Source organism: Cygnus olor, chromosome 25, assembly GCF_009769625.2.
Source record: "Cygnus olor isolate bCygOlo1 chromosome 25, bCygOlo1.pri.v2, whole genome shotgun sequence".
Taxonomy (NCBI): domain Eukaryota; kingdom Metazoa; phylum Chordata; class Aves; order Anseriformes; family Anatidae; genus Cygnus; species Cygnus olor.
In genome coordinates this window covers 4,904,558-5,010,490 of record NC_049193.1, presented here as the reverse complement: position 1 = coordinate 5,010,490, position 105,933 = coordinate 4,904,558, and the positions used below count along the sequence as shown (strand labels likewise).

General features: G+C 51.7%; 18 protein-coding genes and 1 long non-coding RNA gene across 24 annotated transcripts; 9 read left to right on the top strand and 10 right to left on the bottom strand.

Moving 5' to 3' along the window:
• Positions 1 to 339: 339 nt before the first annotated feature.
• On the bottom strand, positions 340 to 9,724 carry LOC121059856 (gametocyte-specific factor 1-like). Of its 2 annotated transcripts, none has more exons than XM_040537024.1 (7): positions 9,631 to 9,724; positions 7,210 to 7,307; positions 4,692 to 4,818; positions 3,660 to 3,746; positions 3,132 to 3,192; positions 2,062 to 2,150; positions 340 to 970 (listed from the first exon to the last, which is right to left on the bottom strand). In XM_040537024.1, coding segments are annotated over exons 1-7 (486 nt in total). In that variant the 5' UTR covers positions 9,653 to 9,724; the 3' UTR covers positions 340 to 968. The 2 variants fall into 2 exon arrangements, with proteins under 2 accessions (XP_040392958.1, XP_040392959.1); XM_040537025.1 differs by having other exon boundaries at positions 2,062 to 2,144.
• Positions 9,725 to 13,735: 4,011 nt separating this feature from the next.
• LOC121059840 (feather keratin 1-like) lies at positions 13,736 to 14,678 on the bottom strand. Its single transcript, XM_040537008.1, has 2 exons — positions 14,565 to 14,678; positions 13,736 to 14,257 (listed from the first exon to the last, which is right to left on the bottom strand). The coding sequence occupies exons 1-2, from the start codon at positions 14,661 to 14,663 to the stop codon at positions 13,922 to 13,924; spliced, it is 435 nt and encodes a 144-aa protein (XP_040392942.1). The 5' UTR covers positions 14,664 to 14,678; the 3' UTR covers positions 13,736 to 13,921.
• Positions 14,679 to 16,935: 2,257 nt separating this feature from the next.
• LOC121059844 (feather keratin 1-like) lies at positions 16,936 to 18,111 on the top strand. The gene is made up of 2 exons (XM_040537012.1): positions 16,936 to 16,993; positions 17,347 to 18,111. The coding sequence occupies exon 2, from the start codon at positions 17,368 to 17,370 to the stop codon at positions 17,680 to 17,682; it is 315 nt and encodes a 104-aa protein (XP_040392946.1). The 5' UTR covers positions 16,936 to 16,993; positions 17,347 to 17,367; the 3' UTR covers positions 17,683 to 18,111.
• A 2,947-nt stretch (positions 18,112 to 21,058) lies between these two features.
• On the bottom strand, positions 21,059 to 21,687 carry LOC121059845 (feather keratin 1-like). The gene has a single exon (XM_040537014.1). The coding sequence runs from the start codon at positions 21,664 to 21,666 to the stop codon at positions 21,352 to 21,354; it is 315 nt and encodes a 104-aa protein (XP_040392948.1). The 5' UTR covers positions 21,667 to 21,687; the 3' UTR covers positions 21,059 to 21,351.
• A 5,505-nt stretch (positions 21,688 to 27,192) lies between these two features.
• LOC121059842 (feather keratin 1-like) lies at positions 27,193 to 28,351 on the top strand. The gene is made up of 2 exons (XM_040537010.1): positions 27,193 to 27,236; positions 27,590 to 28,351. Exon 2 carries the CDS (start codon positions 27,611 to 27,613, stop codon positions 27,923 to 27,925), a length of 315 nt encoding a protein of 104 aa, XP_040392944.1. The 5' UTR covers positions 27,193 to 27,236; positions 27,590 to 27,610; the 3' UTR covers positions 27,926 to 28,351.
• Positions 28,090 to 35,726, bottom strand: LOC121059846. The gene is made up of 2 exons (XR_005814663.1): positions 35,273 to 35,726; positions 28,090 to 28,307 (listed from the first exon to the last, which is right to left on the bottom strand). It is a non-coding gene; the product is annotated as an uncharacterized LOC121059846 (long non-coding RNA).
• LOC121059843 (feather keratin 1-like) lies at positions 31,344 to 31,908 on the bottom strand. The gene has a single exon (XM_040537011.1). It carries the CDS (start codon positions 31,906 to 31,908, stop codon positions 31,594 to 31,596), a length of 315 nt encoding a protein of 104 aa, XP_040392945.1. The 3' UTR covers positions 31,344 to 31,593.
• Positions 34,355 to 35,319, top strand: LOC121059841 (feather keratin 1-like). Its single transcript, XM_040537009.1, has 2 exons — positions 34,355 to 34,410; positions 34,772 to 35,319. Exon 2 carries the CDS (start codon positions 34,793 to 34,795, stop codon positions 35,105 to 35,107), a length of 315 nt encoding a protein of 104 aa, XP_040392943.1. The 5' UTR covers positions 34,355 to 34,410; positions 34,772 to 34,792; the 3' UTR covers positions 35,108 to 35,319.
• Positions 35,727 to 41,626: 5,900 nt separating the features above from the next.
• LOC121059475 lies at positions 41,627 to 64,268 on the top strand. The gene is made up of 2 exons (XM_040536346.1): positions 41,627 to 42,144; positions 63,539 to 64,268. The coding sequence occupies exons 1-2, from the start codon at positions 41,822 to 41,824 to the stop codon at positions 64,266 to 64,268; spliced, it is 1,053 nt and encodes a 350-aa protein (XP_040392280.1). The 5' UTR covers positions 41,627 to 41,821.
• On the bottom strand, positions 41,877 to 43,062 carry LOC121059825 (feather keratin 1-like). 2 transcript variants are annotated; one of them, XM_040536985.1, is made up of 2 exons: positions 43,011 to 43,062; positions 41,877 to 42,647 (listed from the first exon to the last, which is right to left on the bottom strand). In XM_040536985.1, the coding sequence occupies exon 2, from the start codon at positions 42,624 to 42,626 to the stop codon at positions 42,312 to 42,314; it is 315 nt and encodes a 104-aa protein (XP_040392919.1). In that variant the 5' UTR covers positions 42,627 to 42,647; positions 43,011 to 43,062; the 3' UTR covers positions 41,877 to 42,311. The 2 variants fall into 2 exon arrangements, with proteins under 2 accessions (XP_040392919.1, XP_040392918.1); XM_040536984.1 differs by having other exon boundaries at positions 41,877 to 42,664; positions 43,011 to 43,039.
• On the top strand, positions 45,465 to 46,213 carry LOC121059826 (feather keratin 1-like). Its single transcript, XM_040536986.1, has one exon. The coding sequence runs from the start codon at positions 45,480 to 45,482 to the stop codon at positions 45,792 to 45,794; it is 315 nt and encodes a 104-aa protein (XP_040392920.1). The 5' UTR covers positions 45,465 to 45,479; the 3' UTR covers positions 45,795 to 46,213.
• LOC121059824 (feather keratin 1-like) lies at positions 51,574 to 52,716 on the bottom strand. The gene is made up of 2 exons (XM_040536983.1): positions 52,682 to 52,716; positions 51,574 to 52,349 (listed from the first exon to the last, which is right to left on the bottom strand). Exon 2 carries the CDS (start codon positions 52,326 to 52,328, stop codon positions 52,014 to 52,016), a length of 315 nt encoding a protein of 104 aa, XP_040392917.1. The 5' UTR covers positions 52,329 to 52,349; positions 52,682 to 52,716; the 3' UTR covers positions 51,574 to 52,013.
• Positions 59,135 to 60,278, top strand: LOC121059827 (feather keratin 1-like). The gene is made up of 2 exons (XM_040536987.1): positions 59,135 to 59,150; positions 59,514 to 60,278. The coding sequence occupies exon 2, from the start codon at positions 59,535 to 59,537 to the stop codon at positions 59,847 to 59,849; it is 315 nt and encodes a 104-aa protein (XP_040392921.1). The 5' UTR covers positions 59,135 to 59,150; positions 59,514 to 59,534; the 3' UTR covers positions 59,850 to 60,278.
• Positions 64,269 to 66,714: 2,446 nt separating the features above from the next.
• Positions 66,715 to 67,889, top strand: LOC121059823 (feather keratin 1-like). Its single transcript, XM_040536982.1, has 2 exons — positions 66,715 to 66,761; positions 67,125 to 67,889. The coding sequence occupies exon 2, from the start codon at positions 67,146 to 67,148 to the stop codon at positions 67,458 to 67,460; it is 315 nt and encodes a 104-aa protein (XP_040392916.1). The 5' UTR covers positions 66,715 to 66,761; positions 67,125 to 67,145; the 3' UTR covers positions 67,461 to 67,889.
• A 3,418-nt stretch (positions 67,890 to 71,307) lies between these two features.
• On the bottom strand, positions 71,308 to 71,622 carry LOC121059474 (feather keratin 1-like). The gene has a single exon (XM_040536345.1). It carries the CDS (start codon positions 71,620 to 71,622, stop codon positions 71,308 to 71,310), a length of 315 nt encoding a protein of 104 aa, XP_040392279.1.
• Positions 71,623 to 74,757: 3,135 nt separating this feature from the next.
• LOC121059472 (feather keratin 1-like) lies at positions 74,758 to 75,072 on the top strand. Its single transcript, XM_040536342.1, has one exon. It carries the CDS (start codon positions 74,758 to 74,760, stop codon positions 75,070 to 75,072), a length of 315 nt encoding a protein of 104 aa, XP_040392276.1.
• A 3,417-nt stretch (positions 75,073 to 78,489) lies between these two features.
• LOC121059829 (feather keratin 1-like) lies at positions 78,490 to 79,633 on the bottom strand. Its single transcript, XM_040536988.1, has 2 exons — positions 79,618 to 79,633; positions 78,490 to 79,254 (listed from the first exon to the last, which is right to left on the bottom strand). Exon 2 carries the CDS (start codon positions 79,231 to 79,233, stop codon positions 78,919 to 78,921), a length of 315 nt encoding a protein of 104 aa, XP_040392922.1. The 5' UTR covers positions 79,234 to 79,254; positions 79,618 to 79,633; the 3' UTR covers positions 78,490 to 78,918.
• A 4,369-nt stretch (positions 79,634 to 84,002) lies between these two features.
• LOC121059820 (feather keratin 1-like) lies at positions 84,003 to 91,384 on the top strand. Of its 2 annotated transcripts, XM_040536977.1 has the most exons (3): positions 84,003 to 84,080; positions 84,443 to 84,762; positions 90,914 to 91,384. In XM_040536977.1, the coding sequence occupies exons 1-3, from the start codon at positions 84,018 to 84,020 to the stop codon at positions 90,927 to 90,929; spliced, it is 399 nt and encodes a 132-aa protein (XP_040392911.1). In that variant the 5' UTR covers positions 84,003 to 84,017; the 3' UTR covers positions 90,930 to 91,384. The 2 variants fall into 2 exon arrangements, with proteins under 2 accessions (XP_040392911.1, XP_040392912.1); XM_040536978.1 differs by lacking the exon at positions 90,914 to 91,384 and having other exon boundaries at positions 84,443 to 84,793.
• On the bottom strand, positions 87,257 to 103,076 carry LOC121059821 (feather keratin 1-like). 3 transcript variants are annotated; one of them, XM_040536981.1, is made up of 2 exons: positions 103,064 to 103,076; positions 87,257 to 88,025 (listed from the first exon to the last, which is right to left on the bottom strand). In XM_040536981.1, the coding sequence occupies exon 2, from the start codon at positions 88,002 to 88,004 to the stop codon at positions 87,690 to 87,692; it is 315 nt and encodes a 104-aa protein (XP_040392915.1). In that variant the 5' UTR covers positions 88,005 to 88,025; positions 103,064 to 103,076; the 3' UTR covers positions 87,257 to 87,689. The 3 variants fall into 3 exon arrangements, with proteins under 3 accessions (XP_040392915.1, XP_040392914.1, XP_040392913.1); XM_040536980.1 differs by lacking the exon at positions 103,064 to 103,076 and adding an exon at positions 99,213 to 99,235; XM_040536979.1 differs by lacking the exon at positions 103,064 to 103,076 and adding an exon at positions 88,388 to 88,422.
• Between the last annotated feature and the right edge of the window lie 2,857 nt (positions 103,077 to 105,933).

The following is a 105,933-nucleotide window of genomic DNA, read 5'->3' as shown; positions in this document are numbered from 1 at the left end:
GCCCCAGAGCTGGTAGCTGAGACAAGGCAGAAATGGCCCAGCAAGGAGGGTGTACACGTGAGAGTCCTCACGGAGTGAGTTTAACAGCATCTGTGCCACCAAGAAACTCAGGTTGGAGGAGAGTCACCCACGCATATGCTCAGAAACCCTTCCTAGCGGGCCAAAATGTGCTATTTCTCTACATCCCATCATCTTCTCCTGTGCAAAGAACACATCCAGCCTCTAGGGAAGGGGGAGAAAGCCCCAGCACTGCACAGCCCACCCATCATAAGAGAGACCAAGGACTTAAAGGATTAAGTAGCTGCAACCACAGTGATAGTCACAAGAAAGTCCAATGGGTCCAAGGCTATTCACAATCTTTTTATTGTAAATTGCCATTTTGAACAAGAGCCTTGACAGAATCAAACTTTAAAATAACCTTAATTTTGCACATGCTAGTCAACATGCCTTATTTTACGTCGGTAGTAATACAAATTGTAAGATTCCAGGGTTTTGAGGAACACTTTTCAGAATGCCAATGACATTAATTTCTTCCTAGAGAAATACCCCATGCTGCTTCTTAATTGTGTCTGTGTATTTAGACATCATTTTGTACTTTGCATCCATTTTAAGATGCAAATCTGCTTAATCCAAACATTTACACAGCCCTAGATGTATATGATAGTGATCTAAACTATTTCCCAGCCCCCAGGAAAAAACAATTACATTAGTGCTCTCCAACAGGTTTTAAGTGTTAGTAAACTTTTCTTTAAATGAGAACTACAAAACCCTAATGGAAACTAAGAAAGTAACTAAGCTTACTGTTTAAATTTAACCTGTGTACATGCATATAGTATGGATTACATATTGTAAGGAATTCACAGAGGATTCCCCATTATTATATGAATCAAACAAATTGAAGCACCATGCACCAGCATGACAAAGTGAAGGCTTAAGGCTTGAAACGGCAAAGGCACGATCACGATGCTTTCTAGAAAGAAGACAGAAGTACCTATAAATTAGAATGTACTAGCAAACCAAAGCTATCTACTTCACATATCTGAAGCAGACAAACTCAGATGCTGAAAAGATAAACAGCAAAAACTGCATGCATGGAAAAATACTTCTAGGTTTGGCTGGTCCAGATGATTTTTATTAATCCTTATGCAGGGATGCAGTAGGAAGTCTCAGCCTCCTTAAAGGCTGGAGAAACTCCCACAATATATTTTATGCTCTGCAGGCTGTAATAGGCCCTTAAATATGACTTCACTAACTACAGATGACCACAGGTTGACTACTAACTACCTAACCACAGGTTGCTATAGAGTAAGTTTTTTGTACCTCTCCAGCACATAACCAAGTATTTTCCCAGGTATCCAGTAAACTTCCACAGAGATCATTTCAGACACCTATGCTTTGCAGGTACATGGCATATGCTTATGATACATGGTAGAAATTCCTGGAAATTACTCTGTGGTTCCTGACTTCCACTGAAATGGGACTACAAAAGTTTCTGCTACATCAGGGCCTGCATTCACACAAAGCTGTAATTTACGAAGGGCATTTCTGTCCCCCCCAGCATAACTTCATCCCTTCATTTATAGCTAGCACCAAACATCATTATCATAAGTACACAACTCTGAGTGGGCCTCTTTTGCAAACGTACACACCTGTTCTAAAGCAACAATCTAAGGTACAAGATTTCAGTGGTACAGGCAATCCCCCCTGATGTTGTTTCCTACTATTACTTCTCCTCCTGTCCTCTCCTTGAACTTCTGAGGCCTATGAAGTGTAGAGAGGTTGTTTCATGTGCCAAGAGCATTACACTTGCCACAATTTCTCAAAAGATTGGTCTGCTAATCAGTGTGTACCTCAAAGAGACCAAGCAGCACAGCTTGGAGCTCTGAAAAGGAACTCAGTCTATTAGATTCCTTAGGAAGGTGCTTTCCAGGAGGACCATGTTATACAGTTCCTCTCCTGTCCATTCAGTGGTTGTCATAAGGCACTGCTCCAGCTAGAAGTTTCAGTGACTGTCACTGTCTACAGAAATTTTGGCATCAAAACCACATGCACACTACTTACAGCCTTTCCACGATACAGCATATGGGAAGGACTCAGGCGCACGTACACTTGAAGGCAGGTAATTCTTTTGTCCAAAGGTGGTACTGGAACTGAAAGACTACAGTCACTTCTCATTACAAAAGCACTTGCTTAAGTTTATGCACTTTACTATATCATGGAGCAGAGTGGGGACACAAGGAGATGGTACTTTGCTGCTTGGCAATGGCGACATTTACAACAACTACATGCTAAACACTATAAAGTTTTTCAGAAAGCATAACACATGAAGCCAGATAGCACTGCTGACACCCCTTATGGAAGGAAGACTGTATCTTTTGAGCCCATACAGAACTGTAGAGCAGTCAGCTGCAAGACTACTTCTACATATGGGCTTAAACAAACCTTAAAACATGCTTTAGCAACCCTGGTGCTGCCATCGCACCTCATGTATTGCCTGCAATAATGATCCACTGTTGGATCACTGAAGCCAGGCAATGCAGCTCCATCGAATTCACAGCTCCTACTATGCTCCTCCTTCCCACAAATCCAAACTGTGATTACATTTTACGAGGGACAAGATCGGGATTTTTGCTAACACAGGGCCCTACTGCCAGTGCATCTGCCAAGAAAAAGGTGACAGGAGGTCACAAGGGACTGCTAGCTAATTATTAGTTCCACAGGAGGTAGCTCTCTGAAAAGGCTCCAGAGGGAAGTATCTGGCCACATTTCCTAAGCCAGCATAATGGCTGAACACCTCTCACATAGTGGCTCAGCACCTCTCTTCCCTGCACACTGGCCAGAATTGCAGCAAGAACTGAACACTGCACAGCAGCAGGGAGAGCAGTCTGCCACAGGCGCACAAGAGCACAGAATAACTGTGTTCTTGCAGCCCAAGGGTTTCCTTCTCTTTTAAGGACGAGTCATATGAGAAAGCAAGTAACAATGAACCAGCACCATAAAAACATTCACTGTTAGTGTACAGTTCCTGGGAGGAGAGAAACATCAGCAAAGCCAAACATTAAGGCTGGGTTGGGAGAAGGCTAGAATATTCTTCTATACCTGTGGTAAGGTATCAAACTTGCATTCTCTACCTGTTTATGCCAGAGTTGGTCATGCCCCAAACAAAAGGGGAATTTGGCTGCTCCAAGAACTCTGCAAAAGGAAACAAATGACATGGCTCAAAACTAAGAAACACCAGCAAAGACAAACACATCAGATCAGGAGTGTCTTTGTCATTATTTCTACATGTTCAAGAGCAAATAGAAATTGATCCTGATGAATATAAGTGTCTGCTTCACTGTCATTTAACTAAGGAACACAAAAGTTACCATGCTTCTGATTTCATCATTGCATAGGAGGTACAACAGCTTATATGTAAAGGAGTAGATGTTTTGAAATATATCTCCACGCCAATTACAGCAGGCATGTTGAATAATTCTCCATGTCCAGAAAAGCCTGCTAAGCCAGGCTATGCGTACTTTCAGGAAAGAACATAAGCAGGGTGTCCTACATATGAGACCTAAATGAACAGCATCTCTGGACTCACACTGTCGTAAGCGGAATTGTAAGACAGGACCAGGGAGAAGTCAGCAGTGTTGCTGAAGGGGGAAGTTCCTTACCAGTTTCCCAGTCTTCATCACATGGAGGCGCCTGCCAAGTGCTCACAGCATTCACCTGCTCTCTCTGGAAGCCAGAAGACTGATTCGCTACAGGATGACAGAAAAATCAGTGACTGTAGTTTGTCCTGCTTCAGAAGCATTAGGCACTTTGGATCAAGTTGTAAAACAGTTCTTTGCTTTAAACGAATGCCCCCCACGCAACGTGAGCTGGTTAGGTACACCCAGGAGCCAAGCATGGATCGGAAATCAAGCAACCATAAATAACTTTTTCAGTGAACAGCAAATGAATCTGTCCCCTGGGACTTGGCAAAGGAATGCTCAAGTGGAGAGGAAGCCTGCTAACACAAATGCAGGCATGACAGCTCGCCTCAGTGCAACTCAACAGAAGATGGAAAGCCACCAGCTCTGTAGTGTGGCAATAGCTTTAGAGACAATGAAGAGAACTAAAGAGACACTGCATAGCACAGGATGCTTTTTCTAAATAATTTGGGGGTTTTGTCTCACTGGGCAGGAGACAGGAATCTTAATTGTATTGCAGACAAAGCAAGTTCAGCAGCAGAGGAGCCTGCAAAAGGAGCTGACCAATCTCTCATTGGGAGTGAGCTATTCAGGTTGCCCCAGCTGCAGGGATTTTCATAGCTTAGACACCCATTTGACTTTTCACACGGCACCAGTGGTCAAGCCTCAAGGAAGGGAGATTATCTCTATGAAAAGAAGATCCCGTCTTTCTGGTCATTGAAGCATCAGAGTTCCTGCTGGAGGCATTTCAATATGCACAGGCTTGGGTACAACCTTTTTATTCAAAAATCCTGGGAATAAAATATGTGCAAAGGCTATCAGGAGCATCTAATGAGCCTACTCAATAAATCAAAGCAATCAAGACTCAAGTTTTTGAAGGCTGTTTTGTCACACAAAACTATAGACAATAATTTGACTCCCACTTTTTTGGTTATAATAGGAGCTATCCTGACAAACAGGAGACCTCAGTCCCTAGGGTGAAGATGCATCTTAGAGCATGGGTGGTTCTCTTACCTATATCTTGCTCAATGAACCCTTTGTCGTTGCATTTCGATATGTGATCACTGAGGTCAGCTTGAGGAACAAGATGGCGAGCATTGAAGGGGCACGTAGCCAACTCCTTTGCAACATGAGGGTAGCTCTAGAGAAGAGAAAACCAAAATCATGCGCCATACTTCTCAAGTTCATTTTTCCTTATATTTTTTACAAGATTAACAAGAGATATTTGTGATATTGCTTTAAAAGACTAAGCAAGGAATGGCAAAATACTGCTCAGACACTACAGTTGCAAAGAGAAACTATGAAACTGACTGTTCTTTGAAAGAAAGTTCACTAAAAAATTAATCAGCTCAAGGGTGGCTCAAATGAAACATACCCTCAGCTAACCTCCCTACAGTTTGCTGCAACACTGGCAATACAGCTACATGGTTTAAAGCACATATGAAGCTATTTTAAAAACAATAGAGGACAGAGGGTAGGCAAATCTAAACTATTCAGGTATTTTTAAACAAGCAGGCACAAAGACAGAGAAATTCTTTAACCCTTTCAGAACAGTTAGGGAGCTGGAAGCATTCCACCTGCAAACTTCGGTGCTTCTTCACATAGACACAGGTTCTAGTCACAGTGCTCAGCAATTACTACAGTAAATTAGTTCACCCCCTTCTTTATTGGGAAAAATCACAACTTTGCCACTGTCCCAGTACCTGCCTGGCTTTGGCTGGCACAGCTCTGCTTGTCAGGGATCATGCTTGCACCCAAGACAGATAGAGGCAAAAGTGCCTGGTATAGATGCTGCTTGAGGCAGTGAGCCCTCCACTACCACTGATACACAGCTGCAGCGCAGGCTCCAAGGCAACCGTCATTACCTACACCTGTGAAGCTGTAGACACAGTTCTGGCCTTAACAGGTCTGTACAGCTGGGTTGCTGTGTCCTCACATGTCCATCAATCGCTTCAACCACCTTCAGCAAACTGCTCTGGCGGGATCAACATAAATTCTGCAAATTACTTAGACACCAACTGCATCTGTGTATTGGGTTTATGTGTTCAGGTTTTGGGGGGGGGGGGGGGGGGGCAGGGCACAGGAGTGGCCTCTGATAGAGGTCAGGAGCTGCCCCACGCTGGCTCTAGGAAAAAGCTCAAAGAGGAAGGAGCAGCAGAGAGAAAACATTTTGAACTGACTGCAGCCCCAGCCCCCTGTGTCTCCTGGGGAGAGAGGGGAGGAGGCAGAAGAATGGAGACTGAATTTGAGCTTGGGAAGAAGGGTGCTGGAAAGAAGGTGTTTTTAATTTTGTTTTCAGTCCTCACTGTCCTACTCTGTTATTAATTGGCAGTAAATTAATCTTCCCCAAGCAAAGTCTGTTTTGCCTATGACAGTAAATGGTGAGTGATTTCCCTGTCTTTATCTCAACCCACATTCTTTTCTTTATTTTCTCCCTCTGTCCTGCTGAAGAGGTGGAATGAGAGAGTGGCTTGGTGGGAACCTGGTGACCAGGCAACTTTAACCCATCAATGTGACAGGTGATCATTATTATAAATCAACCCTCTCATTAGGAAATCTTGCAAAAACTGACTGGTTTAACAGCTATGCAACACAAGGACAAAAACAATAAGGTTAACATTTACTTGCTGATATTGTTCACCTGGCTCATGTACATTCTTGCCAAAATTTGCAGGGAGTGAACAAGGAAAAGTCTCTTGAGTGCTGGAAAAATAAACGTACTTGCTGCTCTGCCCACCACTTTCACTTGTTACTTAATATTTTTTAAACCACTAGTTCCACCAAAATTAATTGTTTGTAAGTACTGATACTAGTGCATACGCCCTCCAGCTGCATCTTTACTGAAAGGCACAGCACTGCTACACTGTTTTGAAAAACATATTGGTAAGCTGAAAGTGGAACAATTGGTTTTTAGAAAGTCTCAGCAAAAACCCAAAGCTTGGTCAGTTACTGGCATATGACAGGTTAAAAAACAGATCTAAAGTATACAGAGGAGAACTGAGGTTGGAATGCTTCCAATTAAATGATTTGTATTTAAATTCTGGATGAAAGATTGAGGTAAAAAATCCACCTCTCCCATGTGTGCTGAACCCAGGATGTGCAGTTTCTGCCACTAAATACTTATTAACATTTAAAAAAATATGCAGCTATGCATTTCTGTCACTTAAAAAACAAATTGCAACATCAAACCATTTCTACTCTGACTAGCCAGAGGTGGTACACATCACTCAGCCTGAGTTCTCTTCAGCTTAAAGTGGAGAATTTTATCAGATCTCCATGTGAGCTGCTTGAAGAGACTGAGATTTCATCCCTGACCTAACCATGAAGAGCGACACCAGTCTTAGGTGAGCTAACACGTCCTTGAACCTGTTACTAAACAGGTCATAAAAATATATGAAATAAAGGCTAAATGGGGCTATTTGTCAGGAACTTACTTGAGCCAGCCAGAAAACAAAATGAGAATATGCACATTGTATTTACAGACAAATGCGCACAACCCCCATTCAGTGCCTTGTTTGGCCGTTCAGCTTACCTTCTTGCACTTTACAAGGTGATATGGAAACCTACAGGCTCTGATTCGATGGTGCTTATTATATGGACATTGTATTAATCTCTCTGGATCCAAAACATCTAGAACGAAAGAATTGGGGCAGAGGAGGGGAACTAGTTAGAAAGACAAGATCTAACATCACTAAGACAGTGAAGTGGAACAAACACACCACCACATCAGGGCTGTGATTTTAGGAAGTTAAACCAGTTGTTCTTACTTTGAAACCCGTCATTGAGGCAGGAGCCTGTTTTGCATAACCAAACAAATTCACTTTGAAGTTTGAGCTGACACAGACATCAGTCAAAACAGACAGAGAATAGTAAGTAGCACTGCATAATAACACTTTAAGCTACCATATTAGCTAGATCACCACAGTTACTCAAGATGAATGAGGAGAGTAGTACTTTTCAAACTATCTTGGATGAGAATCACTGGAGTGATGATACATCCACCAGGGCCCTCGGGAGCTTCATCACTGCGAACCAAGCCTTTTTTGATCATCAGCTAGTTTTGCTGGAGGAAAGATGCCAGCCAATTTAATCTAATTTCTGAGGAAACAGCATGCCTAACATGGTTTATGTGACTTCTAAGTGAAGTTTCTCCCAAGTCATGCAATTATTTAGGAGCTAAGGAGTTACTAAAACACCTACGAACCCAGGCAATGAACAGGGAAGCAGTATGAATGCGTACATCTGTGATATATAATCACTTTCATATTCCCAGTGAGGAAAAAGAACGGCAGCCAGAAAGAGGTATAGGTCCCCACTGCTACCTGCAGATCTGTTTGTTGTGTACTCACCAGAGAGCCAGACCAGGCTTCTTTCATCATTTCTGCCGTGCTGGTCTTTTTCACAGGCTTTTGATGCACTTTGATATTTTTTTTAAGCTGCTTTGTAATCAAATCCTAAACATGGGCTGCAGTTTGTTTAGCCTCTCCCCTGCTATCACATCCCCTTCTTCGTGTCCAAAGAAGGGCAACGAAGCTGGTGAAGGGTCTAGAGAACAAGTCTTATGAGGAACACCTGAGGAAGCTGTGGTTGTTTAGCTTGAAGAAAAGAAGGCTTAGGGGAGACCTTATTGTACTTTACAGTTACCTTAAAGGAGGTTATAGTGAGGTGGGGATCAGGCTCTTCTCCTATGCACTAAGTGATAAGACAAGGGGAAATTGCCTCAAGTTGCACCAGGGGAGGTTTTTTTTTTTTTTTTTTTTTTTGAAAAATTCCTTCACTGAAAGGGATGTGCAGCTTTGAAACAGGCTGGCCAGGGAAGTGGTTGAGTCACCATCCCTGGAGGTCTTCAAGAAACGTGTAGATATGGAACTTAGTAGTATGGTTTAGTGGTGAACTTCTTGGTACCAGGTTAAAGGTTGGACTAGATGATCTTAGAGGTCTTTTCCAACCTGAATGATTCCATGATTGTACAAAAATTGCTCAGTTGTCTCAACAGCCAGTTCAGGGAGCTATCTTGGCCCACAGGCTGACACCTAGTTAAGGTGCAGTTCCTCAAGTCACACTGAGCTGAGTTCACGTTCCGAGCCACTAGGAATGTTGTACATAGTCCTTCTTTCCATCCCAGCTGTGCTACGCTGCCACTTCCAGCTCTGCTGCTTGTGAGCACCTCTCACCTCCATTAGCCAGTCTAGGTCATTAGAACAGCTGAAAACCAAAGACTTCATTATTAAGATGGATTAACTAGCTTTCTACTGCTTCAGCTGTCCCTGGAATAGCAATTTGAAGTGGCTTTTCTCTCTAAACTGGCTCAATAAATCAAACAAATTACGTGGCCAGTATGAGAACAGAGGAAAGGATGAGTACCTGACGGAGAGGAAAGGGAGCCCTTACTGCTACACAAAGCAGCGAACGCAGAAGTGCCAGGAGCTGGCTAGATCAGGTCAATAGATGCAGCTATCATGCAAAATGCTACAGCAAGCAAAGCCTCTGAGGCACCAAAGCAACATCAACGCGCAGGTGAGATCCCCAGCCCTCAGCAATATGGCTCACAAAACCAACCTCCAAACAATTCCACCACCACCAGACATCACCTGAAAAAACTCCAGGCAAGCACAATGCCTGCACCAAAGGCGGTGGCTCCATTTGAACGCTGCCCAAGGGCCAGACCCCACCCATGCCCCGTCCAGTAACCACAGGCAGCACAGACCTAGGTGAGACGCCCAACTCATCGATTCCTTCATGGCTCAGTCACACAGCACATGGAGACAGCACCAGAGCCACCGCCTGTAACACACCCCCGGCGCCCAAACCCCAAACACCCCTCAGCCACCCCGCTCAACACCTCTCCCCCCCCCCCCCCCGTATCTGCTTCGTGATAGCGAAGACAATCCGGGAGGGAAAGACACAAAGGAGGAGCGGGGCTGCCTCCGCCTTCCACCCGCCCGAGCCTCACCGAAGTCATCCTCCACCTCCATGGCAGGCAGAGGCTGAGGGGCCGCGTGCAGCACCTGCCCCTGGCGCCTGCGCGGCTGTCTCCTAGCAACCACCCCTGCCCCGCGCGGGGTCCCACCCGCTGTGGGGCGGTTGCCGGGGCAACGCCTTGTCCTTGTCCTCTGGGGGGCGCCATTTTCTTCAACCGTGGCCGTGCTCGAGAGACCAGCGCTCCGTGAGCTCCCACCGCCCTCCCTGCTCCCAGCGCTTCACGTAATGCCCCCGGGGTGTCCTTCTCGCAATCGGTGCTCGAAGCGGGTCCAAAAACTTGGAAGGAGAGCGTGGCCCCGCTCTGAAAACCTTGCAGGAGGCTGGTGCCGAGATGGAGCTGGAAAATGGGTGAGGGCACGACAGAGCTGTGTGCCGTGCAGCCCTGGTGGGTAGCTGACCTGCTGGGCCATTTCCTGCTGTTTTGAAGCAAGCTGAGTTGGTCGTCCCACTTGATTTCAGCCTTCCGCTGGTCTCCTGTCTCAAAAGCTCTGAGCAAAAAGGCAGCTTTGAACAAAAGCTGTGTTTCACCTGCTCTTGGACACATGCAGTGTGGGAGGAAAGAAACCTAATGTTTTACTGTCTAATCTAATCAGAGCCCTCCTGCTTCCCCTCCCCACATTGCTGGGTTCAAAACCAATCACTTTTGCTAAATGATTACCTCATTTTGCAACTAGAATATAAGTGTTGAGTAGACATGAGATGAATGGAGAGATACTTTTTCTAAGCAGATGGCTGGTATTGCAGGGGCCTGGGTTCTACAAACACATTTTTAACCATAAAACATCTCAGGATAGGCTAATCCTGAGTTTCCATAGGAAATTGACAGGATCACAAGGATTAGAAACACTTCCGATTTTATGTTGCCCAAGGGTTTACACACAGGTATGACCCTTTTTATCCCCATTTCCAGAATGTTCTTGAGTCAGGGAATAATTGAAAAGTGACTTGGATGCCTGTCCTGTGCTCTGTGTTAGGCTGCAGAACCTGAAGCAACCATTGCTGATAACAATAATGAGCTGCGCTTCTGTCTCAAAGCAACTGAGCAAACTGGCAGGAAAATGTCTCTTCATGGTCACAGGTCACTCAGTTACAGAACATGTGAGCCTTCTGCAAAACTTACCCTAAGCAGCAATATGCCTTGCCTCGTCCCCTTCTTGTTTTCACATTTAAAGTAGACCTTTGGCCTGAGCACTGCATTTCCAGTGTGGGAGCTGGCAGGTGGTTCCTACCTTCATCCTCAGACATGTGGCTCTCCTTTGACACTCTGGTCTGGAATTTAAAATAGAATAGTTCAGTTGGAAGGTAGCTTCAGAGATCATCTAGTTCAACTGCCTGACCATATCAGGGCTAAACAAAAGTTAAAGCATATTTTTGAATGGCATTATCCAGATGCCTCAGGAACATTGACAAGCATGGGAGCATCAACCACCTCCCACGGAGGCCTGTTCCAGTGTTTGACCACCTTCATGGTAAAGAATGTTTTTGTGATATCTTGTCTTAACCTTCCCTTGTGCAGCTTTGTGCCATTTCCCTGCATGCTGTCATCGGTTACCAAGGAGAAGAGATTGGCCCCTCCTTCTTCACTTCCCCTGAGGAAGTTGTAGAGAGCAATAAGGTCACCTCTTAGCCTTCTTCTCTCCAGACTAAACCAACCAAGTGTCTGCAGCCTCTCCTCATAGGACATGTCTTCCAGCCCTTTTATCAGCTTTGTTGCCCTCCTCTGGACACGGTCAAGTAAGTATCTTAATATACTTTTTATATTGTGGAGCCCAGAACCGCACACAATATTCAAGGTAAGGACACGCCAACACTATATCGAGTGGGAGAATCACCTCTTTGGACTGGCTGGCTATGCTGTGTTTAATGCAGTCCAAAATGCAGTTTGCCCTCTTGGCTTCCAGGGCACGCTGCTGACTCAATACTCTGTCCCAAGTGTAGAACCCAGACTTCAATTTTGTTGAACTTTCATGCCATTGCTGATTGTCCAGTGCTCCAACTTATCTGTCAATCCCCCTACCTCTTCTCAGTGAAGTGGGGGAGAAAATTGGGAAAAAAAAAACAACAAACAAAACATGTGGGTTGAAATAAAGACCGTTTAATTGGATGGAAAAGGAAGGGAAAATAATGATAAAAGAATATACAAAGCAAGTGATGAATAATGCAGTTGCTCACCACCTGCTAATCAATGCCAATCTAGACTGCAAGCAGCAGCAACTCTTCCACCCAGCTCCCCCCATTTTTATTTTTCAGCATGACATCATATGGTATGAAATACCCCTATGGCCAGTTTGGGTCAGCTGTCCTGGTTGTGTCCCCTCACAGCTTCTTGTGCACCCCCAGCCTCCTTCCTGGCATGGCAGCACGAGAAACTGAAATGTCCTTGACTCTGTGTAAGCAGTGCTTTACAACAACTAAAACATCAATGTGTTACCAACATTATTCTCATCCTAAATCCAAAACACAGCAGCATACCAGCTTCTTGGAAGAAAATGAACTCTATCTCTGCTGAAACCAGGACACATAGAAGGAGATCAAAGTACCAAGACAGGACTTTCCCTTCATGAACCCATGTTGTCTATGCCTGATAACAGCTTCGTTCTTTAAATGCCTTTCAGTAGCACCCAAGATAATCTCCATAACTTTTCCAGGGACTGAAGTTAGACCATCTGGTCAGTAGCTTCCTACATCTTCTCTTGTGCCCTTCTTGAAGATTGATATAACATTTGCTAGCTTTCAGTCAGCAGGGACCTCCCCAGACTCCCAAGACCTTAGGCAAATTGAGAGGGGTTTTCCTTTGACCTTCTCTTGCTGTTGGCATACTTTAAAAACAAGTTTTTTGTTGTCTGTCTATGCTAGCCCGTGTCAAGGTGAGTTGCTTGATTTGCACCTCTTCTTTTTTTCTTGAATAGTCGAACAGAAGGAAAAGCAGCTACTTGCTTGCTGACAGTGTATACCAACAAGCCTTGAAGTGTTGAGTAGCACGTGCTGCCCTCCAGACACAGGGATAGTGATGAGACTCTCCCAAACTCAGGGGTATGTGTAGTTGTGAATTCAAAAGAGCCATGAACACTGCCAGCAGCTTTGGCAGGGAAACTGAACCACACATGTCAGTTCCTTCTTAGACTGATTAGCACCTACCCCACAGCAGGCCTCACCCCCAGTGGGAAGATTTCTCCAGTGGAGTACATGTCTATATAGATGGAGTTGTCCAGCAGAACATCTTTTCCAAACCTGCTTTTGCTTCCAAGGGAATCAAAGATATTTAGGGAGAAAGTTTGTTGTCCCTCAGCTACAAAGCCAGCTGCTGATTAGGGCTCTGGGTGGTCCTACATCATCATACTCAGGAATGCCCTGAAGCAACTCAGCAGTTCCCCTTCCTCAGCTGCAACCCTCTATCCCGTTTATCCTGCTAAATGAAAACACTGCTTTGGAGAGCTCCTGGACTCCACTTAGACAACAAGTCTAACAGCACCAACTGGCCAGCCATACTCCCCTGCCACTATTCTTGTAATTAGTGTATTTCCAGAAACTTTCCTCAGGAAACCCTTGGAACTTGGCATAGATCTTAGTAGGTAGGCAACATGCACTATGAACCTATTCATTCCCATTCCTACTGTTCTCTGGAGACATTTTCTACATAAGAACACCTCCTGGCAAACACAGCAGCATCCAGAGGATAACAAATATCCTTTCTTCCCCTTCACAAGTGTTTGTGGAGCAGTTGCCCTCAAGGGCCTCCAGCAGCTCTGGCTCCTCACAAGAGGCCAGCAGTCTAAACACCACTTCTGCAGGATGTGCATTGAGAACAAAATAGCATGACAGGACAAAGGAAGCAAAGCTTGGCCTTTGTGGCCAGAGGCTGATGGCAGGACTTGTGTACACCTCACTTATGTGTGAATGACAATGCTTTTAAGGAAACATACTGCAAAGTTTCGCACCCTGCCTGCCCTTTTTGAGAAAGGCAAAGGCTGCTATCTGCAAAAGTGTTTACAGAAGACGTAAGGGGAAAAGACTTCCTCCAGTCACCCAGGTGTCTGGAGTGACCATAAAGGAAAGGCAAATGCAGAGGCGCAGGCTAGGATGTAGCAGAATTTTAATCAGTCAGAAGGAAACAAGGTCCCTCCAAGAGTAATCACCAGTGCAGGAAGCACTGGGGGAAGATGAGAGTCTGTCCAATGCCAGACATACCACCAGCTGTTCATCTGCCACCTACCAACTTCTGGGTCCCTGGGGGTCTTTCTCCAGGACCATCACCAGCAGCTTTAGCAGGGGAGGCACCTTGTGCCGCAGTAGCGGCTGCCGAAGCCAGAGAGGCCAAAGCCTCCGGAGGAGATGGGCACTCCCTGAGAGCTGAGGATGCTGCCAACAGCAGCGGAGGTGGAGGATCCCACGGCGGTGTTCTGCGGGAAGGAGCTGAGGATGGGGCCGGGCAGGGTCACCACCACGGGAGAGGGCTGGATGAAGACATTGGAGTCCTGGCACTGCCTGACGCAGGGCTCATTGCAGCTGTTGGCCAGCGGAGTCGGGCCACAGGGTCCACATGGCAGGCACGGCAGGCACTGGTTGTAGCAGGACATGTCTCGGGGCAGGAGGTGTACCTGGTTAGAGAGAGGGCCCAGAGGATAACAACGGTGAGAGAGGATCACCCTGCCAGCCCACCACAGGACAGACATGGCAAATGGTGTTTTGGGACCTGGCAGCTGTGTAAGCAGCCCCATGGGCTTAACTTTGGACCCAAGGGCTCTGCCAGGAGTGTCCAGTCCGACGAAGCTCCCCACCTAGCCCATAGCTGCGGAGAAACCTATCCCATGACCAGCACACCCAAGATCCAGGACAATATGAAGGGGCAGGCATGTTTAAGAAATCCCCAGGGAAGAAGAGGAGAAGAAAAGGCTTCAGACTCACCTTGTTCCCAGACAGATGGAGGTGAGAGGAGTGGATGAGAGAGTGAGGAGATGGGGCCTCTTTTATACCTCTCCTGCAATGCCCCGGGCCCACAGTCATTCTATGCGGGCCGTAATTTTCCGGCAGAGTCACCTCAAATGCAAAATAACCTTCCTAATGGCACAGAATGTATTTTGTTTTCCTGCCATTTCATTTCCTCATTTCTGACCTGCCCACTTGGTCATAGAGGCTCCTTTCAAGTACAAGGAACAGAGGTGCAAGGATTTTCTCTGGCACAAACATGTAATTAGGGGCAGAAGATAAGACTCAAGTACTGGAGGCATCCTATGCAGATGTGGGACATGGGTCTCTGGAAAGGTGTTGAACCACTTTGGAACCCTCTTTGCAAGAAGGCGCACATATTCTGCCTATGCAGTGCCCTTCTGGATGCCCAAAGGCTCGTTTCCCCAAGGGCAAGGAGCATCCTTCTCCTGCCCAGCCTGGCTCCCAGACTGCTCCACCAGTCACAGCTCATTGCCTGCACAGGCAGATGGGCTGTGCTGCAATTTTGAAATGGCCTGGCACAAGGCTGCTCCTTCTGGGGTGACATGTTTTCTGCTTGTTTGACCTTGTTCCCTCTTGTGGCTGTCTTCTGCGCTCTTCAGGCAACCCATGTTGTCAGCTGCTGTGAGGAAGGCAAAGGTTGCTCTCCTGAGCCACCACCAAGTCCTAGGGAATCAGGTCCCTTCTCACTACCAGAGGGACTGAGTTGTTCATGGGGACAGTGGCTTGCTCCACCACTCTCCTTGCCGTACCGTGCACTTTGGCTGGACATATTCCGTGACCAGCAGTAAAACCAAAGACCTGCCCTGTTGTGGAAAACATGCCGACCATCCTGTGAGCTGCCTGAGCTATGAGAGTTCTGGTCAGAAGGTCATGCTGCAGGGTAATGGCTGTTGGGGCTGCCTGGAGCATGGCACAGCTTGAGCTCTGGAGCTGCTTGGCCAGAGGGGGATTTGGCATGCATGGTGCTCAGGCCTGCAGACAGCAGGCACTCTGGCTTGGCCTCAAGCCAAAAGCGTGGCACGTGACCAATCCCAAATTAGAGGGTGACTCGCCCTGGGCAGGGAGAGTCTCTCCCAGGAAGCTTGCCGGCTGAAGGCATTCCCTTGCCCTCCTGGGGTGTGTTCCAGCTGCCTCCCATGTCTGCAGGGCAGGGAAGAGCTTTGTTCATGCAGCAGGGATGCATTGCCTCCTTGATGGAGTCTGGGAGATGTCTCTGTAGCCAGGGCCCTTGTGAGCAAGTCCCCTCCCTGAGCATGCCCAGCTGCGTGGCAGTACCGGTTCCTTCCAGTCCTCGCTTGTTGAGGGGGAGCTTCCTTGCCCCCCCAGTGGTGCTGGCTTGTGCTGTTGCCTGAGGAGGGCTTTGGGACATGGCAGAGGAGGTGTGCTGAAGCTCTAATGCTAGGAGAAGCCATATTGCCTGGGACCCAGAGACGAGTCCCAGCCAGGGGGAAGATGTTTTCTGTAACCCTATGTTCTCCTCGATCAGGATAGCTCCTACACACAGCCCCATCTCTTTAGCCAGGAGGCTGAGGCCTGTGTGTCCCTTCCCTTCCACCGCCCATGTCTGAGCCTGCCCTGGGGGCAGACCTACTCAGAGGAGGTCCAGGGGATCCAGGATCAGAGGGTAGTTCAGCCCCCAGTCTGTAGTGCTGCAAGAGCTTGTTCCTCCTCCTGTGCGGGACCTGCCTTTTGTCCTTCTAGAATGCCATGAGTTTCTTGTGGGCCCATCCCTGCAGCCTGTCTAGGTCTCCCCTTGTGGCAGCCCTGCCCCAGGTTGCTGTCTTCTGCCTAGTTAATGGAAGTGGTAATGGCATCAAGGCAGACAGCTGAAATCATTGACACAGCCTGGATGCCTGGGGAGGCAAACACCAGTGACCGTTGGATGGAGCCATGAGGGAGGGAAGAGAGAGAAGCTTGTGGCGCATCCTTAAGGAATAGGAGCGTCTGCTAAGGATAGAAGCTGCAGGAGGAGCAGGGCCTCTTCCTCCAAAACCCATTACCAACCATTCCCCAAAGTGCACCAAGCCATGTCCTGTCCTCTGCATGAATGCAACCACTCTGTTGCACTTACTGATATATTCTGCCCATACTGATATGATCCTGCTGGGGTATTCCTTTGAACTCTCATACCAGTAGTAGAAATTAGCCTGTATGGTACAATAGGAATGTCAGAAATGAGGAAATGAAATGGTAGAGTTGACGGAAACCAAAACACAACCTGTGTCTTTAGCTAAAATATTTGGCACTTAAGGAGTGTCTGCTGGAAAATTATGGCCTGCGTAGAGTGACTGTGGGCCTGGGGCGATGCAGGAGAGGTATAAAAGAGGCCCCATCTCCTCACTCTCTTCATCCACTCCTTTCGCCTCCATCTCCCTGGGAACGAGGTGAGTCTGAAGGCCTTTCTTCCTCTTCTTCCTTGGGGATTTCTTAAATATGCCTGCCCTTTCATCCTCTGTTGGGTCTTGGGGCCACTGGCCATGGGAGAGGGAAGGGAGCAGCATATGTGTCATGGAGAGAAGCTGGGGCTTGGCTGAATTTCTCTGCAGCTATGGGCTAGGTGGGGAGCTTCGTCGGACTGGACATTCCTGGCAGAGCCCTTGGGTCCAAAGTTAAACCCATGGGGCTGCTTACACAGCTGCCAGGTCCCAAAACACCATTTGCCATGTCTGTCCTGTGGTGGGCTGGCAGGGTGATCCTCTCTCACCGTTGTTATCCTCTGGGCCCTCTCTCTAACCAGGTACACCTCCTGCCCCGAGACATGTCCTGCTACAACCAGTGCCTGCCGTGCCTGCCATGTGGACCCTGTGGCCCGACTCCGCTGGCCAACAGCTGCAATGAGCCCTGCGTCAGGCAGTGCCAGGACTCCAATGTCTTCATCCAGCCCTCTCCCGTGGTGGTGACCCTGCCCGGCCCCATCCTCAGCTCCTTCCCGCAGAACACCGCCGTGGGATCCTCCACCTCCGCTGCTGTTGGCAGCATCCTCAGCTCTCAGGGAGTGCCCATCTCCTCCGGGGGCTTTGGCCTCTCTGGCTTCGGCAGTCGCTACTGCGGCACAAGGTGCCTCCCCTGCTAAAGCTGCTGGTGATGGTCCTGGAGAAAGACCCCCAGGGACCCAGAAGTTGGTAGCGGACTGGGCACTGTGCATAGGGTTCTTGTGTTCAGGGTGGCCAAACATCCCCAACACCCCTTGGAAGAGCATGGGACTCTCAGAGAGCACGGCCCATGCCTGCCTTACCCCTCCTCCAGTCTCTCCTTTCCCACCTGTGTCCTTGTTACTCACCGCAGCTCCACTGAGCTCTGAGTCCCACCACATGAGCCTAGAGAGGACCTTCTGTCCCTTCTCCCTCAGTGGAGTGGGTAGATGGACAGGTGGTGGGATGCCCTCCGTGGCCACAGAGCACACGCTCTCGTCTGCCCCTGGTGCTTCCTGCACTGGGGCATTCTCTCGAAGCAACCTCGTTTCCCTCTTTTGACTCGAATATTAAAGTTCTGCTGCATCCCAGCCTTCACCTCTGAGTTGTCCTTCCCCTGCAGACACTCCAGACACCAGCTGCCAGATACCAGCTGGGGACATCAGGGGGCATGTGGGACACATGGGGAGCGTTCATATTTCCAAGGATGAGGCCCTGTGCAGTAGGGCCCCTTGGGAAAGCACAGTCACTCACACGTGAGAGAGGTGCCCATGAGTTTTGCAGGGTCCCTGGCCATCAGGCCCAGCTTTGCTGCCTGTCTGTCCTGGCATGCCATCTCGGCCTCAGTGCACATCCTGCTGAAGGTGGCATGTGGCCACTGCTGACCTCAAGTGAGGAGCCAGAACTGCAGGAAGCCCTGGGAGGGCAGCAGTCACACAGGTTCCTGGGAAGGGGGCAGCAGGGGAGAGGGAGAGAGGCGAGAGGAGGGGTGGCAATTCCTTCTGCTCTGGGGGCAGCTGTGCTGGGCGGGGAGACTCGTGCAGAAAATGGCCCCAGAGCAGGCCAGGAGAGGGAGTGGGGGAAGCAGGCTGTACTGGCTCTGGCTGTGATGGAGGTAATTGTCTTCACCATAGGCAATATGGTGCTGTGTTCTGATTGTGTGGCTAAAACAGTGGAGGTGACACACCAACGATTTAGCTCAGCGTCAAGGCCTTCTATGTTTCCCGCTCTGTGCTTTCACAGAGCAGGCTAGGGGTGGGGAAGTTTTTAGGTGGGGACACAGCTAGGACAGCCGACCCAAATCGACCAAAGGTATATTGCATATGATAGAGCATCATGCTTGGCAACAAAACAGCGGGACAGTTCTTCCAAAGTAGCCATCCTGCAGAGACTTGCTGGGCATCGGTCTTCTGGTGGGAGGTGATGAGTCACAGCCCTTGCATCACTTGCTTTTTCTGTTTTGTTTCCCATTCCCTCCTTAAAATGTCTTTATATTAGCAGGGGAGTTTTCCTGTCTCTTCATCTTTCAACTCTCTCCCCTGTTCTGCTGCGGCTGCAGTGTGAGCGAGTGCATGGTGGGTGCTTAGATGCTTGCCAGGGTCAACCCACCACACAGTCCTCCCCCTACTCCTTCCATCTGTTCCCTGGGCTTCCTGCAAAACTTTGTGGGGAAGAGGGAGGCAGGGAGAGACTGAGGGCAGGAGGAGAGACAGCAGGTGCTTTCTGAGTGTCTAAAAGGGCCGTCCATAAGCTCCCCAAAGCAGCACTGCAGTCACCCAGAGCCCAGTCTGGCAGATGCCTTCCTGCCAGCCTGCCCTCACGCCACATCATCTGTCTTGCAGCCCCTCTATGGCAGCAGACCAAAAGCTGGTCCAGGAAAAGTTACTTGGGTGGTAAACCCATCCAGAGAGAAGTGACTCCCAGCAGTGCTCCGAGACACCGAGGACACCAATGACATCCTGGGCTGTGTGAGCAGAAGCATAGTCAGGAGCTCAAGAATCATAGAATTACAGAATCATGGAAGGGCTCAGGTTGGAAGGGACTTTAAAGACCATCTAACTCCAACCCCCCTGCCACAGACAGGGACGCCACTTGCTGTATCAGATTGGCCGAGGCCCCATCCAGAATGGCCTTGGACACCTCCAGGGATGGGGCATCCACAACTTCTCTTGGCAACCTGTTCCAGTGCCTCACTACCCTTACAGTGAAGAAATTCCTCTTAAGGTCTAGTCTAAATCTGTCCTCTTTTAGTTTAAGACCATTCCCCCTTGCCCTATCATGTTCTACCCAAGTAAAGAGTCCTTCTCAACCTTTTTTTCTGAGACCCTTTTAAGTACTGAAAGGTTACAATGAAGTCTCCCAGGAGCCATCTCTTCTCCAGGCTGAACATCTCGAGCTCTCTCAGCCTTTCTTCATAGGAGAGGCGCTCCAGCCATCTGATCATATTTTACCCTACTCTGGACTCGCTCTAAGAAGTCCACATCTTTCTTGTGCTGGGGGCCCCAGACCTGGATATCATACTCTGAGTACTCATGAGGGCAGAGTAGAGGGGGACAATCACCTCCCTCGACCTGCTGGTCACACCTCTTTTGATGCAGACCAGGATGCAGTTGGCCTTGTGGGCTGCAAGTGCACATGGCTGGCTCATCTCAAGCCTTTTGTCCACCAGAACCCCCAAGTCCTTCTCTGGAGGGCTGCTCTCGATGAGTTCTTCTCCCTGTCTGTACTCCTGTGTGGGACTGCCCTGAGCCAGGTGCAGCACCTTGCAGTTGGACTTGTTGAACCTCATGCGGTTCACATAGGCCCACTTCCCCAGCCTGTGGAGGTCCCTTTGAATGGCATCTCTTCCTTCTTTTCTATCAACTGCACCACTCAGCTTGGTGTCATTGATGGCAGTGACAATCCCACTCTGCTCAGCACTCCTCCAAATGCATTTAGAACACTGTGCCCAGTTTTGGGCTCTGTAGCAAGAAAGACTGACCAAGCACAGCAAGTTCTGCAGTGCTGTTAGGAAGGGATTTCCTGTCTTCTCCTGGGCAGCTATGCCCTCCACCTTGTCAAGGATGTAGTCATCCCTGCTTCCTGACTTCCTGCTTCATGCTGTTGTCCTAGTCAGAGAAGAAGAAACAGTGTGCCCACCAAAATGCATAGAAGCTACTCAACTGCGTTGGATAATTCCATCCAGCTCTAAGTAACCTGATATTTAGAATCCAGATGGTGACCTGATGCATGAAGCATTCTGAATGCAAGCCTGTGTCAATGATCACTAAGCATGAGCATCAGCAACCACCCGCTCCCAGAACTACCAGTCAGCATCACCTCTCTCCCCAGGCATCCTTGAAGAGCAGCTGCAGGGGAAGGACAACTCAGAGGCACAGGGTGGGATGCAGAAGAACTTTAATATTAGAGTCAAAAGAGGGAAACGAGGTCACACCGAGAGGACTTCCCAGTGCAGGAAGCTCCAGGGGCAGACAAGAGCGTGTACTATGTGGCCACGGAGGGCATCCCACCACCTACGCACCCACCTACATCCCATCTGCCTACTCCTCTGAGGGAGAAGGGACAGAAGGTCCACACTAGGATGGCGCTGTCGGACTTTGAGCCCAGTGGAGGTGCAGTGAACAACAAGGACACAGGTGGGAAAGGAGAGAGTGGAGGAGGGGAAAGGCAGACATGGGCCGTGCTTTCCAAGAGCCCAGGTTGGCCCCATCCATTTGCAGTGGGTTCTGGGGGTGTTTGGCACCTCAATGCAAGAAGCCAATTCACTGTGCCCAGTGTGTACCAACTTCTGGGTCCCTGGGGGTCTTTCTCCAGGACCATCACCAGCAGCTTTAGCAGGGGAGGCACCTTGTGCCGCAGTAGCGGCTGCCGAAGCCAGAGAGGCCAAAGCCCCCGGAGGAGATGGGCACTCCCTGAGAGCTGAGGATGCTGCCAACAGCAGCGGAGGTGGAGGATCCCACGGCGGTGTTCTGTGGGAAGGAGCTGAGGATGGGGCCGGGCAGGGTCACCACCACGGGAGAGGGCTGGATGAAGACATTGGAGTCCTGGCACTGCCTGACACAGGGCTCATTGCAGCTGTTGGCCAGCGGAGTCGGGCCACAGGGTCCACATGGCAGGCACGGCAGGCACTGGTTGTAGCAGGACATGTCTCGGGGCAGGAGGTGTACCTGGTTAGAGAGAGGGCCCAGAGGATAACAACGATGAGAGAGGATCACCCTGCCAGCCCACCACAGGACAGACATGGCAAATGGTGTTTTGGGACCTGGCAGCTGTGTAAGCAGCCCCATGGGTTTAACTTTGGACCCAAGGGCTCTGCCAGGAGTGTCCAGTCTGATGAAGCTCCCCACCTAGCCCATAGCTGCAGAGAAATTCAGCCAAGCCCCAGCTTCTCTCCATGACACATATGCTGCTCCCTTCCCTCTCCCATGGCCAGTGGCCCCAAGACCCAACAGAGGATGAAAGGGCAGGCATATTTAAGAAATCCCCAAGGACGAAGAGGAAGAAAGGCCTTCAGACTCACCTTGTTCCCAGGGAGATGGAGGCGAAAGGAGTGGATGAAGAGAGTGAGGAGATGGGGCCTCTTTTATACCTCTCCTGCACCACCCCAGGCCCACAGTCACTCTACTCAGGCCATAATTTTCCAGCAGACTCACCTCAAATGCAAAATAGCCTTCCTAATAGCACAGGTTGTGTTTTGGTTTCCGTCAACTCTGCCATTTCATTTCCTCATTTCTGATTTGCCCATCTAGCATCAGAATCTCCTTTTAAGTAACAAGATGAGAGGTCAAGCGTTTCCCTGAGCGGGAACACGTCAGTAGGGGCAGCAGATGAGTCCTAATTGCTGGAGGGTGTATTGGGTTTACATGGCAAGATTCTGCAGGGGTGGCCTCTGTGAGAGGTGTCCAGAACCTGCCCATGACCTGCCCCCTGACCTCCTCTGAGGAGGTCTGCCCCCAGGATACAGTCAGACATGGACGGTGGGAGGCAAGGGATACATAAGCTTCACCCTGCTGACAAAAGAGATGGGGCTGTGTGTAGGAGCTATCCTGATCGCTTTTTCGAGGAGAACATAGGGTTACAGAAAACATCTTCCCCCTGGCTGGGACTCATCTCTAGGTCCCAGGCAATATGTCTTCTAGCATTAGAGCTTCAGCACACCTCCTCTGCCATGTCCCAAAGCCCTCCTCAGGCAACAGCACAAGCCAGCACCACTGGGGGGGCAAGGAAGCTCCCCCTCAACAAGCGAGGACTGGAAGGAACCGGCACTGCCACGCGGCTGTGCATGCTCAGGAAGGGGACTTGCTCACAAGGGCCCTGTCTCTGGAAACATCTCCCAGACTCCATCAAGGAGGCAATGCATCCCTGCTGCATGAACAAAGCTCTTCCCTGCCCTGCAGACATGGGAGGCAGCTGGAACACACCCCAGGAGGGCAAGGGAATGCCTTCAGCCGGCAAGCTTCCTGGGAGAGACTCTCCCTGCCCAGGACAAGTTATGCTCTAATTTGGGATTGGCCTCGTGCCACGCTTTTGGCTTGAGGCCAAGCCAGAGTGCCTGCTGTCTGCAGGCCTGAGCACCATGCATGCCAAATCCCCCTCTGGCCAAGCAGCTCCAGAGCTCGAGCTGTGCCATGCTCCAGGCAGCTCCAACAGCCATTACCCTGCAGCATGACCTTCTGACCAGAACTCTCATAGCTCAGGCAGCTCACAGGATAGTGGGCATGTTTTCCACAACAGGGCAGGTCTTTGGTTTTACTACTGCTCACAGAATATGTCCAGCCAAAGTGCATGGTATGGCAAGGAGAGTGGTGGAGCCATTTCATTTCCTCATTTCAGATTTGCCCAATTGGCATCAGAATCTCCTTTTAAGTAACAAGATGAGAGGTCAAGCATTTCCCTGGGCGGGAACACATCAGTAGGGCAGCACATGAGTCCTAAGTGCTGGAGTGTGTATTGGGTTTCCGTGGCAAGGTTTTGGTAACGGGGTTCTGCAGGGGTGGCCTCTGTCAGAGATGTCACAGAATCACAGAATTGTAGGGGTTGGAAGGGTCCTCAAGAGATCACCGGTTCCAACCCCCCTGCCAGAGCAGGTTCCCTAGAGCAGGTTGCCCATGTAAGCGTCCAAACGGGACTTGAATATCTCCAGAGAAGGAGACTCCATAACCTCCCTGGCCTGGCTATTCCAGTGCTCCATCACCCTTACCGTGAAAAAGTTCTTTCGCATGTTGGTGCGGAACTTCCTGTGATCATTTTTTTGGCCATTGCCCCTTGTCCTGTCCCCACAAACCACTGAAAAGTGGTTGGCCAGATCCCTCCGTCTCCCACACTTAAGATATTTGTAAACATTATTAAGATCCCCTCTCATTCTTCTTTTCTCAACGCTGAACAGACCCAGAAGCTGCCCCATGTTAGATAAGAGCCAGTTTCAGCTGGCTCCAAACTGGCCTGCTGCTGTCCAGAGCCAAGCCAATATGCAATGTTTTTTTGGGCTGTGTGAGAACAGAATTAAGAAAAGGAAAACTACTCCTGCACAACAGCAGCTGGGACAGCGAGGAGTGAGAAACAGCCCTGCAGACACCAAGGTCAGTGAAGAAGGGGAGGGAGGAGGTGCTCCAGGTCCTAACGCAGAATCATAGAATCATGGAATCATTAAGGTTGGAAAAGACCTCCAAGATTGTCTGGTCCAAGCATCCCCCTACCACCAATATCATCCACTAAAGCATGTCCCCAAGTATCACAGCCAATCTTTCTTTAAACACCCCCTGGGATGATGACTCCACCACCGCTCTGGGCAACCCCTTCCAATACCTAACTACTCTTCCTGAGAAGAAATTTCTCCTCATTTCCAATCTGAACCTCCCCTGGCGCAACCTGAGGCCATTCCCTCTAGTCCTATCACAAGTTATCTGTGAGAAGAGGCCGACCCCCAGCTCCTTTCAGGTAGTTGTAGAGGGCAGTAACATCTCCCCTGAGCCTTCTCTTCTCCAGACTAAACAACCCCAGTTCCCTCAGCTGCTCCTCCCAGGACTTGTGCTCCAGACCCTTCACCAGCTTTGTAGCCCTTCTCTGGACACACTCCAGGGCTATGATGTCTTTATAAACAAAGATATTAAAGAGGATGGGCAACATCGACAGAGGATCCCCAACACCGACAACCCTGGGGAACACCACTCGTGACCGGTCAACAGCTGGATTTGACTCCATTCAATCAGAAGTTCCCCTGCGGCCCGTGGAGGGGCCTCTGGTGGAGCAGGCTGTCCCCCTGCAGTCCATGGGTTGCATGGTGGAGCACATCTCCACACTGCAGCCCGTGGAGGATCCCCCAGTGGAGCAGGTGGATCTTGCCTGAAGGAGGCTGTATCCCATGGAGAGGACCACAGTGGTGCAGGCCCTCGGCCGGAGCTGCAGCCCGTGGACAGGAGCCCACGCAGGAGCAGGGGTTCAGGGGGGAGCTGCTGCCCGTGGGGGAACCCATGTTGGAGCAGTTTGCTCCTGACGGATGGACCCTGTGGTACGGACCCATTTTTGCAGTAGTTCTTAAAGAGCTGTTGCCTGTGAGAAGCCCACGCAGGACCAATTCAGGAGGGACTAAATCCTGTGGGAGGGAACCCACAACGGAACAAGTGCAGAGAGTTACTGTGAAGGAGGGGCAGAGTCAAAGTGTTATGGACTGCAGCCCCAATTGCATGTTCCCGTGCGCCATCTGAGGGGAAGAACGTAGAAGAGGGTGGATGGCGGAAGGTGTTTTAAGTTTGATTTTAGTTTCTCACTGCTCTAGCTTGTTAGTAATAGGTAATTAATTACATTAATCTCTCAATTCTGAGTCTGTCTTGTCCATGACAATAATCAGTGATTGATCTCTCTGTCTTAATCTCAACCCTTGATCCCTTTTCATCGCATTTCCTCCCCCTTTCCCTTTGAGGAGGGGGAATTAGAGAGCAGTTGTGATGGAGCTCAGCTGCCCAGCTGAGTAAAACCGCCACAGAGTAGGTCAGAAAGGGCAGAAGATGAGTCCCAAGTGCTGGAGGGGTCCTGCATATATATCCTGCTGCCTATGCAGTGCCCTCCTGGATGACCAAAGCCTCCTTCGCCTGAGGACACAGCACATCCTTCTACCACTTGGCCTGGCTCCCAGACTGCTCCACCAGTCACAGCTCATTGCCTGCATAGGCAGATGGGCTGTGCTGCAGTTTTGAAATGCCCTGGCACAAGGCTGCTCCTTCTGGGGTGACATGTTTTCTGCTTGTTTGACCTTGTTCCCTCTTGTGGCTGTCTTCTGCGCTCTTCAGGCAACCCATGTTGTCAGCTGCTGTGACGAACGCAGGGGCTGCTCTCCTGAGCCCAATGATTGCCAAGCAACTCCTGGGGAATCAGGTCCCTTCTCACTACCAGAGGGACTGAGTTGTTCACGGGGACAGTGGCTTGCTCCACCACTCTCCTTGCCATACCATGCACTTTGGCTGGACATATTCCGTGACCAGCAGTAAAACCAAAGACCTGCCCTGTTGTGCAAAACATGCCGACCATCCTGTAAGCTGCCTGAGCTATGAGAGTTCTGGTCAGAAGGTCATGCTGCAGGGTAATGGCTGTTGGGGCTGCCTGGAGCATGGCACAGCTCGAGCTCTGGAGCTGCTTGGCCAGAGGGGGATTTGGCATGCATGGTGCTCAGGCCTGCAGACAGCAGGCACTCTGGCTTGGCCTCAAGCCAAAAGCGTGGCACGAGGCCAATCCCAAATTAGAGCATAACTTGTCCTGGGCAGGGAGAGTCTCTCCCAGGAAGCTTGCCGGCTGAAGGCATTCCCTTGCCCTCCTGGGGTGTGTTCCAGCTGCCTCCCATGTCTGCAGGGCAGGGAAGAGCTTTGTTCATGCAGCAGGGATGCATTGCCTCCTTGATGGAGTCTGGGAGATGTTTCCAGAGACAGGGCCCTTGTGAGCAAGTCCCCTCCCTGAACATGCCCAGCTGCGTGGCAGTACCGGTTCCTTCCAGTCCTCGCTTGTTGAGGGGGAGCTTCCTTGCCCCCCCAGTGGTGCTGGCTTGTGCTGTTGCCTGAGGAGGGCTTTGGGACATGGCAGAAGAAGTGTGCTGAAGCTCTAATGCTAGGAGAAGCCATATTGCCTGGGACCCAGAGACGAGTCCCAGCCAGGGGGAAGATGTTTTCTGTAACCCTATGTTCTCCTCGAAAAAGCGATCAGGATAGCTCCTACACACAGCCCCATCTCTTTTGTCAGCAGGGTGAAGCTTATGTATCCCTTGCCTCCCACCGTCCATGTCTGACTGTATCCTGGGGGCAGACCTCCTCAGAGGAGGTCAGGGGGCAGGTCATGGGCAGGTTCTGGACACCTCTCACAGAGGCCACCCCTGCAGAATCTTGCCATGTAAACCCAATACACCCTCCAGCAATTAGGACTCATCTGCTGCCCCTACTGACGTGTTCCCGCTCAGGGAAACGCTTGACCTCTCATCTTGTTACTTAAAAGGAGATTCTGATGCTAGATGGGCAAATCAGAAATGAGGAAATGAAATGGCAGAGTTGACGGAAACCAAAACACAACCTGGGCCATTAGGAAGGCTATTTTGCATTTGAGGTGAGTCTGCTGGAAAATTATGGCCTGCGTAGAGTGACTGTGGGCCTGGGGCGATGCAGGAGAGGTATAAAAGAGGCCCCATCTCCCCACTCTCTTCATCCACTCCTTTCGCCTCCATCTCCCTGGGAACGAGGTGAGTCTGAAGGCCTTTCTTCCTCTTCTTCCTTGGGGATTTCTTAAATATGCCTGCCCTTTCATCCTCTGTTGGGTCTTGGGGCAACTGGCCATGGGAGAGGGAAGGGAGCAGCATATGTGTCATGGAGAGAAGCTGGGGCTTGGCTGAATTTCTCTGCAGCTTTGGGCTAGGTGGGGAGCTTCGTCGGACTGGACATTCCTGGCAGAGCCCTTGGGTCCAAAGTTAAACCCATGGGGCTGCTTACACAGCTGCCAGGTCCCAAAACACCATTTGCCATGTCTGTCCTGTGGTGGGCTGGCAGGGTGATCCTCTCTCACCGTTGTTATCCTCTGGGCCCTCTCTCTAACCAGGTACACCTCCTGTCCCGAGACATGTCCTGCTACAACCAGTGCCTGCCGTGCCTGCCATGTGGACCCTGTGGCCCTACTCCGCTGGCCAACAGCTGCAATGAGCCCTGTGTCAGGCAGTGCCAGGACTCCAATGTCTTCATCCAGCCCTCTCCCGTGGTGGTGACCCTGCCCGGCCCCATCCTCAGCTCCTTCCCGCAGAACACCGCCGTGGGATCCTCCACCTCCGCTGCTGTTGGCAGCATCCTCAGCTCTCAGGGAGTGCCCATCTCCTCCGGGGGCTTTGGCCTCTCTGGCTTCGGCAGTCGCTACTGCGGCACAAGGTGCCTCCCCTGCTAAAGCTGCTGGTGATGGTCCTGGAGAAAGACCCCCAGGGACCCAGAAGTTGGTAGCGGACTGGGCACCGTGCATAGGGTTCTTGTGTTCAGGGTGGCCAAACATCCCCAACACCCCTTGGAAGAGCATGGGACTCTCAGAGAGCACGGCCCATGCCTGCCTTACCCCTCCTCCAGTCTCTCCTTTCCCACCTGTGTCCTTGTTACTCACCGCAGCTCCACTGAGCTCTGAGTCCCACCACATGAGCCTAGAGAGGACCTTCTGTCCCTTCTCCCTCAGTGGAGTGGGTAGATGGACAGGTGGTGGGATGCCCTCCGTGGCCACAGAGCACACGCTCTCGTCTGCCCCTGGTGCTTCCTGCACTGGGGCATTCTCTCGGAGCAACCTCTTTTCCCTCTTTTGACTCGAATATTAAAGTTGTGCTGCATCCCAGCCTTTGCCTCTGAGTTGTCCTTCCCCTGCAGACACTCCAGACACCAGCTGCCAGATACCAGCTGGGGACATCAGGGGGCATGTGGGACACATGGGGAGCGTTCACATTTCCAAGGATGAGGCCCTGTGCAGTAGGGCCCCTGGGGAAAGCACAGTCACTCACACGTGAGGGAGGTGCCCATGAGTTCTGCAGGGCCCCTGGCCATCAGGCCCAGCTTTGCTGCCTGTCTGTCCTGGCATGCCATCTCGGCCTCAGTGCACATCCTGCTGAAGGTGGCATGTGGCCACTGCTGACCTCTAGTGAGGAGCCAGAGCTGCAGGAGACCCTGGGAGGGCAGCAGTCACACAGGTTCCTGGGAAGGGGGCAGCAGGGGAGAGGGAGAGAGGCGAGAGGAGGGGTGGCAATTCCTTCTGCTCTGGGGGCAGCTGTGCTGGGCGGGGAGACTCGTGCAGAAAATGGCCCCAGAGCAGGCCAGGAGAGGGAGTGGGGGAAGCAGGCTGTACTGGCTCTGGCTGTGATGGAGGTAATTGTCTTCACCATAGGCAATATGGTGCTGTGTTCTGATTGTGTGGCTAAAACAGTGGAGGTGACACACCAACGATTTAGCTCAGCGTCAAGGCCTTCTATGTTTCCCGCTCTGTGCTTTCACAGAGCAGGCTAGGGGTGGGGAAGTTTTTAGGTGGGGACACAGCTAGGACAGCCGACCCAAATCGACCAAAGGTATATTGCATATGATAGAGCATCATGCTTGGCAACAAAACAGCGGGACAGTTCTTCCAAAGTAACCATCCTGCAGAGACTTGCTGGGCATCGGTCTTCTGGTGGGAGGTGATGAGACACAGCCTTTGCATCACTTGCTTTTCTGTTTTGTTTCCCATTCCCTCCTTAAAATGTCCTTATATTAGCCGGGGAGTTTTCCTGTCTCTTCATCTTTCAACTCTCTCCCCTGTCCTGCTGCGGCTGCAGTGTGAGCGAGTGCATGGTGGGTGCTTAGATGCTTGCCATGGTCAACCCACCACACAGTCCTCCCCCTACTCCTTCCATCTGTTCCCTGGGCTTCCTGCAAAACTTTGTGGGGAAGAGGGAGGCAGGGAGAGACTGAGGGCAGGAGGAGAGACAGCAGGTGCTTTCTGAGTGTCTAAAAGGGCCGTCCATAAGCTCCCCAAAGCAGCACTGCAGTCACCCAGAGCCCAGTCTGGCAGATGCCTTCCTGCCAGCCTGCCCTCACGCCACATCATCTATCTTGCAGCCCCTCTACGGCAGCAGACCAAAAGCTGGTCCAGGAAAAGTTACTTGGGTGGTAAACCCATCCAGAGAGAAGTGACTCCCAGCAGTGCTCCGAGACACCGAGGACACCAATGACATCCTGGGCTGTGTGAGCAGAAGCATAGTCAGGAGCTCAAGAATCATAGAATTACAGAATCATGGAAGGGCTCAGGTTGGAAGGGACTTTAAAGACCATCTAACTCCAACCCCCCTGCCACAGACAGGGACGCCACTTGCTGTATCAGATTGGCCGAGGCCCCATCCAGAATGGCCTTGGACACCTCCAGGGATGGGGCATCCACAACTTCTCTTGGCAACCTGTTCCAGTGCCTCACTACCCTTACAGTGAAGAAATTCCTCTTAAGGTCTAGTCTAAATCTGTCCTCTTTTAGTTTAAGACCATTCCCCCTTGCCCTATCATGTTCTACCCAAGTAAAGAGTCCTTCTCAACCTTTTTTTCTGAGACCCTTTTAAGTACTGAAAGGTTACAATGAAGTCTCCCAGGAGCCATCTCTTCTCCAGGCTGAACATCTCGAGCTCTCTCAGCCTTTCTTCATAGGAGAGGCGCTCCAGCCATCTGATCATATTTTACCCTACTCTGGACTCGCTCTAAGAAGTCCACATCTTTCTTGTGCTGGGGGCCCCAGACCTGGATATCATACTCTGAGTACTCATGAGGGCAGAGTAGAGGGGGACAATCACCTCCCTCGACCTGCTGGTCACACCTCTTTTGATGCAGACCAGGATGCAGTTGGCCTTGTGGGCTGCAAGTGCACATGGCTGGCTCATCTCAAGCCTTTTGTCCACCAGAACCCCCAAGTCCTTCTCTAGAGGGCTGCTCTTGATGAGTTCTTCTCCCTGTCTGTACTCCTGTGTGGGACTGCCCTGAGCCAGGTGCAGCACCTTGCAGTTGGACTTGTTGAACCTCATGCGGTTCACATAGGCCCACTTCCCCAGCCTGTGGAGGTCCCTTTGAATGGCATCTCTTCCTTCTTTTCTATCAACTGCACCACTCAGCTTGGTGTCATTGATGGCAGTGACAATCCCACTCTGCTCAGCACTCCTCCAAATGCATTTAGAACACTGTGCCCAGTTTTGGGCTCTGTAGCAAGAAAGACTGACCAAGCACAGCAAGTTCTGCAGTGCTGTTAGGAAGGGATTTCCTGTCTTCTCCTGGGCAGCTATGCCCTCCACCTTGTCAAGGATGTAGTCATCCCTGCTTCCTGACTTCCTGCTTCATGCTGTTGTCCTAGTCAGAGAAGAAGAAACAGTGTGCCCACCAAAATGCATAGAAGCTACTCAACTGCGTTGGATAATTCCATCCAGCTCTAAGTAACCTGATATTTAGAATCCAGATGGTGACCTGATGCATGAAGCATTCTGAATGCAAGCCTGTGTCAATGATCGCTAAGCATGAGCATCAGCAACCACCCGCTCCCAGAACTACCAGTCAGCATCACCTCTCTCCCCAGGCATCCTTGAAGAGCAGCTGCAGGGGAAGGACAACTCAGAGGCACAGGGTGGGATGCAGAAGAACTTTAATATTAGAGTCAAATGGGGGAAACGAGGTCACACCGAGAGGACTTCCCAGTGCAGGAAGCTCCAGGGGCAGACAAGAGCGTGTACTATGTGGCCACGGAGGGCATCCCACCACCTACGCACCCACCTACATCCCATCTGCCTACTCCTCTGAGGGAGAAGGGACAGAAGGTCCACACTAGGATGGCGCTGTCGGACTTTGAGCCCAGTGGAGGTGCAGTGAACAACAAGGACACAGGTGGGAAAGGAGAGAGTGGAGGAGGGGAAAGGCAGACATGGGCCGTGCTTTCCAAGAGCCCAGGTTGGCCCCATCCATTTGCAGTGGGTGCTGGGGGTGTTTGGCACCTCAATGCAAGAAGCCAATTCACTGTGCCCAGTGCGTACCAACTTCTGGGTCCCTGGGGGTCTTTCTCCAGGACCATCACCAGCAGCTTTAGCAGGGGAGGCACCTTGTGCCGCAGTAGCGGCTGCCGAAGCCAGAGAGGCCAAAGCCTCCGGAGGAGATGGGCACTCCCTGAGAGCTGAGGATGCTGCCAACAGCAGCGGAGGTGGAGGATCCCACGGCGGTGTTCTGCGGGAAGGAGCTGAGGATGGGGCCGGGCAGGGTCACCACCACGGGAGAGGGCTGGATGAAGACGTTGGAGTCCTGGCACTGCCTGACACAGGGCTCATTGCAGCTGTTGGCCAGCGGAGTCGGGCCACAGGGTCCACATGGCAGGCACGGCAGGCACTGGTTGTAGCAGGACATGTCTTGGGGCAAGAGGTGTACCTGGTTAGAGAGAGGGCCCAGAGTAGAAGTGGTGTGAGAGAGGAGAAATGTGCCAGTCCACCCCAGGAGAGCCATGGCACATGCTGTTTTGGGGCCTGGCAGGTGTGAAAGGAAGGCCAAAACCTTCTCTTTCCCTTTAGCCCCAGCAGCCTTCGAAGAATGTCCAGGCCAAAGGAGCTCCCCATCTAGCCTGTATCTTGGGACGTATGTCAGCCAAGCCACAGCTTCACTTCATGACACACCTCCTGTCCCCTTCCCTCTCCCATGACTAGCAACCCCAAACCCCAATAGAGGAGGAAGGTGCAGGCATGTTATGAGAAATCTGCAGGTATGAAGCGGAGCAGAAAGGGCTTCAGACTCACCTTGATCCCAAGGAGATGGAGGCGAGAGGAGTGGATGAAGAGAGTGAGGAGATGGGGCCTCTTTTATACTTGTCCAACACTGCCCAAGGCCCACAGTCACTCTACGCAGGCTGTAATTTTCCAGCAGTCACCTCAAATGCAAAATAACCTTCCTAATGGCACAGGTTGTGCTTTGGTTTCTGTCAACTCTGCCATTTCATTTCCTCATTTCTGACATGCCTACTGTATTTGGCAGGCTACTTTCTACTACTGGTATGACAGACCCAGGGAATACCCTGGCAGGTTCTTATCAGTATGGGCAGAAAAGGATCCCGATTGCGGCTGTGGTTGCATTCATGCACAGACAGGACATGGCTTGGTACACTTTGGCGGAATGGTTGGTGATGGGTTTTGCAGAAAGAGGCGCCGTTCCTCATGGAGCTGCAATCCTCAGCAGAGAACCCAAGGCTCCTCTTCCTGAAGGATGCGCCACAGGCTTTTCTCTCCTCCTTCCCTCATGGCTCCATCCAACGGTCACTGGTGTTTGCCTCCCCAGGCATCCAGGCTGTGTCAATGATTTCAGCTGTCTGCCTTGATGCCATTACCACTTCCATTAACTAGGCAGAAGACAGCAACCTGGGGCAGGGCTGCCACAAGGGGAGACCTAGACAGGCTGCAGGAATGAGCCCACAGGAACCTCATGGCATTCTAGAAGGACAAAAGGCAGGTCCTGCACAGGAGGAGGAACAAGCTCTTGCAGCACTACAGACTGGGGACTGAACTACCCTCTGATCCTGGATCCCCTGGACCTCCTCTGAGTAGGTCTGCCCCCAGGGCAGGCTCAGACATGGGCGGTGGAAGGGAAGGGACACACAGGCCTCAGCCTCCTGGCTAAAGAGATAGGGCTGTGTGTAGGAGCTCTCTTGAGTGTTTTGTGGAGGGAAAGAAAGGGTTGCAGAAAACATCTTCCCCCTGGCTGGGACTCATCTCTAGGTCCCAGGCAATATGTCTTCTCCTAGCATTAGAGCTTCAGCACACCTCCTCTGCCATGTCCCAAAGCCCTCCTCAGGCAACAGCACAAGCCAGCACCACTAGGGGGGGTAAGGAAGCTCCCCCTCAACAAGCGAGGACTGGAAGGAACCGGCACTGCCACGCGGCTGTGCATGCTCAGGAAGGGGACTTGCTCACAAGGGCCCTGTCTCTGGAAACATCTCCCAGACTCCATCAAGGAGGCAACGCATCCCTGCTGCATGAACAAAGCTCTTCCTTGCCCTGCAGACATGGGAGACAGCTGGAACACACCCCAGGAAGGCAAGGGAGTGCCTTCAGCCGGCAAGCTTCCTGGGAGAGACTCTCCCTGCCCAGGACAAGTCATGCTCTAATTTGGGATTGGCCACGTGCCGCGGTTTTGGCTTGAGGCCAAGCCAGAGTGCCTGCTGTCTGCAGGCCTGAGCACCATGCATGCCAAATCCCCCTCTGGCCAAGCAGCTCCATCTGAGCTCCAAGCTCAAGCTGTGCCATGCTCCAGGCAGCCCCAACAGCCATTACCCTGAAGCATGACCTTCTGGCCAGTACTCTCACAACTTGGGCATTTCACAGCTGCAGTACAGCCCATCTGCCTATGCAGGCAATGAGCTGTGACTATTGGAGTAGGCTGGGAGCCAGGCCAGCAGGAGAAGGATGCTCCTTGTCCCTTGGTAAAGGAGCCTTCGGGCATCTAGAAGGGCACTCCAAAGAGAGGAGGATATGTGCACTTTCTATCTAAGAGGGTCTAATTGTGGTGAATGCATTTCCACAGAGACAGGTACCATGCTCTCCAGAACTTAGGACTAATATACTGTCCCTACTTATGTGTTCCTCCCAGGGGAAATGCTTGACCTCTTATCCTTGTACTTGAAAGGAGCCTTTGCAGCCAAATGGTCAGGTCAGAAATGAGGAAATGAAATGGCAGAGTTGACAGAAACCAAAGTACAATCTGTGCCATTAGCTAAGATATTTTGCATTTGAGGTGACTCTGCTGGAAAAATACGGCCCGCATAGATTGAGTGAGGGCCTGGGGCAGTGCAGGAGAGGTATAAAAGCAGCCCCATTTCCTCACTCTCTCATCCACTCCTGTCACCTCCATCTCCTTGGGATCAAGGTGAGTCTGAAGCCCTTTCTCCTCCACTTCATCCTGGGGGATTTCTTAGCACATGCCTGCCCCTTCATCTTCTCTTGGGTCTTGGGAAAGCTAGAAATGGGAGAGGGAAGGGAGCAGTAGGTGTCGCGTGGAGTGAAGCTGGGTTCTGGCTGAGTTATATCTGAAGCTATGGGCTAAGTGGGGAACTTCCTGTGCTGGGATATTCTGATCAAGGACATTGGTGCCCAGGGGAAGGAGAAGGCTGTGAGCCTCCTTTCACAGCTGCCAGCTCCCCAAACAGCATGTGCTGTTGCTATCCAGTGGTGGGCTGGCAGGTTGCTCCTCTCATCCTTGTGCCCCTTTGTGCCCTCCCTCCCATCAGGTGCACGTCCTGCCTTGAGACATGTCCTGCTACAACCAGTGCCTGCCATGCCTGCCATGTGGACCCTGTGGCCCGACCCCGCTGGCCAACAGCTGCAATGAGCCCTGTGTCCAGCAGTGCCAGGACTCCAACGTCTTCATCCAGCCCTCTCCCGTGGTGGTGACCCTGCCCGGCCCCATCCTCAGCTCCTTCCCGCAGAACACCGCCGTGGGATCCTCCACCTCTGCTGCTGTTGGCAGCATCCTCAGCTCCGAGGGAGTGCCCATCTCCTCTGGGGGCTTTGGCCTCTCCGGCTTTGCCAGCCGCTACTGCGGCAGGAGGTGCCTCCCCTGCTAAAGGACCACAGAAATTGGTAGCAGAGTGGGCACAGAGCATTGGCTTCTTGTGTTCAGAGGGACCAAACAACCCCAACACCCCTTTTAGAAAGGATGGGGTCAGCCATAGTGCACCCTCTCATCTGCTCCTGGTGCTTCCTGCACTAGGGCCTCCTCCTGGAGTAACCTCGTTTCCCTCTTTTGACTCGAATATTAAAGTTCTGCTGCATCCCAGCCTTCGCCTCTGAGTTTTCCTTCCCCTGCAGACACTCCAGACACGAGCTGTCAGGACCAATGCTCTGGGGATGTCAGGGGGCATGTGGGACACATGGGGACCATTAACATTTCCGAAAGGGTGAGGCCCTGTGCAGTAGGGCCCCTTGGGAAAGCACAGTCACTCACACGTGAGGGAGGTGCCCATGAGTTCTGCAGGGCCCCTGGCCATCAGGCCCAGCTTTGCTGCCTCTCTCTCCTGGCGTGCCATCTCGGCCTCAGTGCACATCCTGCTGAAGGTGGCATGTGGCCACTGCTGGCCTCCAGTGAGGAGCCAGAACTGCAGGAAGCCCTGGGAGGGCAGCAGCTATCTTTATGTTGACCCAGGAGTTTTTCTCACTCTTGGTCTTCCAACCCTCTCCCGTACCCTGCTGCAGTTGTAGTGTGAGCGAGTAGGTGGTGGGTGCTTAAATGCTTGCTGGGGTCAGCCCACCACACAGGCTCAGGAGTGCATGTCCTCCATCTCCTACTCTTTCCATCTGTTCCCAGAGCTTCCTGGAAAAGTTTGTGGGGAAGAGAGAGGCAGGGAGAGACAGAGGGGAAGAGAACTGGCAGCAGGTGCTGGCTGAGTCTTTCCAAGGTCCATCCATGAGCTCCCCAACATAGCACCCAGAGCCCAGTTTGGCAAATGCCTTCCTGCCAGCCCGCCCTCATGCAACATCATCTATCTTGCAGCCTTTTTATGGCAGCAGATGAAAAGCTGGCCCATAAAAAGTTGCTTGAGTGGTAAACCCATCCAAAGAGAAGTTACTTCCAGCAGTGTTCCGAGACACCGAGGACACCAATGACATCCTGGGCTGTATGAGCAGAAGCATAGCCAGGAGGTGAAGGGAGGTGACAATCCCGCTCAGCTCAGCACTCCTCCAAATGCAGCTAAAGCACTGTGCCCAGTTTTGGTCTCTGTTTCAAGAAATACATTGTTCAAGTAGAATGAGTTTTGCTGATGTTGTCCAGGATTTTCAGGTAGCCAGAGCAATTCGGTAATGAGGAGAGTCTGGGGTTACAGGCTTTCCTTAGTGTGTGGAAGATCAGGTTTTGGTTGGAGACCATAGAGCACCTTTGGAGTAGCTACAGTGAGGTCCTGAAGAAGACAGAACCAAGCTCAACAGCGTGCCAGTGCATGGCTAAAGCATGTGCTTACACTGAAAATATAATTGTGTTATTGGTATTATTTTTTTCCTAAAGCCAAAGCACGGCATGTAACAGCCGCTATGAAGAAAATTAACTCTATCCCAGCCAAAACCAGGACAATATCCACCCCTTATTTCATACCATTTACATCACTCTCAGATCCTGTGCTTTCTATTACATCCTAATTAATTTCCAGCTCTCTTGCCTTTTGATATTTACACACTGATGTCACTCCCTTAGCCTATGGACCATCCTTCTAAAATGTCCGTTGAGTTTATTTAGTCCATGACTTTGGGCTCCATCTTTCATAAGAGTCCTTTGGGGCAGAAGAGACGGTGTATGGGAATGAATTGTTGCATGCAGAAGCCAGCTCTGGTTTCATCACTGCTGCGCTTGTCTGGTTCTATCACTGATGTACTTCACTCGGCTCCATCAAAATTCATTCTTCTGGATGACTCTTACTGTAATACCATTGATGTAACTTATAGTGACTATAGTAGCAATGGCATACAGTATATAATACTATATAATACTATAACAATTAAAATAACACAATTCAAATCATTGGCTATTCTCACCCCAAATTAAATCTCTTTGAGGGTACACGTTGGACTTCCCCATCCTTCCACATTACTCACCAAGTGCACCCAGGGCCTTGAGCAAAAGCAATCCCATGGTTGGATTTCCATTTGCCTGAGGCAGGAATAACCCAGACTGTCTTCCCCAGCATGTTATTTATGGGGACTTTATCTCCTGCAGTATGTAACAGTTTTGATTGGGCAGGGCCAGCTTGGTTGGCAGATTGCCTAGTGTTGACTAACCAGGGGGCCTTTGTTAAATGTGTATCCCAATGTTGGAATGTCCCAGCATCTATTGCTCTTAGTAAAGTCTTTAACAGTCCATTGTATCATTTGATTTTCCCAGAGGCTGGTGCATGAGAGGGGATGTGATATACCCAATCAATGCCATGCTCTTTGGTCCAGGTATCTGTGAGGTTGTTTCAGAAATGAGTCCCATTGTCCAACTCATTTCTTTCTGGGGTGCCATGTCACCATAAGACTTGCTTTTCAAGGCCCTTCAGCAGTTTCTGCAACTTGCTGTATAGGACTCCATACAGCAGACTTCCACCTCCAATGCTTTTCAACAATTCAACAGGACCCATCAGTGAACAGAGCATATTGCTTCTCATTTTCTGGTAGTTTATTATACAGAGGGGCCTCTTCAGCATGCGTCACCTCCTCTTCTGGTGATATTCTGAAGTCACTGTGGAGCACATCTCCACACTGCAGATCCCAGTGGAGCAGGTGGATGTGGCCTGAAGGAGGCTGTGGCCCATGGAGAGCCCCTGTAGGAGCAGGCCCCAGTCTGGAGCTGAAACCCATGGACAGAAGCCCATGCAGGAGCAGGGGATCTAGGGGGAGCTGCTGCCTGTGGGGGACCCATGTTGGAGCAGTTTGCTTGTGATGGATGGACCCCGTGGTACGGACCCATATTTGGAGCAGTTCTTGTAGAGCTGCTGCCTGTGGGTAGCCCATGCAGGATCAGTTTGGCAAGGATGGCATCCTATGGGGGGGACCCTACACTGGAGCAGGGGCGGAGTCACCTCGAAGGAGCAGCAGAGTTGAAGTGTTATGGACTGACCACAGCCACCATTCCCCGTTCCCATGCACTGCTTGAGGGAAGGATGTAGAAGAGGGTGGGGGGAAGGTGTTTTTAGTTTGTTTTTGTTTTTCCACTGTTCTACTCTGCTAGTGATAGGTAATAAATTGCATTAATCTGCCTACTCTGATGAGTCTGTTTTGCCCATGACAAGACTTGGTGAGTGATCTCTCTGTCCTCATCTTAACCCTTGAGCCCTTTCCATCATATTTTCTCCCTCTTTTCCTTTGAGGAGGGGGAGTGAGAAAGCAGTTGTGGTGTTTAGCTGTCCAGCAGGGTAAAATCACCACAGTGACATACAGCGTCTTCCTTGAAGGAATCTCTTTCCTTCACGCCTGACAGGAGTAGCCTTCAGAGACTAAAGGATCATGCCCCTTTTCTAATCACTTTGTAAATTCCCCCTTCCCTAGAAAGGGATCCCAGCTGCTTGGCTTTCCTGTCCTCTAATTTCAGGCTACTGGCCCCCGTATCCCAGCATTGGAGCAGCCAGCTGGCAACGTGCTCACCTGGATGATGGCTGAAATCTTTTTGCATATCATCTTACAGATCACCCAGGGATAGGGACCTGGTGGTTACTGGTGCTTTTACGACATCTTCCTTTTCCTGTTCCTGTGATGGTCCTGCTTTGGAGAAGCCTGCCTTGTCTTCTTCTTGCTCCTTCCCTTCTGAGTAGGAGTTTCTTTCCTTACTAAATGAGCTGACTTTTGCATACATTGCTTTGTCTTACATATAGGGGCAACTGATGCCAGCACAGTTTGATTCTCTTGTTCAGCTGCAGGGTCTGTCACGAGGGTTGGAGTGGCAGTTGGAGTAGCTGCAGAGACTGTTGCAGGGACTGGATCAGATCCAGAGAGATTTTCTTCCCTTTGAAGGTTCTGAATAGTATTGAATATTGTTTGATAGGCACAGGCCAGACACCAGCACAGTGCAGCAAGCTGTAAATCTCTGGCATTTCCAGGATCGGGGCATACCATTTTAAAACATTTCATCATCTTTTTAGGATTCCGTATTTGTTCAGGGGTGAATTCCAAAACCACCAGAGGTGACAATAGTGATAAATACCTGCCCATATCCTCCCACGTACCTTGTCACTTATAACCATCCTGCCTCAGGGCAGATTTCTGGGTGGAATTTTTAAATAGTTGTCTAGCTACAGACATGTGGAAACACATGTAGGAGACATAGCAATAGGATCCTGCTAGTTTGAACATGCCCAGAATATTCAAAAATTTTAAAAAACATTTCAACTCACCTGGAGTAAAGGGTGTGCTTGTTAATAGTTTCTACAGTAAGACTCCTGAAGTGCTAAACTGATGGCCATACTGAGTACAAATACTGGATTAAGTTCACAGTCAGTGTAATATGAGCACATACTATATACAAACTGGCAGAACCATAAACAAACTTAGGCCAGGACCAGAGATAATAAACAAAAAGAAAGGAATTAAGAAAAATAACCTTGGAAGCACATAAATCAACATTGTGAAAAACAACAACAACAAAAAATCAACATTGCAACCACCAACTATTAAACTAATATCATGTTTATAACAAATCTTGTTTTAACACAGTCTGGTCAGATCTGTCATTATCTGCGCTTAATCTGTCATTATCTTTGCACTCCTGTTGCAGTTTAAACTGGCAGAATGCAAAGCACCAATGAGTCATTCACTCTCTTCCTACCCTGCTAAGTAGGATGGGGGAGAGAATCAGAAGGAAAAAAAAAACAAAACAACTCATGGGTTGAGATAAATAGAGTTTAATAGGATAGAAATGGAAGGGAAAATAAAGATAATAATAATGAGAACTATATATATAAGTGTATAAAAGAAGTGATTTATAATGCAATTGTTCACCACCTATCATCCAATGCTCAGCCAGTCCCTGAGCAATCGTGTCTCCCCAGCCAGCCATCCCACACAGTTCTTATTGTCCATCATGACATCATATAGTATGAAACATCTCTTTGGCCAGTTTGGGTCAGCTGTTCTGGCTGTAGCTCCTCTCAGCTTCCTCTACACCCCCACCCTTTTCAAGAAGGGCAAGAAAGATCCTGGCAATTACAGGCCTGTCAGTCTCAGTTCAGTGCCTGGTAAAATTATGGAGATGATTAGTCTGGGAGTTACTGAAAAATGCCTAAAGGACAACGTGGTCATTGGTCAGAGCTGACATGGGTTCACTAGGGGAAGGTCATGTCTAACAACTTAATTTCCTTCTATGACAAGATCTCTCAGCTAGTTGACCAAGGGAAGCCAGCCGATGTAATGACCAGAATACGGTAAGATAAAAAGTTAATAAGATGGGTGAACAATTGTCTGATGGGTCAGGCCCAGAGGGTTCTTGTAAACGGGGTTACATCAGGCTGGTGACCTGTCACCAGTGGGGTTCCCCAGGGCTCCATTTTAGGACCAGTCCTCTTCAATGTTTTCATAAGCGATATGGATGAAGGACTTGAAGGTTTTTTGAGCAAGTTTGTGGATAATACCAAATTGGGTGGAGACGTTGACTCTGTCAAGGGTGGTGAGGCCTTGCAGAGAAATCTGGACAAATTAGAGAACTGGACAATCACCAACAATATGAACCACCAAAAAGAGCAAGTGCTGGATCCTGCACCTGGGAAGAGGCAACCCTGGTTATAAGTTCAGAGTGGGGGATGAGATGCTGGAGAGCAGCCCCACAGAAAACAATTTGGGGGTTTTGACTGACAGCAAGCTGAACATTAGCCAGCAGTGTGCCTTGGCAGCCAGGAGGGCCGACCGTATCACAGGGTGGTCAAGGAAAGTGATTGTCTTGCCCTACTCTATGCTGGTGTGGCCTCACCTGGAGTACTGTGTGCAGTTTTGGGCACTACAGTATAAGAAAGGCATAAAGGTGTTAGAGAGTGTCCAAAGGAGGACAACAAATAAGGTAAAGGGTCTAGAGGGGAAGACATAGTGAGTGGCTGAAGTCACTTGGACCAGTCTAGAGAAGAGCAGGCTGAGGGGAGACCTCATTGCAGTCTACAACTTCATCATGAGGTGGAGTGGAGAGGCAGGCACTGATCTCTTCTTTCTGGTGACCAGCAATAGGGCCCAACGGAACGGCTTGAAGTTGCGACAGGGGAAGTTCAGGCTGGATATCAAGAAAAAGTTCTTCACCAAGAAATTGGTCTGATAATGGAACAGGCTCCCCAGGGAAGCGGTCATGGCACCAAGCCAGGCAGAGTTCAAGAAGCATTTGGACAATACTCTTAGACACATGATCTGATTTTATTTTATTTATCTATTTATTTATTTATTTTTGGTGGTCCTCTGGGGACCCAGAATTGGACTGTATGATCCTTATGCGTCCCTTCCAACTCAGATATTCTATGATTCTATGACTTCCCACTGGAAGGCCAGTATGAGAGGATGAAAAGTCTTGACTTAGTGTAATAACTGTTCTGCCAAAACTAAATCATCAGGGTATTATCAACATTATTTGTCGCCTAAATCTAAAACATGGCACACAGCAGCCACTACAAAGAAAATTAACTCTCTATCAGCTAAAATCAGGACACCATCCCTAAACAGATACATTTAGAAACTAGAAGGTAAAATGATGCATCACAAAGCCTGCACACTGCAGGCCTCTATGAAGTATTGCTCAGGAAAACTGCCAACAACACCCCCCCGCAGACCCACCACTGAGCAACATGTCTTTCCCAGGGAAATGGTCTTCAGGGAAAAGGATGATAAAGAGGCATAAGCTGGGATGCAGTAGAACTTTAATGAGTCAAAAGTGGGAAACAAAATTGATAGGGGAGGAGTCCCCAGTGCAGGGAGCACAAGGGGCAGATGAGAGCGTCAACTGTGTGGCCATGGTGGGCATCCCGCCAGCTGCCCATCTGCCCACTCCACTGAGGGAGAAGGGACAGAAGGTCCTCTCTAGGATGACATTGTCAGACCCAGAGCCTAGTGGAGCAGCACTGAGCAACAAGGACACAGGTGAGAAAGGAGAGACTGCAGGAGGGGTAAGGCAGGCATGGGCCATGCATTCCGAGAGCCCAGGCTGGACCCATCCTTACAAAAGGGGTGGTGGGGTAGTTTGGCGCCTCTTAACACAACAAGCCAATGGTCTGTGCCCAGTCCACTACCAACTTCTGGGTCCCTGAAGGTCTTTCTCCAGGGCCATCACCAGCAGCTTTAGCAGGGGAGGCACCTTGTGCTGCAGTAGCGGCTGCCGAAGCCGGAGAGGCCAAAGCCTCCGGAGGAGATGGGCACTCCCTGAGAGCTGAGGATGCTGCCAACAGCAGCGGAGGTGGAGGATCCCACGGCGGTGTTCTGCGGGAAGGAGCTGAGGATGGGGCCGGGCAGGGTCACCACCACGGGGGAAGGCTGGATGAAGACGTTGGAGTCCTGGCACTGCCTGACACAGGGCTCATTGCAGCTGTTCGCCAGTGGAGTCGGGCCACAGGGTCCACATGGCAGGCACGGCAGGCACTGGTCATAGCAGGACATGTCTCCGCGCTAGAGATGCACCTGGTGAGAGAGAGGGCCTGGAGGAGCATGAGGGTGAGAGAGGATCAGCCTGCCAGCCCACCCCAGGAGAGCCATGGCACATGCTGTCTTGGGGCCTGGCAGCTGTGAAAGGAGGCCCTCAGTGTTCTCCTTCCCTTTGGCCCCAATGTCCTTGGCAAGAATATCCAGTTTGATGAAGCTCCCCATCTAGCCCATAGCTTCAGATACACCTCAACCGAGATCCAGCTTCTCTTCATGCCACGCCTGCTGAGCCCTTCCCTCTCCCAGAACTAGAGACCCAAAGACCCAACAGAGTATAAAGGTGCAGGCATGTTCAGAGAAATCCCCAGGGATGAAGAGGAAGAGAAAGATCTTGAGACTCACCTTGATCCCAAGGAGATGGAGGTGACAGGAGTGGATGAGAGAGTGAGGAGATGGGCCATCTTTTATACCTCTCCTGCACCGCCCCAGGCCCCTCAATTACTCTATGCAGGCCGTATTTTTCCAGCAGAGTCACCTCAAATGCAAAATATCTTAGCTAATGGCACAGATTGTACTTTGGTTTCCTGTCATTTCATTTCCTCATTTCTGACCTGACCATTTGGCTGCAAAGGCTCCTTTCAAGTACAAGGATAAGAGGTCAAGCATTTCCCCTGGGAGGAACACTTAAGTAGGGACAGTATATTAGTCCTAAGTTCTGGAGAGCATGGTACCTGTCCCTGTGGAAATGCATTCACCACAATTAGACCCTCTTAGATAGAAAGTGCACATATCCTCCTCTCTTTGGAGTGCCCTTCTAGATGCCCGAAGGCTCCTTTACCAAGGGACAAGGAGCATCCTTCTCCTGCTGGCCTGGCTCCCAGCCTACTCCAATAGTCACAGCTCATTGCCTGCATAGGCAGATGGGCTGTACTGCAGCTTTGAAATGCTGAGAGTTGTGAGAGTACTGGCCAGAAGGTCATGCTTCAGGGTAATGGCTGTTGGGGCTGCCTGGAGCATGGCACAGCTTGAGCTTGGAGCTCAGATGGAGCTGCTTGGCCAGAGGGGGATTTGGCATGCATGATGCTCAGGCCTGCAGACAGCAGGCACTCTGGCTTGGCCTCAAGCCAAAACCGCGGCACGTGGCCAATCCCAAATTAGAGCATGACTTGTCCTGGGCAGGGAGAGTCTCTCCCAGGAAGCTTGCCGGCTGAAGGCATTCCCTTGCCTTCCTGGGGTGTGTTCCAGCTGTCTCCCATGTCTGCAGGGCAAGGAAGAGCTTTATTCATGCAGCAGGGATGTGTTGCCTACTTGATGGAGTCTGGGAGATGTTTCCGGAGACAGGGCCCTTGTGAGCAAGTCCCCTTCCTGAGCATGCACAGCCGCGTGGCAGTGCCGGTTCCTTCCAGTCCTCGCTTGTTGAGGGGGAGCTTCCTTACCCCCCCTAGTGGTGCTGGCTTGTGCTGTTGCCTGAGGAGGGCTTTGGGACATGGCAGAGGAGGTGTGCTGAAGCTCTAATGCTAGGAGAAGACATATTGCCTGGGACCTAGAGATGAGTCCCAGCCAGGGGGAAGATGTTTTCTGCAACCCTTTCTTTCCCTCCACAAAACACTCAAGAGAGCTCCTACACACAGCCCTATCTCTTTAGCCAGGAGGCTGAGGCCTGTGTGTCCCTTCCCTTCCACCGCCCATGTCTGAGCCTGCCCTGGGGGCAGACCTACTCAGAGGAGGTCCAGGGGATCCAGGATCAGAGGGTAGTTCAGTCCCCAGTCTGTAGTGCTGCAAGAGCTTGTTCCTCCTCCTGTGCAGGACCTGCCTTTTGTCCTTCTAGAATGCCATGAGGTTCCTGTGGGCTCATTCCTGCAGCCTGTCTAGGTCTCCCCTTGTGGCAGCCCTGCCCCAGGTTGCTGTCTTCTGCCTAGTTAATGGAAGTGGTAATGGCATCAAGGCAGACAGCTGAAAGCATTGGCACAGCCTGGATGCCTGGGAATGCAAAGACCGGTGACCGTTGGATGGAGCCATGAGGGAGGGAGGAGAGAGAAGCTTGTGGCGCATCTTTAATGAACAAGATCTTGAGTGCTCTGCTGAGGATTGCAGCTCCATGAGGAACAGCGCCTCTTTCTGCAAAACCCATCACCAACCATTCCCGCAAAGTGCACCAAGCCATGTCCTGTCCTCTGCCTGAATGCAACCACTCTGTTGCACTTTTCTGCCCATTCTGATATGATCCTGCTGGGGTATTCCTTTGAACTCTCATACCAGTAGTAGGAAATAGCCTGCATATCCTCAGAAATGAGGAAATGAAATGGCAGATTTGACGGAAACCAAAACAGAACCTGTGCCATTAGCTAAGATATTTTGCATTTGAGGTGCGTCTGCTTGAAAATTATGGCCCATGTAGAGTGATTGTGGGCTTGGGGTGGTGCAGGAGACGTATAAAAGCGGCCCTGTCTACTCCCTTTCTCATCGAGTCTTCTCGCCTACATCTCCCTGGGAACGAGGTGCGTCTGAAGCCCTTACTCCACCTCCTCACCCTGGTGGATTTCTTAGCACGTGACTCTGACTTGATCCTCTGTTGGGTCTTGGGGTCACTAGTCATGGGAGAGGTAAGGCAGGTGTGTCATGGAGAGAAGTTGGGCTTGTCTGAGGTGTTTCTCAAATTATGGGCTAAGTTGGGATCTTCCTGGGCCTGGACATTCTAACCAAGGCTGTTGGGGAGAAAGGGAGAACGCTGTGAGCCTTATTACACAGCTGCAAGCTCACCGAATACAATTAGCTATGGCTCTTCCCTGGTGGTCTTGCAGGATGCTCCTCACTCACCCCAATGCTCCTCCTGCGCCTCTCTCCCACCAGGTGCAGCTTCTGCTCTGAGACATGTCCTACTACAACCAGTGCCTGCCGTCTCTGCCGTGTGGACCCTGTGGCCCGACCCCACTGGCGAACAGCTGCAATGAGCCCTGTGTCAGGCAGTGCCAGGACTCCAACGTCTTCATCCAGCCCTCTCCCGTGGTGGTGACCCTGCCCGGCCCCATCCTCAGCTCCTTCCCACAGAACACCGCCGTGGGATCCTCCACCTCCGCTGCTGTTGGCAGCATCCTCAGCTCTCAGGGAGTGCCCATCTCCTCCGGAGGCTTTGGCCTCTCTGGCTTCGGCAGCCGCTACTGCGGCACAAGGTGCCTCCCCTGCTAAAGCTGCTGGTGATGGTCCTGGAGAAAGACCCCCAAGGACCCAGAAGTTGGTACGCACTGGGCACAGTGAATTGGCTTCTTGCACTGAGGTGCCAAACACCCCCAGAACCCACTGCAAATGGATGGGGCCAACCTGGGCTCTTGGAAAGCATGGCCCATGTCTGCCTTTCCCCTCCTTCACTCTCTCCTTTCCCACCTGTGTCCTTGTTGCTCACTGCACCTCCACTGGGCTCAAAGTCTGACAGCGCCATCCTAGTGTGGACCTTCTGTCCCTTCTCCCTCAGAGGAGTAGGCAGATGGACAGGTGGTGGGATGCCCTCCGTGGCCACATAGTACACGCTCTTGTCTGCCCCTGGAGCTTCCTGCACTGGGAAGTCCTCTCGGTGTGACCTCGTTTCCCCTGTTTGACTCTAATATTAAAGTTCTGCATCCCACCCTGTGCCTCTGAGTTGTCCTTCCCCTGCAGCTGCTCTTCAAGGATGCCTGGGGAGAGAGGAGTTGCTCACGGGTAGTTCTGGGAGTGGGTGGTTGCTGATGCTCATGCTTAGCAATCATTAACACAGGCTTGCATTCAGAATGCTTCATGCATCAGGTCACCATCTGGATTCTAAATATCAGGTTACTTAGAGCTGGATGGAATTATCCAACGTAGTTGAGTGGCTTCTATGCATTTTGGTGTCCACACTGTTTCTTTTCCTCTGATTAGCATAATGGCATGAAACAAGTAGTAAGTAAGGAGGGATGACTATGTCCTTGACAAGGTGGAGGGCATAGCTGCCCAGGAGAAGCCAGGAAATCCCTTCCTAACAATAATACTGCAGAGCTTGCTGTGCTTGGTCAAAGTCTGTCTTGCTACACAGCCCCAAACTGGATACAATGTTCTAGATGCATTTGGAGGAGTGCTGAGCAGGGTCGGATTGTCACTGCCCTTGAGCTCCTGACTATGCTTCTGCTCATACAGCCCAGGATGTCACTGGTGTCCACAGTGTCTGGGAACACTGCTGGGAGTCACTTCTCTTTGGATGGCTATACTACCCAAGCAACTTTTCCTGGGCCAGCTTTTGGTTTGCTGCCATAGAAGGGCTGCAAGATAGATGGTGTGGCATGAGGGCTGGCTGGCAGGAAGGCATCTGCCAGACTGGGCTCTGGGTGATCTCAGCGCTGCTTTGGGAGCTTGTGGATGGCCCTTAGAGACACTCAGCTAGCACCTGTTGCCCCACAAAGATTTGCAGGAAACCTTTGGAACAGATGGAAGGAGTAGGGGAAGGAGGACAAGTACTGCCTATGAACCCATGTGGTGGGTTGACCGTGGCAAACATCTAAGCACTCACCAACCACTCGCTCACACCGCAGCCTCAGCAGGATAGGGGAGAGAGCTGGAAGACCAAGAGTGAGGAAAAACTTCCCAGTTGATATAAATCATGGAGTTATAGAATATCCCGATTTGGAAGGGACCCATAAGGATCATCGAGTCCAACTCCTGGCACCACACAGGTCTACCCAAAATTTTACACCATGTGACTAAGTGCACAGTCCAAACGCTTCTTAAACTCCGACAGGCTTGGTGCAGTGACTACTTCCCTGGGGAGCCTACCTCTTCCATGATGTCTAACCTAAACCTCCCCTGCCTCAGCTTGACACCATTCCTGCTGGTCCTATCACTGGTGACTAAGGAGAACAGATCGGCATCTGCCCCTCCACTCCCCCTTGTGAGGAAGCTGTAGACTGCAATGAGGTCTCTCATCAGCCTCCTCCTTTCCAGGCTGAACAGGCCAAATGACCTCAGCCGTTCCTCATACGTCTTCCCCTCTAGGCCCTTCACCATCTTCGTCGCCCTCCTCTGGACACTCTCCAACAGTTTTACATCCTTTTTGTACTGTGGTGCCCAGAACTGCACACAGTACTTGAGGTGAGGCCGTGTCAGCACAGAGCAGAGCGGGACAATCACTTCTGTCAACCGACTAGCGATGCCAAGCTTGATGCACCCCAGGATACGGTTGGCCCCCCTGGCTGCCAGAGCACACTGCTGGCTCATATTCAACTTGCTGTCAACCACAACCCCCAGATCCCTCTCTGCAGGGCTGCTCTCCAGCGTCTCATCACCCAGTCTGTATGTATAGCCAGGGTTGCCCCATCCCAGGTGCAGGACCCAGCACTTGCTCTTGTTAAATTTCATGTGGTTGGTGATTGCCCAGTTCTCCGATCTGTCCAGATCTCTCTGCAAGGCCTTTCCACCCTCATCCGAGTCCACAACTCCTCCGAGTTTGGTGTTGTCAGCAAATTTGCTCAAAACACCTTCTAGTCCTACATCCAAATCGTTTATAAAAACATTGAAGAGGACTGGCCCTAAAATGGAGCCTTGGGGGACCCTGCTAGTGACCATCTGCCAGCCTGATGTGGCCCCATTTACCACAACCCTTTGAGCCTTGCCCATCAGCCAATTGCTCACCCATCGTATGATGTTTTTGTTTAGCTGTATGCTGGACATTTTGTCCAGTAGGATCCTATGGGAAACTGTGTCAAAAGCTTTGCTGAATTCCAAAAAGACCACATCAGCTGATTTCCCTTGATCGACTAGATGGGTGATCTTATCATAAAAGGAAATCAAATTTGTTAGGCAGGACCTACCTCGTGAACCCATGACCAATGACTGCATTGTCCCCCAGGTGCGCTTCAATAACTTCAAGGATAATATTCTCCATAATTTTACCAGGCAATGACGTGAGACTGACTGGCCTGTAATTGCTAGGGTCTTCTTTCTTGCCCTTCTTGAAAATTGGTACATTTGCCAGCTTCCAGTCTACTGGGACCTCTCCAGATTCCCAAGACTGTTGAAAAATAATTGAGAGAGGTCCCATGATGATGTCAGCCAGCTCTTTAAGCATCCTGGGAAGAATCCCATCTGGACCCATGGACTTGTATGGATCCAGGGGGAGCAGCGAATCCCGCACACGTTCAGGGTCAGTTGGGAGTTTATCATTCCCACCATTATGGTCCTCCAGCTCAGGACATCCTGGATCCTGAAGCCCATCATCAGCGTTGAAGACAGAGGCAAAGAAGGCATTAAACGTCTCTGCTTTGCCTATGTCCTTGTCTATGACATGACCTTCCCCATCAAGTAGCGGACCTATGTTTATTTTGGTCCTCCTTTTTCTTTTCACATATCTAAAAAAACCCTTTTTATTGTCTCCCACAGACCTGGCCTGCTTCAACTCTAATTGGGCATAGGCCACATGAATTTTCTCCCTACAAACGCAATCAGTGTCCCTGTATTCCTTCCATGTTGCCTGACCCCGCTTCCAGCAGCTGTACATTTTCTTTTTTTTTGCCTAAGCTCCAGTAGAAGATCCCTGGTCAGCCAGGCCAGCCTTCTGCCCCGCCTGCTTGACTTCTGATATTTTGGAATTGCCTGATCCTCTGCTTTTAGGAGGCAGTGCTTAAAGACTGACCAGCACTGATGGACGCCAATGCGTTCAAAAGCAATTTCCCAGGGGACCTTGCTAACTAGTTCCCTGAGCAGCCTGCTTTCCCATATCCAGGGCTGAAGTTTTGGTGGAAGTTTTCCGTCTGTCACCAAAAATTTTAAGCTCAACCACTTCATGGTCGCTATGCCTGAGACGGCTGCCAATTGCCACGTCCCCCACAAGACCCTCTCTGTTCTCCAGCAACAGATCTCGGAGGGCACCTTTCCTAGTTGGCTCCCTTCACACCTGCACTAAGAAGTTATCATCTAGGTGCTTTAGGAAGCTCCTAGACTTGCTCATGTCGGCCATGTGGTAATCCCAGTTGACATCTGGCAAGTTGAAGTCCCCCGTAAGGACAAGGGGAGTTGATATAGAGGCATCTTTTAGTTCTGCAAAGAATAATTCATCGGCGTTGTCATCCTGGCTGGGTGGTCTGTACTAGATTCCCACGACATTCCCTTTATTTGTTCATCCCTTAAGCCTTAATCAGAGGCTCTGAACTTTGCCATCACCAGCTTGAAGTTCCACACAGTCCAGCCCCTGCTTCATGTACATCGCCAGCCCGCCACCTCGCCTACCCTGCCTGTCCCTCCTGAAGAGCCTGTAACCATCTATTGCGACACACCAGCCACAGGACTCATCCCACCAGGTTTTGCTTATGCCGATGATGTCGTAGCTGTGGGATTGGGCCAAGACTTCTAGCTCATCCATTTTATTCCTCATACTGCATGCGTTTGTGTAGAAGCACTTCAAATGCGCCTCACTGCATGCAGAACCTTGTGAAGCAAAAGTCTCTTAATAAAGACAGCTTAAGAGGGGAATGGTAAACAAAAGAGGAAAAGCAAGTGACGCAAAGGCAATGTTTCAGCACCTCCCACCAGCAGACCAATGCCCAGCAAGTCACTGCAGAATGGCTACTTTGGAACAACTGTCCCCTGGTTTGTTGCTGAGCATGATGCAATACGGCATGAAATATCCTTTTGGTCAATTTGGGTCAGCTGTCCTAGCTGTGTCCCCTTCTGAGCACTTCCCATTCTGATGGTTACACATTGCTGGCAAACTAAACTTCACCAAACTGCTCTCTTACTCCCCATCATAAAAGGATGAGAAGGGTGGGAGAAAATACTATAGGGAAAAAAAGTCTTCTCACATATGGAGAAAATGACAGTGGAATTCAAAGAAAAAGAAAGAGAAAAACAAGAAAAGATGTGCAGAAGCAAAGAGAAAACAATTATTATCTCCTCCCCATCAGTATGAAATTTTCAGCCACGTCTTGGGAAGCTAGGCCTCAATAAGTGTAGTGGTTGTAGTGGTTGTTTGGGAGGATAGATGTTTTCTTAATGAGAGCACCCCTTACCCTTTCTCATCTTTCTTTCTTTTTTTTTTTTTTTTTGGTTGTGATGACAAGCGGTGTGGAATAGCCCTTTGGTTGGTTTAGCTCAGCTGCCCTGGTGATATCTCCTCCCCACCTCTTGCCCACTCCCTGCCTCGGGCCCTTGGGGGGCTTGTAAAGAGTATTGATGATACGCAAGTACTGCTCCATAATAGCCCAAACATTGGTGAGATAGCAATGCTCTTCCAGCTCCAAGTGCAAAGCACAGCACTCTAGGGGCTGCTATGGGGAAAGTTAACAGTCTAGCACTTGCTAGACTGTTCTCTGGGGTTGCAGAGAGGAAACATAGAAGGCCTTGACACTGAGCTAAATCATTGGTGCGTCACCTCCACTGTTTTAGCCACACAATCAGAACACAGCACCATATTGCCTATGGTGAAGACAATTACCTCCATCACAGCCAGAGCCAGTAGAGCCTGCTTCCCCCACTCCCTCTCCTGGCCTGCTCTGGGGCCATTTTCTGCACGAGTCTCCCCACCCAGCACAGCTGCCCCCAGAGCAGAAGGAATTGCCGCCCCTCCCCTCGCCTCTCCTCCTCTCCCCTGCTGCCCCCTTCCCAGGAACCTGTGGTGACTGCTGCCCTCCCAGGGTCTCCTGCAGCTCTGGCTCCTCACTGGAGGTCAGCAGTGGCCACGTGCCTCCTTCAGCAGGATGTGCGCTGAGGCCAAGACGGCCTGCCAGGACAGAGAGGCAGCAAAGCTGGACCTGATGGCCAGCGGCCCTGCAGAACTCATGGACACTTCCCTCATGTGTGAGTGACAGTGCTTTCCCAAGGGGCCCTACTGCACAGGGCCTCACCCTTGGAGAAGGTGAATGGACCCATGTGCCCAATACGCCCACGGAAGTCCCCAGAGGAACAGCATTAGTCCTGACAGCTGGTGTCTGGAGTGTCTGCAGGGGAAGGACAACTCAGAGGCGCAGGCTGGGATGCAGCAGAACTTTAATATTCGAGTCAAAAGAGGGAAATGAGGTTGCTTTGAGAGGAGGCCCTAGTGCAGGAAGCACCAGGGGCAGACGAGAGCGTGTGCTGTGTGGCCGTGGTGGGCATCCCGCCAGCTGTCCATCTACACACTCCACTGAGGAAGAAGGGCAAGAAGGTCCTCTCTAGGCTGACGTTGTTGGACTCAGAGCCTAGTGGAACAGTGCTACACAGTAAGGACACAGGTGGGAAAAGAGGGAGTGCAGAACGAGAAAGGCAGACATGGTCTGTACTTTTTGAGATCCCAGGGTGGCCCCATCCTTTTGCAAAGGGTTTTTGGGTTAGTTTGGCCCTTCTGAACTCAAGAACCCTATGCACTGTGCACAGTCAGCTACCAAAGTCTGGGTCCCTGAAGGTCTTTCTCCAGGGCCATCGCCAGCAGCTTTAGCAGGGGAGGCACCTTGTGCTGCTGTAGCGGCTGCCGAAGCCGGAGAGGCCAAAGCCTCCGGAGGAGATGGGCACTCCCTGAGAGCTGAGGATACTGCCAACGGCAGCAGAGGTGGAGGATCCCACGGCGGTGTTCTGCGGGAAGGAGCTGAGGATGGGGCCGGGCAGGGTCACCACCACGGGAGAAGGCTGGATGAAGACGTTGGAGTCCTGGCACTGCTGGACACAGGGCTCATTGCAGCTGTTGGCCAGCGGGGTGGGGCCACAGGGTCCACATGGCAGGCATGGCAGGCACTGGTTGTAGCAGGACATGTCTCAGGACAGGAGGTGCACCTGGTGGGAGGGAAGGCCCGGAGGATCATGGGGGTGAGTGAGGATCAGCCTGCCAGCCTACCTCAGAAGAGCCAGGGCTAATTGTGTTTTGGGAACTGTCAGCTGTCTAAGAAGGCTCCTCATTCCCTTTGGCCCCAACGGTATTGACAAGAATGTCCAGGCCCACAAAGCTCCCCATCTAGCCCATAGCTTTGGAAACACCTTAGCCTGGCCTCCGCTTTTCTCCATGACACACCCATACCGCTCTCGTGACCCAACAGAGGATGAAGGCACAGTCATTCACAAAGAAATCCCCAAGGACACTGAGGACAGTAAAAGGGCTTCCGACTCACCTCTTTCACAGGGAGATGGAAGCAGGAGGAGTGGATGAGAGTGTGAGGAGATGGGGCCTCTTTTATACCTCTCCTGCACCGCCCCAGGCCCACAGTCACTCTACGCAGGCCGTAATTTTCCAGCAGACTCACCTCAAATGCAAAATAGCCTTCCTAATGGCATGGGTTGTGCTTTGGTTTCTGCCAACTCTGCCATTTCATTTCCTCATTTCTGATCTTCCATTTAGCTTCAGAATAGTCTTTTAAGTAACAAGATGAGAGGTCAAGCATTTCCCTGAGCGGGAACAGATCAGTAGGGGCAGCAGATGAGTCCTAAGTTCTGGAGGGGGTACTGGGTTTACGTGGTTTTGGTTTTGGTAATGTGGGTCTGCAGGGCTGGCCTCTGTGAGGGGTGTCCAGGAGCTGCTCCATTTCAGATAACCGATACCTAACATGGGACATGCCAATGTCCAGAGCCGATCCAAAACGTGATGTCTTTGTGGTTCTGTGAGAGCAGAATTAAGAAAAGGAAAACTACTCCTGCACAACAACAGCTGGGAGATAGAAGAGTGAGAAAGAACCTTGAAAATACCAGGGTTACTAAAGAAGAAGGGGGAGGAGGTGCTCCAGGTGCCAGAGCAGAATATCCCCTGAGGCATGTGAAGAGGTCCATGCCGGAGCAGGTTATCCTTCTATAGCCCATGGGTAGCACGGTGGAGCACATCTCCACACTGCAGCCCATGGAAGATCCCCCAGTGGAGCAGGTGGATCTTGCCTGAAGGAGGCTGTGGCCCATGGAGAGGACCACAGAGGTGCAGGCCCTGGGCCAGAGCTGCAGCCCGTGGACAGGAGCCCACACAGGAGCAGGGGTTCTGAGGGGAGCTGCTGCCCGTGGGGGAACCCGTGTTGGAGTAGTTTGCTCCTGACAGATGGACCCCGTGGTACGGACCCATATTTGCAGCAGTTCTTAAAGAGCTGCTGCCTGTGAGAAGCCCATGCAGGAGCAATTTGGGAAGGAATAAATCTTGTGGGAGGGACCCTAATTTGGAACAAGTGCAGAGAGTTACTGTGAAGGAGGGGCAGAGTTGAAGTTTGATGGACTGACCACAGACCCCATTGCATGTTCCCACATGAGGGGAAGAATGTAGAAGAGGGTGGATGGGGGGAAGGTGCTTTTAGTTTGATTTTAGTTTCTCACTGCTCTAGCTTGTTAGTAATAGGTAATTAATTACATTAATCTCTCAATTCTGAGTCTGTCTTGTCCATGACAATAATCAGTGATTGATCTCTCTGTCTTAATCTCAACCCTTGATCCCTTTTCATCGCATTTCCTCCCCCCTTTCCCTTTGAGGAGGGGGAATTAGAGAGCAGTTGTGATGGAGCTCAGCTGCCCAGCTGAGTAAAACCGCCACAGAGTAGGTCAGAAGGGGCAGAAGATGAGTCCCAAGTGCTGGAGGGGTCCTGCATATATATCCTGCTGCCTATGCAGTGCCCTCCTGGATGACCAAAGCCTCCTTCGCCTGAGGACACAGCACATCCTTCTACCACTTGGCCTGGCTCCCAGACTGCTCCACCAGTCACAGCTCATTGCCTGCATAGGCAGATGGGCTGTGCTGCAGTTTTGAAATGCCCTGGCACAAGGCTACTCCTTCTGGGGTAACATGTTGTCTGCTTGTTTGACCTTGTTCCCTCTTGTGGCTGTCTTCTGCGCTCTTCAGGCAACCCATGTTGTCAGCTGCTGTGAGGAAGGCAAAGGCTGCTCTCCTGAGCCCAATGATTGCCCACCAAGTCCTGGAGAATGAGGTCCACTCTCACTACCAGAGGACTGAGTTGTGCATGGGGACAGTGTCTTGCTCCACCACTCTCCTTGCCATACCAAGCACTTTGGCCAGACTCATTCCCTGACCAGCAGCACACCCAAAGACCTGCCCTGTTGTGCAAAACATGCTGACCATCCTGTGAGCTGCCTGAGCTATGAGAGTTCTGGTCAGAAGGTCATGCTGCAGGGTAATGGCTGTTGGGGCTGCCTGGAGCATGGCACAGCTCAAGCTCGGGCTCAGATGGAGCTGCCAGGCCAGAGGGGGCCCCCCTAGTGGTGCCGGCTTGTGCTGTGGCCTGAGGAGGGCTTTGGGACATGGCAGAGGAGGTGTACTGAAGTTCTAATGCTAGGAGAAGCCTGGGACCTAGAGAGGAGTCCCAGCCAGGGGGAAGATGTTTTCTGCAACCCTTTCTTTCCGTCCAGAAAGCACTCAGGAGAGCTCCTACACAGAGCCCCATCTCTTTGGCTAGAAGGGTGAGGCCTGTGTGTCCCATGACTCCCACCGTCCATGTCTGACCCTACCCTGTGGGCAGGGCAGGAGTTACATGTTCTCTGCTTCTTTGGCCCTGAACCTCCTACTCAGAGGAGGTCCAGGGGATCCAGGATCAGAGGGTAGTTCAGTCCCCAAGCTGTAGTGCTGCAAGAGCTTGTTCCTCCTCCTGTGCAGGACCTGCCTTTTGTCCTTCTAGAATGCCATGAGGTTCCTGTGGGCTCATTCCTGCAGCCTGTCTAGGTCTCCCCTTGTGGCAGCCCTGCCCTGGATTGCATCAGCTGGCCCCCAGTTGCTGTCTTCTGCCTAGTTAATGGAAGTGGTAATGGCATCAAGGCAGACAGCTGAAAGCATTGGCACAGCCTGGATGCCTGGAGAGGCGAACACCAGTGACCATTGGATGGACCCATGCAGGAGGGAGGAGAGAGTAGCTTGTGGCGCATCTTTAATGAACAGGACCTTGGATGCTCTGCTGAGGATTGCAGCTCCATGAGGAACGGGGCCTCTTTCTGCAAAACCCATTACCATCCATTCCCCCAAAGTGCACCAAGCCATGTCCTGTCTTCTGCCTGAATGCAACCACTTCAGCACTCAGTGTCCTTCTTCTGCCTTTACTGATACGATTCTGCTGGGGTATTCCCTGGGTCTCTCATACCAGTAGTAGGAAATAGCCTGCATGGCAGATTAGGCATATCAAAAATGAGGAAATGAAATGGTAGAGCTGACGGAATCCAAAATATGACCTGTGCCGTTAGGAAGCCTATTTTGCATAGGAGGTGAGTTTGATGGAATAATATGGCCCACATGGAGTGACTGTGGGCCTGAGGTGGTTGCAGGAGAGGTATTAACGTGGCCCTATCTCCTCACTCTCCCATCCACTCCTCTGACCTATGTCTCCTTGTGAACAAGGAGGCAATGCATCCCTGCTGCATGAACAAAGCTCTTCCCTGCCCTGCAGACATGGGAGACAGCTGGGACCCACCCCAGGAAGGCAAGGGAGTGCCTTCAGCAGGCAAGCTTCCTGGGAGAGACTCTCCCTGCCCAGGACAAGTCATGCTCTAATTTGGGATTGGCCTCGTGCCACGCTTTTGGCTTGAGGCCAAGCCAGAGTGCCTGCTGTCTGCAGGCCTGAGCATCATGCATGCCAAATCCCCCTCTGGCCAACCAGCTCCATGCGAGCCCGAGCTTGAGCTGTGCCATGCTCCAGGCAGCCCCAACAGCCATCACCCTGCAGCATGACCTTCTGGCAAGTACTCTCATAGCTGAGGCAGCTCACAGGATGGTCGGCATGTTTTGCACAACAGGGCAGGTCTTTGGGTGTGCTGCTGGTCAGGGAATGAGTCTGGCCAAAGTGCTTGGTATGGCAAGGAGAGTGGTGGAGCAAGACACTGTCCCCATGCACAACTCAGTCCTCTGGTAGTGAGAATGGACCTCATTCTCCAGGACTTGGTGGGCAATCATTGGGCTCAGGAGAGCAACCTTTGCCTTCCTCACAGCAGCTGACAACATGGGTTGCCTGAAGAGTGCAGAAGACAGCCACAAGAGGGAACAAGGTCAAACAAGCAGAAAACATGTCACCCCAGAAGGAGCAGCCTTGTGCCAGGGCATTTCAAAACTGCAGCACAGCCCATCTGCCTATGCAGGCAATGAGCTGTGACTGGTGGAGCAGTCTGGGAGCCAGGCCAAGTGGTAGAAGGATGTGCTGTGTCCTCAGGCGAAGGAGGCTTTGGTCATCCAGGAGGGCACTGCATAGGCAGCAGGATATATATGCAGGATCCCTCCAGCACTTGGGACTCATCTTCTGCCCCTTCTGACCTACTCTGTGGCGGTTTTACTCAGCTGGGCAGCTGAGCTCCATCACAACTGCTCTCTAATTCCCCCTCCTCAAAGGGAAAGGGGGAGGAAATGCGATGAAAAGGGATCAAGGGTTGAGATTAAGACAGAGAGATCAATCACTGATTATTGTCATGGACAAGACAGACTCAGAATTGAGAGATTAATGTAATTAATTACCTATTACTAACAAGCTAGAGCAGTGAGAAACTAAAATCAAACTAAAAGCACCTTCCCCCCATCCACCCTCTTCTACATTCTTCCCCTCATGTGGGAACATGCAATGGGGTCTGTGGTCAGTCCATCAAACTTCAACTCTGCCCCTCCTTCACAGTAACTCTCTGCACTTGTTCCAAATTAGGGTCCCTCCCACAAGATTTATTCCTTCCCAAATTGCTCCTGCATGGGCTTCTCACAGGCAGCAGCTCTTTAAGAACTGCTGCAAATATGGGTCCGTACCACGGGGTCCATCTGTCAGGAGCAAACTGCTCCAACACGGGTTCCCCCACGGGCAGCAGCTCCCCTCAGAACCCCTGCTCCTGTGTGGGCTCCTGTCCACGGGCTGCAGCTCTGGCCCAGGGCCTGCACCACTGTGGTCCTCTCCATGGGATACAGCCTCCTTCAGGCAAGATCCACCTGCTCCACTGGGGGATCCTCCACGGGCTGCAGTGTGGAGATGTGCTCCACCATGCAACCCATGGACTGCAGGGGGACAGCCTGCTCCACCAGAGGCCCCTCCACGGGCCGCAGGGGAACTTCTGATTGAATGGAGTCAAATCCAGCTGTTGACCGGTCACGAGTGGTGTTCCCCAGGGTTGTCGGTGTTGGGGATCCTCTGTCGATGTTGCCCATCCTCTTTAATATCTTTGTTTATAAAGACATCATAGCCCTGGAGTGTGTCCAGAGAAGGGCTACAAAGCTGGTGAAGGGTCTGGAGCACAAGTCCTGGGAGGAGCAGCTGAGGGAACTGGGGTTGTTTAGTCTGGAGAAGAGAAGGCTCAGGGGAGATGTTACTGCCCTCTACAACTACCTGAAAGGAGCTGGGGGTCGGCCTCTTCTCACAGATAACTTGTGATAGGACTAGAGGGAATGGCCTCAGGTTGCGCCAGGGGAGGTTCAGATTGGAAATGAGGAGAAATTTCTTCTCAGGAAGAGTAGTTAGGTATTGGAAGGGGTTGCCCAGAGCGGTGGTGGAGTCATCATCCCAGGGGGTGTTTAAAGAAAGATTGGCTGTGATACTTGGGGACATGCTTTAGTGGATGATATTGGTGGTAGGGGGATGCTTGGACCAGACAATCTTGGAGGTCTTTTCCAACCTTAATGATTCCATGATTCTATGATTCTGCTTTAGGACCTGGAGCACCTCCTCCCTCTCCTTCTTCACTGACCTTGGTGTCTGCAGGGCTGTTTCTCACTCCTCGCTGTCCCAGCTGCTGTTGTGCAGGAGTAGTTTTCCTTTTCTTAATTCTGTTCTCACACAGCCCAAAAAAACATTGCATATTGGCTTGGCTCTGGACAGCAGCAGGCCAGTTTGAAGCCAGCTGAAACTGGCTCTTATCTAACATGGGGCAGCTTCTGGGTCTGTTCAGCGTTGAGAAAAGAAGAATGAGAGGGGATCTTAATAATGTTTACAAATATCTTAAGTGTGGGAGACGGAGGGATCTGGCCAACCACTTTTCAGTGGTTTGTGGGGACAGGACAAGGGGCAATGGCCAAAAAATGATCACAGGAAGTTCCGCACCAACATGCGAAAGAACTTTTTCACGGTAAGGGTGATGGAGCACTGGAATAGCCAGGCCAGGGAGGTTATGGAGTCTCCTTCTCTGGAGATATTCAAGTCCCGTTTGGATGCTTACATGGGCAACCTGCTCTAGGGAACCTGCTCTGGCAGGGGGGTTGGAACCGGTGATCTCTTGAGGACCCTTCCAACCCCTACAATTCTGTGATTCTGTGACATCTCTGACAGAGGCCACCCCTGCAGAACCCCGTTACCAAAACCTTGCCACGGAAACCCAATACACCCTCCAGCACTTAGGACTCATGTGCTGCCCTACTGATGTGTTCCCGCCCAGGGAAATGCTTGACCTCTCATCTTGTTACTTAAAAGGAGATTCTGATGCCAATTGGGCAAATCAGAAATGAGGAAATGAAATGGCAGAGTTGACGGAAACCAAAGCACAACGTGTGCCATTAGGAAGGCTAGTTTGCATTTGAGGTGAGTCTGATGGAAAATTACAGCCTGCGTAGAGTGCCTGTGGGCCTGGGGCGATGCAGGAGAGGTATAAAAGAGGCCCCATCTCCTCACTCTCTTCATCCACTCCTCTCACCTCCATCTCCCTGGGAACAAGGTGAGTCTGAAGGCCTTTCTCCTCCTTTTCATCCCTGGGGAGTTCTCATAACATGCCTGCACCTTCCTCCTCTGCTGGGTTTTCGGGTTGCTAGTCATGGGCGATGGAAGGGGTCAGGAGATGTGTCATGAAGTGAAGCTGTGGCTTGGCTGACATACGTCCTGAGATATGGGCTTGGTGGGGAGCTCCTTTGGCCTGAAAGTTCCTGCCAACGCTGCTGGGGACAAAGGGAAGGAGATGGCTGTGGGCTTCCTTAGACATCTGCCAGCTCCCCAAACAGCATGTGCCGTTGCTATCCAGTGGTGGCCTGGCAGGTTGCTCCTCTCTCACCAACATTCTCCTCTGGGACCTCCCTCCCACAAGGTGCACGTCCTTCCCCGAGACATGTCCTGCTACAACCAGTGCCTGCCGTGCCTGCCATGTGGACCCTGTGGCCCCACCCCGCTGGCCAACAGCTGCAATGAGCCCTGTGTCCAACAGTGCCAGGACTCCACCGTCGTCATCCAGCCCTCTCCCGTGGTGGTGACCCTGCCCGGCCCCATCCTCAGCTCCTTCCCGCAGAACACCGCCGTGGGATCCTCCACCTCTGCTGCCGTTGGCAGCATCCTCAGCTCTCAGGGAGTGCCCATCTCTTCCGGGGGCTTTGGCCTCTCTGGCTTTGGCAGCCGCTACTGCGGCACAAGGTGCCTCCCCTGCTAAAGCTGCTGGTGATGGCCCTGGAGAAAAACCCCCAGGGACCCAGATGTTGGCAGCGGATAGGGCACAGAGCATAAGCTTCTTGTGTTCAGGGTGACCAAACCTCCCCATCACCCCTTGGAAGAAGATGGGTCTCTCGGAGCGCACGGCCCATGCCTGCCTTTCCCCTCCTCCACTCTCTCCTTTCCCACCAATGTCCTTGTTACTCAGCACGGTTCCACTGTGTTCTGAGTCCCACAACGTCATCATTGAGAGGACATGCTGGCCCTTCTCCCTCAGTGGAGCAGACAGGTGGTCAAATGGTGGCATGCCCACCAAGGCCACACAGCTCATGCTCTCGTCTGCCCCTGGTGCTTCCTGCACTGGGGCCCCCTCTCAGAGTGACCTCGTTTCCCCCATTTGACTCTAATATTAAAGTTCTGCTGCATCTCAGCCTTCGCCTCTGAGTTGTCCTTCCCCTGCAGCTACTCTTCCAGGATGCCTGGGGAGAGAGGTGTTGCTCACGGGTAGTTCTGGGAGTGGGTGGTTGCTGATGCTCATGCTTAGCAATCATTGACACAGGCTTGCATTCAGAATGCTTCTTCATGCATCAGGTCACCATCTGGATTCTAAATATCTGCTTACTTAGAGCTGGATGGAATCATCCAATGTAGTTGAGTGGCCTCTGTGCATTTTGGTGTGCACACTGTTTCTTCTTCTCTGATTAGCACAACAGCATGAAGCAAGTAGTAAAGAACGAGGGATGACTACGTCCTTGACAAGGTGGAGGGCATAGCTGCCCAGGAGGAGCCAGGAAAACCCTTCCTAACAACAACACTGCAGAACTTGCTGTGCTTGGTCAAAGTCTTTCTTGCTACAGAGCCCAAAACTGGGCACAGTGTTCTAGATGCATTTGGAGGAGTGCTGAGCAGAGTGGGATTGTCACTGCCATCAATGACACCAAGCTGAGTGGTGCAGTTGATAGAAAAGAAGGAAGAGATGCCATTCAAAGGGACCTCCACAGGCTGGGGAAGTGGGCCTATGTGAACCGCATGAGGTTCAACAAGTCCAACTGCAAGGTGCTGCACCTGGCTCAGGGCAGTCCCACACAGGAGTACAGACAGGGAGAAGAACTCATCGAGAGCAGCTGTGTGGAGAGAGACTTCGAGAGAGACTTTATCCTACTCTGCCCTCGTGAGGCCACATTTGGAGTAGTGAGTCCAGGTCTGGGGCCCCCGGCACAAGAAAGATGTGGACTTCTTAGAGCGAGTCCAGAGTAGGGTAAAATATGATCAGACGGCTGGAGCGCCTCTCCTGTGAAGAAAGGCTGAGAGAGCTCGAGATGTTCAGCCTGGAGAAGAGATGGCTCCTGGGAGACTTCATTGTAACCTTTCAGTACTTAAAAGGGTCTCAGAAAAAAAGGTTGAGAAGGACTCTTTACTTGGGTAGAACATGATAGGGCAAGGGGGAATGGTCTTAAACTAAAAGAGGACAGATTTAGACTAGACCTTAAGAGGAATTTCTTCACTGTAAGGGTAGTGAGGCACTGGAACAGGTTGCCAAGAGAAGCTGTGGATGCCCCATCCCTGGAGGTGTCCAAGGCCATTCTGGATGGGGCCTTGGCCAATCTGATACAGCAAGTGGCATCCCTGTCTGTGGCAGGGGGGTTGGAGTTAGATGGTCTTTAAAGTCCCTTCCAACCTGAGCCCTTCCATGATTCTGTAATTCTATGATTCTTGAGCTCCTGACTATGCTTCTGCTCACACAGCCCAGGATGTCATTGGTGTCCTCGGTGTCTCGGAGCACTGCTGGGAGTCACTTCTCTCTGGATGGGTTTACCACCCAAGTAACTTTTCCTGGACCAGCTTTTGGTCTGCTGCCATAGAGGGGCTGCAAGATAGATGATGTGGCGTGAGGGCAGGCTGGCAGGAAGGCATCTGCCAGACTGGGCTCTGGGTGACTGCAGTGCTGCTTTGGGGAGCTTGTGGACGGCCCTTAGAGACACTCAGAAAGCACCTGCTGTCTCTCCTCCTGCCCTCAGTCTCTCCCTGCCTCCCTCTTCCCCACAAAGTTTTGCAGGAAGCCCAGGGAACAGATGGAAGGAGTAGGGGGAGGACTGTGTGGTGGGTTGACCTCGGCAAGCATCTAAGCACCCACCATGCACTCGTTCACACTGCAGCCGCAGCAGGACAGGGGAGAGAGTTGAAAGATGAAGAGACAGGAAAACTCCCCGGCTAATATAAAGACATTTTAAGGAGGGAAAGGGAAACAAAAGCCCAGCAAGTCTCTGCAGGATGGCTACTTTGGAAGAACTGTCCCGCTGTTTTGTTGCCAAGCATGATGCTCTATCATATGCAATATCATTGCATGGAAGGAGTAGGGGGAGGAGGACATGCACTGCCTGTGAGCCTGTCTGGTGGGCTTACCCCCAGCAAGGATCTAAACACCCACCACCCACTCGCTCACACCACAGCCACAGTAGGATAGGGGTGGCAGTTGTAAGACCAAGAGACAGAAAAAATTCCCAGTCAATATAATGACATTTTAAGAAGGGAATGAGAAAAAAAGACAAAAGATAATGATGTAAAGGCTGTGACTGACCACCTTTCACCAGCAGACCAATGGCAAGGAAGTCTCTGCAGAACAGCAAGTTTGGAAGAACTGTGTCGCCGTTTTGTTGCCAAGCATGATGCTCTATGGTATGCAATATCCCTTTGGTAAATTTGGGTCAGCTGTCCTAACTGTGTCCTCTCCTGAAAACTTCCCCAACCCTAGCCTGCTCTGTTAAGGTGCAGAGACGGAAACATAGAAGGCCTTGACACTGAGCTAAATCATTGGTGCGTCACCTCCACTGTTTTGGCCACACAATCAGAACACAGCACTATATTGCCTATGGTGAAGACAATTGCCTCCATCACAGCCAGAGCCAGTACAGCCTGCATCCCCCACTACCTCTCCTGGCCTGCTCTGGCGCCGTTTTCTGCACGAGTCTCCCCGCCCAGCACAGCTGCCCCCAGAGCAGAAGGAATTGCCGCCCCTCCCCTCGCCTCTCCTCCTCTCCCCTGCTGCCCCCTTCCCAGGAACCTGTGTGACTGCTGCCCTCCCAGGGTCTCCTGCAGCTCTGGCTCCTCACTGGAGGTCAGCAGTGGCCACGTGCCTCCTTCAGCAGGATGTGCGCTGAGGCCAAGACGGCCTGCCAGGACAGAGAGGCAGCAAAGCTGGACCTGATGGCCAGCGGCCCTGCAGAACTCATGGACACTTCCCTCATGTGTGAGTGACAGTGCTTTCCCAAGGGGCCCTACTGCACAGGGCCTCACCCTTGGAGAAGGTGAATGGACCCATGTGCCCAATACGCCCACGGAAGTCCCCAGAGGAACAGCATTAGTCCTGACAGCTGGTGTCTGGAGTGTCTGCAGGGGAAGGACAACTCAGAGGCGCAGGCTGGGATGCAGCAAAACTTTAATATTAGGGTCAAAAGTTGGAAACGAGGTTGCCCTGAGAGGAAGCCCCAGTGCAGGAAGCACCAGGGGCAGATGAGAGCATGAGCTGTGTGGCCGTGATGGGCATCCTGCCAGATGTCTATATGCCCACTCCACTGAGGGAGACAGGACAGAAGGTCCTCTCTAGGCTCATGTGGTGGGACTCAGAGCTCAGTGGAGCTTTGGTGAGTAACAAGGACATTGGTGGGAAAGGAGAGAGTGGAGGACTTAAAGGCAGACTTGGGCCGTGCTCTCCGAGAGACCCATCTTCTTCCAAGGGGTGATGGGGAGGCTTGGTCACCCTGAACACAAGAACCCTATGCACTGTGCACAGTCAGCTACCAAAGTCTGGGTCCCTGGGGGTCTTTCTCCAGGACCCTCACCAGCAGCTTTAGCACGGGAAGCACCTCCTGCCGCAGTAGCGGCTGCCAAAGCCAGAGAGGCCAAAGCCCCCAGAGGAGATGGGCACTCCCTGAGAGCTGAGGATGCTGCCAACAGCAGCAGAAGTGGAGGATCCCACGGCGGTGTTCTGCGGGAAGGAGCTGAGGATGGGGCCGGGCAGGGTCACCACCACAGGAGAGGGCTGGATGAAGACGTTGGAGTCCTGGCACTGCTGGACACAGGGCTCATTGCAGCTGTTGGCCAGCGGGGTCGGGCCACAGGGTCCACATGGCAGGCATGGCAGGCACTGGTTGTAGCAGGACATGTCTCAAGGCAGGACTTGCACCTGGTGGGAGAGAGGGACAGGAGGAACATGGCAGTGATTGCTGAGCAGTGTCCAACCCACCACTGGATAGCAACGGCACATGCTGTTTGGGGAGCTGGCAGATGTCTAAGGAGGCCCACAGCCGTCTCCTTCTCTTTGTCCCCAACAGCGTTGGCAAGAACTTTCAAGCCAAAGGAGCTCCCCACCAAGCCCATATCTCAGGACATATGTCAGCCAAGCCACAGCTTCACTTCATGACACATCTCCTGACCCCTTCCATCGCCCATGACTAGCAACCCGAAAACCCAGCAGAGGAGGAAGGTGCAGGCATGTTATGAGAACTCCCCAGGGATGAAAAGGAGGAGAAAGGCCTTCAGACTCACCTTGTTCCCAGGGAGATGGAGGTGAGAGGAGTGGATGAAGAGAGTGAGGAGATGGGGGCCTCTTTTATACCACTCCTACATCGCCCCAGGCCCACAGGCACTCTACGCAGGCTGTAATTTTCCATCAGACTCACCTCAAATGCAAACTAGCCTTCCTAATGGCACACGTTGTGCTTTGGTTTCCGTCAACTCTGCCATTTCATTTCCTCATTTCAGATTTGCCCAATTGGCATCAGAATCTCCTTTTAAGTAACAAGATGAGAGGTCAAGCATTTCCCTGGGCGGGAACACGTCAGTAGGGCAGCACATGAGTCCTAAGTGCTGGAGGGTGTATTGGGTTTCCGTGGCAAGGTTTTGGTAACGGGGTTCTGCAGGGGTGGCCTCTGTGAGAAATGTCTGAAGCTGCCCATGAACTGCCCGCGGACCTCCTCAGAGGAGGTCTGCCCCCAGGGCAGGCTCAGACATGAATGGTGGGAGGCAAGGGACACACAGGCCTCAGCCTCCTGGCTAAAGAGATGGGGTTGTGTGTAGGAGCTCTCTTGAGTGTTTTGTGGAGGGGAAGAAAGGATCGCAGAAAACATATCCCCCCTGGCTAGGTCCCAGGCAATAAGTCTTCCATCATTAGAGCTTCAGCATGCCTCCTCTGCCATGTCCCAAAGCCCTCCTCAGGCAACAGCACAAGCCAGCACCACTGAGGGGGCAAGGAAGGTCCCCCTCAGCTAGCGAGGGCTGGCAGGAACCAGCACTGCTACTTGGCTGGACATGTTCAGGGAGGGGACTTGCTCACAATGGCGCTGGCTACAGAAACATCTCCCAGATTCCATCAAGGAGGCAATGCATCCCTGCTGCATGAACAAAGCTCTTCCCTGCCCTGCAGACATGGGAGACAGCTGGAACACACCCCAGGAAGGCAAGGGAATGCCTTCAGCCGGCAAGCTTCCTGGGAGAGACTCTCCCTGCCCAGGACAAGTCATGCTCTAATTTGGGATTGGCCTCGTGCCACGCTTTTGGCTTGAGGCCAAGCAAGAGTGCCTGCTGTCTGCAGGCCTGAGCATCATGCATGCCAAATCCCCCTCTGGCCAACCAGCTCCATGCGAGCCCGAACTTGAGCTGTGCCATGCTCCAGGCAGCCCCAACAGCCATTACCCTGCAGCATGACCTTCTGGCAAGTACTCTCATAGCTGAGGCAGCTCACAGGATGGTTGGCATGTTTTGCACAACAGGGCAGGTCTTTGGGTGTGCTGCTGGTCAGGGAATGAGTCTGGCCAAAGTGCTTGGTATGGCAAGGAGAGTGGTGGAGCAAGACACTGTCCCTGTGAACAATTCCCCTGGTTTTTGGCTCAGGAGAGCAACCTTTGCCTTCCTCACAGCAGCTGACAACATGGGTTGCCTGAAGAGCGCAGAAGACAGCCACAAGAGGGAACAAGGTCAAACAAGCAGAAAACATGTCACCCCAGAAGGAGCAGCCTTGTGCCAGGGCATTTCAAAACTGCAGCACAGCCCATCTGCCTATGCAGGCAATGAGCTGTGACTGGTGGAGCAGTCTGGGAGCCAGGCCAAGTGGTAGAAGGATGTGCTGTGTCCTCAGGCGAAGGAGGCTTTGGTCATCCAGGAGGGCACTGCATAGGCAGCAGGATATATATGCAGGACCCCTCCAGCACTTGGGACTCATCTTCTGCCCCTTCTGACCTACTCTATGGCGGTTTTACTCAGCTGGGCAGCTGAGCTCCATCACAACTGCTCTCTAATTTCCCCTCCTCAGAGGGAAAGGGGGAGGAAATGCGATGAAAAGGGATCAAGGGTAGAGATTAAGACAGAGAGATCAATCACTAATTATTGCCATGGACAAGACAGACTCAGAATAGGGAGAATAATGTAATGAATTGCCTATTACTAACAAGCTAGAGCAGTGAGAAACTAAAATCAAACTAAAAACACCTTCCCCCCCCAGCCAACTTCTACGTTCTTCTGGACATTTCTCACAGAGGCCACCCCTGCAGAACCCCGTTACCAAAACCTTGCCACGGAAACCCAATACACCCTCCAGCACTTAGGACTCATGTGCTGCCCTACTGACATGTTCCCGCCCAGGGAAATGCTTGACCTCTCATCTTGTTACTTAAAAGGAGATTCTGATGCCAATTGGGCAAATCAGAAATGAGGAAATGAAATGGCAGAGTTGACGGAAACCAAAGCACAACGTGTGCCATTAGGAAGGCTAGTTTGCATTTGAGGTGAGTCTGATGGAAAATTACAGCCTGCGTAGAGTGCCTGTGGGCCTGGGGCGATGTAGGAGAGGTATAAAAGAGGCCCCCATCTCCTCACTCTCTTCATCCACTCCTCTCACCTCCATCTCCCTGGGAACAAGGTGAGTCTGAAGGCCTTTCTCCTCCTTTTCATCCCTGGGGAGTTCTCATAACATGCCTGCACCTTCCTCCTCTGCTGGGTTTTCGGGTTGCTAGTCATGGGCGATGGAAGGGGTCAGGAGATGTGTCATGAAGTGAAGCTGTGGCTTGGCTGACATACGTCCTGAGATATGGGCTTGGTGGGGAGCTCCTTTGGCCTGAAAGTTCCTGCCAACGCTGCTGGGGACAAAGGGAAGGAGATGGCTGTGGGCTTCCTTAGACATCTGCCAGCTCCCCAAACAGCATGTGCCGTTGCTATCCAGTGGTGGCCTGGCAGGTTGCTCCTCTCTCACCAACATTCTCCTCTGGGACCTCCCTCCCACAAGGTGCACGTCCTTCCCCGAGACATGTCCTGCTACAACCAGTGCCTGCCGTGCCTGCCATGTGGACCCTGTGGCCCCACCCCGCTGGCCAACAGCTGCAATGAGCCCTGTGTCCAACAGTGCCAGGACTCCACCGTCGTCATCCAGCCCTCTCCCGTGGTGGTGACCCTGCCCGGCCCCATCCTCAGCTCCTTCCCGCAGAACACCGCCGTGGGATCCTCCACCTCTGCTGCCGTTGGCAGCATCCTCAGCTCTCAGGGAGTGCCCATCTCTTCCGGGGGCTTTGGCCTCTCTGGCTTTGGCAGCCGCTACTGCGGCACAAGGTGCCTCCCCTGCTAAAGCTGCTGGTGATGGCCCTGGAGAAAAACCCCCAGGGACCCAGATGTTGGCAGCGGATAGGGCACAGAGCATAAGCTTCTTGTGTTCAGGGTGACCAAACCTCCCCATCACCCCTTGGAAGAAGATGGGTCTCTCGGAGCGCACGGCCCATGCCTGCCTTTCCCCTCCTCCACTCTCTCCTTTCCCACCAATGTCCTTGTTACTCAGCACGGTTCCACTGTGTTCTGAGTCCCACAACGTCATCATTGAGAGGACATGCTGGCCCTTCTCCCTCAGTGGAGCAGACAGGTGGTCAAATGGTGGCATGCCCACCAAGGCCACACAGCTCATGCTCTCGTCTGCCCCTGGTGCTTCCTGCACTGGGGCCCCCTCTCAGAGTGACCTCGTTTCCCCCATTTGACTCTAATATTAAAGTTCTGCTGCATCTCAGCCTTCGCCTCTGAGTTGTCCTTCCCCTGCAGCTACTCTTCCAGGATGCCTGGGGAGAGAGGTGTTGCTCACGGGTAGTTCTGGGAGTGGGTGGTTGCTGATGCTCATGCTTAGCAATCATTGACACAGGCTTGCATTCAGAATGCTTCTTCATGCATCAGGTCACCATCTGGATTCTAAATATCTGCTTACTTAGAGCTGGATGGAATCATCCAATGTAGTTGAGTGGCCTCTGTGCATTTTGGTGTGCACACTGTTTCTTCTTCTCTGATTAGCACAACAGCATGAAGCAAGTAGTAAAGAACGAGGGATGACTACGTCCTTGACAAGGTGGAGGGCATAGCTGCCCAGGAGGAGCCAGGAAAACCCTTCCTAACAACAACACTGCAGAACTTGCTGTGCTTGGTCAAAGTCTTTCTTGCTACAGAGCCCAAAACTGGGCACAGTGTTCTAGATGCATTTGGAGGAGTGCTGAGCAGAGTGGGATTGTCACTGCCATCAATGACACCAAGCTGAGTGGTGCAGTTGATAGAAAAGAAGGAAGAGATGCCATTCAAAGGGACCTCCACAGGCTGGGGAAGTGGGCCTATGTGAACCGCATGAGGTTCAACAAGTCCAACTGCAAGGTGCTGCACCTGGCTCAGGGCAGTCCCACACAGGAGTACAGACAGGGAGAAGAACTCATCGAGAGCAGCTGTGTGGAGAGAGACTTCGAGAGAGACTTTATCCTACTCTGCCCTCGTGAGGCCACATTTGGAGTAGTGAGTCCAGGTCTGGGGCCCCCGGCACAAGAAAGATGTGGACTTCTTAGAGCGAGTCCAGAGTAGGGTAAAATATGATCAGACGGCTGGAGCGCCTCTCCTGTGAAGAAAGGCTGAGAGAGCTCGAGATGTTCAGCCTGGAGAAGAGATGGCTCCTGGGAGACTTCATTGTAACCTTTCAGTACTTAAAAGGGTCTCAGAAAAAAAGGTTGAGAAGGACTCTTTACTTGGGTAGAACATGATAGGGCAAGGGGGAATGGTCTTAAACTAAAAGAGGACAGATTTAGACTAGACCTTAAGAGGAATTTCTTCACTGTAAGGGTAGTGAGGCACTGGAACAGGTTGCCAAGAGAAGCTGTGGATGCCCCATCCCTGGAGGTGTCCAAGGCCATTCTGGATGGGGCCTTGGCCAATCTGATACAGCAAGTGGCATCCCTGTCTGTGGCAGGGGGGTTGGAGTTAGATGGTCTTTAAAGTCCCTTCCAACCTGAGCCCTTCCATGATTCTGTAATTCTATGATTCTTGAGCTCCTGACTATGCTTCTGCTCACACAGCCCAGGATGTCATTGGTGTCCTCGGTGTCTCGGAGCACTGCTGGGAGTCACTTCTCTCTGGATGGGTTTACCACCCAAGTAACTTTTCCTGGACCAGCTTTTGGTCTGCTGCCATAGAGGGGCTGCAAGATAGATGATGTGGCGTGAGGGCAGGCTGGCAGGAAGGCATCTGCCAGACTGGGCTCTGGGTGACTGCAGTGCTGCTTTGGGGAGCTTGTGGACGGCCCTTAGAGACACTCAGAAAGCACCTGCTGTCTCTCCTCCTGCCCTCAGTCTCTCCCTGCCTCCCTCTTCCCCACAAAGTTTTGCAGGAAGCCCAGGGAACAGATGGAAGGAGTAGGGGGAGGACTGTGTGGTGGGTTGACCTCGGCAAGCATCTAAGCACCCACCATGCACTCGTTCACACTGCAGCCGCAGCAGGACAGGGGAGAGAGTTGAAAGATGAAGAGACAGGAAAACTCCCCGGCTAATATAAAGACATTTTAAGGAGGGAAAGGGAAACAAAAGCCCAGCAAGTCTCTGCAGGATGGCTACTTTGGAAGAACTGTCCCGCTGTTTTGTTGCCAAGCATGATGCTCTATCATATGCAATATCATTGCATGGAAGGAGTAGGGGGAGGAGGACATGCACTGCCTGTGAGCCTGTCTGGTGGGCTTACCCCCAGCAAGGATCTAAACACCCACCACCCACTCGCTCACACCACAGCCACAGTAGGATAGGGGTGGCAGTTGTAAGACCAAGAGACAGAAAAAATTCCCAGTCAATATAATGACATTTTAAGAAGGGAATGAGAAAAAAAGACAAAAAGATAATGATGTAAAGGCTGTGACTGACCACCTTTCACCAGCAGACCAATGGCAAGGAAGTCTCTGCAGAACAGCAAGTTTGGAAGAACTGTGTCGCCGTTTTGTTGCCAAGCATGATGCTCTATGGTATGCAATATCCCTTTGGTAAATTTGGGTCAGCTGTCCTAACTGTGTCCTCTCCTGAAAACTTCCCCAACCCTAGCCTGCTCTGTTAAGGTGCAGAGACGGAAGCATAGAAGGCCTTGACACTGAGCTAAATCATTGGTGCGTCACCTCCACTGTTTTAGCCACACAATCAGAACACAGCACTATATTGCCTATGGTGAAGACAATTGCCTCCATCACAGCCAGAGCCAGTACAGCCTGCATCCCCCACTACCTCTCCTGGCCTGCTCTGGCGCCGTTTTCTGCACGAGTCTCCCCGCCCAGCACAGCTGCCCCCAGAGCAGAAGGAATTGCCGCCCCTCCCCTCGCCTCTCCTCCTCTCCCCTGCTGCCCCCTTCCCAGGAACCTGTGTGACTGCTGCCCTCCCAGGGTCTCCTGCAGCTCTGGCTCCTCACTGGAGGTCAGCAGTGGCCACGTGCCTCCTTCAGCAGGATGTGCGCTGAGGCCAAGACGGCCTGCCAGGACAGAGAGGCAGCAAAGCTGGACCTGATGGCCAGCGGCCCTGCAGAACTCATGGACACTTCCCTCATGTGTGAGTGACAGTGCTTTCCCAAGGGGCCCTACTGCACAGGGCCTCACCCTTGGAGAAGGTGAATGGACCCATGTGCCCAATACGCCCACGGAAGTCCCCAGAGGAACAGCATTAGTCCTGACAGCTGGTGTCTGGAGTGTCTGCAGGGGAAGGACAACTCAGAGGCGCAGGCTGGGATGCAGCAAAACTTTAATATTAGGGTCAAAAGTTGGAAACGAGGTTGCCCTGAGAGGAAGCCCCAGTGCAGGAAGCACCAGGGGCAGATGAGAGCATGAGCTGTGTGGCCGTGATGGGCATCCTGCCAGATGTCTATATGCCCACTCCACTGAGGGAGACAGGACAGAAGGTCCTCTCTAGGCTCATGTGGTGGGACTCAGAGCTCAGTGGAGCTTTGGTGAGTAACAAGGACATTGGTGGGAAAGGAGAGAGTGGAGGACTTAAAGGCAGACTTGGGCCGTGCTCTCCGAGAGACCCATCTTCTTCCAAGGGGTGATGGGGAGGCTTGGTCACCCTGAACACAAGAACCCTATGCACTGTGCACAGTCAGCTACCAAAGTCTGGGTCCCTGGGGGTCTTTCTCCAGGACCCTCACCAGCAGCTTTAGCACGGGAAGCACCTCCTGCCGCAGTAGCGGCTGCCAAAGCCAGAGAGGCCAAAGCCCCCAGAGGAGATGGGCACTCCCTGAGAGCTGAGGATGCTGCCAACAGCAGCAGAAGTGGAGGATCCCACGGCGGTGTTCTGCGGGAAGGAGCTGAGGATGGGGCCGGGCAGGGTCACCACCACGGGAGAGGGCTGGATGAAGACGTTGGAGTCCTGGCACTGCTGGACACAGGGCTCATTGCAGCTGTTGGCCAGCGGGGTCGGGCCACAGGGTCCACATGGCAGGCATGGCAGGCACTGGTTGTAGCAGGACATGTCTCAAGGCAGGACTTGCACCTGGTGGGAGAGAGGGACAGGAGGAACATGGCAGTGATTGCTGAGCAGTGTCCAACCCACCACTGGATAGCAACGGCACATGCTGTTTGGGGAGCTGGCAGATGTCTAAGGAGGCCCACAGCCGTCTCCTTCTCTTTGTCCCCAACAGCGTTGGCAAGAACTTTCAGGCCAAAGGAGCTCCCCACCAAGCCCATATCTCAGGACATATGTCAGCCAAGCCACAGCTTCACTTCATGACACATCTCCTGACCCCTTCCATCGCCCATGACTAGCAACCCGAAAACCCAGCAGAGGAGGAAGGTGCAGGCATGTTATGAGAACTCCCCAGGGATGAAAAGGAGGAGAAAGGCCTTCAGACTCACCTTGTTCCCAGGGAGATGGAGGTGAGAGGAGTGGATGAAGAGAGTGAGGAGATGGGGGCCTCTTTTATACCACTCCTACATCGCCCCAGGCCCACAGGCACTCTACGCAGGCTGTAATTTTCCATCAGACTCACCTCAAATGCAAACTAGCCTTCCTAATGGCACACGTTGTGCTTTGGTTTCCGTCAACTCTGCCATTTCATTTCCTCATTTCAGATTTGCCCAATTGGCATCAGAATCTCCTTTTAAGTAACAAGATGAGAGGTCAAGCATTTCCCTGGGCGGGAACACGTCAGTAGGGCAGCACATGAGTCCTAAGTGCTGGAGGGTGTATTGGGTTTCCGTGGCAAGGTTTTGGTAACGGGGTTCTGCAGGGGTGGCCTCTGTGAGAAATGTCCAGAAGAACGTAGAAGTTGGCTGGGGGGGGAAGGTGTTTTTAGTTTGATTTTAGTTTCTCACTGCTCTAGCTTGTTAGTAATAGGCAATTCATTACATTATTCTCCCTATTCTGAGTCTGTCTTGTCCATGGCAATAATTAGTGATTGATCTCTCTGTCTTAATCTCAACCCTTGATCCCTTTTCATCGCATTTCCTCCCCCTTTCCCTCTGAGGAGGGGAAATTAGAGAGCAGTTGTGATGGAGCTCAGCTGCCCAGCTGAGTAAAACCGCCATAGAGTAGGTCAGAAGGGGCAGAAGATGAGTCCCAAGTGCTGGAGGGGTCCTGCATATATATCCTGCTGCCTATGCAGTGCCCTCCTGGATGACCAAAGCCTCCTTCGCCTGAGGACACAGCACATCCTTCTACCACTTGGCCTGGCTCCCAGACTGCTCCACCAGTCACAGCTCATTGCCTGCATAGGCAGATGGGCTGTGCTGCAGTTTTGAAATGCCCTGGCACAAGGCTGCTCCTTCTGGGGTGACATGTTTTCTGCTTGTTTGACCTTGTTCCCTCTTGTGGCTGTCTTCTGCGCTCTTCAGGCAACCCATGTTGTCAGCTGCTGTGAGGAAGGCAAAGGTTGCTCTCCTGAGCCAAAAAACCAGGGGAATTGTTCACAGGGACAGTGTCTTGCTCCACCACTCTCCTTGCCATACCAAGCACTTTGGCCAGACTCATTCCCTGACCAGCAGCACACCCAAAGACCTGCCCTGTTGTGCAAAACATGCCGACCATCCTGTGAGCCGCCTCAGCTATGAGAGTACTTGCCAGAAGGTCATGCTGCAGGGTAATGGCTGTTGGGGCTGCCTGGAGCATGGCACAGCTCAAGTTCGGGCTCGCATGGAGCTGGTTGGCCAGAGGGGGATTTGGCATGCATGATGCTCAGGCCTGCAGACAGCAGGCACTCTTGCTTGGCCTCAAGCCAAAAGCGTGGCACGAGGCCAATCCCAAATTAGAGCATGACTTGTCCTGGGCAGGGAGAGTCTCTCCCAGGAAGCTTGCTTGCTGAAGGCATTCCCTTGCCTTCCTGGGGTGTGTTCCAGCTGTCTCCCATGTCTGCAGGGCAGGGAAGAGCTTTGTTCATGCAGCAGGGATGCATTGCCTCCTTGATGGAATCTGGGAGATGTTTCTGTAGCCAGCGCCATTGTGAGCAAGTCCCCTCCCTGAACATGTCCAGCCAAGTAGCAGTGCTGGTTCCTGCCAACACTCGCTAGCTGAGGGGGACCTTCCTTGCCCCCCCAGTGGTGCTGGCTTGTGCTGTTGCCTGAGGAGGGCTTTGGGACATGGCAGAGGAGGCATGCTGAAGCTCTAATGATGGAAGACTTATTGCCTGGGACCTAGCCAGGGGGGATATGTTTTCTGCAATCCTTTCTTCCCCTCCACAAAACACTCAAGAGAGCTCCTACACACAACCTGATCTCTTGGGCCAGGAGGCTGAGGCCTGTGTGTCCCTTGCCTCCCACCATTCATGTCTGAGCCTGCCCTGGGGGCAGACCTCCTCTGAGGAGGTCCGCGGGCAGTTCATGGGCTGCTTCAGACATTTCTCACAGAGGCCACCCCTGCAGAACCCCGTTACCAAAACCTTGCCACGGAAACCCAATACACCCTCCAGCACTTAGGACTCATGTGCTGCCCTACTGACATGTTCCCGCCCAGGGAAATGCTTGACCTCTCATCTTGTTACTTAAAAGGAGATTCTGATGCCAATTGGGCAAATCTGAAATGAGGAAATGAAATGGCAGAGTTGACGGAAACCAAAGCACAACGTGTGCCATTAGGAAGGCTAGTTTGCATTTGAGGTGAGTCTGATGGAAAATTACAGCCTGCGTAGAGTGCCTGTGGGCCTGGGGCGATGTAGGAGTGGTATAAAAGAGGCCCCCATCTCCTCACTCTCTTCATCCACTCCTCTCACCTCCATCTCCCTGGGAACAAGGTGAGTCTGAAGGCCTTTCTCCTCCTTTTCATCCCTGGGGAGTTCTCATAACATGCCTGCACCTTCCTCCTCTTCTGGGTTTTCGGGTTGCTAGTCATGGGCGATGGAAGGGGTCAGGAGATGTGTCATGAAGTGAAGCTGTGGCTTGGCTGACATATGTCCTGAGATATGGGCTTGGTGGGGAGCTCCTTTGGCTTGAAAGTTCTTGCCAACGCTGTTGGGGACAAAGAGAAGGAGACGGCTGTGGGCCTCCTTAGACATCTGCCAGCTCCCCAAACAGCATGTGCCGTTGCTATCCAGTGGTGGGTTGGACACTGCTCAGCAATCACTGCCATGTTCCTCCTGTCCCTCTCTCCCACCAGGTGCAAGTCCTGCCTTGAGACATGTCCTGCTACAACCAGTGCCTGCCATGCCTGCCATGTGGACCCTGTGGCCCGACCCCGCTGGCCAACAGCTGCAATGAGCCCTGTGTCCAGCAGTGCCAGGACTCCAACGTCTTCATCCAGCCCTCTCCTGTGGTGGTGACCCTGCCCGGCCCCATCCTCAGCTCCTTCCCGCAGAACACCGCCGTGGGATCCTCCACTTCTGCTGCTGTTGGCAGCATCCTCAGCTCTCAGGGAGTGCCCATCTCCTCTGGGGGCTTTGGCCTCTCTGGCTTTGGCAGCCGCTACTGCGGCAGGAGGTGCTTCCCGTGCTAAAGCTGCTGGTGAGGGTCCTGGAGAAAGACCCCCAGGGACCCAGACTTTGGTAGCTGACTGTGCACAGTGCATAGGGTTCTTGTGTTCAGGGTGACCAAGCCTCCCCATCACCCCTTGGAAGAAGATGGGTCTCCCGGAGAGCACGGCCCAAGTCTGCCTTTAAGTCCTCCACTCTCTCCTTTCCCACCAATGTCCTTGTTACTCACCAAAGCTCCACTGAGCTCTGAGTCCCACCACATGAGCCTAGAGAGGACCTTCTGTCCTGTCTCCCTCAGTGGAGTGGGCATATAGACATCTGGCAGGATGCCCATCACGGCCACACAGCTCATGCTCTCATCTGCCCCTGGTGCTTCCTGCACTGGGGCTTCCTCTCAGGGCAACCTCGTTTCCAACTTTTGACCCTAATATTAAAGTTTTGCTGCATCCCAGCCTGCGCCTCTGAGTTGTCCTTCCCCTGCAGACACTCCAGACACCAGCTGTCAGGACTAATGCTGTTCCTCTGGGGACTTCCGTGGGCGTATTGGGCACATGGGTCCATTCACCTTCTCCAAGGGTGAGGCCCTGTGCAGTAGGGCCCCTTGGGAAAGCACTGTCACTCACACATGAGGGAAGTGTCCATGAGTTCTGCAGGGCCGTTGGCCATCAGGTCCAGCTTTGCTGCCTCTCTGTCCTGGCAGGCCGTCTTGGCCTCAGCGCACATCCTGCTGAAGGAGGCACGTGGCCACTGCTGACCTCCAGTGAGGAGCCAGAGCTGCAGGAGACCCTGGGAGGGCAGCAGTCACACAGGTTCCTGGGAAGGGGGCAGCAGGGGAGAGGAGGAGAGGCGAGGGGAGGGGCGGCAATTCCTTCTGCTCTGGGGGCAGCTGTGCTGGGTGGGGAGACTCGTGCAGAAAATGGCCCCAGAGCAGGCCAGGAGAGGTAGTGGGGGATGCAGGCTGTACTGGCTCTGGCTGTGATGGAGGCAATTGTCTTCACCATAGGCAATATAGTGCTGTGTTCTGATTGTGTGGCTAAAACAGTGGAGGTGACGCACCAATGATTTAGCTCAGTGTCAAGGCCTTCTATGCTTCCGTCTCTGCACCTTAACAGAGCAGGCTAGGGTTGGGGAAGTTTTCAGGAGAGGACACAGTTAGGACAGCTGACCCAAATTTACCAAAGGGATATTGCATACCATAGAGCATCATGCTTGGCAACAAAACGGCGACACAGTTCTTCCAAACTTGCTGTTCTGCAGAGACTTCCTTGCCATTGGTCTGCTGGTGAAAGGTGGTCAGTCACAGCCTTTACATCATTATCTTTTGTCTTTTTTTCTCATTCCCTTCTTAAAATGTCATTATATTGACTGGGAATTTTTTCTGTCTCTTGGTCTTACAACTGCCACCCCTATCCTACTGTGGCTGTGGTGTGAGCGAGTGGGTGGTGGGTGTTTAGATCCTTGCTGGGGGTAAGCCCACCAGACAGGCTCACAGGCAGTGCATGTCCTCCTCCCCCTACTCCTTCCATGCAATGATATTGCATATGATAGAGCATCATGCTTGGCAACAAAACAGCGGGACAGTTCTTCCAAAGTAGCCATCCTGCAGAGACTTGCTGGGCTTTTGTTTCCCTTTCCCTCCTTAAAATGTCTTTATATTAGCCGGGGAGTTTTCCTGTCTCTTCATCTTTCAACTCTCTCCCCTGTCCTGCTGCGGCTGCAGTGTGAACGAGTGCATGGTGGGTGCTTAGATGCTTGCCGAGGTCAACCCACCACACAGTCCTCCCCCTACTCCTTCCATCTGTTCCCTGGGCTTCCTGCAAAACTTTGTGGGGAAGAGGGAGGCAGGGAGAGACTGAGGGCAGGAGGAGAGACAGCAGGTGCTTTCTGAGTGTCTCTAAGGGCCGTCCACAAGCTCCCCAAAGCAGCACTGCAGTCACCCAGAGCCCAGTCTGGCAGATGCCTTCCTGCCAGCCTGCCCTCACGCCACATCATCTATCTTGCAGCCCCTCTATGGCAGCAGACCAAAAGCTGGTCCAGGAAAAGTTACTTGGGTGGTAAACCCATCCAGAGAGAAGTGACTCCCAGCAGTGCTCCGAGACACCGAGGACACCAATGACATCCTGGGCTGTGTGAGCAGAAGCATAGTCAGGAGCTCAAGAATCATAGAATTACAGAATCATGGAAGGGCTCAGGTTGGAAGGGACTTTAAAGACCATCTAACTCCAACCCCCCTGCCACAGACAGGGATGCCACTTGCTGTATCAGATTGGCCAAGGCCCCATCCAGAATGGCCTTGGACACCTCCAGGGATGGGGCATCCACAGCTTCTCTTGGCAACCTGTTCCAGTGCCTCACTACCCTTACAGTGAAGAAATTCCTCTTAAGGTCTAGTCTAAATCTGTCCTCTTTTAGTTTAAGACCATTCCCCCTTGCCCTATCATGTTCTACCCAAGTAAAGAGTCCTTCTCAACCTTTTTTTCTGAGACCCTTTTAAGTACTGAAAGGTTACAATGAAGTCTCCCAGGAGCCATCTCTTCTCCAGGCTGAACATCTCGAGCTCTCTCAGCCTTTCTTCACAGGAGAGGCGCTCCAGCCGTCTGATCATATTTTACCCTACTCTGGACTCGCTCTAAGAAGTCCACATCTTTCTTGTGCCGGGGGCCCCAGACCTGGACTCACTACTCCAAATGTGGCCTCACGAGGGCAGAGTAGGATAAAGTCTCTCTCGAAGTCTCTCTCCACACAGCTGCTCTCGATGAGTTCTTCTCCCTGTCTGTACTCCTGTGTGGGACTGCCCTGAGCCAGGTGCAGCACCTTGCAGTTGGACTTGTTGAACCTCATGCGGTTCACATAGGCCCACTTCCCCAGCCTGTGGAGGTCCCTTTGAATGGCATCTCTTCCTTCTTTTCTATCAACTGCACCACTCAGCTTGGTGTCATTGATGGCAGTGACAATCCCACTCTGCTCAGCACTCCTCCAAATGCATCTAGAACACTGTGCCCAGTTTTGGGCTCTGTAGCAAGAAAGACTTTGACCAAGCACAGCAAGTTCTGCAGTGTTGTTGTTAGGAAGGGTTTTCCTGGCTCCTCCTGGGCAGCTATGCCCTCCACCTTGTCAAGGACGTAGTCATCCCTCGTTCTTTACTACTTGCTTCATGCTGTTGTGCTAATCAGAGAAGAAGAAACAGTGTGCACACCAAAATGCACAGAGGCCACTCAACTACATTGGATGATTCCATCCAGCTCTAAGTAAGCAGATATTTAGAATCCAGATGGTGACCTGATGCATGAAGAAGCATTCTGAATGCAAGCCTGTGTCAATGATTGCTAAGCATGAGCATCAGCAACCACCCACTCCCAGAACTACCCGTGAGCAACACCTCTCTCCCCAGGCATCCTGGAAGAGTAGCTGCAGGGGAAGGACAACTCAGAGGCGAAGGCTGAGATGCAGCAGAACTTTAATATTAGAGTCAAATGGGGGAAACGAGGTCACTCTGAGAGGGGGCCCCAGTGCAGGAAGCACCAGGGGCAGACGAGAGCATGAGCTGTGTGGCCTTGGTGGGCATGCCACCATTTGACCACCTGTCTGCTCCACTGAGGGAGAAGGGCCAGCATGTCCTCTCAATGATGACGTTGTGGGACTCAGAACACAGTGGAACCGTGCTGAGTAACAAGGACATTGGTGGGAAAGGAGAGAGTGGAGGAGGGGAAAGGCAGGCATGGGCCGTGCGCTCCGAGAGACCCATCTTCTTCCAAGGGGTGATGGGGAGGTTTGGTCACCCTGAACACAAGAAGCTTATGCTCTGTGCCCTATCCGCTGCCAACATCTGGGTCCCTGGGGGTTTTTCTCCAGGGCCATCACCAGCAGCTTTAGCAGGGGAGGCACCTTGTGCCGCAGTAGCGGCTGCCAAAGCCAGAGAGGCCAAAGCCCCCGGAAGAGATGGGCACTCCCTGAGAGCTGAGGATGCTGCCAACGGCAGCAGAGGTGGAGGATCCCACGGCGGTGTTCTGCGGGAAGGAGCTGAGGATGGGGCCGGGCAGGGTCACCACCACGGGAGAGGGCTGGATGACGACGGTGGAGTCCTGGCACTGTTGGACACAGGGCTCATTGCAGCTGTTGGCCAGCGGGGTGGGGCCACAGGGTCCACATGGCAGGCACGGCAGGCACTGGTTGTAGCAGGACATGTCTCGGGGAAGGACGTGCACCTTGTGGGAGGGAGGTCCCAGAGGAGAATGTTGGTGAGAGAGGAGCAACCTGCCAGGCCACCACTGGATAGCAACGGCACATGCTGTTTGGGGAGCTGGCAGATGTCTAAGGAAGCCCACAGCCATCTCCTTCCCTTTGTCCCCAGCAGCGTTGGCAGGAACTTTCAGGCCAAAGGAGCTCCCCACCAAGCCCATATCTCAGGACGTATGTCAGCCAAGCCACAGCTTCACTTCATGACACATCTCCTGACCCCTTCCATCGCCCATGACTAGCAACCCGAAAACCCAGCAGAGGAGGAAGGTGCAGGCATGTTATGAGAACTCCCCAGGGATGAAAAGGAGGAGAAAGGCCTTCAGACTCACCTTGTTCCCAGGGAGATGGAGGTGAGAGGAGTGGATGAAGAGAGTGAGGAGATGGGGCCTCTTTTATACCTCTCCTGCATCGCCCCAGGCCCACAGGCACTCTACGCAGGCTGTAATTTTCCATCAGACTCACCTCAAATGCAAACTAGCCTTCCTAATGGCACACGTTGTGCTTTGGTTTCCGTCAACTCTGCCATTTCATTTCCTCATTTCTGATTTGCCCAATTGGCATCAGAATCTCCTTTTAAGTAACAAGATGAGAGGTCAAGCATTTCCCTGGGCGGGAACACGTCAGTAGGGCAGCACATGAGTCCTAAGTGCTGGAGGGTGTATTGGGTTTCCGTGGCAAGGTTTTGGTAACGGGGTTCTGCAGGAGTGGCCTCTGTCAGAGATGTCACAGAATCACAGAATTGTAGGGGTTGGAAGGGTCCTCAAGAGATCACCGGTTCCAACCCCCCTGCCAGAGCAGGTTCCCTAGAGCAGGTTGCCCATGTAAGCGTCCAAACGGGACTTGAATATCTCCAGAGAAGGAGACTCCATAACCTCCCTGGCCTGGCTATTCCAGTGCTCCATCACCCTTACCGTGAAAAAGTTCTTTCGCATGTTGGTGCGGAACTTCCTGTGATCATTTTTTTGGCCATTGCCCCTTGTCCTGTCCCCACAAACCACTGAAAAGTGGTTGGCCAGATCCCTCCGTCTCCCACACTTAAGATATTTGTAAACATTATTAAGATCCCCTCTCATTCTTCTTTTCTCAACGCTGAACAGACCCAGAAGCTGCCCCATGTTAGATAAGAGCCAGTTTCAGCTGGCTTCAAACTGGCCTGCTGCTGTCCAGAGCCAAGCCAATATGCAATGTTTTTTTGGGCTGTGTGAGAACAGAATTAAGAAAAGGAAAACTACTCCTGCACAACAGCAGCTGGGACAGCGAGGAGTGAGAAACAGCCCTGCAGACACCAAGGTCAGTGAAGAAGGAGAGGGAGGAGGTGCTCCAGGTCCTAAAGCAGAATCATAGAATCATGGAATCATTAAGGTTGGAAAAGACCTCCAAGATTGTCTGGTCCAAGCATCCCCCTACCACCAATATCATCCATTAAAGCATGTCCCCAAGTATCACAGCCAATCTTTCTTTAAACACCCCCTGGGATGATGACTCCACCACCGCTCTGGGCAACCCCTTCCAATACCTAACTACTTCTCCTCATTTCCAATCTGAACCTCCCCTGGCGCAACCTGAGGCCATTCCCTCTAGTCCTATCACAAGTTATCTGTGAGAAGAGGCCGACCCCCAGCTCCTTTCAGGTAGTTGTAGAGGGCAGTAACATCTCCCCTGAGCCTTCTCTTCTCCAGACTAAACAACCCCAGTTCCCTCAGCTGCTCCTCCCAGGACTTGTGCTCCAGACCCTTCACCAGCTTTGTAGCCCTTCTCTGGACACACTCCAGGGCTATGATGTCTTTATAAACAAAGATATTAAAGAGGATGGGCAACATCGACAGAGGATCCCCAACACCGACAACCCTGGGGAACACCACTCGTGACCGGTCAACAGCTGGATTTGACTCCATTCAATCAGAAGTTCCCCTGCGGCCCGTGGAGGGGCCTCTGGTGGAGCAGGCTGTCCCCCTGCAGTCCATGGGTTGCATGGTGGAGCACATCTCCACACTGCAGCCCGTGGAGGATCCCCCAGTGGAGCAGGTGGATCTTGCCTGAAGGAGGCTGTATCCCATGGAGAGGACCACAGTGGTGCAGGCCCTCGGCCGGAGCTGCAGCCCGTGGACAGGAGCCCACGCAGGAGCAGGGGTTCAGGGGGGTGCTGCTGCCCGTGGGGGAACCCATGTTGGAGCAGTTTGCTCCTGATGGATGGACCCTGTGGTACGGACCCATTTTTGCAGTAGTTATTGAAGAGCTGTTGCCTGTGAGAAGCCCACGCAGGGCCAATTCAGGAGGGACTAAATCCTGTGGGAGGGAACCCACAACGGAACAAGTGCAGAGAGTTACTGTGAAGGAGGGGCAGAGTCGAAGTGTTATGGACTGCAGCCCCAATTGCATGTTCCCGTGCGCCATCTGAGGTGAAGAACGTAGAAGAGGGTGGATGGCGGAAGGTGTTTTAAGTTTGATTTTAGTTTCTCACTGCTCTAGCTTGTTAGTAATAGGTAATTAATTACATTAATCTCTCAATTCTGAGTCTGTCTTGTCCATGACAATAATCAGTGATTGATCTCTCTGTCTTAATCTCAACCCTTGATCCCTTTTCATCGCATTTCCTCCCCCTTTCCCTTTGAGGAGGGGGAATTAGAGAGCAGTTGTGATGGAGCTCAGCTGCCCAGCTGAGTAAAACCGCCACAGAGTAGGTTAGAAAGGGCAGAAGATGAGTCCCAAGTGCTGGAGGGGTCCTGCATATATATCCTGCTGCCTATGCAGTGCCCTCCTGGATGACCAAAGCCTCCTTCGCCTGAGGACACAGCACATCCTTCTACCACTTGGCCTGGCTCCCAGACTGCTCCACCAGTCTCAGCTCATTGTCTGCATAGGCAGATGGGCTGTGCTGCAGTTTTGAAATGCCCTGGCACAAGGCTGCTCCTTCTGGGGTGACATGTTTTCTGCTTGTTTGACCTTGTTCCCTCTTGTGGCTGTCTTCTGCGCTCTTCAGGCAACCCATGTTGTCAGCTGCTGTGAGGAAGGCAAAGGTTGCTCTCCTGAGCCCAATGATTGCCCACCAAGTCCTGGAGAATGAGGTCCATTCTCACTACCAGAGGACTGAGTTGTGCATGGGGACAGTGTCTTGCTCCACCACTCTCCTTGCCATACCAAGCACTTTGGCCAGACTCATTCCCTGACCAGCAGCACACCCAAAGACCTGCCCTGTTGTGTAAAACATGCTGACCATCCTGTGAGCTGCCTGAGTTATGAGAGTACTTGCCAGAAGGTCATGCTGCAGGGTGATGGCTGTTGGGGCTGCCTGGAGCATGGCACAGCTCAAGTTCGGGCTCGCATGGAGCTGGTTGGCCAGAGGGGGATTTGGCATGCATGGTGCTCAGGCCTGCAGACAGCAGGCACTCTTGCTTGGCCTCAAGTCAAAAGCGTGGCACGTGACCAATCCCAAATTAGAGCATGACTTGTCCTGGGCAGGGAGAGTCTCTCCCAGGAAGCTTGCCTGCTGAAGGCATTCCCTTGCCTTCCTGGGGTGTGTCCCAGCTGCCTCCCATGTCTGCAGGGCAGGGAAGAGCTTTGTTCATGCAGCAGGGATGCATTGCCTCCTTGATGGAGTCTGGGAGATGTTTCTGTAGCCAGCGCCCTTGTGAGCAAGTCCCCTCCCTAAGCATGCCCAGCTGCGTGGCAGTGCTGGTTCCTTCCAGCCCTCACTTGCTGAGGGGGAGCTTCCTTGCCGGGGGGTGCTGGCGTCTGCTGTGGCCTGAGGAGGGCTTTGGGACATGGCAGAGGAGGCATGCTGAAGCTCTAATGCTAGGAGAAGACATATTGCCTGGGACCTAGAGATGAGTCCCAGCCAGGGGGAAGATATTTTCTGCAACCCTTTCTTTCCCTCCACAAAACACTCAAGAGAGCTCCTACACACAGCCCCATCTCTTTAGCCAGGAGGCTGAGGCCTGTGTGTCCCTTCCCTTCCACCGCCCATGTCTGAGCCTGCCCTGGGGGCAGACCTACTCAGAGGAGGTCCAGGGGATCCAGGATCAGAGGGTAGTTCAGTCCCCAGTCTGTAGTGCTGCAAGAGCTTGTTCCTCCTCCTGTGCAGGACCTGCCTTTTGTCCTTCTAGAATGCCATGAGGTTCCTGTGGGCTCATTCCTGCAGCCTGTCTAGGTCTCCCCTTGTGGCAGCCCTGCCCCAGGTTGCTGTCTTCTGCCTAGTTAATGGAAGGGGTAATGGCATCAAGGCAGACAGCTGAAATCATTGACACAGCCTGGATGCCTGGGGAGGCAAACACCAGTGACCGTTGGATGGAGCCAAGAGGGAGGGAGGAGAGAGTAGCTTGTGGCGCATCTTTAATGAACAGGACCTTGGATGCTCTGCTGAGGATTGCAGCTCCATGAGGAGCGGGGCCTCTTCCTGCAAAACCCATCACCAACCATTCCCGCAAAGTGCACCAAGCCGTGTCCTGTCCTCTGCCTGAATGCAACAACAGCAGCACTCGGGCTCCTTTTCTGCTCATACTGATACGATTCTGCTGGGGTATTCCTTGGGTCCCTCCTAGCAGCACTAGAAAATAGCCTGTATGTTAAAATAGGCATGTCAGAAATGAGGAAATGAAATGGCAGATTTGATGGAAACCAAAACAAAATATATTCCATTAGGAAGCCTATTTTGCATAGGAGGTGAGTCTGATGGAAAATTATGGCCTGCATAGAGTGATTGTGGGCCCGAGGCAGTGCAGGGGAGGTATAAATGCAGCCCCATTTCCTCTGTGTCTTCATCCACTCCTGTCTCCTCCATCTCCTTGGGATCAAGGTGAGTCTGAAGCTCTTTCTCCTCTTCTCCTTCCATGGAGATTTGTTAGCAAATGCCTGCCCCTTCATATTCTCCTGGATCTTGGGAGCGCTAGTCATGGGGGAGGGAAGGCATCAGCAGGTGTGTCATGGAGAGGAGCTGGGGCTTGGATGAGGTGTATCTGACGCTATGGGCTATGTAGGGATCTTTGTGGATCTTGACTTTCTTACCAAGGACATTGCAGACCAAGGGAGGGGGAAGGCTGAGGGCCTCCTTACACAGCTGTCAGTTTACGAAACAGCATGTGCTGTGGTTCTCCCCTGGTGGGCTGTATGATGCTCCTCTCTCACCTATGTGCTCCTCCTGTCCCTCTCTCCCACAAGGTGCACGTTCTGCCCCGAGACATGTCCTGCTACAACCAGTGCCTGCCATGCCTGCCATGTGGACCCTGTGGCCCGACCCCGCTGGCCAACAGCTGCAATGAGCCCTGTGTCCAACAGTGCCAGGACTCCACCGTCGTCATCCAGCCCTCTCCCGTGGTGGTGACCCTGCCCGGCCCCATCCTCAGCTCCTTCCCGCAGAACACCGCCGTGGGATCCTCCACCTCTGCTGCTGTTGGCAGCATCCTCAGCTCTCAGGGAGTGCCCATCTCTTCCGGGGGCTTTGGCCTCTCCGGCTTTGGCAGCCGCTACTGCGGCAGGAGGTGTTTCCCCTGCTAAAGCTGCTGCTATCTGAACTGGGGCCTCTTCAGAGAGTGACCTCATTTCCCTCTTTTGACTCAAATATTAAAGTTCTGCTGCATCCCAGTCTGCAGTGCTTAGTTGTCTTTCCCCTGTAGACACTCCAGACACCAGCTGTCAGGACTGATGCTGTTGCTCTGGGGACATCAGTGGGCATGTGGGGCACATTGGGACCATTCACCTTCTCCAAGGGTGAGGCCCTGTGCAGTAGGGCCCCTTGGGAAAGCACAGTCACTCACACGTGAGGGAGGTGCCCATGAGTTCTGCAGGGCCCCTGGCCATCAGGCCCAGCTTTGCTGCCTCTCTGTCCTGGCATGCCATCTCAGCCTCAGTGCACATCCTGCTGAAGGTGGCATGTGGCCACTGCTGACCTCCAGTGAGGAGCCAGAGCTGCAGGAGACCCTGGGAGGGCAGCAGTCACACAGGTTCTTGGGAAGGGGGCAGCAGGGGAGAGGGAGAGAGGCAAGAGGAGGGGTGGCAATTCCTTCTGCTCTGGGGGCAGCTGTGCTGGGCGGGGAGACTCGTGCAGAAAATGGCCCCAGAGCAGGCCAGGAGAGGTAGTGGGGGATGCAGGCTGTACTGGCTCTGGCTGTGATGGAGGCAATTGTCTTCACCATAGGCAATATGGTGCTGTGTTCTGATTGTGTGGCTAAAACAGTGGAGGTGAGACACCAACGATTTAGCCTATCGTCAAGGCCTTCTATGTCTCCCACTCTGCACCCTGACAGAGCAGTCTAGCACTTGCCTGGGACAGAGTTAACATTCCCCATAGCAGCCCCTAGACTGCTGTGCTCTGCACTTAGAGCTAGAACAGCATTGCTATCTCACCAGTGTTTGTGCTACTGTGGAGCAGTGCTGGCATAGCATCAAGACTCTCTACTAGCCCCCAAGGGCAGGAGGTGGGGAATGGGTGAGTGGTGGGGAGGTGTTATCTGCAGGGCAGCTGAGCTAAACTGACCAAAGCGCTATTCCACACCATTTGTTGTCACACCCAGTAATAGAAGCAGAAGAAGAATGAGTGCTCTTGTTATGAAAACATCTGTCCTCCCAAACAACCACTATGGTTATTGAGGCCCAGGTTCCCAAGACGTGGCTGAAAATCGCTTACTGTTTGGAAGGAGAGAATAATTTGTTTCTCTTTTCTTCCTTGCATCCTTTGCTTATTTTTTCCTTAAATTTCATTGTCCTTATCTCCACTTGTGAGATGATTTTATTTTTCCCATTGTATTTTCTCCGCCCCTTCTCATCCATTTATGATGGGGAGTAAGAGAGCAGTGTGGTGGAATTCAGTTGGCCAGTAATGAGAAACCATCAGTGTAGGCAGGTGCTTAGAAGGGGACACAGCTAGGACGGCTGACCTAAATTGACCAAAGGGATATTGCATACCGTATCGCATCATGCTCAGTAACAAACCAGGGGACAGTTGTTCCAAAGTAGCCATTCTGCAGTGACTTGCTGGGCATTGGTCTGGAAGGTGGTGAGACACAGCCTTTGCATCACTTGCTTTTTCTCTTTTGTTTCCCATTTCCTTCATAGAATGTCTTTATGTTGACCTGGGACTTTTTCTCACTCTTGGTCTTCCAACTCTCTTTGGCTGAGTGTGCAGTGTGAGCAAGTGGGTGGTGGGTGCTTAAATGCTTGCTGGGTTTAACCCATCACAGAGGCTCACAGGCAGTGCCTTGTCCTCCTCCCCCTACTCCTTCCATCTGTTCCCTGGGCTTCCTGCAAAATTTTGTGGGGAAGAGGGAGGCAGGGAGAGACTGAGGGCAGGAGGAGAGGCAGCGGGTTCTGACTGAGTGTCTCTAAGGGCCATCCACAAGTTCCCCAAAGCAGTGCCCAGGTCACCCAGAGCTCGGGCTGGCAGATGCCTTCCTGCCAGCCTGCCCTCACACCACATTATCCATCTTGCAGCCCCTCTATGGCAGCAGACCGAAAGCTGGTCCAGGAAAAGTTGCTTGGGTGGTAAACCCATCCAAAGAGAAGTGAATCACAGCGCTGTTCCCAGACACTGAGGACACCAATGACATCCTGGGCTGTATGAGCAGAAGCATAGTCAGGAGCTCAAGGCTGATGACAATTGCACTCTGCTCAGCATTCCTTCAAATGCATCTGGAACATTATACCCAGTTTGGGGCTGTGTAGCAAGAAAGACATTGACCAAGCACAGCAAGTTCTGCGTGTTATTGTTACGAATGGATTTCCTGTCTTCTCCTGGGCAGCTATGCCCTCCTCCTTGCCAAGGAAGTAGTCGTCCCTTCTTCCTTACTATGCTGTTATGCTAATTAGAGAAGAAGAAAGAGTGTGCACACCAAAATGAATGCAAGCCTTTGTTAACGATTGCTAAGAACGAGCATCACCAACCACCCATTCCCAGAACTACCCGTGAGCAACACCTCTCTCCCCAGGCATCCTGGAAGAGTAGCTGCAGGGGAAGGACAACTCAGAGGCGAAGGCTGAGATGCAGCAGAACTTTAATATTAGAGTCAAATGGGGGAAACGAGGTCACTCTGAGAGGGGGCCCCAGTGCAGGAAGCACCAGAGGCAGACGAGAGTGTGAGCTGTGTGGCCATGGTGGTCATCCCACCAGCTGTCCATCAGCCCACTTACTGTAGGAGAACTGCCAGCAGGTCCTCTCTAGGTTGACGCTGTGGGGCTCAGAGCCCAGTGGAGCAGTGCTGAGCAAAAGAAGGACACAGGTGGGAAAGGAGAGAGTGGAGGAGGGGAAAGGCAGACATGATTTTTCCAAGAGCCCAGACTGGCTCCATCCTCTTGGAAGGGTTGCTGGGGATGGTTTGACCCCTCTGAATACAACAAACCAATGGTCTGTGCACAGTCCACTACCAGCTTCTGGGTCCCTGGGGGTTTTTCTCCAGGACCATCACCAGCAGCTTTAGCAGGGGAGGCACCTTGTGCCGCAGTAGCGGCTGCCGAAGCCGGAGAGGCCAAAGCCCCCGGAGGAGATGGGCACTCCCTGAGAGCTGAGGATGCTGCCAACGGCAGCAGAGGTGGAGGATCCCACGGCGGTGTTCTGCGGGAAGGAGCTGAGGATGGGGCCGGGCAGGGTCACCACCACGGGAGAGGGCTGGATGACGACGGTGGAGTCCTGGCACTGTTGGACACAGGGCTCATTGCAGCTGTTGGCCAGCGGGGTGGGGCCACAGGGTCCACGTGGCAGGCATGGCAGGCACTGGTTGTAGCAGGACATGTCTCGGGGCAGGAGGTGAACCTGATGGGAGGGAGGGACAGGAGGAGCACATAGGTGAGAGAGGATCAGTCTGCCAGTCCACCCCAGGATAGCCATGGCACATGCTGTTTGGGGAGCTGGCAGCTGTACAATGAGGCTCAAGAAATCCTCCTTAAGATTCAACCCAAAAGGTCTGCCAAGAGCATCCAGACTGAACCAAGTCCTCCCCTGGCCCATTGCTCGGAATACATGTCAGTAGAGCCCAACTTTTCTCCATGATACACATGCTGTTCTCTTCCCTCTCCCATGAGTAGCATCCCCGGGAACCAACAGAGGATGAAGGTGCAGGCATGTGCTAACAAATCACAAGGGAAGAAGAAGAGGGGAAAGGGCTTCAGACTCACCTTGATCCCAAGGAGATGGAGGAGGCAGGAGTCGATGAGAGACTAAGGAAATGGGACCACTTTTATACCTCCCCTGCACCGCCCCAGGCCAACAGTCACTCTATGGACACCATAATTTTCCATCAGACTCACCTCCTATGCAAAATAGGCTTCCTAATGGCACAAATTTTGTTTTGGTTTCCATCAGCTCTGCCATTTCATTTCCTCATTTCTGACATGCCTATTTTACCATACAGGCTACTTTCTAGTGGTGCTGTGAGAGACTCAAGGAAGACCCCAGTAGGTTCTTAGTATCGGGCAGAAAAGGAGCCTGAGTGCTGCTGTGGTTGCATTCAGGTAGAGGACAGGACATGTCCTCTGGGATTGCAGAAAACTTTTCCCCACCTGGCTGGGACTCGTCTCTGGTCCCAGGAAATACGTCTTCTCCTAGCATTAGACCTTCAGCACACCTCCTCTGCCATGTCCCAAAGCCCTCCTCAGGCAACAGCACAAGCCAGCACACCACTGGGGGAGCAAGGAAGCTCCCCCTCAGCAAGTGAGGGCTGGCAGTAACTGGCACTGCCACATGGCTGGGCATGCTTAGGGAGGGGACTTGCTCACAAGGGCGCTGGCTACAGAAACATCTCCCAGACTCCATCAAGGAAGCAATGCATCCCTGCTGCATGAACAAAGCTCTTCCCTGCCCTGCAGACATGGGAGGCAGCTGGGACACACCCCAGGAGGGCAAGGGAATGCCTTCAGCAGGCAAGCTTCCTGGGAGAGACTCTCCCTGCCCAGGACAAGTCATGCTCTAATTTGGGATTGGTCACGTGCCACGCTTTTGGCTTGAGGCCAAGCAAGAGTGCCTGCTGTCTGCAGGCCTGAGCATCATGCATGCCAAATCCCCCTCTGGCCAACCAGCTCCATCTGAGCTCCAAGCTCAAGCTGTGCCATGCTCCAGGCAGCCCCAACAGCCATCACCCTCAAGCATGACCTTCTGGCAAGTACTCTCGTAACTCAGGCAGCTCACAGGATGGTCGGCATGTTTTGCACAACAGGGCAGGTCTTTGGGTGTGCTGCTGGTCAGGGATTGCGTCTGTCCAGTCCCCAGGACTGATTCCCCAGGACTTGCTGAGCAATCATTGGGCTCGGGAGAGCCAACTTCAGTTTTCTTACAGCAGCTGACAACATGGGTTGGCTGAAGAGCCCAGGAGACAGAGTTCCCTCAGAGACAAGTTCCCTCTTGTTCACAAGAGGGAACAAGGCCAAATAAGCAGATGTCGCCCCAGAAGGAGTAGCCTTGTGCCAGAGCATTTCACAGCTGCAGCACAGCCCATCTGCCTATGCTTCTGCCTTGCCTAACGAGGTGTGTGAATGGTGGAGCAGGCTGGGAGCTAGGCCAAGTGGTAGAAGGATGTGCTGTGTCCTCAAGCGAAAGAAACTTTGGGTATCGAGGAGGTCACTGCATAGGCAGGAGGATAAGTGCACTTCCTTGTAAAGAGGGTCCAAATGTGGTCAATGTATTTCCACAGACACATGTCCCATGCCTGCATAGAGCCCCTCAAGAACGTGGGACTCATATTCAGTCCCTACTGACATGTTTCTGCCAGGGGAAATGCTTGACCTCTTATCCTTGTACTTGAAAGGAGCCTCTGTGGCCAAATGGGCAAGTCAGAAATGAGGAAATGAAATGGCAGAGTTGATGGAAACCAAAACACCACTTGTGCCATTAGAAAGGCTATTTTGCATTTGAGGTGAGTCTGCTGGAAAATTATGGCCTGCATAGAGTGACTGTGGGCCTGGGGCGGTGGAGGATAGGTATAAAAGTGGCCCCATCTCCTCAGTCTGTCATCCACTCCTGTCACCTCCATCTCCTTGGTATCAAGGTGAGTCTGAAGGCCTTTCTCCTCCTTTTCATCCCTGGGGATTTCTCCTAACATGCCTGCACCTTCATATTCTCCTGGATCTTGCGAGTGCTAGTAATGGGAGAGGGAAGGGACCAGCAGTTGTGTCATGGAGAGAAGCTGGAGCTTGACTCAGGTGTCTCCAAAGCTATGGGCTAGGTTATTCTTGACAAGGACATTGGAGACAAAGGGAAGGAGAAAGCTGTGGGCTTCCTTACATGGCTGCCAGCTCCCCAAACAGCATGTGCTGTTGCTATCCAGTGGTGGGTTGGACACTGCTCAGCAATCACTGCCATGTTCCTCCTGTCCCTCTCTCCCACCAGGTGCAAGTCCTGCCTTGAGACATGTCCTGCTACAACCAGTGCCTGCCGTGCCTGCCATGTGGACCCTGTGGCCCGACCCCGCTGGCCAACAGCTGCAATGAGCCCTGTGTCCAACAGTGCCAGGACTCCACCGTCGTCATCCAGCCCTCTCCCGTGGTGGTGACCCTGCCCGGCCCCATCCTCAGCTCCTTCCCGCAGAACACTGCCGTGGGATCCTCCACCTCTGCTGCTGTTGGCAGCATCCTCAGCTCTCAGGGAGTGCCCATCTCCTCCGGGGGCTTTGGCCTCTCCGGCTTTGGCAGCCGCTTCTGTGGCAGGAGGTGCCTTCCCTGCTAAAGCTGCTGGTGATGGTCCTGGAGAAAGACCCCCAGGGACCCAGAAGTTTGTAGTGAGCCCAAGTTACTAGACTGAGCACAGAGCGTCAGCTTCTTCTGTTCGGGGGGGGGTTAAACTACCCCAGTACATCTTGCAAGAGAATGAGGCCAGCCTGGGCTCTCGGAAAGCATGGCCCATGTCTGCCTTTCTCGTTCTGCACTCTCTCCTTTCCCACCTGTGTCCTTGTTGCTCGGTGCTGCTCCACTGAGCTCTGAGTCCCACAGCGTCAGCCTAGAGAGGACCTTCTGGCCCTTCTCCCTCAGTAAGTGGGCACATGGACAGCTGGTGGGATGCCTGCCATGGCCTCCTATCACAGGCTCTCTTTTTCAATTCGTGCTTCCTGCACTGGGACCCTCTCTCAGAGCGATCTCGTTTCCCTCTTTTGACTCGAATATTAAAGTTCTGCTGCATCCCAACCTGTGCCTCTGAGTTGTCCTTCCCCTGCAGCGGCTCTTCCAGAATGCCTGTGGAGAGAGGTGATGCTCATTGTTTTTTCTGGGATTAGGTGTCTGGCAATGCTTAACACCTTGTGGGTGTTTGGGTGTTTAGCGATTGTTAACACAGGCTTCCATTCATTATTCTTCTTCATGTGTAAGATCACCCTCTGGATTCAAAATATCTGTTTACTTAGGGCTGCGTGGCCATGGCAGTCATACTGCCAGCTTTCCATCTCCTCTCTCTACTGTGGGAGAAGTGCCATAGGGTGCTTCCTATGCTTATTTTGTGGGGTTGGGATGTAGAAGAGGTTTTTTTAGTCAAACCCAGACAGTATCAAAACTTTCTACAGAGGTTATGGATATGTAGTGAAGGTCATGGGGACTCAGGCGGTCTCCTTAATTCTGCTGGAGTGGTGAAAGGATGTGAGACAGTTAACATGGACAGTACAGGTCAATAATTGGCTGCTGAACTGATGTCAGTGACAGAGTTTTGTGTTCTATGATCATAGGACCTTGTTTGATGGTCAGTGTATTCTTGCGAGAGATGGGAAGCTCCTTACTAAGTGGGGCAAAGATTTTTTTTTGGTCAACAGAATGTCTGACCTCAAAAGGAGGGAAACTCCTTTTAAAGTAGGAAATAGGGACAGTGTAACCAGCAGCCTTGTGAGAATGATGGATAGGGTTGCTGAATAAAGGTCATGGAGTGATGTGATAGGAACAGATCACAAAATCAACAAAATGGAGTTTAAGCAGGATCACCTCCAGCAGTTGTGGATTAGCAATGGTTCCTACTGTGTAGCCTTATGGAGATATGTCCTAAACTATCCCTAGGAATCCAACATGTTGATGTGCCCCTCTTAAGTGTCTGTAAGCTAACGTATACAGTATAGGGAATAAACAATATGAGTTTGAGATGGGTACATGGTTGTAGGTCTATGGTCTTACTGGGATTATGGAGACATGGTGGGATGGCTCCCATGCCTGAAATCTTGCAGTTGAAGGATAAAGGCTGTTTAGGAAGGACAGGCTATGGAGACAAGGAGTGGGCATTGCCCTCTGTGTCAGAGACCAGTTGAAATACATGGAGCTCTGCCTGGGGATGAATGAGGAGCTGACTGAGACTTTATTGGTTAGGATTAAACAGATGAAAGAGTGAGGTAACATTATAGTGGTATCTGCTACAGACTACCTGGTGAAACAGGCAAAGTAAATGAGGCCCCCTACAGACAAATAGGAGCAAACTTGCTGACAGTGCACTCTATTCCTTCATCCAAGACATCGATAAATATATTGAATAATATTGGTCCCAGTAATGACCCTTGAGGGACTCCACTAGATACAGGCCTCCAACTAGACTCTGTCCCATTGACCACAACTCTCTGGCTTCTTTCCTTCAGTCAGTTCACAGTCCACCTCACTACCTGATCATCCAAACCACATTTCCTCAGTCTAGCTGTGAGGATGATGAAGGAGACGGTGTCAAAGGCTTACTGAAATCAAGATAGACCACGTCCACTGATTTACCATCATCGATCCACCTGGTTATGTCTTCATAAAAGGCTATCAGGTTGGTCAAGCATGACTCCCCCTTGGTGAAGCCATGTTGACTGCCCCTAATGACACTTTTGTCCTTGATAAGCCTAGAGACAACACCAAGGATAAGTTCCATCACCTTTTCAGGGATGGAGGTGAGGCTGACCTGTCTATAGTTACCCAGATCCTCCTTCTTGCCCCTTTTGAAGACCCGAGTGACATTTGCTTTCCTCTAGTCCTCAGGCACCTCTCCTGTTCCCCATGACTTGCCAAAGATGATGGAGGGTGGCCTAGAAATTACTTCCATCATCTCCGTCAGCACCTGCAGGTGCATCCCATCAGGACCCATGGATTTATGGATGTCCAGCTTACTTAATCAGTCCTTAACCCAGTCCTCATCAACCAAGGCAAACTCCTCCTTTATCCTGACTTCATCTGGGGCCTCAGGAGTACGGGACTCCTCAGGACAGCCTCCAGCAATATAGACAGAGACAAAGAAGGCATTCAGTAATTCTGCCTTCTCTTTATCTTCTGTCACCAGGGCACTCATATCATTCATCAGAGGGCCTACATTGCCTCTAGTGTTATTTTTATTTGCAATTTATTTGTAGAAGCCCTTTCTTTTGACGTTGACCCCTCTTGCAAGTTTTAATTCTAAGGAGGCCTTAGCTTTCCGAGTTGCCTCTTTACATCCTCTGACAACAGTCTTATATTCTTCCCAAGTGGCCAGCCCCTCCTTCCATGATCTCTAGAATCTCCTCTTCCACTTGAGTTTGGCCAGCAGTTCCCTGTTTAGCTATGCAGTTCTCCTGGCTCCCTATCTTGGCTTCCTAACTGTGATGCAAAAGTGTCCTTCACTGTCTGGGATTTAGTGTCTGTCTGTCAGGCAGCATTTATGACCCCTTTCTCTCCTTCAAAACCCAGTCATCTCTTCACACTTGCACGCACACACACACTCCCTTCTTTCTGCCAGCCTCTCTCAACCTCTCTGCTCTCTGTCTTGGGCACTTTACTCCACATTCCCCTCCCTTTTTCCTTCTCAACAGAAAGGCAAAAGAACTGATCTTTCTGTATTTTTTCCTGTTATGAAGCCCAGAATGAGAGGGTCCTATGGCCCCTTCTGCTCAGTTCAGGAAAAAATGCAGTTTAATTAGAGAAAAAGAAAAAAAGGAAAGGAAAGGAAAGGAAAGGAAAGGAAAGGAAAGGAAAGGAAAGGAAAGGAAAGGAAAAGGAAGGAAAGGAAGGGAAGGAAGGAAAGGAAAGGAAAAGGAAAGGAAAAGGAAAGGAAAGGAAAAAGAAAAGAAAAGAAAAGAAAAGAAAAGAAAAGAAAAGAAAAGAAAAGAAAAGAAAAGAAAAGAAAAGAAAAGAAAAGAAAAGAAAAAAAGAAGAAAAGGAAAAGGAAAGGAAAAGGAAAAGGAAAAGGAAAGGAAAGGAAAGGAAAGGAAAGGAAAGGAAAGGAAAGGAAAGGAAAGGAAAGGAAAGGAAAGGAAAAGGAAAGGAAAAGAAAAGAAAAGAAAAGAAAAGAAAAGAAAAGAAAAGAAAAGAAAAAAGGAAAAGGAAAGGAAAGGAAAGGAAAGGAAAGGAAAGGAAAGGAAAGGAAAGGAAAGGAAAGGAAAGGAAAGGAAAGAAAAGGAAAGGAAAGGAAGGAAAGGAAAGGAAAAGAAGAAAAAGAAAAAGAAAAAAAAAGAAAAGAAAAGAAAAGAAAAGAAAAGAAAAGAAAAGAAAAGAAAAGAAAAGAAAAGAAAAGAAAAGAAAAGAAAAGAAAAGAAAAAAGAAAAAAGAAAAGAAAAGAGAAAAGAAGCAAAGGCAATGAAAGCAAGGGCAAAATATAATTATTCCCTATTTCCCATCAGCAAGAAATGTTTGAGGAAAAAAAAAAAGAGAGAAAGAGAAAGGGAAAGAGAGAAAAGAGAAAGAGAGAGACAAAGACAAAGACAAAGACAAAAACAAAGGACATCCCCAGCTCCCTCAGCCTTTCTTCATAGAACAGGTGTTCCAGCCCTTTTTGTGCGCCTCCTTTGGCTCGCCTTTGGACCTGATCTAACAGGTCCACATCCTTCTTGTGCTGGGAGCCCCAGCCCTGGATGCAGTACTCCAAGTGAGGCCTCACAAGGGCAGATTAGAAGGGGACAATCGCCTCCCTTGACCTTCTTGCCACTCCTCCTTTGATTTTGAAGGTCTCCAAGGAGTTACCTTCCACAACCTCTCCATGCAACCTGTGCCAATGCTCCATAACACATATGGTAAAGAAGTGCTTCCTGATGTTTAGATAGAACTTGTTTTCCAGGATGCAGTTGGCCTTCTGGACTGCAAGTGCACAAGGCTGGCCCATATCAAGCTTCTCCTCCACGAGAACCCCCAAGTCCTTCTCTGCAAGGCTGCTCTCAATGAGTTCTTCATCCAGTCTGTGCTCATGTCCGAGATTGCCCTGAGCCAGGTGCAGCACCTTGCAGTTGGACTTGTTGAACCTCATGTGGTTCACATGGGCCCACTTTTCTAGCTTCTCCAGGTCCCTTTGGATGGTGTTCCTGCCTTCTGTTGTATCAACTGCATCACTCAGCTTAGTGTCATCTGCAAACTTGCTGAGGATGCACTCAATCCCACTGTCTAAGTCCTGGCTAAAGTTATGAAACAGTACCAGTCCCAAGACAGACCCCTGAAGGACACCACTCATCACCATCCTCCAACTGGACATAGAGCCATTGGCCACAATTCTCTGGGTGCATCCTTCAAGCCAATTCCTTATCCACTGTGTGGTCCACCCTTCAAATCCATATTTCTCGAATTTGGAGATCAAGATGTCATGTGGAGCTGTATCAAAAGCCTTACAGAAGTCTAGGCAGATGACTTCCATTGGTCTTCCCTTGTCAACTGGTACAGTCACCCCATCATAGAAGGCCACCAGATTGGTCAGGCATGATTTGTCCTTGGTGAAGTCATGCTGGCCATCTTAAATCACCTTCTCGTATTGCATGTTGTCTATCATTTGATAAGTTCAAGCAAAGCCCCAGCACAGTGCAGCAAGTGTCATTGCCAGGGTCACAGCATACTTCTTTCAAACGTTTATATGTTTGTTTATATGTAAACAATATATTCATCAGTGACTTGTATGAGGGAATGGAGTGCGCTGTCAGCAGGTTTGCTGATGACACTAAACTGGGAGGAGTAGCTGACATGTCAGAAGGCTGTGCTGCCATCCAGAGGGACCTAGACAGGCTGGAGAGTTTGGCGAGGAGAAATCTAATGAAATATAACAAAGGCAAGTGTAGAGTCCTGCATCTGGGCAAGAACAACCCCAGACACCAGTATAAATTGGGGACTGCCCTACTGGAGAGCAGCGAAGGGGAAAGGGACCTGGAGGTCCTAGTGGACAGTGGGATGACCTTGAGCCAGCACTGCACACTTGTGGCCAAGAAGGCCAATGGCATCCTGGGGCATATTAGAAGAGGTGTGGTTAGTAGATTGAGATGTTCTTCTCCCCCGCTACTCTGCCCTGGTGAGACCACATCTGGAATATTGCATCCAGTTCTGGGCCCCTCAGTTCAAGAAGGACAGGGAACTGCTTGAGAGAGTCCAGCGCAGAGCCACGAGGATGATTAAGGGAGTGGAGCATCTCCCTTACAAGGAACGGCTGAGGGAGCTGGGTCTCTACCTTGGAGGAGAGGAGTCTAAGGGGTGACATTATTAATGTTTATAAATATGTAAAGGGTGAGTGTCAGGAGCTAGGCTCTTCTCAATGACATCTAATGATAGGACAAGGGGCAGTGGGTGCAAGCTGGTTCCACTTAAATACTAGATGAAACTTTTTCACGGTTAGGGTGACAGAACACTGGAACAGGCTACCCAGAGGGGTTGTGGAGTCTCCTTCTCTGGAGACATTCTACAACTGCGTGGACAAGTTCCTGTGTGACCTGATCTAGGTGTTCCTGCTCCGGCATGGGGATTAGACTAGGTGATCTTTCAAGGTCCCTTCCAATCCCTAACATTCTGTGATTCTGTGATTCTTGTCCCACAAGCACCATAAGCCAGCCCACATCAAGTTGGGGACAGGGCAAATGGATGTCACTTTGTCTCTGATGAAGTGACTACAAATACTCCTGAGTAATGCTCAGTTTAGCGTATTTCTCATTACAGCATAGCTCTTCTGTGCAAACACATTGGCAGTTATTGTCCAGTATTCCCTCATCTCATGCAGACATTCTGAGATCTCAATCAGAAGATTTGCGTTACAGCTAAAAGGCACCACAGGAATGCATTATTTATTCATCCCAAGAAACTGTGGTGATTATTCATGCTTCAAGGAGGTAGACACCAAGGCAACTTGGAACGAAATTGACTGAGGGATTACCAGACTTTTAGCTGCAAAGTGAGCCTAATGTCTTGTGGCAAAGGCCGGTCCTAATTAATAGGCAAAGCTTGGCCCAGTCTTCTTTATGCTGATCTACAATCTGCTTTTCCTCCAATAGAGGTTCAGACCTTAATCTGCGAAAAAATTCAGAAAAATTTCAGGCTGGGAGCAGTTAGGACTGCCTGCCCATGCCTCACCGAAGTCTGCCAGTCCTTTCAGGGTTGCCAGAAAAAAAAACAGGACCATGTCCCACTTTTGCCTCCAGAGGGTGCCGTGGCAGCTTGCAGAAAGAGGAAGTGGAGCTTGAGAGTTCCCGTCTTCTCTACCAGTCAGCTCAAAGCACTCTCCAAACCTCATCCCAAAGGGGAACACAAAACTCTCTTCCTGCTGCTTAGGCAGACTTCCCTGGGACCCACTCCGCTCTGTGCCTCACCTCTGTGCCTCACCTCTGTGCCTTGTTTGTCTAGTTTGGAGAAAAGAAGGCTAAGAGGTGACCTCATTGCCCTCTACAACATCCTGAGGTGGGGAAATGGAAAGGGAGGGTCAGATCTCTTCTCCCAATAACCAGTGATAGGATATGTTGGAATGGCACAAAGCCATTCTAAACTTCAGGTTAGACTGGCAAAGAAGATCTGCATGTCTGAGGAGGCAGGAAGGAACCTACTGACAGTTTCCAGTCTGAAACTGCAGTACTCAGGCCAAAGGAGAAAAAATAGGTAGACAGGACACACATAATCACAGAATGATTAAGGTTGGAAAGGAGTTTGGAGGTCATCTGATCCAACCCCCCTGCTCAAGCAGGGATACCCAGAGCAGGTTGCCCTGGATATTGTCTAGGCAGCTTTTGAAGGTCTCCAAGGAGGTACCTTCCACAACCTCTCCATGCAACCTGTGCCTGTGCTCCATAACACACATGGTAAAGAAGTGCTTCCTGATATTTAGATAGAACTTGTTTTCCAGTTTGTGCCAATTGCCACTTGTCCTAACACATTACAACACTGAAAAGAGCCTGGCTCCATCTTCATTGCACTCTCCCTTCAGGTATTGTCTTCTGCAGGTTGACACAACACTCAGCCTTCACCAGAGAAGAAGTGTACATCATGATCAAACCAATCAAATGTATGACATGCAAATAACTTCTTCTGTTAGAGTAATTCCATAGACAGCATGAGTATTATGTCATGAAAAAACAAGTGATCCTTGCTGATGGAGAACAGTTCATGTAAGAAAACTTACTGAGTAGAGAGCATGACATGGTAAAGATTTACCTAGCAGCACTAGCAAGACTAGCAGACACTGGTGAGACAGAACTGCTTGGCTGAGAAGGAGAAGTGTGGTGGGAGTCTTGCCAGTGCTGGAGGGGGAAGAGGGAAGGCCTGACCCTCTGACAAAACTGGGAGCTTTCCTGCAGGAAGAGCAGGTGCTGCACATGGCAACATGAGACACATCCTAAGCAACAGGTATCAAAGGGGGAACAAAACTCTACAGGGTTCTAAAAACCCCAAACCCAGTCTAAGACAGAGTTTCAAAATCATATGTTTCCAACGGAGAAAAAGGGCAGTGAAGAAAGGACAGAACGAGGACCACACAGAGCCCCAGGCTGGGATGCAGCAGAACTTTAATGATTTGAAAAAGCCCATTAATGAAATTCTTGCCTTCCCCTACTCCATACAAAGTTCAGTTGGCCCATCTGGTGCCAAGGCACATGTTGGGCAGAGGGTGTGCAGGGAGGCCCATGGGCCTCTTGGTCTGTCCCCCAAGGCACTGGGCAAAGAGAGCCAGGCCCAAGAAAGCTCTTTCCCATCCCAGAGACCTTGAGTGCCCTCAGCCCAGCCCTGGACTTTCCCCATGCCAGACCTTCTCCCCGCTTAACCTCCCATGACAGGCAGCCCCAAGCCCCACCTCAGGACCGAGCTTCCAACTCACTTGTTTCCAAAGGAGAAGAAGGGCAGCGAAGCAGATGAGAGAGCAAAGAGTCGGGCTGGCTTTTATACAGGTCCTGCACTGCCCCAGGTCCAGACGAATCCTCTGGGGAAGTAATAATTTTCCGAGAAGCTCATCTGAAATGCAAAACATCCCAGCTAATGATACGGGGACTGTGTTTTGGTTTCCTGCACTGATGCCTTTTCATTTCCTCGTTTAGCTGTACCTGCACCACCTTGAAGGCTTGAGGTGGGAGGCCCAAGGATTTCTGGGATAGCAGTGCATTGGTGCCATCAGGAGATGAGTCCCGAGTCCTCCAAGCTCTCTCTGATGGTGCTTAAATGTGGCCTCCACAGGCAGGTGGTCTGCCCTACTGCTTTTGACTCTCATTCCCCTAATGCAGCTCTGGCGAGGCATTGGTGCACCTGTTGGGCCACCTCATCTGCCTGGGCTGCCTCTGATGAGGACCCCCTAGCAAAACCATCAGTGTGTCTGGGGCCTTGGCCAGCCCCAGGGTGCTCAAGCATTGCCCTGCCCAGCCAGAGGGGTTCCCGGTGTGTCCTCAGGTGATTCCATAACTGCTCCTGTGTATCCTAGAATCCTAGGTTCGTTGTGGTTGGAAGGGACCATATGAGATCATCTACTTCCACACTGCCTGCCAAGGGCAGGGACACCTTCCGCTAGACCAGGTTGCTCAAAGCCACATCCAACCTGGCCTTGAACACTTCCAGGCTTGGGGCATCCAGAGCTTCTCTGGGTAACCTGGTCTAGTGCCTCATTATTGTCACAGTGAAGAATTTCTTCCCATTAGCTAATGGAATCTACCCTCTTTAGTTAAAAGCCAGCATCCTATCACTGCACTCCCCCATAAAGCGTGATTCTCCAGGTTTCTTGTAGGCCTCCTTTATGTATTGGAAGGCTTCTCTAAGCTTTCCAATTTTTTGGGAGGAGGGAAATTGCTCTAAATGTCCAGAGAAGTGCTGGATGGAGAGGGCTAAGGACTAGTGTCATCATGTGGCAGAAAACCAGCCCTGCTCTGCAGGAATGTGTGCTGTGACACAGGTACTGCCCTGTCTCTGGCTTTGTGCTGTGTGGCAGGAGAAGACCACCAGGGACCCTTTTACCCTGCTGGAGATGGCTGTGAAGGTTTTGTCCCTGGCCACCTCCTTTGCCTCCTTTGGCCTGAGCACTGCAGTTCCAGTCTGGGAATGGGCAGGTGGTTCCTACCTGTCTCCTCAGGCCTGCGGCTCCCCTTTGGCCATGCAGCATGAAATTTAGAATAGAACAGTTCCAATGGAAGGGGCCTACAAACATCTTCATGTCCTGTTGCCTGACGGCTTCAGGACATGCCTTCCATCCTTTCTATCAGTTTTCTTGCCCTCCTCTGGACACATTCAAGTCTCTTAATATCCTTTTTATATTGTGGAGCCCAGAACCACACACAGTCTTCAAGAGGAGGCCAGATGGGAGACTTGTTTCCAGAGATCACATATTTTCTTTTTCTGGTCTACTGGAAGTAGGGAGGAGGTCCCCCTTTAGACAAGCCGTCCTTCTATCTGCCTTTTCTTGACTTGCGACACAATGGGATTGCCTCCCTCTGGGTCTTTTAAAGTTGATTCTTGAAAATTGGCTGTCTCTCAGGGAACTCCAAGCCCTCTGGAGCAGATTGCCAGGGGATGCTGCTCACTAGCTTCCTGAGTAGTTTAGAGTTGATCTCTTAAAATTTGCAGGGGGGGTGGGGGAGGGGAGGGGGAGAGGTAACGCTGCAATGCACTTTTTCTCGTTGTGCCAAAACCTTTGAGCTCAACTATTTCGTGATCATTATGGCAAAGATCACATCTCCCAGTAGGCCCTTAGGGGCAGCTGTTTTACAAGGTGGTGTGAGTGCCTTCGAGGCAGTTCAGAGCCCTTGTGCCCAAGAGGATTTGGAAAGGCTGAGCTGTGGCATGGCTGCACCAGCTGGAAGCTGCTTTGCTGAAAAACCTGGTCCTGGCCCTGGGGAGCCTGGGGCCCAGCTGAGGGGGCAGCTCGATTCTCTTCCTTTGGCTGAGCAAGCGTGTTCAGTGCGAGGCAATGTGCGCAGAAAGGCTCCCTGAGGCAGAGATGTGGGATCCTAGGCAGCCCACGGAGCGTTTTGCTCCACCCTTTGTTCTGAGGTTTGGAGGCAGCTTGGAGCTGTCAGAGGGACCCATGAGCTTGCAAGCTTCTCCAGGAGCTGCCTGGGCACCTTGTTGTGTGGAGAACGTGACACGGTTGAGGTTATCCCGTGGGCCCTGGTGGGACTGGCAGGCTCTGTTGAGACTCAGCTGCCTGGCTGGGGAGGTGCAGGGCAGTGGGTGTCCTGCCAGTGCTGGAGGGGGAAGAGGGGAGGCCTGACTCTCTGGCAAAACCAGGAGCTTTCCTGTAGGAAGAGCACGTGCTGCACATGGCAGCATGAGGCTTTTCATAAGCAATGGGCATGAAACGGGGAACAAGACTCTCCACGGCTCCTCAGAGATAAGACATAGCCCCACGTTCACTGCTTACATACGTGTGCCTAGAGACGGGGAGTGTGCTATCAGCAGGTGGAGCAATTCTGCATTTAGAAACTGCACCTCCTCTAGGCATGCTGGGGGAAATGCTGGCATGAAATGACCGGGGATAGACAAAACGCCTGAAGGACCTGCAAAGAAGGCTAAGCCAAGGCAAGGAGTGCTGGAAAGGCTGCCACCCTCCCTCCCACAGACACCTGGAAGAGGGAAAGGGGTCCTCCAGATGCAAGAGCCGCCTGCCAGGGAGGGCTCACAGGTGCTGCTGGATGAGGAAGCGTGCCCCAGTGCCACTGCCACCGCCCCCTGTGGTCAGGGAGGTCATGTCCTCACTCGGGTACTGGTTAGGCTCTCCATCCACAGGATGTGCTCAAAAGCCAAGGAGGGCATTTCTGTGCAGAGGTGAAGCATGGCAGGTCCTGGTGGCTGCTTTCTCAGCTGCAAGGCACAGTGTCTGACAGGAGCCCCCTGGCTGTTTCTCACCTGCTGGGAATGGGCATGGATTTCATTTGTCCCTGCAAGATCTGCTCAGAGCAAAAGCTTTCTCCCCGGCAGCCTGGGAGAGTGTCTGGAGAGGGAAGGACCACGCAGAGCCCCAGGCTGGGATGCAGCAGAACTTTAATGATTTGAAAGAGGGAAGCGAAGACCTCTGAGTGGGGGCCACAGTTTGGGGAGCCCCAGGGGAGCTAGGAGTCTCTGTGTCTTGGCCAGGGTGGACTTTGCACTGGGTGTTCATCTGCGTGCCCCACAGAGGGAGAGGAGAAGCAGGCCCTTCCAAGACCGGCTTAGCAGGCACCAACAGTCCAGGAGAGCAGAAGGCAACAGAGAAAAGGGGAAGAAAGAAGAGAGTAAGAAATGGGAAAGTTAGGCATGGGCCACATTTTCAGGAGTCCCAGGAGAGGCTCCAGCCGCCTGCCTTTGCAGGTGGAGCCATCTTGGTGGTCAGTCCATTACCATCTTCTGGGTTGGTGGTGGCCACCTGCAGCAGCCTTAGCAGGGGAGGCAGGTTCTGCCGCAGTAGCGGCTGCCCAGGCAGGAAAGGTCACAGCATCCGGAGTTGATGGGGACTCCGTCACAGCTGAGGATGCTGCCAACGGCAGCGGAGGTGGAGGATCCCACAACGGTGTTCTGCGGGAAGGAGCTGAGGATGGGGCCAGGCAGGGTCACCACCACAGGAGAGGGTTCAATGACAACGTTGGAGTTTTGGCACTGCCTGACACAGGGCTCATTGCAGCTGTTGGCCAGCGGGGTTGGGCCACAGGGTTGGCACGGCAGGCATGGCAGGCACTGGTTGTAGCAGGACATGTCTCGGGGCAGGAGGTGCACCTGGTGGGAGAGAGGGCCTGGAGGAGCATGGGGGTGAGGGAGGAGCAGTCTGCCAGGCCACCGTGATGGTGCCAAGGCATGTGCTGGGCAGAGGGTGTGCAGGGAGGCCCATGGGCCTCTTGGTCTGTCCCCCAAGGCACTGGGCAAAGAGAGCCAGGCCCAAGAAAGCTCTTTCCCATCCCAGAGACCTTGAGTGCCCTCAGCCCAGCCCTGGACTCTCCCCATGCCAGACCTTCTCCCCGCTTAACCTCCCATGACAGGCAGCCCCAAGCCCCACCTCAGGACCGAGCTTCCAACTCACTTGTTTCCAAAGGAGAAGAAGGGCAGCGAAGCAGATGAGAGAGCAAAGAGTCGGGCTGGTTTTTATACAGGCTCTGCACTGCCCCAGGTCCAGACGAATCCTCTGGGGAAGTAATAATTTTCCGAGAAGCTCATCTGAAATGCAAAACATCCCAGCTAATGATACGGGGACTGTGTTTTGGTTTCCTGCACTGATGCCTTTTCATTTCCTCGTTTAGCTGTACCTGCACCACCTTGAAGGCTTGAGGTGGGAGGCCCAAGGATTTCTGGGATAGCAGTGCATTGGTGCCATCAGGAGATGAGTCCTGAGTGCCAGAGGGGTCACGTGCAGGCTGGGGACATTGGCCTGGGGCAGTCGTGTGGGGTTTGCAGCCTCAGGGGCAGGAAGAGCCCAGCTGCGCCCAGGCCTGCAATCCCTGCTTGGATGCCAAGGGGCTCCCGTGTGGGAGGATGTGGCACATCCCCCTCTCGTCCAGCCTCCAAGCTCCAGAACAGCTCCAGAACAGCACACTGTGCAGAGAGCTTCTCCTGCTCCTCTCACTCTGGCCCCCTGCGCTCCTGCCGGGTCAGAGACAGAAACCCCCTACAACCGAAGTGGTGGCAGCGTGCGCAGTGCTCGGGAAGGAGAGATGGCAGCCGCCAGCTGCAGTGATCCCCAGAGAGGAGCAATGCCTTTATTCTCTGCACAGCAAGGCAGGTAGCAGAGGTGCTCCTGCCCCAGCAGCCAGAGATCCCTTGGTCCTGCCACAGGGACCTGGCATTTCTCCCTCACAATGCATAGGGATGTCTTCTGTTTCTTTGTGGGTTTTGTTTTTGTTTTGGACACCCCTAACATAGCCAAGGAATCCCTGAGCAGTGTTAATGCTAGGTTTTATTTTTTAAAAAAGAAAACCTAAAGTGGTTTACTGGTTGGTTACTTTTTTATGAACTCAGATACACAGTCCTTCCATTTCATAATCTCCTATCACGTCATTTCTGTACCTGCTTGGACTTCATCTCAAAAATTTAGGAGTTCAAGCTCACCTCATTCATGAGAAAGGGAAGTATAGGTTACCAACACCTTCAAGGATTTCTCACAGTGGATAGTTTTGAGACCAAGCTCTTATTGTCCACGACCTTCCTCAAACCCAAACACATGACTGTTTTTGACACAAGGTCCTGGAGATTGGATGAACACCTGCTACAAACACTTGTAAATAGACGTTTGAGGGCTATGTTCATGCCTCAGGAGTGAGTCACTACATTTTTAACCTGAGAAAAGGTGTTGAATTTCTGAGTTTTATTAAAGCTGGAAAGAGACCACTGGGAGGAAAGTTCTGGGTCCAGCTAGACCCTGGGGAACCTTTCTGCCTGGTCCTACCTGCATCTAGTCAGTACCTATAGAAGAAGTGGACATGGGTGTGCTAAAAGGGGGACTCTTACCTACTCCTAGGATACAGATCCCATGTCCAGCTGGGTGCTGTATGGCCAGAGAAAGTCATCATGGATACCTCCCTTAATGAGGAATAGCTGGGCTGGTTGAGATTGCCATAACACACCAGATGCTGGAAGGCATCCAGCAGTCTCCTATTGCTGGACTGTTGACTGGATGATCTCTTAATCTACTACGTTAATTTTCAGGTGCACATGGCCCCTTTGGCAGTCTTACCTGGAGTTTAGAGGCAGTGGTTCTACAGCAGGGCAAGCCTGCCAGAGAGGATGCTCAAGCACCATCTGACTTGGAGAGTTGTGAGAAGCCTGGATGTGGTCTCACTGTGCAAGTAAGAATTTCTTGGTGCTGAAATACCTGCCCTTAGCCCTAGGAAACTTATGGCATAGCAAAGATTGCAGCTTCATTCCTTTCCTCACAATGAGCACCAGGCCTCTCAGATGCTGCTGTGGGTGAATAAGTACAGACCTTTGGTGGATTCTGGGTGTTTTTGTCTGCACCTGAGTGTCCTAGTTTTGGCTGGGATAGATTTAATTTTCTTCATATAGGCTTGAATAGTGCTGTGTTTTGGATTTGTGATAAAAGTAATGTAGATACACCAATGTTTTAGTTGTTGCTGAACAGTGCTTGCACAGAGTCAAGATCTTTTCTGCTTCTCATGCTGCCCTTCTGGAGATGAGGCTGGGGATGCACAAGAATCACAGAATCATAGAACCGTTAAGGTTGGAAAAGACCTCCAAGATCATCTGGTCCAACCGTCCCCCAGAGAAGCTGGGAGGGGACACAGCCAGGACAGCTGGCCCATACTGACCAAAGGGGTATTCTCTACTGTATGATGTCACACTCAGCAATAAAAGCAGGGAGGAAAGAAGGAGGAGTGGAGGACATTTGGAGTTACGGCGTTTGTCTTCCAAGTAACCATTATGCATAATGAGCCCTGCTTTTCTGGAAATGGCTGAACATCTGCCTTGGAGAGCTCCCATGTGATTTTCTGTGTGTGGGATGTTTTGTTCCAAGATAGCACGTTGTTGCTCTCAGAATTCAGCATTACACAGAAAGAGAGTGTGTGTGTGTGTGTGCGCGTGCCATGTGGAGCTGTTCCCCCTTTCCCCCTCCCCCTCCCAGCACAGTTTGCATGTAG

What these genes read in the sequence shown, in the direction of transcription:
- LOC121059821 (XM_040536981.1), bottom strand. Translation starts at nt 88,004, where the DNA reads ATGTCCTGCTACAACCAGTGCCTGCCATGCCTGCCACGTGGACCCTGT.
- LOC121059843 (XM_040537011.1), bottom strand. Translation starts at nt 31,908, where the DNA reads ATGTCCTGCTACAACCAGTGCCTGCCGTGCCTGCCATGTGGACCCTGT.
- LOC121059844 (XM_040537012.1), top strand. Translation starts at nt 17,368, where the DNA reads ATGTCCTGCTACAACCAGTGCCTGCCGTGCCTGCCATGTGGACCCTGT.
- LOC121059856 (XM_040537024.1), bottom strand. Translation starts at nt 9,652, where the DNA reads ATGGAGGTGGAGGATGACTTCG. An exon ending in GGAGGTGGAGGATGACTTCG is followed by an intron (nt 7,308 to 9,630) that starts GTGAGGCTCGGG and finishes CTTTCGTTCTAG; the next exon opens with ATGTTTTGGATCCAGAGAGA. An exon ending in ACCTTGTAAAGTGCAAGAAG is followed by an intron (nt 4,819 to 7,209) that starts GTAAGCTGAACG and finishes TCTCTTCTCTAG; the next exon opens with AGCTACCCTCATGTTGCAAA.
- LOC121059842 (XM_040537010.1), top strand. Translation starts at nt 27,611, where the DNA reads ATGTCCTGCTACAACCAGTGCCTGCCGTGCCTGCCATGTGGACCCTGT.
- LOC121059823 (XM_040536982.1), top strand. Translation starts at nt 67,146, where the DNA reads ATGTCCTGCTACAACCAGTGCCTGCCGTGCCTGCCATGTGGACCCTGT.
- LOC121059825 (XM_040536985.1), bottom strand. Translation starts at nt 42,626, where the DNA reads ATGTCCTGCTATGACCAGTGCCTGCCGTGCCTGCCATGTGGACCCTGT.
- LOC121059840 (XM_040537008.1), bottom strand. Translation starts at nt 14,663, where the DNA reads ATGACTGTGGGCCCGGGGCATTGCAGGAGAGGTATAAAAGAGGCCCCA. An exon ending in TCCATCTGTCTGGGAACAAG is followed by an intron (nt 14,258 to 14,564) that starts GTGAGTCTGAAG and finishes CTCTCTAACCAG; the next exon opens with GTACACCTCCTGCCCCGAGA.
- LOC121059820 (XM_040536977.1), top strand. Translation starts at nt 84,018, where the DNA reads ATGCAGCCCCATTTCCTCTGTGTCTTCATCCACTCCTGTCTCCTCCAT. An exon ending in TCCATCTCCTTGGGATCAAG is followed by an intron (nt 84,081 to 84,442) that starts GTGAGTCTGAAG and finishes CTCTCCCACAAG; the next exon opens with GTGCACGTTCTGCCCCGAGA.
- LOC121059826 (XM_040536986.1), top strand. Translation starts at nt 45,480, where the DNA reads ATGTCCTACTACAACCAGTGCCTGCCGTCTCTGCCGTGTGGACCCTGT.
- LOC121059475 (XM_040536346.1), top strand. Translation starts at nt 41,822, where the DNA reads ATGTCTTTCCCAGGGAAATGGTCTTCAGGGAAAAGGATGATAAAGAGG. An exon ending in GAGACTGCAGGAGGGGTAAG is followed by an intron (nt 42,145 to 63,538) that starts GCAGGCATGGGC and finishes GAGGACTTAAAG; the next exon opens with GCAGACTTGGGCCGTGCTCT.
- LOC121059841 (XM_040537009.1), top strand. Translation starts at nt 34,793, where the DNA reads ATGTCCTGCTACAACCAGTGCCTGCCATGCCTGCCATGTGGACCCTGT.
- LOC121059829 (XM_040536988.1), bottom strand. Translation starts at nt 79,233, where the DNA reads ATGTCCTGCTACAACCAGTGCCTGCCGTGCCTGCCATGTGGACCCTGT.
- LOC121059827 (XM_040536987.1), top strand. Translation starts at nt 59,535, where the DNA reads ATGTCCTGCTACAACCAGTGCCTGCCGTGCCTGCCATGTGGACCCTGT.
- LOC121059845 (XM_040537014.1), bottom strand. Translation starts at nt 21,666, where the DNA reads ATGTCCTGCTACAACCAGTGCCTGCCGTGCCTGCCATGTGGACCCTGT.
- LOC121059472 (XM_040536342.1), top strand. Translation starts at nt 74,758, where the DNA reads ATGTCCTGCTACAACCAGTGCCTGCCATGCCTGCCATGTGGACCCTGT.
- LOC121059474 (XM_040536345.1), bottom strand. Translation starts at nt 71,622, where the DNA reads ATGTCCTGCTACAACCAGTGCCTGCCATGCCTGCCATGTGGACCCTGT.
- LOC121059824 (XM_040536983.1), bottom strand. Translation starts at nt 52,328, where the DNA reads ATGTCCTGCTACAACCAGTGCCTGCCATGCCTGCCATGTGGACCCTGT.